Source organism: Numenius arquata, chromosome 1 (assembly GCF_964106895.1).
Source record: "Numenius arquata chromosome 1, bNumArq3.hap1.1, whole genome shotgun sequence".
In the NCBI taxonomy this organism is placed as follows: Eukaryota; Metazoa; Chordata; class Aves; order Charadriiformes; family Scolopacidae; genus Numenius; species Numenius arquata.
This window is the reverse complement of record NC_133576.1, coordinates 137,872,308-138,014,558: the sequence shown is the minus strand read 5'-3', so window position 1 is coordinate 138,014,558 and position 142,251 is coordinate 137,872,308. Positions and strand designations below refer to the sequence as shown.

General features: G+C 46.4%; 3 protein-coding genes across 4 annotated transcripts in view; all 3 read left to right on the top strand.

Annotated features, from left to right (window-relative positions):
- Positions 1–55,491, top strand: part of ACER3 (alkaline ceramidase 3) — a 62,554-nt gene extending 7,063 nt beyond the window's left edge. The window contains exons 2-11 of the mRNA XM_074152397.1: positions 15,884–15,994; positions 27,411–27,463; positions 31,762–31,814; positions 34,009–34,090; positions 35,238–35,273; positions 44,620–44,678; positions 49,237–49,338; positions 53,224–53,328; positions 55,101–55,146; positions 55,438–55,491. Of these exons, the coding sequence (XP_074008498.1) occupies positions 15,884–15,994; positions 27,411–27,463; positions 31,762–31,814; positions 34,009–34,090; positions 35,238–35,273; positions 44,620–44,678; positions 49,237–49,338; positions 53,224–53,328; positions 55,101–55,146; positions 55,438–55,491 (701 nt within the window). The remainder of the gene's footprint in view (positions 1–15,883; positions 15,995–27,410; positions 27,464–31,761; positions 31,815–34,008; positions 34,091–35,237; positions 35,274–44,619; positions 44,679–49,236; positions 49,339–53,223; positions 53,329–55,100; positions 55,147–55,437) is intronic.
- Positions 55,492–76,941: 21,450 nt separating this feature from the next.
- Positions 76,942–141,802, top strand: CAPN5 (calpain 5). 2 transcript variants are annotated; one of them, XM_074168826.1, is made up of 13 exons: positions 76,942–77,175; positions 96,251–96,426; positions 117,520–117,651; positions 127,913–128,121; positions 128,584–128,776; positions 129,684–129,877; positions 130,770–130,847; positions 131,347–131,542; positions 133,102–133,224; positions 134,179–134,375; positions 134,744–134,865; positions 137,963–138,099; positions 138,441–141,802. In XM_074168826.1, the coding sequence occupies exons 2-13, from the start codon at positions 96,265–96,267 to the stop codon at positions 138,621–138,623; spliced, it is 1,926 nt and encodes a 641-aa protein (XP_074024927.1). In that variant the 5' UTR covers positions 76,942–77,175; positions 96,251–96,264; the 3' UTR covers positions 138,624–141,802. The 2 variants fall into 2 exon arrangements, with proteins under 2 accessions (XP_074024927.1, XP_074024919.1); XM_074168818.1 differs by lacking the exons at positions 76,942–77,175; positions 117,520–117,651 and having other exon boundaries at positions 96,265–96,426.
- On the top strand, positions 122,268–122,747 carry OMP (olfactory marker protein). Its single transcript, XM_074168838.1, has one exon. It carries the CDS (start codon positions 122,268–122,270, stop codon positions 122,745–122,747), a length of 480 nt encoding a protein of 159 aa, XP_074024939.1.
- Positions 141,803–142,251: the final 449 nt, after the last annotated feature.

Genomic DNA, 142,251 nt, shown 5'->3' with positions numbered 1-142,251 from the left:
TCCTTACAGTGAGGTCCATCAACCTGTGGCAGAGCATCTCCTTCAGCGTGCCTGGAGTTTGGGGGGCAGATGTAGCCCTCTCTGTCAGTCCCAGTGGGGAGTTGCACCCTTTGTGCCCCCCCCCCCAGCCATACAGGGTTCTTCTCTGGTTCTTTGCCTTTCCGGCAACTGGTGACTCAACCTGCCCTCCACATTGCAAAGCTTTCCGGAAGGAAATTCCAAACTTTATTTCAAAATTGAAATTAGTGTCCAGCGGCGTGTCTGTTTCCCAGCTGCGTTCGCGGGCTTTATTTTATTTGGTTTTGCGTTATTCCTTGGTTTCTTTGGACTTGTTTTCCGAATCCAGTGTCCTTGGAGTGACCCTGGAATGATGTATGCAGAGTGTGTACATTTTTTATCTCAGGCTTTTTGAGGAAGAGGGTGTTCTCCCTTGCAGCCCAGTCCAGGCAACATTGCCCTGATTCTCCTCTCTAACCAGAGGAGCTGGAGAAGGGGACAAGAGTGTAGGCTGGTTCTGATGGACAAGGTGCAGGTTGTTAGTTTGAGACTTGACCTTTAGATTTGAGAAGAAAGCAAGGCTCAGTCTTCTTTAGGCAGGAAAGCAGACAAGCAGAATTAGAAAAAGACGTGGTGAGCTGAACATCTGCCTCTACCCAAAAGCACAAGGTGAGTGAAGCCAGGACTGTGTACGTAACTCGCACTAGCTGTCCCTCTCCCTCAGTTGCTTTCACAGAATCACAGAATATTTTTGGTTGGATGGGACCTTTGAGATCAAGTTCAACCAACAAAAAAAACCCACCCAAAAAACAAACAAACAAACAAAAAAAACCCCACACCCAAAAAATCCCAGAACACCAAAACCAAACCAAATGCCCACACCCCACCCCACCCACAAACAGACACAAACCAGCAATCTCAGGCACTAGAGCATGCCCTGAAGTGCCATGTCTACACGTTCCTTAAATACCTCCAGGGATGGTGACTCCACCACCTCCCTGGGCAGGCTGTTCCAGTGCCTGACCACTCTCTCAGTAAAGTAATTCTTCCTAATATTTGATCTAATCCTCCCCTGACTCAACTTCAGACCATTTCCTCTGGTCCTGCCATTATTCCCTTGGGAGAAGAGGCCAACACCCACCTCTCTACAACCTCCTTTCAGGTGGTTGTAGAGGGCAATGAGGTCTCCCCTCAGCCTCCTCTTCTCCAAACTGAACATGCCCAGTTCCCTCAGCCTCTCCTCGTATGACTTGTTCTCCAGACCCCTCACCAGCTTGGTGGCTCTCCTCTGGACACGCTCCAGCAGCTCAATGTCCTTCCTGTAGTGAGGGGCCCAGAACTGAACACAGCACTCGAGGTGAGGCCTCACCAGTGCCGAGTACAGAGGCACCATCACTTCCCTGCTCCTGCTGGCCACGCTATTCCTGATACAAGCCAGGATGCCGTTGGCCTTCTTGGCCACCTGGGCACACTGCTGGCACTTTCAGTGAGTCACAGGACACCAGATTATGTTTTTTATAGAATCATAGGATTGTCTAGGTTGGAAGGGACCTTTAAAATCATCTAGTCCAACCATCAACCTAACTGACAAAAACCCATTGCTAAACCATGTCTCTAAGCACTGTGTCAGCCCGTCTTTTGAATCCCTCCAGGGATGGTGCCTCAACCACTTCCCTGGGCAGCCCATTCCAAGGCTTGATAACCCTTTCAGTGTAAAAATTTTTCCTAATATCCAATCTGAACCTCCCCTGGTACAACTTGAGGCCATTTCCTCCTGTCCCATCGCCTGTGACTTGGGAGAAGAGACCGATCCCCCCTGGCTACACTCTCCTTTCAGGGAGTTTTAGAGAGCAAGAAGGTCTCTCCTCAGCCTTCTTTTTCTCCAGGCTAAACAGCCCCAGCTCCCTCAGCCTCTCCTCATAAGACACATTCTCCAGACTTTGTCTGAAATCCTACTAGTAGGATTTCAAGGTATCAACTTTATGTTCATAAAACATGACCCTGGAATCTCTCTGATTTATACAGTGCTTTTAACAAGCTCGTTACTTGCAGTGGAAGCTCAAGATGCTACTGCCCCATAGGCTGGATGTTTAGTAATTGCTAATTCCAGTTGGATAAGGATTTTGATTTGGACAAGATCCAGCATCTAGGAATCAGATGCAGTGTTAGATCAAAGAAGTTGTCCTGTGGAGCTCTGTAGCATAGTTGAGCATTAAAAATAGCCTGGACACTGACAGTCTTGGGACAGAGTATTTCTGTATTAGATATGTCATTAGTTCATCAGGTTTTCTTCATCTTCCCTGGTCAACACCTTTTTGTTTGTTCAGGCAGAGAACCACTTCCCAGCTGGAAAGCACGCTGCTGTGGTCCCTTCTAACGGGTATTTTCACCTCACAATGAGGAAACCCAAGGGAAACCTGAAAAATTACCTACATGTCTTTGAGAAATGGGATCTGCAGATTTGACTTTCTCTGAAATCGAATGGGTCACCTACCATCTAGCAGGGAGCTAAAATGACCCAAAGAACTGATTTCATTGTCACAGAGTGGAATTCACATTTCTTCTAGGTAAAATGGGTGTGTGTTTCCTCTAACAAGTACTTAACTTTTCTGTGGAAGAAAGGGGATGTTTGTGTGATTGTCATGATAGGCTTCATTGCTCTCCAGGGAGTTTCCGGTGCTCTCCTCCTGCCAGAGACTGCCAGGGCTAGTGCTGGCCCCCGACTGCAGCTGGCAAGCTGGGGAGCCTGCTCCCTGGTTCTTATGCCCAGGAGGAGAGCTGCAGGGTGTATTTCTACAGATATTCCTTGCATTCCTCCCACCTGATACAGATTTTTTTTTTTTTTCAGGTTTTAAATCTATGAACTCAGAGTTGCTCCAGGTGATACTCTGGTCATGAATGAAAACTGAGGCTTTTAGCTTTTTTTTTTTTCCCCCCTTTGTTTTTTTTTCTGTTTTTTTTTTCCAAGTCCTTTTCACAGTTGTGGAAATGACTCATATAAGCAAAGAGAACTAACTATGTGCGACGTGCTGACCCGTGCATGAGTAAACAGCCTGGAAGACTGGAGAAGCAAAACATATTTTTTTTTTATTTTTTTTTTTCAATTTAGTAATAGAAATTTAGAACGAAGGTTGGCAAAGCACTTTTGTTCATAGCACCCTGTACTTGCAGATCTGGCTTCTGCAAATGGGCATGGTTTAATGCCATCTCCTTAAACTGTAGCTAGGAGCAGCAGCGTGGAAATTCATGGCTTTCTTTAGAAGTAGCAGAGTGAAAACCAGATGAGCGTTACCAGTTTTTATCACTTGTGCCTCTTTCGAGCTGGTGAGTGCAGCCTCTAGTAAGAATCAGCTTAATTGAACTGTGTAGATGCCTCAGAAAGCAGCAGAGAAGTGCGCGGTGGTAGTGAAATCATACAGCAGATGTTGTTTTCCTCCACTTAAACAAACTGCTATGGCTTTGTGATCTCTGATATCACAGTTGCTTTTCGCTTGGAGGTTTGGGGTCTGGTGGCTGTTAAATCCTTCAAGGCCCAAGTTTTGTCATCGTGCAAGGCTCCTCAATATATTCTTCAGCACCATGTCAAACATCAGCACAGTACTGGAGTGTTAAAACTCTCAAGTCCATCCCAATTTAATTTTTCTTGTCCTTTTCTTCTTTCTCTATTCTATAGGCTGCAGAGAAATATTTTAAAGCTATTTCCTTTCCTTAAATGCATTTCCTTCCAAGCTCTTCAGTTCCTTTTCCTGCCTTTAAACTCTTTCATGCTGATTTCCACATGGCTTTTGTATTAACTATTTTTTTTTTTCCCTGCTTTATGGTATTTTTTCTACATGTGTCTCAAATCTGTCCTCTTAAAGTTTCCTCTGTCAGTCTTTGGGCCACCATTTGTGCTGGGAACTTGGTTGATTTTGTGTTCAGTTTTCGTCTGTTATTTAGTAAAATTGACTTCTGCCCAGATACTTGCCACCCACCTTATGAAATGTTACGATGTAGGTCCCATATTAAGTTATATTTACCCCAAAAAGACAGTGTTTAAAACTTGAACCTTCGATGTGTTGTATATCTCTTCCTGTACTTGGTTTAGATTGTGAGATACTTAAGATTTGGACTTTTATGTTACTGGCTTTGTGGAGAAGCAGCTTCATTTTCCATCTAGATAAATAGCTTTTGCCAAGGTTTGTGGGCGGATGTTGCCAATATTTTTCTTTTCATTTTTCAAGCAAGAACAAGAAAGTTGTCTTGAAATGACAATTGGGCAGTGACTAAAGGATAGAGTTGGAGGCTGCCAACCAGGAGTGACACCCTTTGGGTCTTGGGTTAGTGAATTAATTGAGTACTGTTGAAAGTTCTTGCTGCAGGTTGCCATATTAACTGGAAAAGGTTATGAGGACTTAGAGAAAAGAAGTGCCTGCACAAAAGAGGTACTTAGGAGTGAAGAAGAGTCTGAGTCGTTTCTGAGATCAGGTGCCTTTCTTTCATCACATTTGAGGTAACCTTAGGATTTTTCATTTACGGCAGTCCTGAAAAAAAAAGATAGTTCCAGATGGGATTTTTTGTTACTATTGCTGGTAAGAGAGGGAATGTCACCAGTCGGTGTTTGAATGGTCGCTGTATATCTGAATCAGGCTGTGGTTGCTCACTAGTTTCATTATCTCCACGTGCTCTGTTTTGCATTTGTCACGAAGCATCTCACCTTTAATTTCCTACCATCCGAGTAGAGCAAAATGCTAAAGAATGGCGTGAGTCATTAGTAGGAGAGACTGGACACCCAGGGGAAATCCACACCGATAGAAAGAAAGGGAGGAAAGCAAGAGGATTTGGATTTCAAAGAAAGGCTACTCAAACTAAATGCACAAATATCTGAAAATGAGCTCTGACACACGTTGTTCTCTGCCATCCACCATCCAGTGAGCACTTTGGGCTCCCCTAATGCTTAGCTCTTCTATGTCACTGCGCCATGCCTGGAAGAGTCCTACAGAGCCTCTGAGAAGATAACCCACAGCTTACTGTGCCTCAAGTTGCTATCTCTATTTGTGGTGAGGACCGACAGATGCTGGGCTGGATGTACTCCGGTACCTCAAAACTGTCAGCTGCCAAAAGCTCTGCTTTCTGCTCTGGACAGACTCTTAGGTTTAGAGGAGTTGGTGCAGACATGGAATCACAGAATCACAGAATTGTGGGGGTTGGAAGGGACCTTTGGACATCATCTAGTCCAACTCCCCTGCTGTTCACCCAGAGCAGGTTGGACAGGAACGCGTCCAGGTGGGTTTTGAATATCTCCAGAGAAGGAGACTCTGCCACTTCTCTGGGCAGCCTCTTCCAGGGCTCTGCCACCCTCACAGGAAAGAAGTTTTTCCTTGTGTTGATATGAAATTTCCTGTGTTCCAGTTTGTTCCCGTTGCCCCTTGTCCTGTCACTGGGCTCCACTGAGAAGAGTCTGACCCCATCCTCCTGACACCCACCCTTTAGATATTGATAAGATCCCCTTACGTTAAAGCAGGATGCTGACACCAGCATAGAAGAAAGGTGAACTGGAAGGAGTTAAAGATGATGAAAATTAAATGGATGATTACTATAACATCATGTTGGTCACTGCTTAGTTTTAGCAGCGGCTGAAGGGTAAGCTTCCCCATCTTGGTTGTTTCCTTCCAGTCTGACATCATCAGCCTATCTTAAAATAACATTTAAAATATGTTTTATTTTGTTTTCCAGTAAAGGCTATAATAGTAGCAAATCTGCCCTTCAGCAACAAGCTTATTGCATGTAATATTCTAACTTTACATCATTTCAGCCTAATCTCTTTAGACTTTGATTGCATTTCCCAGCTGTAAGCACTTGCTTTCGGTGAGCTTTCTAGATTGATATTTCAAATGATCTGCCTATGTCGACTGTTTTTACTTTAAATTTACTTGCAAAATCCTTCCAGGTATACTTCAAAGTAATTGGTCTGCTTGCTATCATCTTGGATGCATGTTTATCAGGGAAATTATGCTTTTTTTCCACGAGGCTTCCCATATTCTAGGAAAGCAACATTAAAATATGGCATATCAGCTAGTTGCAATGCAAGTTTATTCCCTGTAGTCCAGTTAATTGTGGATATCTTGGACTGGGAATAAAATGTCCTGTAAAGGAGCTGTGTACTAACATATTTGTCCAGGCCATTTCAAAAAATGGCCAAAGATAGATTCTAGCACTTCTGTTATGAAAAATAACAGTATTTAAGGATATGTAATATTCCCTTCAAAACCCAAAACACCTTCGTTAATACTTCAGAATGCCCTGCACTTGTGATAGACGTAATTAGAGCCACAGTAAGATAATTGGCTTCAAAAGTGAGGAACATGGCTTTTTGGTATAGCTGTTGTAGCCCTCTTTATTCTGGCCTGTCATCTCAGAGTATTTCCGTTATTTAATTATCTGTTAAACTTCACAGTTGGTCCTCCACATTTTGTAATCTGCCCTATTGACCCTTTTCTGAGGAACAGCGTCTTGTGCAGACCTTGGACTTCACTCATGAAAGGCTTCAAGATAGATTCCTCCGGGGAAAAAAAAAAAAAAGTCATCCTTCCTCCAAAAAAAACTCCATCAATCCAAGTTCTGGGTCTTTAGACACTTTTTCATCATTTGTGATCGTCTTTAAGAATTCCAGAAGGAAAAGCAGGACTCCATTATGCTAAACGTTACAAGAATTGGTAACAAAAACGTTCTTTCTGGAAAGTACCCTGTTCTTACTCTGATGTACTTTCTACTTTGAAGCTTTATTTACGAGAGGTGTTGTGGTCAACTAATTAATTTTTCTTCTGGCAGGTAAGGATGGTCTAGTGGCTAGAAGAACGCTTTGGTGTTTGAAAGTCCTGGCTTTGGTTTTATGCAGGTTTCTTTCTGACTCAGGCACCTGTCATCTTCTTGCCAGGGATATTGAGGATAAGCATGCAGAAGACTGGGTTTGCTCGGTCACTGCAGTAATGGAGACTAAATAGGAAACCAGTATGGTTTAGATTTGAGGGGGGAAGAGCAAGAACTTCTTAGCCCAGCAATGAGTGTTTCACCATCTAAGTTTAAATCTGCTTTGTGAACGCAAATGTTGGATTTTTGGGACTGCAAGGCTGTCAGTTTCTCATGAAGAAACGTGTAGCTTTACAATTTGGATTTGTGTAGCATTAGCTTTCACATACTTATTTTTAGCGTAATAAGAAGCAAGGTCAGCGTTTGTACGGTCTCCTGTTAGGTTCTGATTTTCTAGTGTCTTTACTACACCCGTAGCAAAGCACTTTGTAGAGAGGTGAGGGTAAAGAAAAGGATGGCTTAATTGTAACCTAAGGCAATTCAGAAGCAGTTTAATAATAAGTGCTTTTGTAAGCCCTGCATACCGAAGGGAGGCTTGTGCATTAGAAAATCCACCCACGCTTTACAGGTTTAAACTGAGCTTTCTTGTGTGTGCTTTGTTAGTCAGGAGCGTCGAGAGCTTTTCCTTCTAATTACCTTTTGATTGTTTTGAGGAACACAAACGTAACGCGAAATACTGTAATCAGAGTAAAAACATCTACAAAAATATTAGGTGAACTGGTATGATGAATGCCAGGGGAATGAATTCTGCAGCTGGAATATAAAGTGTGTAAGGCCATAAATCAGAACGTATCACTTGACACAGCACGTTGGAACCGCTCATAAACGAGTACTGGGAATAAAAATAAAATTGTGTTGTTAATAATTAATCTTTTTTTTCCTCCTAAAATTACCTCATACCTACCCCCCCCCCCCCCCCCCCATCCAGTAAATCACTGAAGTGGCTTACCTGTGCAATTTTTGTTCAGAAGGATATCAGATATTTACATATCCTGGAGAATTGGAGGCCCAGCAAGGTAGAAGCAGCTTAGAAAATCTAGAAGCCCTGCCCACTGCCTTTAAACGCTCTAAACCTCCCAGTGGCCACCAGCTCTGCACCAGCAAAGCTGCCTTGGGATTTTTTTGGCCTTATCCCAGCATTTTGACTTACTGGAAACAGCACTGTTGAGCAGCGTGCGACTGGGAGGCAGTGTGCTCACACCAGTGGTATGTGTCTCTGTCAGTGCTAGCAGTGAGGAGGAGGAGGAGGAGGCTGCGTTCCTGCCTCCTTTGCTTCCTCTCTTCACCCACGGTGGATTGTTTCCTTCATCTGTCTTGCAGCGCGTTGTCCAGTCTTGTTTGAAACTGTTCCAGGATTCGTGGCTTCTTTTAGGAGTTGCTGCTGCCGAATTAACTTGATTTCTAGATGTTCTACCTAAACTTCCCCTTTCCTTGTTTCAGTCTGTTACTGCTGATCAGGATGCTCTTCTTTAGTAAGATAAATAATATTTTTTTTCAGTCCTTTCCCTATGTAAATCTGTTGGTTTCCTCATTTCTTTCTTGTAGCTGCTGCCTGACCAAGATTTAGGTAGCTGTTCTTTTTCTTTTTTAAGATCTTTCTTTTTCTTTATAGGACTCCTGATTGCTGTATCTGACACCCCCCTCTTATTTGTCCTTTACAGTTTTTCTCATAATAGCTAGATTAATGCACCATTCCTTTGTAATGTACTCATTTTATCACATTTTTCTGTGGCGTTTTATCTGCCTTTTAGTTTTATGATTCCTATGGTCTATATTAACTCGCTTTTCAGATTTCTGATTTTATTTGAAATACCTAGGGAGATCTAATGGTCTCTCTAACAACCCATTAGTTTAAATTGTTATTTATCTGTACCAATTTTTATAGTACTTCAGGAAGCTTTCATACATAGCTTATACGGTTCAGTAATTGCCTCACTATTTGTTTTCTTGAGTGTTTTCCCCATGTTGTTATTAGAAACGTGGTGGCTAATCCAAGTTGCAGCTGAATTGCTGAATTTGCAACTTCAGTTAATCTCCAGGTAAAGGAAATCAAGTCTTGCTTAGTATTTGGAAAGGAAAATTACAGGAGGTAAGAAATGGATCTTTTCACTTCAAAATAAACACTCTAAACCATCCCCACCCCCATTTTTATTTTTTTTTCCTTTAAGTCATCGTTTGTCCTGTGCTCCAGCCTGGAGTAACACTGTGTTGTGTTTCTCTGAGTAACAGGAAGTTTATATTGATCCTTCGTGGACATTTGCAAGTAGCGAGTTCAGTAATTACATATTGGCAAAATTCCCGTCGGGATGACTTGGTTTCCTCCCCCTGAGGTCCTTCTGAAATATCAAATGGAGACAGGAGTTTTCATTTCCTGACACTCTGAAGTGCAGTTATTGTAGACTTTGAAGTGGAAGATATTAAAAAAGGCTGGTGGAAGTGAAAATCTAATTGCTATATTGCCCTCCTGGTGATAAGCCGTGAGTGAACACACCGCAAGATTGAACTTAGTGGCCAAAAAAGCTGATTCTGTGTAGTTGGGTCTTCGGAACAATCATGAAATACCGATATTTTGGAACGTCAGTGGTACAAATCTCCTCTGGGCTCTGGCTTAGTTATTATTGACTGATAATATACAGCATATACTGTATGGAAACTTGTTGGATTTTCAAATTAACTCCTCTGTTGACACTTAAAATGCTGTGATAGGTGAGCTATGAATTTCTTGTATCTTAGCAAGGGCTCCCATATTCAATTTGAATGAATTTCTTATTCTTGTAAGGAAATACTCTGTATTCCTCCTCACTCTTTAAGCTGTTGGCTGCTTACTCCTCCAGTTCAAATCTAATTTCCAAACACCTCTTTGTCTTTTATTGTTTCACCTTATCTGGTGATGCTGGGCCACAGGAGTACCCTTTTTATGCTTTGCTTTTGCTGTTATTCTCTGTGTGTGTTCATCTTTGGTTTCATATCCCTAGAGATTCTTCCAAACCCTCTTTTTAGAAGAAAGCTTTATCCCCATGGTAGACGGTTACTCTCTCAAACATGCCTGAATCCGTGAGTTGCTTCACATTTTCTTTAAATTTGGTAAATGAGCTGCATTTTGTACCAGAGCTGCTTGAGATTATTCCAGAAACAAAAGCCGTAAGATAGAATTTCTTATATCTGAAAGCAGCTAGAAGGATGATTCAAGTTCTGTTCTGCATGTGTCGTGATGCTATCTGACAGTGTTTGGTTTCTGTAATTATTTTTATTTTCTTCATGCAATGATGGAAAAAGGAAAAAAAAAAAAGCTGTGTGAGCTGGGAACTGCACTACAATTGACTGTGCACCATGTTACTCAGACAATGAAATGGATGTTTTCAGCCTCAAAATCTTGTTTGCTTGCTTGCTTGTTGTACTTGGAGGGACACTTTGACTTCATTGCAACTTTGGTATCTATTTTAGAAAATAGCAGTCACTCTCCTTTCTTGTGTTTCACGGTGAGGTACAGTTGTCCTTAAGGGGAGGCTGAAAGCCTGTAATGAACATCATGTTTGTTAGTCTTGATTTTAAATTAGGTTTTTATGTATAGTCAACTTTTTCAATTGCAAAAATTTTCTTCTTTGCTCTTTGGGGGTAACGCTTATTTCTGTTGGTTTTGAGTCTTGTTGAAACCACAGCGGTGAAAAGTCTTCATTTGTTTGACAGAGAGAAAGAGCATTTTAACATTTGAAAAAATGACAGAATCACAGAATGATATCCACAGGTCCTCGCAGTTGGTAAATCTTGCAGTCTTTCCGTGTACAAACATAGGAGAAAGGATCTCTTAACACTCTGTAAATCACACTGGTCACCTTGTCAAAAGCTGAAGATGATAATCTGTGCTTCGTTTTTATAATAGCACTTTTACTTTCTCACTGGAAACATCTCTTGTATTCTAACTCCCAGCGTTGTCTTCCTGATGTTTTTACAACCTGTGTAGTATTTCTTTATGGCCGTGTTCTGTTACAACTTGACTTATTTACAACTTTACTTGGCTTATCCTTTTGACTCCTCATCCAAATTTATTGTAGAAATGACTTTCTAATGTAGAATTAACTACATATTTGGGGAATTAGAAACTTTTTGAAAGTCTTTCAAATTTGTGTACTCTCTGTACTCTGTGTACTCTAACTGTACCAAGCTGTGTATGTAACCGTAAGCAGTATATTGTGCCTGTGTTTGCCTGTAAATACTATTTCCTCTTTAAGTTTATATTTTTTGTCTTTGCGGTGCTCAGTCTTCGTGCAGATCTTTGTGCATTTATGATACTGTGTGTGTTTTTTGGGACCTGATGATGACTGTGAATGTACATGCATCGTAAAAAAAGACTTGTCAGGTTTTGCTGTTCTATTTGTAGAACAGTGTGCAGATGTGGTTTAACACAGTACAGCTGTACTTCCCAGAGACAGAGGCCTGTTGAAATGATGTTTTGCATAAATTTGATTCTGTTCTGGTACCATATGGCATTCTCTCAATGAATAAAACAGTATTTTGGAACAATGGTTTGCATTAAAACAGTCCTGAAAGACTTTTATGAAAATTTGTAAGGTCAGTCACCCAGTCTGCATTTGCCATGATTAGCCATTAATTTAGGACTTTGCCTAGTACCATCTCTAATCTTTGTGGACATAGTCTGGTTTACTACTGTGACAGGCCACCACATCACAGCACTAAAAAGCCTGCTTTGGAGCTTACTGAGCTTCACCCTGAAAGCAGGAAGATTCATCGTGCTGCCCGTTTCTGCGGGGAAGCACTTGTAAATGTCTCCTCTTCGGTGGGAAGCTTACCTCTAGCTTCTAGCCTGCATTTATTTGGGGTTAGTTTATATCTCTTTATTCTTTCAACAATATTATTGAGAACAGCGTATTCTACTGTTAGCTTGCATGAAGACAGTACTATTTTCCCTGCCTCTACTGGAAATAAATCTTGAGGTCTTGGTTCCAGCCTTCCAGAGATGGCTTGTGGTCAGTCACCATGTGATCTTAATTCACTTTTCTCCCTCTTCAAACAGATTAATCCTACGATTGGCATAAGGATTCATATTCACATTGAAAAGTGTGTTCTTGGCCATCATACTTAATCCCATTCCTGTCGTTTCAGTCTGTGAGTTCATTCATTTCTTCCTCTGATAATCTAGTCCTCCTTTCTGTTGACAGACGTGCTGGAGATAAAATGCTGAGAAGCAGTCTTTGGTCACCAAAGAAAAATTAGATCACTCCCTGGACCAGTATTCAAGGAATCCAGTACTGAAATATAAGAATGCTGTAAACAGTTGAGCCCAGGTCCATCCACATGCATCTCATTTCTGATACACTAAATTTCTTACAGGCATAACCAATAATCTCTTCTTTAATTATTTTGCAAACCTTCTACCTGGTTCCTTAGTTGTATATTCTCCGGTCTCTGGTTTTCCCAAATAGGTTCTCCATTTTTTTTTTTCTTTTTTTTTTTTTTTTTTAAAGAGAACTGTGTGAAAAAGATTAGGTTTCTTGGCAGTTAAACTTTTTTCCCATTTTCGACTTCCATATCTATTTCCTTCAAAACTTGTTTCACTTACTTGTTTGTTAATTAACTTCAGACCTATGAGTCTGTAGTTGTGTCACCTTTTTCTTCTTTCTTGGTATTGTTTGCTAATCTCTCTGCGTATCCCACTGCCATTTTGGGATGGAATTAGTAAAAATCCCTTTTAATGAATTTATAAGCTATTCTGTGTGAGGATAATCCTGTAAAGACTAGCTAGACTTTTATGAAATACCCACTTCTAGGGACCTGGGGCTTGAAAGAGGCCTTGTAATTTTTGTTCTTGAAAGAAGTCATTTTGCTAGCAGCATGCCAGAGGACTTCATTGTTCTCCCGCCCCCATTTCCCTTTTTAAAAAAATTTGCACACCTTTCAATAAGTATGTTTTGCAAATAGGCTTGCCTAATCCGGGCTATAAATGTTCTGAATAATATGGGCCAAAAAGTGCAGAGAAGGAGTGGCAGGAATTTACAGCTAGATTAGGTCTACGGTATTTCCTCTCTCGGCAAGATGGTCCTAGATTAAACGCTCATAAATTTTCAATAATGTAACATAATTATAGCTTTACAGGAAGTGTTGAAACCTTCGCTTTCCTACAGAAGAATCTCTTTGCCTTTTTACATCCATTTTGAAGTTTGTTTTTCTACTGCAACTCTATTCTAAAGTCCTGTGCCTTCCCAGTTGTGGATACACATCATGGTATTTCTTTTGTTTGGCATTTTCACATTTGAATTTTTGCCAAGCTTTTGACAGTTTCGTAATGAAGTGACCTTGAACCGTGATATTTATATAATGTCTAATAATTTCTCTTGAAAATGGGCATAGTTGAGACCCGCTTTAGAAGGCAGAAGGTTGGCTATCCAGACCATGTAGCTTTTACTCTACCTTCGGAGGCTGGATGACGTCTGTGCAGGATGTGTGGGAAGACGTGGTAATGGTCAATGTGTACCACACAATACCGAGTTTTAGTGGATTTCTTCCAAACCCGCTCTCCACTGAAAGTGAATCACTGCCCATTGCAACACTGCGGGGAATGTGGTAAAAGGTTAATGATTCCCCAAAGAACTTAAGCATGAAAAAGGCCTTTTATATTGGTATAAACTTGTATGTCTTTGCAGAGCTGTTTTGATTTCAGCTGGGTTTCTTCTACATGGAGGAACTTAACTCCGGAGCTGACTGGAAGAGTAAGATCTCTGGCGCATCTCTGTTTTGCTTGTTACAACTTGGTGAAATTCATGGTTGTGCGGGAGATGATGTTAAATCAATAAGGAAGTGATTTAAAGAAGATCTGATAAAAATCAGATGGATTTTTGTCCAGTCAAGAAGACTGTCTCAAATTAAGATTTGAATCTGCTTTGTGAGAATTTAAAAGAGCTAACTTGTTAATTAGGTACACTTCTGCTTCATGTGTTATGAAACAACCTTTCTTTCCGTTTAGTTTTGAATTTTCTGTAAACATGAAAAGTACGGATTATTGTTCTTGGAGGTACTGTAATACTTTGGGGTTGTATGATCATAGTTTTTCTTTGGGATGGATCTTGGGAAGTAGGACTCCTTGAAAAATAGGTGCTTGAATTAGGGGAGTGACTCAGACATGGCCTGCTTGCTCTTGTTCTTTGTTTTGGAAAGGTAAACTCTTCTGAGATTTTTCGGCTGAATAAAAAAGCCAGAAATAGGGAATTTTTTGGCCTCTCCATAGCCTCATACATTGTACTTTTCATTGAGATATTTTGAATTTAAAGTTACAGTTTTACATATATTTAACTGTTGGCATGTAAAAGTGTGCATTTTAATTTATGTAAGCAACGTTCTGCCTTTTATAATAGATTTGCTCTTTTCCCCAAATTGCATGTCATTTTATTCCCATTACATAAGCTTTATTCTCAAACTTTTGATTTGTGGTTAGGCTAAAAAGCTGAATCTGCATCCCTTCTGGTGAGAAATGTACCATTTCCGTATGCTTCACTTCTCAATATTTCATTGTACTTTTGCATAGGCCAGGACAGTTTGTTAAAAAAAAAAACGCATCTAAATCAAATTGAAGGAGTAGTTTTAATGAAAACAAAAATAAAGGTTCCCTCATCTTCCCTAGAGATGGAAGAGCCGCCATGCCCCCTGGTATGAGAGCTGGACTCTTGGCTGGTTCTTGCTTTCTCTGATCCCTGCAACACGTCTCATTTCTATGTATTGCATCTCAGCTTCAGCAGGAGGGACGGAGAGCGGTGGTGTCTTGCTGAAGGTCGGGCTCTTAAAAAATCATAGAATGGTTTGGGTTGGAAGGGACCTTAAAGATCATGGAGGTCCGACCCCCCTGCCATGGGCAGGGACACCTCCACTGGACCAGGTTGCTCCAAGCCCCATCCAACCTGGCCTTGAACACCTCCAGGGATGGGGCAGCCACAGCTTCTCTGGGCAACCTGTTCCAGTGTCTCACCACCCTCACAGGAAAGAATTTCTTCCTGAGATCTCATCTAAATCTCCCCTCTTTCAGTTTAAAACCCTTTCCCCTCATCCTGTGGCTCCACTCCCTGATCAAGAGTCACTCCCCATCTCTCCTGTAGCCCTCTTTAGGGATTGGGAGGCTGCTATAAGGTCTCCCTGGAGCCTTCTCTTTTCCAGGCTGAACAACCCCAACTCTCTCAGCCTGTCTTCATAGGAGAGGTGCTCCAGGCCTCTGATCATCTTCATGGCCTCCTCTGGCCCCACTCCAACAGGTCCATGTCCTTCCTGTGTTGAGGACTTCAAAGCTGGACACAGTACTCCAGGTGGAGTCTCACAAGAGCGGAGTAGAAGGGTAGAATCACCTCTGGATAAGCTTTGACAGTTGCCTGTCATGCTGATCAGTAGTGGCTTCTGACTTTCTGCTGTTCCTTGTCATACCCTCTTACAGTCTTTGGTCTTAGATTGTGATGCTGTATCGCAGATCCCATCTGGCTTGTTCCGTGTGTGCGCGGTGACTACCATGCTAATACTAAAGACTGAACTGGTTTCATTTGGGAACGACTCACTCAGTGACCTTAAAGTATCTGAAGGGAGTGTAGAGGAGAGAGTTCCAAGAATAGCTTTAAGAAAAGAGAAAACAAACAAACAGCTCTTTTAAAATACCAGGCTTGAACTATTTGGGGCTTATATCTCCTTAAGGAATTGGGGTTTAATTTGTGAGCTGTGCAATCAAGGTAACTTTATTTTTCTGCCTCCTGCCAAGAAAGTAAGCACTGTCTAAGCCAAACTTTTTAGTTAAATCAGTATTTTACTACTATCCAAACATGTGGAAAAGGACAAAAGAGTTAAAATATTCTCAGCCTTCAAGTCGTTAACTGTGTTGTACCAAAGTTCAACTTTGTATTGTGTGTGAAAGCAGAAGACAATGTCCAAAAATGTGTAGCTTTCTTGATAAAAACTGCCGAAGCTTTTTTTAATAAGTGAACGCTGCTTTATTTATTCTAAGTGCACAGTACCCAGTTCTAAATCTTTGCTTTTCATTTCTGTCCTACAGGGAACACAGTGAGTAACCTGATTTTCATTCTACCTCCAGTCTATGGTGCGATTCAGACCTATAAAGATGGCCTTGAAAAACGATATTTAGCTGCGTATTTGTGTCTCACAGGTATGTGTAAAACTTAATTTGCTCTTTCATTATAAAGGGAGCTCAGATGTGCACTGAAATATTAATAAACCAAGTAGTAAAATCCAAATACTAGGTGTGTGGAACATAAACCTCAATATGTTATATTGTTAATGTTTACAGGAAATTGGTATTTTTTGGGAGGACATACAATTGGTGTTTGTTGGGAGATGCTGGAGCATCTCTCTCTTACGAGGAAAGGCTTAGGGGCTTGGATCTTTTTAGTCTGAAGAAGAAAAGACTGAGGGGGGATCTGATCAACACCTATAATACTTAAAGGGTGGGTGTCAGGGGGATGGGGTCGGTCTTTTTTCAGTGGTGCCCAGGGACAGGACAAGAGGAAATGAGCAGAAACTTGAACATAAGAAGTTCCACCTAAACATGAGGAGGGAGGTGGTAGAGTCTCCTCTGGAGACATTCAAAACCTGCCTGGACACGTTTCTGTGCAACCTGCTCTAGGTGGGCCTGCTTTGGGAGGGGGGTTAGACGAGAAGATCTCCAGAGGTCCCTTCCAATCCCATATCGTTCTGTGATTCTGTGACATGAATTTAGAATTCACTAAATAACCTCATGAGGTTTTAAATTGATCTTTTTCTAGCTTTAAGTCCTGCTCAGTGCATCTTAGCTCCCTGTATTCTTTTAAGATGAATTACAGAAGATGTTTTGCGTGTCCTGCTTCCAAACTGTTTCACACTATATTAGTGGTTTTGTGACATTTGTGTGGAACAGTAATACAAGAAATGGCAGAGATCTTGAAGGAACTGGGAAAGCATTCTTGATGAGTGTGAATTTGTTTTCAGTTCCTCTTTGGCGTATATCGCTCAACAACCGAACTGCCATCGTGTCTGGGAAGTTTTGCAAGGATGGAAGAACAATGTGACGTTGGTCCATTGGTGAACTTCAGGGCAGTCTGGTTTTTTTTACATAGCAAAATCCTGAAAAGAACCAACTTCCTTTAAAACATTAATTATGTAACTAGAAGTCATGTTCCTTATAAGAAAAAAAGATGTTTGAAGATGGTTCAGATTTGGCAGTTGGGTCTTGAAGTAGATTTCACAGAATTTCTGTGTTTCACAAGATTTCTATGTTTGCTATAGCTCCTACCTCTGTGGAGGCTGTATTTCCCAGTCTTCTCAGTGGAAAGAGATTGGTTTATTGTAAATGTTCCTTTTAAGATTGGCACACTCATGTATTTAAACAAACATTGTCAAAAACCACTTATCTCTGTGCTAAATGTATTCTTGATGCCAATTAAACTGTAACATATACTAGGTACAACATATACTAGGTACAACAATCACAACTTGTGATTTTTCAGTTACATCGGCTTTGCTCATATGTGTGAAAGATAAGCAGCAACAATGTAAAGCTTTGGATGTTGTCTGAACACTTTCCAAATAGCCATTTGTAGGCTTTTTATGGTTTTGAGTAATTATTCTTTTTTGTCTCAGTATAAAATAGTTTGGCAGAAGGAATTCCTGAAGGTCAGGGTTTCCTTTTAAAAAGGCAGGGAAAGAAACAGTGTGTAAGCGTTTGCAGAAGTTGACTCTGCGTTTTCTTGAATCAAAGTATCCTATACTGTCATTCTTTCTAAACTAAAAAAAAAAATAGTAGTAAAACTCTGTGTTTGAGACTCAGTCTTCACAGTAACTTGTGGCTGCCTCTGTCAGTGACACTTCATTATGGACTTACAGGCTTCATGATGGATTTACAGGCTGCCCAGGGAGGTGGTGGAGTCTCCGTCTCTGGAGACATTCCAAACCTGCCTGGACACGTTCCTGTGCAACCTGCTCTGGGTGGACCTGCTTTGGCAGGGGGGTTGGACTAGATGATCTCCAGAGGTCCCTTCCAACCCCATATCATTCTGTGGTATGGACGGTGTGCCACTACCTGACTAGAACATCAGGCTGTCACACCAAGACTGCTCTGAGTGGGCATTTCTCATGTACTGTTTAATGGTTTTTTGTTGTTTTGTTTTGTTTTTTTTTAAAAAAAAAAGAAAAGGTCTGTCTTTGATCACAGTTAATTCCGTGGCCTTCAGTTTTATGCTGTTCTTGGTGTTGATGAAGGGAGCTCTGGCTGCGTTTGCCAGCAGTGCTGGAGGGCACTCCTGAGTTCCAGCTGGGCTCTGCTCATCTACGACTGGGATGCCTTTGACTCCTGTCTGAAGTGATAAATGCTTGCATGGCTTGATTTTTATCTCATATTTTGGAACCTAACATTAAAGGTCACTCCCAAAAATGTTTCTCTTCTGTTTTTGTCTCTGCTTCAGTATTTGTCACGCTATGGACTGTTGAAAGAGGTAAAGGAATATAGGCGGCTTTATAGTTTCTCAGTGAAAACCAAGAACAGGGTGGTTTGGAATCACAAACCTCTTATATCAAAATTTGTTCTACTACAGAACAAAAGCAGTAAATGAGAAGATAAACAGAATTTTAAACATAGTTGAAATGTGCCAGCAGCACTGGCATTCTTTCTGTGCGTGTGACTGAAGTGGAGATAGAGTAAGTGTACGGAATTTTTTTTTTTTGTAAGAAAATACCAGAGAGAATTCTTTCCCTTACAGTAATTTCATTCACTAAGAGATTTCACTCTTTATTTGCAGTAAACAAGTATAGACTTAATCTGTAAAGGGATAGTGAATTTAACACAAACTCTTTTTTCACTCTTTTAACATAAACTCTATTTCTCTTCAGACACCGTGCTTCATTAAAGACGATATAGGAGAGTGTCTAACTGGCCTGTGGTGTCTGAGGGTTTTTTTGGTAAAGTAGAAATTATTTTAACAGTTCTGCCCTGAAGATGGGGGCGGAAGGGAGGGCACTTCAGTTAGGTTTTAACATCTTTGAATCATTACTGGGATTTTACAAGATGTTAAAAGACAGCTGTCAAAGTGGACATTAAAATTAAATCCATTAGCATTTGAGAACATAAGAAGTGTTGTTTCTAGACATTATTTTGATCCAAATTAACTGTTTCTTTTGGATGCTTCCAGACATTTAGCTGATTGTCAGTTCCTTTGTGTTTTACCATGCTGTGTCCAGTGCTTCACTTTATACCCCACAATTTCTTTTGTTGACATTTATTTCCTCTTTGAACCAAATGCATTTTGAATTAGGGAAGCACTGTGTATTTCACATACATGCTAAGATCCAAAGTTGGCAGGACAACAGGGGGGATTTCTAAATAACTGTTGAAATAAATTTCTTTTTCATACTGATGCCGAGACTTGAGTTGCACTTTTCAGCCAGTTCTTTGAGTTACAGCACACTGTTCTCAGCCCTTAATTCTACTGTCTGTCAGCTCAAAGGGCACGTTGTCAATTAGAATCATAGAATGGTTAGAGTTGGAAGGGACCTTAAAGACCATCAAGTTCCAACACCCTGCCATGGGCAGGGACACCTCCACTAGAGCAGGTTGCTCAAAGTCCCATCCAGCCTGGCCTTAAACACTTCCAGGGATGGGGCAGCCACAGCTTCTCTGGGCAACCTGGGCCAGGGTCTCACCACCCTCACAGTAAAGAATTTCTTCCTAATATCTCATCTAAATCTCTCCTCTTTCAATTTAAAACCATTACCTGTCATCCTATGGCTCCCCTCCCTGATCAAGAGTCCCTCCCCATCTCTCCTGTAGCCATTTTAGGGATTGGAAGGCTGCTATAAGGTCTCCCTGGAGCCTTGTCTTCTCCAGGCTGAGCAACCCCAGCTCTCTCAGCCTGTCTTCATAGGGGAGGTGCTCCATCCCTCTGATCATCTTCGTGGCCCTCCTCTGGTCCCGTTCCAACAGGGTTAACTCCAACAATTAACTCAATAGGAACTGGGTACAATTTTTAAGCTTTAGAGAACTATTTAATCAACCTGTAAATGATGAAGAATAACCTTAACCAGTTACTTTAGCATGTTGCATCTAATGAAGGTGATCTCATGAAGGCATGTCAGGGAGGTGGTTGTCCCCCTGTACTCAGCACTGGTGAGGCCACACCTTAAGTATTGTGTCCAGTCTTGGGCACCTCAATCCAAGAGAGATGCCGAGGTGCTGGAGCGAGTGCAGAGGAGGGCAACGAAGCTGGTGAAGGGCCTGGAGAATAAATCTTATGAAGAGCAATTGAAGGAGCTGGGACTGTTTAGTTTGAGGAAGAGGAGGCTGAGGGGTGACCTCATCACTCTCTACAACTACTTGAAAGGACACTGTAGAGAGGTTGGTGCTGGTCTCTTCTCAGAGGTAATTAGCAGTAGAACAAGAGGGAATGGCTTCAAGCTGCAACAGGGTAGGTTTAGACTGGACATTAGGAAACAATTCTCCACAGAAAGAGTGGTCAGACACTGGAACAGGCTGCCCAGGGAGGTGGTTGAGTCACCATTCTTGGATGAGTCTAAGAGTCGTTTAGATGCGGTGTTGGGGGATATGGTATAGGGGAGAACTTTGTAGAGTAGGACTGATGTTTGGACTCGATGATCCCAAGGGTCTTTTCCAACCTGAATGATTCTATGATTCTATCATTCTAAGTAGGTGGAGAAATCATCAGATTGTCACTACCTCGAAGAATAAGCAGTTAGGTTTGGATGGTTCCTTATGATGCTGTGGTATTGAATCAGGTTCTACCATATCTCATATCCTCATGCATCCTGGGAAACTGGGAAAAGTTTGTGTGTATATATATATTTAATAAAAAAGAAATAAAAAAGGCTGTAACTGTTATGAACCTAAGAAGATAAAAAGCAGTCAATGGAGTTACATATTTTATTAGATGTGTTACTTGAAATTTGGAAGGATTATTCTGTTTTGTATTTCTTTTGCCTGTTCAATAGGGCTCAGTCATTCAAGCTGTGCCAAAGCGGAGAAAAAAAAAGGATGGACAAAGTTTTCTACGTTAGACATAGCCATAGGAACTCACAAACAACTTGCTAACCATCATTTCCAGTGGAACTCAATCTGTGAAAATAGCTGTTAGAAGCCCTTCAGTCAAAGTTAATTTCATTAGTCTTATCTAACAGCCATAGAGAGGTGCTTAGGCCCTGTCGACGTTTGTAAATCAAATGTACTTGGGAACATTCCAGAGCTAAGGAGCGTGGAACAGCCCCTGTCTATTTGTCTTAGCCTCCAAAACAAGGGGACCGCATACAAATTCCCTGGACTCTTCTGGCTGCTGGGCTGTGCCAAGGAGCTGCTTGGGGAAGGCACTAGTTGGAACAGGCTGGATTCATGCCGCAGACTGTTCCAGCAATTCCCTAGAATTACATTAGTGTGTCTGGGAACGGTCCCAGCCATGCTTGAGTTCACTTGTAGAGCTGTACCCTTGGAGTAACCAAGGTCTCTTCTGTCTCTTGCGCTGTGGAGGGAAACCGTTACAAAACAAAATAATTCAGTAAAAAAAAAAAAAGTTCATTTAATTCTGCTTTTCCATGTTGTTTCATTCTCTGACTCTTTATTACCCCTCGTCTTTTATCAGGGAGGGGAGTCGTAGGACAAGGAGTAATGGTTTTAAACTGAAAGAGGGAGATTTAGGTTAGATACTAGGAAGAAATTCTTTCCTGTGAGGATGGTGAGACACTGGAACAGGTTGCCCGGAGAAGCTGTGGCTGCCCCATCCCTGGAGGTGTTCAAGACCAGGCTGGATGGGCCTTTGAGCAACCTGGTCTAGTGGGAGGTGTCCCTGCCCATGGCAGGGGGGTTGGAACTTGATGATCTTTAAGGTCCCTTCCAACCTGAACCATTCTGTGATGCAGTATGTTGTTGTTTATCATTAGTTCAGTTCTCCCATTGTAAGAAACCATAGGTGGAATTCAGCTCTGGATTCAAACACCTAAATATGTGTCTACCTGTGCAGAGGGGTCTGTCTCCCATTGCAGTCAGTAAAGCCTCGAGAATCTTTTGGTTCATGTGAAAATACCCCCTTATGTTTGGCCAGTTGAATTACTCTTTATAATGCCATTGTCTTTAGTGGAAGCTTTGACACCCTTTGACACCCATCTACTTCACGTGTAGATACCTTAAAAAAGGTGTTTAGTTCTGGAGCATCCTTCCTTCAGAATGTTTTCATACAGTGCTTGGACAGTTTAAATTTAAACCACGTCTATGAAATCCTAATAAACTGCTTTTTTCTGTAAAGGCTTTAGGCTTATGATAAGAATTTTGAATGCTGATGGGTAGTCTTATATCAAAATGAATTATCACCGATTATGTGATATTTTTGATTCTTCTTAAAGCTACTGAAAAATTCGTGGGAATATTTGTGTCCCTCTGGGTTTCATATCCTGGGAGTTTATATGGTTCATATATGGAGCTGGATCTTATGAATAATGTCATAGAATCATAGAATCATCCAGGTTGGAAGAGACCCTTGGGATCATCGAGTCCAACTATCTACCCTACACTACAAAGTTCTCCCCTATATTGTATCCCTCAACACCACATCTAAACGTCTCTTAAACACATCCAGGGATGGTGACTCAACCCCCTCCCTGGGCAGCCTATTCCAATGCCCAACCACTCTTTCTGTGAAAAATTCTTTCCTGATGTCCAGTCTAAACCTACCCTGTTGGAGCTTGAAGCCATTCCCTCTCATTCTATTGCTAATTACCTCTGAGAAGAGACCAGCACCAACCTCTCTACAATGTCCTTTCAAGCAGTTGTAGAGAGTGATGAGGTCTCCCCTCAGCCTCCTCTTCCTCAGACTAAACAGTCCCAGCTCCTTCAACCGCTCTTCATATGATTTGTTTTCCAGGCCCTTCACCAGCTTCGTTGCCCTCCTCTGCACTCGCTCCAGCACCTCGATCTCTCTCTTGGATTGAGGTGCCCAAAACTGGACACAATACTCCAGGTGTGGCCTCACCAGCGCTGAGTACAGGGGCACAATCACCTCCCTACTTCTGCTGGTCACGCTATTTCTAATACAAGCCAGGATGCCGTTGGCTTTCTTGGCCACCTGGGCACACTGCCGGCTCATATTCAGCCGCTTGTCAATTAGAACCCCCAGGTCTCTTTCTTCCAGGCAGCTTTCCAGCCACACTTCCCCAAGCCTGTAGCAATGCACGGGGTTGTTGTGGCCCAAGTGCAGAACCTGGCACTTGCCCTTGTTGAAACTCATGCCATTGATTTTGGCCCAATGATCCAATCTATCTAAGTCTCTCTGTAGAGCTTCCCTATCCTCCTGGGAATCAACACTCCTGCTTAACTTGGTGTCATCTGCGAACTTGCTGATGATACACCCTATGTCCTTGTCGAGATCATCAATAAAGACATTAAACAGAAATGGTCCTAACACTGAGCCCTGAGGCACACCACTCGTGACCGGCCGCCAGCCGGATTTAAATCCATTGAGCACCACTCTTTGGGACCTTCCAGTCAGCCATTGCTTGACCCAGCGGATCGTATGCTCATCCAGGCCGTGTGAAGCCAGTTTTTCCACAAGAATTGTATGGGGGACAGTATCGAATGATTTTCGAAAGTCCAGGTATACAATATCAACAGCCTTTCCCTCGTCCAATAATCTGGTTATCTTGTCATAGAAGGAGATCAGGTTTGTCTGGCAGGACCTGCCTTCTATAAACCCATGCTGACTAGGCCTGATCCCCTGGTTGCCCATTATGTGGGTTTTGATGTCGGATCATTTCTGGCATGGATATTGCCTTGAAGTCTTGGACGGTGTTGAAGCGCAGTGAAATAACTGTGTATGAAGTAAAGTTTGCAGATTGACTACGCTTACATTGTCACTAACACAACTACTTTATCATATGGCAGTAACCCCACATCGTGTTTGCTGCAGGACAAAAAAGACCGTGTTAGTCTGCAAATAGCAGCTAACTTTGCATTTTTTTGCAGTCTTTTTAAGTGCTATTCAAATCTCATAATATTGTAACAATGCGTGTTCTGTCGTTAATACATAATTTATGTATATCCCCTGTAACTTGAGAGGTTCATTGGTGTAAAAGTTCTGAGTGACTTGTAGTATCTGTGAAAAGTGAGTTACAGCAGTTAGAGGGGAAATGGTGTTGATTTAATTGCAGTGATTATGTTCGCTCGTATTTTGAAAAGTATAAAGCTGGTAGAACGTCTCAGTGCAGGGATGGTTTTTGTGAAGTAAATATTCCTTAGGAATGTCTTCATCCTGAAGTTATGTGATTGGAAGCATATCTAAAGGTAGCTGCATTCCAGTAGAGCTGCAGGTAGAAGCTACATGTGAAGACATTTAAGCTTAAATATTAAACCGCTGTTTATTGGGGACAAATACGTGTCAAGCCCCTTGTGAATTTACAAGTTATACTTTAAGTGCGACAAAAAGAGGCGGTGTGCTCTGGGCATAGCAGAGGAAATTAATATTTCCTTGCCATCCTTGGCATGTGATAGGTGTTTCCTCTTTTTACTTTGCAAGGTTTCTGGCACCGAACGCTAACCCGGCGTTGAGCCACGAGGCAGCAGCTCTGACGAGCCCAGCCCTTGGCCCAGCGAGTCTGGTATTAGCTATTAGTTCCCTTCTGCCGAATGTTACCAGTTAAATAATTGATGTTAGCGGAGCGGAGTGTGATTGTGCTTCGGCTGCTACAGTTCAGTTCATCTTTTAATGCGGTTTCCTCCTTCCTCCTTTTTAAACAGATTCATGAAGCTTTTTGCATGGTTCTGTGTTAAGCTATAACATACGCCAAAGATAGCAAACCAGAAACTTGGTTCTTAAGTTATTCGGTGTAAAATATTTTTGTTATCCCTCTGCAACGTAAAACATACCTTAAGTTATGCCTCTGCAATAAGCAGATATAAATGTGATACGTAAAGAATTACGTTTCATTCTTTAGGCTTCATCTAAACCATCTCTTCAAAAAAAGACGATATTGTGCATAGTTACCACAATAGTGTTTGAGGAAGTGTCTCTGGAGTCTTGAGAGGGAGAGTGTCACCTGATGAATAACCTACTCTTATAATTTCTAGCCGTGTAACATCCTGGGTTACCTGCTGAAAGCACTTAAATACCAGACTTGACCGTGTTCACGAGCTCCATCAAGATACAAGACAATATAGCTAAAGCATCGTTCTCCAATGCACAGTAAAATTTCATAATCAAAGAAACTCCAAGTGTGATCATTACACCAGGAGCAAGAGGCTTTTTTTATTATTTTTAGAAATTAATTGTAGTAATGGGGTTAATGACCTGAAACACTAATATCTGCAGCATGTTTGGGTTTTGCAAAGACTGGAAAGGAAAAATAATCTAGAAATAACTGCTTTTCATCATGTAGGAGGAAGGGGGAGGAGTTTAGTAGCTGATCTTTGAGATTTACAACCCCAGTAATATTAACAACCCCCTCCCCTAAAAAAAAATCCCAAACTAACACCCTCCCAACAACATATTTTGTTAATTTAAAATCAGTTGAAATTTCTTATGCAATGATTTTGCTCGTATTGGAAAATTACACTTGTTACACATTGTAAGAGTGTGTATCATGAAGATGCTGAAATTACTGTGACAGCCAGGATAACGGATGGTACTGTTTTAATTACGATCTTAATGGGTTTTTTTCTTCAGCACAAGCAGCAGTTGTAATATATTCTGTATACACAGAAAAATGGCTGTGAGAATTTCTCATTAAAATCTCAATGAAGGTGAAAAACAGTTGTTACTTATTGTTTGGAAAGATTTTTCAGAAACAAAACAAATTAGTCAGAACTTACAGAAGTGCGTACCGTTGTTTATGTTCTCGTAGACAGCCATGCTCAATTTTCCCGAAGAATTAATGACATCAAAGTATTTGACGATATGTTTTTAAATATAGCTGTATTACAGTTTTATTGTTTCCATAAGGTTACGTGCTTAGGTATTTAATTTCATTGAGTACGTGTAATAGTCACAATTTTAGGTTAAAAGCATCTAAAGAAACATCTCCAGACGTATCTGTCAACTGTCTTGGGAATCCTTTAGAAAATGCAGTTTTTTAGGTAGAGGGCTGTTTGTGCAGCGGGGAAATCAGAGAATCACAGAATGATACGGGGTTGGAAGGGACCTCTGGAGATCATCTAGTCCAACCCCCTGCCAGAGCAGGTCCACCCAGAGCAGGTTGCACAGGAACGTGTCCAGGCAGGTTTTGAATGTCTCCAGAGACAGAAACTCCACCACCTCTCTGGGCAGCCTCTTCCAGGGCTCTGCCACCCTCAAAGTGAAGAAGTTCCTCCTCATGTTTAGATGGAACTTCCTGTGTTCAAGTTTGTGCCCGTTTCCTCTTGTCCTATCCCTGGGCACCACTCAAAAAAGACCGACCCCATCCTTTTGACACCCACCCTTTAAGTGTTTATAGGTGTTGATGAGATCCCCCCTCAGTCTTCTCTTCTCCAGACTAAAAAGACTCAAGTCCCTCAGCCTTTCCTCATCAGAGAGATGCTCCAGGCCCCTCATCATCTTTGTAGCCCTTTGCTGTACCCTCTCCAGCAGTTCCCTGTCCTGGCAACCGGGTGTAGAAAATGTTACGCTCTTGAAGCAAAGCACAACACAACTACCTTGTGATCAAGGCTCGAGTGCAAATTACTTGGCTTTCTCTGAAACCAGGGTCTGAAACATAATTTCCTGAAGGGAAACAAGACATGGCATTAATGTACTTGTTCTTGCAAAATAAAAATCTACAGGTGCTTAAGGAGAGTGTTTAAATGATACATTAAATGCTTAACCAGCTTTGCTCTAAACAGTGAAATCTAGCTTCGGAGACACATTGTCCCTGTCTAACTGAAAAAGCAAAGTATATATCTCATAAGTATATATATATTGGCAAAGGATATATCTCATACATTAATTTCAGAAGTAAATTCAGAGTTTAAAAATAAAATATTTCAAAGAAATAAAATTCAATACATAAAAAGGTGGGCTTCCAAGAGGAAGGCTTGTAAATGGTGATCTTGTTTCACAAAACGAATCCATGCTGCATGGGGTTTTGTTTATTTACCCTGAATTTCTGGTTCTGAGTTCTAGGAGCAATTCATTTCTGCTTCTAGAGCTGGCAAAAAGCTCCTTGTAAAATTTACTATTTAAAACTGGACAATAAGCAGAAATATCACAGAATTTCAGGAGTACTGGCAGTTGAATGATGCCTTGCATTAGAGAAGGATTGAGACAGATAAATGTTGATGTACTTAAAATTAAAAATTAAATTATCTCATTGAGGTTACACCAGTTCATAGGAGACGGTATTGGGAGGAGGGAAAGAGGGCACTCGCCCCCGAAAAAACAAAAATTCAAGGACATCACTGGTGACTAAAGTGTAAAGTAGAAGGCTGTGGCAAATTAGGATTTTGCCCCTGAAATGGGATACCAATGTTCTAATTATTTTTTTTCCCAGTAAAGTTCGTGCATTTAAGTTAATGTACCAGAAAGTTTTACATGTAGACTTCTATATTAACCATGGTTTTGATTTGTTTTCAGCTGTGGGATTGGGATCTTGGTGCTTCCACATGACCCTGAAGTATGAAATGCAGGTGAGTATTGATAAGTAGCTGTGAATCATTTTATTTATTTATCTCGCTGTATAGTCATCTTGCCATTTCTTGACTAGATGAAACTCATATAACATGAGTTAATTCTACCTTAAGTATCATTGTCTGACAAAAAAGTAGTGCAGGTCTTGTTTCATTAGATATTTTCTACCTGTAGATATACAGGAATGTACACTTGCAGCTAAAATAAGAGCTATAATGAACTGCTAACTTCATAGAAGACACTTCATCCCTTGGGAAATTGTACTGTCTTTTTACTCAAGTTGTTATTTTAAAATTCCTACAGTTTTGGCTTAATAGCAAACAGTATAGACTAGAATTATTTATTGTATCCTTTTTTCCATCTTGATGTTTTCTGTTATATTGTCTATTTATCTAGACCTACCTGTAGCATTCATACTGAAGTCAGTGTCTTCTGAGTAGCAGTAGTTGAGTCTTCCCCTTTCTTATTCTCAAGTAGAAGCCATTCTGTAATAAATCACTGGGCATAAGGATTCAGTATTTCCCATTTTCTAAAGGGACATTAGGTCTGAGAAGATTAAGGAAATCCATAGCATCATAGAATGGTTAGAGTTGGAAGGGACCTTAAAGACCATCGAGTTCCAACACCCTGCCATGGGCAGGGACACCTCCCACTAGACCAGGTTGCTCAAAGCCCCATCCAGCCTGGTCTTGAACCCCTCCAGGGATGGGGCATCCACAACTTCTCCGGGCAACCTGTTCCAGTGTCTCACCACCTTCAAAGGAAAGAACTTCTTTCTAGTATCTCATCTAAATCTCCACTCTTTCAATTTAAAACCGTTACCCCTCATCCTATCACTACACGCCCTGATCAAGAGTCCCTCTCCAGCTCTCCTGTAGACCCCTTCAGGTACTGGAAGGCCACCATAAGGTCTCCCTGGAGCCTTCTCTTCTCCAGGCTGAACAACCCCAACTCTCTCAGCCTGTCTTCATAGGAGAGGTGCTCCATCCCTCTGATCATCTTCGTGGCCCTCCGCTGGACCCGTTCCAACAGGTCTATGTCTTTCCTTTGAATCAAAGTTGGGTGAAGTGGGATTCAGTTCAAAATTAAGGTGAACTTCAGTTCAAAATAACCTACATCTGAAGATGTGTGCTGGAAGTCTGTGCTCCCATGGAGTCAATGGAAATACAGTGAAGTCACTGGAGTTTAGAAGAGCCAGTCAGCTGGGCTGAATCATTCCCCAGACTCCATTGATGGTCTTAACTTGAATAATACTAATTTTTCTGAATATATGTGTTCATTTTAGACCCTGTGAGTGTTCAGCCTGGCCTCCAGCTGCCATCCCGTAAAGGTGCAGGTCTCTTAGACCCTCTGTCACAGTCTTTGGTGGCTGTACTGGAGGTGACAGAGCATCTCGGATGGCATAGGCTTCTCTGCCGTGGCAACTGAATTGAGTCCTGGTTTTCTATTAATCATAATGGGGCCTGAGACACTGCATACGTGGATGCCCAATGTTAGGTCTCTGAAACTTAAACTGAATTGCAGTGGTGATATTTGCCTCCATGATGCTCTGGTTTATATCTCTAGTGCGTGCTGGGGACTGTCAGCCTCCATGGAGCATACTGTTGCCACCACGTGAGAATATTTGGGGCTTTTCTTGTTTTCTTGGCATGAAAAAGGTGGTTTCTAGATCCATTTCACCACTCCCTCCCAAATTGAGGTGTGATTTACCAATATTCTCTTCAGTGGTGAAACTGCCTTGAATTTCCACCTTCTCATCTGTCTTCCTTCAGCTGCTTGTTCCCAGCCCTGACAGTGTTTCAAATCCCTCTTTCTTGTGCTGATGAGCAAGTGCTGGTGAGCAAGGCGACCCTGAAAATCAGATCATTAAAATGAGCCAGACTTAAAACATTCATGTGAGGGTTTTTTTTGTTTGTTTTTTGGATTTTTTCTGTGTGTGTGTGTATAGAGGCTATTTTAATTCAAGTCACTTTGATGCTACTTGCCATGTAGTTCTGGTGTTGCATCAGAACAACTAAGGGACCTCTGAACTGTGGTAAAGGGTGGGCAGAAGCAGATGAGAGAGGAGCAGGAATGTCTTGCATCATCTTTCCATCATCTTCGTGTGAGGCAGAGAAAGTACACTTATTGTTTGGGCAGCCAAATGAAATCCGCAAGTGGCCCATAATCAGGCTGATTGCTAGCTCACGAATCACCGTTGAGGAAACATTTCAACCAGTAAATAATCTTTTCTCCTTCACTCTGTCTCTTGTTATGATTAAAAGTCAGCATTGATAGCTGTTCAAAGAGATTTATTTTTTTCACATTTGTTTCTTAATACTGTAAATGGTCAATTCATATTGTTAAGAGAAATGTGCAAGCTTCTGTTCTTGAAACCATTTAGACAATTTCTGAAGTGATCATCTCTCTTTTTCTCTTGTTTTTATGGGAATCTGCTTGATCATGCATCCAAAATGTTTATTTAACCGGCGAAATCAGCTCACCCAGTGTCCTTCTATCCATGTTTCTTCATTGTTCAGACATGTTCAGACATGCTGTTCACAGTCTTTCTGGAAGCATTACTTCCTTTGGATACAGAAGCCGTTGTCTTCTGCAAGCAAATTCTAACTAAGATCTGCTGAGAGGCTCTTTGATGTTACCGTTACGTCCCTGAAGTGCTGCCAGCACATGAACTTAAGTGTAATCAGCTGTCCAAATTTGAAAAAACTTTCTGTATTGTATTTCTTATTCTTCCCCCCACCCTTTTTCTTTTATGAGGCCTCAAATGACTCACGTTCTCAAAGAGCAGTATGAATTATTCCTGCAGCTAATTCCTATCAGACTTGATAAAGCTTATCACTGAACTTATAAATCGTAACTATTAAATTTAGCTATTGCTTCTATTTTTTCCTCTCTAAGGCATCAGAGCAAAGATAAACTAATGTGATAAGATGCCACCTAACACGTCAGTTACCTTCAGCTGCCATCTGTGTTCCTGACACTTTTTTTGTGCCACCTATTGCAGCCCCTGACCCTATAATACATGGATTCAGGGATTTAAACCTTTTTCTGCAAGGTTCGTTGTGTGTTTGATCAGGTATTGGATCTGGCTCACTGTGGGTCTCCCAAACCAATCGGAGTCAGCCTGGTTTTATAAAAGGGTTTGTGTAAGATGGTGTTGCTCTTAACGTGTCTCATTATTCAGAAAAACATGATTGTGAAGGTATTAAGTACCTGGTACCAGTAGTAGGAGGTAATTTCTGTACAGGCAGGGCCATGAACGACTTTCAGAGCGACAGTGGAAAAAAGATTAGAATCTTGTTTGCATCCAGTTCTTGTTTTTTGTAGGAAAGAGTCAAACCTGGTTTAACAGTTCTGAGATACCCAACTATTAACATTTGCTTAACATTAGAATTCAGAATTCGTTGATCCATTTGTATGATTTTGCATTTTTATGGTTTTCAGTCCTTCAAAAAAGGAGGTAAGTTTAACTTTATATTTATGAGCAGAAATTTGTTAATGTTCTTCGATGAGAAAAGTTTTAGAAGAAAATGATGGTGCTATTATTACTTTTTTCCCTCTAATGATAAATAAATGGCAATTTTGAGCATACCTGTTCTTGAGAAATCACCTCTCTTGTGATTACTGTTTTAATTCCATCTCCATTAAGGTGGCAAGTTCCTTGAGAAGTAACTGGTTCAGTTGTAACATGCCAATCTTCTCCCAAAGCATAAAAATTATTTAAGACAATAAAACATTTTATGGCAGTCATAATTTGGGGAGAGGGAGGGGACAGGACACCAAGAACCCCACGACAAACAAACAAACCCAAAAGCCTGTCTCTGAATTAAAACAATATAAGAAATTTCCAAAATTAAGAAGTAAACATGCTTCCTAATGGGGTCCAGTTCTATTTAATGTTATGGAAAAAAATTATATCAGTTTCTCTGTGAAGTTTGTACAAAAATAAGAAAATGCTACTGGCTATATTGAACAGGCTATAAATGGGGTGGTATTATTCGATATGACTTTACAAAACTAATTCTTATAAATGTTTGAAGAGGTTTGAACAGCAAAACCAGCATGATTCTTTGAAGGCGTGGGCTTTTCATGACATGTAATATTCAAAAGATTCAGAGTAATAAGCTTATTAATGCAGCAAACTTTCAGTAGTTGGATAGGACTTGACACTGCTGCGTTCTGAAGTACAGTCAAGAAGGTGGGGGTCCAAATGACATAAAAACTGTTTTCTTAAGAATTATCTCAATTAACTTACACACGTGTGTAATTCACGTTTTGATGTCTCTGCTTTTTGTAGCTGTTGGATGAGCTGCCAATGATATACAGTTGTTGTGTGTTTGTCTACTGCCTGTAAGTATTTTTAAATGTTTTGGGGTTTTTTTCTGAACATTTATGGAATATTAACTTTTGAAATGTAGTATCTGGGAAGCCCGATCTGGTGTATAGTGAGGCTGACACTGAAGCTTCTACTGATTTCAGTGAGATCTGGGTTTTGCCAGCGGTACAGCGTTATGACTTGGCCATTAGAGCACCAGCCTGGCTTTAATCCTAGTTTGTGCTAATTTAGAGATGTTTCACCAGTGTTTTTTTAGCAGGAAAAAAAACACGCCTCTTGTTAAAGACTGTGTAGTACACAACCAGAGCTCAGTGTTACCCGGTACGTAAACAGCAGACATAATAAAATCAACACCTACAAAATTATCAATACTGTAATTTATTTGAGCTGTATTTCTATGATGTAGTCTGACTCCAAATGCAAATTTCAAATTTCTGGTTAAACCTGCTTTCCCCTATATGGAAAATTAAAGAAAAAAAAGATTTTATGAAAAGTTGAGTGCATGTTTTGTGGAGAGTGTCTTGGAACATGCATGACAGCTTAATACCTTGGCAGGATGTTTCCTCCCATTTTATTTTGGGAGAAATGTAGCATTTTGGTGACTGTAAAGATACCTTAAGTTGGCTTTTTCTTGCTTCTTGCTGCAAGGCCTGGATTTAACGTGATTTCTTCTGTCACTGGAAAAATCCAAATGATAAATCAACTTGTTGCAGACAAAAAGACAAGAAAATTGTCTTTTTGCTTTTGAACATATCAAATTTTCAGCTGATGAAAATTGGAATACCTTTGGTGAAGATTATTGGTAGCTCGCAATGGAGATGGGATGCTGTAGGACTAAACCCCCGTCTGTGGAAATTACCATGGGTTTGTGATTCATACATTAGTATGATTTGTGCAAACTCAGGACCAGAATCATAATGCTTCTTTTAGTGGAAATACTGCCATTGTAGCTCTCTATCTCCTTGAAATTGCCTTTGCATTTATTTTGTCTGATTTGAATATGATTGGGGAAAAGGATGAGAAGTGGCTATAAAAATCTGTTTGAAAAAAAGTAATCGCGCTTATTTTATGCAATGGTCACTCAATTAACTTCAAAAGCACTGAAGTCTGATACTGCATTTAGAGCTCTAATAAGATTCTGTGTACGTATGTTTGGTAGTAATTAAAATGTTCTGAAGAATGAGCTGATGTTTAATTTAGGAGGCCTTTAATAATCATTTCGGTTTTCTTGAAGGTAGGTGGCAGGTGGTTCTGCAGAGGACGTTCCCTTATACATCCTTAAATCCTCCTGACTCTCAAGTTGTGTAATTACTTTAACAAGCCATTTTGTGATGTAGCACATTGTGCTGTCTTGTAGATATTTTTTTTCCACAGATATTCCTACATGTTTTTTTCTTGGTTTCCTTTTATTCATCCATGATGGTGTCTGTTTCCAAAAGTTTATAAGCAAAAAAATCTAGGGGGATGTAACTTGGAGTTACATGGACAGCTTCCTCCGGCCCTAAGGATTTTGTGCTTCTCAAAGTTTGTTTTTATTGAGTTTTTTGAACCTTTTTTCTGATGGAGATGTGGTCTGGGATGGTGTGTGCGTGTAATTCCATCGCAACTGTGACCGAAGCGTAGTGCAGAGGTTGTGAAGCTAATTTTAATTAGTTGTTTTACATACTGGGAGCAATTAGCTGTTTTTTTACCTTCCAATTCTACCAGTACCCAATCTGGGATATTTACTGCGCTGTGACTGTAGTAAAGCCATAAACAATCTGCATTTTAACAGATCTCTAGAGTTCACTGTGTTGTAAGGCAGTCCCTTTCCCACGCTGCCTTTAGCTCACAGATGTAATGTTTTTTGGCAGCTGTATTGCATTTTAAACTCATTTCTAATTTGCCATCCATTATCACCCCTTAAGCACCTTCTGAAAACGCTTCTGCTTCCCAGACTCTTTCCACTGACTGGGTTATTTTTTGTATATGCATGAGCTTATTGGGGTTTTTTTGCACTAGATTTTTTAAAAAAACATTTATTGGTAGAAGTGTGAATTTTTATATTGAAATGACACATCTTTATTGGAGGAGTTATAATTTCTTGAAGGGCTTAAGAATCATTTGGATCAATTTTCTCACAAATTTTGTGATAATATACCTTGAAAAATGCATCCTTTATATGGTAGAGTGATGAATGTTATTGCTTTCCTTTATGTTCTGTTCCAGGTATGAATGTTTCAAGTACAAGAACACAGTCAATTATCCACTGCTTTTCTTGTTAATAACTTACAGCTTCGTAGTCAGCATAGTAAGTACCTTTTTCTAAGTACCTATGGCATTTTCACCTGTAGGTTGACAGTTTTCCTGCCAGAGAACGAACGTTATTCAGGCAGTGTATTCAGTGAGTCTCTCTCACTTCCAATCAAAAAGAACAAATTATTCTTTTGTTGGGAAAATTATGTGCTGGCCAGAGAAACCTGAAACCTTTCTGTCTAAACCACTGTATCGTTTATTCTGAATTGAAGAAGAAAAGCAGTAATTCAGTTGCTAGAATAAATAGGAATGTGAGAAAAACAGTCACCGTTGACTTGGTATGAGACCTTGGACGAGCTGCATTCCTCACCTTCCCTCACTTTAATTCACCCGCAGAAATAAGAATAATCCGGTTCAACAGACTGCAAAAAGTGAACTGTGATACAGAGTCCGGGGTATTGACGGGTGTTTGAAAACAACAGCCAGAATAAGAAAGGAACTTAGCTCTTAAAAAAATGAGAAGAATTTTAACTGTGTCATGGTTAACTTGATACACTTCCTCGGCGCAGTGTGCTCCTTTTATGAATAAAATGAGTTTTGTGCTGGCTGTCAACCACAGATGGAATCTTCTTCAATTTTTTTTATTTTTTTTTTAAATTATAGCCTTTTCTTAAAAAGCAAAGGAGTATTATAGGTCATCTTCTGCCTTCAAAATACTTGCCTGTTCTTTTCTGCGCCCCCTAAAATTTTTTACATTTGCAGCACGTTATGCCTAAGGTCTAGTGCCCTTCTCACTTCTTAAAGCAGAAGGCTTTTTGTAAAATGGATTGAAGTGTTAAAGCATTGTCAAAAACATTAATAATAGCAAATCAAAGTAGCGTACGCTTTCTTCTTGCAACGCATATGGAGAATGTGTCTGGTAATTTCTGCATCTTAATTGTTTTTGTATGTGTTGCAACTCTCTTAAATGAGGAGATTTTAGATGTTAATGTCTCTATTTGTGCTTTTTAATTTAAAGTAATTCCACAGTTAAAAGCTCAGGTTTTGCCAGAGGAAACTTTGAATGTTTAATCAACTTTAATGGTGCATGGATAGTGCACTCGTGTCTTGACTGTAACAGAACAAGTCTTGGCAGTATTTAAATGAATAATGTTATGGTCGTTCTCTGTTGCAAATGATTTCTCTTTTTTTCATCTTTCCAGGTTTACTTAAATTTGAAAGAGCCTGTATTCCATCAGGTAAATCTTGCTCTGTTGGAGAAGCTAATCTTGCTTTTAAACTATGCTGTTTTAGGGGAATGTTTTACAGGATTTTAGAGCTGGAAGGAAGACGAAGACAAGCACAATTTGCTTTTTCTTTAAGCAGTGTTGCTGCCTGTCATGTTCCCATCCTCTTACTTGGTGACCTGAAGAATTAGAATGCTTTAATGCGTGTTGTGTTTTAGCATTTGACCTAATATTTCACGTGGTTTTCATCAGTAGGAAGTGTAACGAGGTGACCCTCGCTATGGGCTAAGGTGTGTGCGAGAGGGAGGGCTTAATGAGTCCTTGTCTGCTAATTTCCACTAGCAGCTGCTGTAAAACGATGACCTGACATCGTAACGTGCCTCGAGTGACTTAGCACTGTGTTCTTCTCTCCACTTTAACATATTAGATTGGGTTTTTTTTAGCTACTCAGCTTTACTTCGTGTAATTTCAAGCTGAATTTAAACACAGAAGAATGTCTTCTAGGGTTATGTAGCAAACTGGTTGTTACGATCTTACAGGCTTAGTGGCATATTTATGGCATAGGGAACTGCTGGAGAGGGTATAGCAAAGGGCTACAAAGATGATGAGGAGATTATAACATCTCTCTTATGAGGAAAGACTGAGGGACTTGGGTCTTTTTAGCCTGGAGAAGAGAAGACTGAGGGGGGATCTGATCAACACCTATAAATATTTAAAGGGTGGGTGTCAGGAGGATGGGGCCAGTCTTTCTTCAGTGGTGCCCAGGGACAGGACAAGAGGAAATGGGCACAAACTTGTACATAAGAAGTTCCATCTGAAAATGAGGAGGAACTTCTTCACTGTGAGGGTGGCAGAGCCCTGGAAGAGGCTGCCCAGAGAGGTGGTGGAGTCTCCTTCTCTGGAGACATTCAAAACCCGCCTGGACACGTTCCTGTACAACCTGCTCTGGGTGGCCCTGCTTTGGCAGGGGGTTTGGCCTAGATGATCTCCAGAGATCCCTTCCAACCCCATATCATTCTGTGATTCATTCTGTGGTGTTTGGTACAGATTCTTTTTGTAGGAGCTCAAGAGTATTAATATGCATCCACTGCCTGTGGGGACAGGACTTGTATCACTTGCCTCTTCACAGGAGGTTAGAAATCATGCTCGTTTATGTATGCCATGGGTAGTTTTCCTTCACTTATGTTTTTTTTGATTAGGGATAACAGCTGAAAAATTGCCAAGCAAAAGCACTGAGCTCTTTGCAGGATAGAACTTTCAAGCCTTAATTTCTGAAATTGGTAATGCCATCGCTTGTCAAAATGCGCCTGCTGCATCAGCAGTTGTAAAAACCTGATACGTGATTCCTGTTGGTGGGTTGGTGAAGCACCGATGAATAAAACAAATTCCCAGCTGCTCCAAATAATCTCTCCTAGAAACATGAATTGTTACTCTACCTATAGATAAAAAGAGAACCTTGCCGGGATTTTTTGATAGTTAATTAAATGCTTTCTTTTTTTCCCCCTACTTACATTTTGAGCAGGAAGATACTGGCTGGGGTGAAAGCGGCAGTTTCTGATGCTTTCACTGAGCTGGTTATAACTGGTTTTGAATGAAGTCACTTAAAGTAATTTTGTTAACAACAGTGGCAGAATTTACTACTGATATTTGACTCCTATTTCTTTAGTCAATTATCTCCTCAACCTGCATTTACAGCAATAAATACATTACAGTTTCACTGTATTCCAGTTTGATGCATTGGCGTAGGTATTGTCCCATGTCACAAATGCTAAGACAAGAGATATTACGACTTGTTGGGAAAGAGGGAAATAGGGAAACTTTAAACTGTTGCCCCAGACCTTTAATTTTTGCATCTGGTTTCTCTTAGGTTCAGAATATGAATTCCCTGTTATAATTTATACACGAGGAATCAATGTAGAAAAGTTTTAGGCCCATAAAAATGCTGGACTTTTTACAACAACTCTTTCCAAATTGATTTTTATGGAGAACATACAGTTATGGCCAAATTTCAAACGTTCAAGTACTGCACTCATTTTTTTTCACAATCTTTGCAAAATAAATATGTTGTAAATCCGGAGCAAACATTTGACTGTGCAGCTGAGCAAGGTTATTTTCTTAATATTTGTCCTGTATTTTAGAGTGCACCAAAAAAAATTAAAATTCTCAGTATAATTTCAGTAAGTGTTTTCCAACTGACTGGGTTGCATAGACCTGAAGTAAAGTTAAACATGCCCGTGCAATCACAGTTTAAATCACAGTCTCAGTCCCTAACTGTATTGGAAAGCAGCGTCAGGACATAAAGCAGCATTTGATTCCTCTAGGTATTTGTCTGTGATCATCATCATTTGTCAGCCTTGCAAAAAGAGGAATAACTACCTGGACAGCTTTATATTGTTCATTGTTTAGTGTGACTTTTTTTCCCTGAAAGGAAAGCAATAAGAATGGAAAAGGATCCTATTATATTTAGTAGCCGGGATCCAAGCCTCATTTTTCAGTGAATTACTTTCTACTTTCCTTCCCAACTTAGGCTTATAAATTGCTTACTGCCAGCAGGGCATGAAGGGGATTTTAGCTTGTTATTCATGGCACAGTGGCAATGGAGACCAACTTCTTTTTCTCCATCCACATATTGCAGTCTTTGAGGGTCTTCGTGCTTTAACCATAGGAGAGATGAGATGCAGGTTTTGATCAGTCGGTGGCTACACGTCATTAGAAGGAAAAAACCACTTTCCTTCCTGACAACTGAGCTGGGATTTTTTTGCCGCCTCATCAGTTAAAGGAAAGATAGCGATGGCCTTTACAGGCACGTATTGTCTTGTTTATGTCAAAATCTCTCAGGCTAGAGCACTGTTATTACCTAATTTCCATGGTGCTGAGCAGCCCCACATCCCGGTTCCCCAGTTGTTTTTAAGCCAGCATCATTGTCAAGGCAAACAGCTATGCCTCTCCCCTCTTTCCCATCTGGCACACAAATTTCCTCTCTGATGTGAATTTGATTGGGGAACTCAACAAGATAAAACTCTCCTCAGAATTAATTTTAAATCAGATTAGTTGCTTATCCCTGTTTACTGCATGTATATTTGTGCTTATACAAGGAAAGGGGTGGGGGAAGACTGGCCATCTGTAGACACACAAATATATGACGGCCCTGGAAGCAGACCCTGGCAGTTAAACTTTTAGATTCAAGTCTTACAAGTAGCCTTCTTTTTAATATGATATGGCCTAGAAAGCTGTCGCCTACAAAGCATTGTTTTCCATCCTGATTTGTTTACTTGTTACATACCATATGCTGGCTATACACTTGTAGCGTTCAGAAACCTCAGTGGGCCAAGTTATGTGAATAATAAAATAGATCTAAAAACATGTTTTAACTGCACAGTCATCTGCTGCAAGAGTTTGAAACAAATTTTGAGCAAACGAGTAATTAAAAGATAAATAGAAAATTAGATTAAATAGCTGTTTCTTCCACGTTAGGAAATGTGATTTAAAAAATGTCTTTTGTATAGACAGTCCTGACGTGTTGTTACGGTGTCCCATGAGAAACCAAAGAAGCTGGAGAAGTAGATCACGATGAGAATTGCAAATAGGGTAAGGGAGTGACTAGTGGAAAATGACTGAAGGAGATGATGAAAGGCAGTCTCAGTCTGGACTTTCTCTGGATCAGTAGTGGGACTGCTTTTATTTAACGACCTGTAGCAGGAAAAAGTCTTGTAGTGATGATATTTGTGATGAAACGAAGTTCAGAGGCATCACTGCATACAGAGGAGGAGATGAAGAAGTAACTGGGAGACCTTGAGGACTAGGATAACAAATGATTCAGAATGGAAGAGCATGCACTGATGGGCAAATACCAATTATTCTTGTTCTAAACTGCACACAGATCACCAAAGGAGGGAGAGAGGGAGTGCCTGGATGTGTTCACTGATCACAGCATAATAATAGGACCAGTGAATGTTCTGCAACGGTGATAGAAGTAAAATACATGCATTTGATTTACCAATTAAGGTGACTTTGGGTAAGAGGGAGGGAGTGAGCGTGGGAGAAAGAGGCATTTCATTTTCCTCAATGAAAAAACTCAACAAAATTGTTCTCCACTGGTGTTTTAAATGTACAAATGCAAAGAAGGAAGTGAAACCATGATGAAATGTGTATGCAGAAGTACATACGGGAGCTGGAAACTGCATGAAGAATGTGTTATGTGAGGGCACAACCTGTTTAAACTACAGGTCCCCCAATTTGGGGGAATCTGTGGACCCACTCGATGTCCTACAGCTCTTGAGAGTCCCCTCTGCTGCTAAGGCAACACTTAGTTATGGGCTTGTGGCTAATATATTGTGGCTTTTAGTTGAATGTGTTCTTACACGCTACGTGTTCAGGTCGCTGAACAGTCTGTTAAAAATGACCTTTTCAGGGCATGTCTTCACCACAGAGCTTTTTCTACTTGGGCATTGTCCTGCTGAAGACCACGTATAAAAGTAATTTGAGTGACAGTTCACTCTGTTACACAGCTTGTTTGGGGATGTCTTCCAGAAAGCCAGACCAGCTTTCTGGCTAGTACTTCTACCTGCACGATAGCTTAGGGAATGTGGAAAGACGTTCAGACTCTCCAAAGGATCAGCTCTACAAGTCGTTGAAGGGGAAGCTGAGTTTACAGCTGTGGACGGTGTCCCAGAAGCTCTGGAGAGCTGCTCTGTGACATGTGGCAGAAGTGACTTGTGTGTCATTTTGCCATCACGTACGTGCATCTAAACAGGACCAAACCAAGTGAATCTGAATTTATTTCATTCAGGAGCTGTCAGGGCAGACTACATGGCTGTAGTACATGGCTGTAGTATTAAACAGCCATAACTGTCTGAGTGACTCGGTCTTTCACTGTCATTGTGGGGATTGTCCTTCCTTCTTGTCTCTGCTCAAATTTCTTTTCCAGAAATCCAAGAACATGTAGAAGTCTGTTTTCTTTGTTGTAAATTGCAAATACAGTTTCCAACTTCAAGTACTGAGGCTCACTACCTTTTGATAGCTGGTTAGTTTATTAATCGAGAAGCAGCGGTTGCCAAGAACCCAAAATCTCGCAGTGCGGTTCCCGGTGTGTACGCTAATATCTGAGGCTGATAAATTGACTTTATTAACGAAGGGATGGACAGAATGCCAGGAGCAGAGGAAACAGAGAAGTGGAAATAACGGGCAACTGCTGCTTTCTGTACTGGAAGGGTAGATGAAGAACCAGTTTAGTATGCTCCCCCCCAGCGTGGAGTACCAGCCTTGCCTCCGACTTGCCTAAGAAGTGAATCTATATGATTTGCTTAACTGCCTCCACACCAAAAATGCTGCCATTTCTTCCTTTCTTCCCATTTGTGAATTAGAAGGATGTTCTTCATATTTGGCCTTCATATCAGGTAATCTACTGGGTATTTATAAGACTTTGGGTTTTTCCCCATTGCAAAGATACAGGCTTCAAAGCTGAAATAAATGAAGCTTTATTTGCATCTTAAACAGCAAAGAGGGAACTGTCTGGTGATAACAAAAGATGATGAGATTCCGCTGCTTCCTTTTGTTTCAGTTGTAGTGCAAGGGTGTCCTTTGGCTTACAATTTAAAAGCACTGTGAGACAAAATAGCACAAAACTTGCTTGGGTTTTTTTCTGTTACTTAAATGATTTGTCAGTTAAAGAAGAACAAAGAGAGCTAAAGGAATTGAAAAAATTGAGTTAACTTGAATAAGGTAGATTTTTTTTATTTTAGTTTAGAATCACAGAATGGTTCGGGTTGGAAGGGACCTTAAAGACCATCGACTTCCAACCCCCCTGCCATGGGCAGGGACACCTCCCACCAGACCAGGTTGCTCAAAGCCCCATCCAGCCTGGCCTTGAACCCCTCCAGGGATGGGGTAGCCACAGCTTCTCCAGGCAACCTGTTCCAGTGTCTCACCACCCTCACAGGAAAGAATTTCCTCCTAACATCTAGTCTAAATCTCCCCTCTTTCAGTTGAAAACCGTTACCTCTCATCCTGTGGCTCCACTCCCTTATAAATAGTCCCTCCCCATACTTTATCCTTCTTTGGGTGGAAAGATAATAGCTAACAAATAGTAAACGCACAGGTGGTAAAGGAGTAAAAGTGCTGCTCCCTGGAGTATAAACTAAGTTGTGTGGCTCGGTTTATAGATCTCCCTAGTAAGATCCAGCTGTAGCGAGATGTGCAGCCGCAATCTCTGCATCTCACAGCGACACCTCCTCGACGTTTGCCTTCAGTGTGAGGAGGAGGATTGGGGCATGCAGAGCAGAACAGTTTGTTGTTCCAGTCTTTCACAGGCTTTTAAACACGAGCGTGTTTTACCGCTAACAACCTGGTTGTGTGGGGGAGCGGAAAAGGCAAGAAATTGAAGTGTCAACTCTGGGCATATTTTTCTTCAGTCGCTGCAAGGTTCTTTTTATGTTTTTTTCCATCCTCCCTCCGTTAAGACTGTCCTCTCCTCTTCTGCAAGCCATTAAGCAACTCACTAGGAGATACCAAACCGGAGGCTCTAGAAAGAAAGCTTTTCTTAGCTTTTGCTCTTTCCAGCTTGTAGAAGCTGCTGGAAAAAAAAAAAAAATAGAATTTTTAGCCTGTGTTTTACCTGGGTTTTGGGCTGCCTATAAACAACGTTTCTCTAGGCAGAGTCTGACATTATTCAGCTCATTGTGCAATGAACCCAAGAGCAAATTGGGTAAAAGCGTGAAGGTGGGCATGCCCCTAATGGGTATGATAGAAATTTCTCTTCGTGGGTAGATTTTTCCTGAATCTCTGCTGCAGAAGAGCATTTTAGGAATGGAAATTATAAGAAGGAGGAGATCGGAAAGGAAAGGGCATCAAACTGTGATTTGGATTCCAGAGGAGCCTTTCTATGGATTTCTTCCTCTGTGCCGTCCCTCTCTTAGGATAAATTACTGGATTTGATCAAGAAAACGAAACAGGCTGTTTTAAATGAGGCTGATGAAGTAAAATGGCATTTAATTTTTAAATTTAGTCTTCATTTCTTATATGGTGGGGTCTTCTTAGGCAAAATGTCAGTGATGGAGAATTGTACCAGTGTGCAGCACCTGGCACACCTGCGGTGTCCCCTCTCTACCTTTAGCTTGGGACTGATAAAACACTTGATACTCAGGCTGTGTCTAGCAGGTTTTGCTGGGATTTTTTTTTTTCCTGATTTATGCGCTGTACCACAGCAAGGGAACTGGAATCAGCTAACAGTTTGGGTTTTTTTATAAAGTACAAGCCAGAACCAATTAGCCTTTCAAATATTTTTTGCTTTGTTTAGCTCTACAGAGCAGAACACACAGTAGTAGCAGTTTAGTTACTGAAGTTATTTGATCTGACTCTGAATGCAAATAAAGAGCTGCTGTGCTGAATGACTTTGCATAGTCAGTATTGGCACTTGCTTTTACCTGTTGTCAAACATAAGGGCTCTGTTGACTGCCTTGTTCTGTATATATGCCCTGATAATATGGTGCGTGCTGCTAACCTCATCCTTAAAGCCAAAAGGATTTTGAAATTTTGCCTTTATGGGCTTTTGAAAGGTAGGATTCACTTTGTGTTATTACAGCGATCTATTTTATGGCAGATGACTAGACACGTGCATGTGCTTGGAGGATAGTAGTAGCTGAATGTCCCAGTTCCAGCAGAGTAAGAGGTAGTCCTTGCCTTGAAGGCAGCATAGCTTCAAAGAAGGAAAGGTATGAGGAGGTCAGTAGAACGTGGTAAGGATACTGGTTTGTAAGCACACCTCTGTGAGGTTTAGTGGCTTTTAAAAATCATAGAATGGCTTGGGTTGGAAGGGACCTTAAAGATCATCAAGTTCCAACCCCCCTGCCATGGGCAGGGACACCTCCCACTAGACTAGGTTGCTCGAAGCCCTGTCCAACCTGGTCTTGAACACCTCCAGGGATGGGGCAGCCACAGCTTCTCTGGGCAACCTGGGCCAGGCTCTCACCACCTTCACAGGAAAGAATTTCTTCCCAAGATCTAATCTAAGTCTCCCCGCTTTGAGTTTGAAGCTATTACCCCTTGTTGTATCACTGTACTTCCTTCATCAAGAGTCCCTCCCCATCTCTCCTGGAGCCCCTTTAGGAACTGGAAGGGGCTCTAAGGTCTCCCTGGAGCCTTCTCTTCTCCAGGATGAACCCCCCAACTCTCTCAACCTGTCCTCACAGCAGAGGGGCTCCAGCCCTCCCAGCATCTCCATGGCCTCCTCTGGCCAAATAAATGGTCTCCAGAGCTGGACACAGTACTCCATATGGGGTCTCATGAGCACAGAGTAGAGTAGGCAGCAAAGGTTTACCATTTTTCTGTTTCATGTAAAACAAGACAGCATTACCTGGTAGTCAACTAAAAATGAGAAAGGAAAGTCAGCGAAAAAGAAGAGGAGAATAGTGAGGGGCTTGTGGGCCAGTGGAGAGAGGCAAAGACCAAGGCACGATGCTTGGAACAAACTGCCTTTTGGCAGGAGGAAAACGGTGTTCAGAATAAAAAGCACAGAGAGCAATTTAATGTCACCGCTGTCTGAAAATCCTCCCTGCTGCAGTGACTTCTGCACCACTTTTCAGGCATGACTGACCACATTTCTTCTCTTCTTCAGTCTGTACGTCTTGGAGATCATGTTATGTGGATCCTAAGCTTGTAAATAAAAAAAGGGAGTGTGATTTAAAGATCACGAGGCAGAAAATAAATGATTACTTTGACTTTTTCTATAAGTCAGGTGATTACATTCAAATTCATTAAGCCTATACTGAGCCAGATTTTGCTCCTGGATCTTTTCAGAGCGTGCAGCCTTCCCACTGTATAATTAAATTGAATCCCAACAATCTGTAATAGTTTGTTCTAAATGCTGCCTGGAAAGTTTCTTCCGTACTGACTCTCAGTGTGGGCATAGTGCATAGTCTCTTCGGGTATCTGCTTTCAGGAAAAAATATTAATCAGATATCAGTGCAGGAAGTGTAGCTTTCAAAAACCGTTTTAGCCAATTCTTACACAATCCTGGGCTAAAATGCAGAGATACAGAGGAGATGGTAGGAGTTAAGTTACCATTTTGATTTCAGGATGCTTACTGACTGCCATCTAGTGTTCACTTTCTGATTCAAAAAACGGAAACAGCGGTTCTGCCCAACTGACTTTTCCTGCAAGTGCCTAAAGGGCATGGTTTATAATATACTTTTATTTGAAACTTTTATGGAAGACTTTCTGGAGAGGAATTTAGAGGGGATATTATTTTCCTGAGACTAAGAAATAAAAATCAACAGAGGCTTCAGAATTTTTTTACTCCTGTCGTATTTTATAAAGTCTCTTGAATCCAGCTGCTGAATTTTATCTCTGTTTTTATTTCCAGATCATGTATGGAACACTAGTATCCATTATAGTTCTACGATCTGTGTATATAGTATTATGGTAAGTAGTCATTTAGTTCAGCATTATAAGATATAACTTAACATTTGCATTTTTTTTTTTTTTTTGGTGGGCTTAACATGAAAAATTGGCAATGGCAAAATTTCTTTAACTAGGTAAAATTTTTTTTTAACTGGCTTGCATAATGCAAGCTCACGTGCTCTGCTTGGTTTAAAGGGAATGGCTCATCTCCTTGAATTTTTTTAAAGCCACTGGGATAACATTAAAAAAACCTGGGAACTCCACACTTATCCAGACTTCAGCTTATAGCCTGGGACTTCAAGGGGAATTGAGTTTCTGTCTTCATATTGCTGGGTAACATGTGAAATCTATTACTGATGTCCAAACGTCGATGATGGTACTTGGAGAGAGGTGAGAGTAAGACTGCAGAGTTAATGTTTTCTATGGGTTAATATGTTCCTTTCCTCTTCCCTACTCAAATATCTAAAATTCAGATGTAAAAGATAATAACACAGAATCACAGAATCACATGGGGTTGTAAGGGACCTCTGGAGATCATCTAGTCCAACCCCCTGCCAAAGCAGGTCCACCTAGAGCAGGTTGCACAGGAACGTGTCCAGGTGGGTTTTGAATGTTTCCAGAGAAGGAGACTCCACCACCCCCCTGGGCAGCCTATTCCAATGCTTCTGCCAGAGGGTTATATGATAGTTTTCCTTACGGTTTTCCCTGGTTAAAGTTAGGTATACATTATGGAAATTGAAATTAGAACTATTAGAACAAACAAAAGGGTATTAGGAATGTTAGGAGTCATTGAGAAGCAGTAAAATCGTCAGAGCACAGACTTGGTGAGTAAAAGGGAAGAAAAAGGAATTGAATCAATATTGAAGTAAATACATACTTTTTGCTCTCAGGAGCTCAGGTGGTTGCCCCTTCTTGTCTTTCCCCTGGGAATAGTTGGAGTTCTCCTGTGTTTGGGGATTGCTCCTGAAAATTACTCATTCTCTCTACTGTCTTCATTCTAAATGTACTTTTTGTTAAACTTTGTTTTAGAGTTACACAGGAATCTGTTCAGGAGCTCAAGGAAGAATTTAACAAAAGATGTGAATTTAAAGTAGATCCATTGAATCACCTTCCAATTGCAATTTTGATTAATTTGGTTCGGCTTTCCCCAAGAAATTCCCACAGACCAAGTGTAAATGTTCACAGACTTTTATCAAGCAAGAAAATCTTAAAACCGGTAGCATGGTTTCTGCAGCTTTAGAAACAATCATCAGTTTAAAGGCCCTTTTGAAACCCACGAACATGGAAATTTTAATCTTAACTTAGAGATCTTAAGTGATATTACCTTAATTCACTTCCAAGGGAAACTTAAGTTGAATCAAGTTCAGGTTGTTTTAATTTTATTCTTATACAAGGATTTAACACAGTTCTAATCACTTAGATTAAATTTCTTTCTGTCTGTGTAGACAAACCCTTGGTCCTGGGATCTTTCCAGTTCTGCAAATTCCACACCCTTGTGCATTCTCATGATTTCTGAAGCATTTCATTGTCGTCTTTGATTTCCTCCAGCAAAGTCTGTCTCTGAAGTTCCACCTGTTTTTTCACTTCAATTTTAGCAAGATCACTTCATTGCAACATTGCCCCACAAAGACTTGCTTCCTCCTTTGGTTATGTTATGCAAACTGGTTAGAAAGTTGGGATGGGGAGAGAAGCAGGTTTAAACTAATTCTAAATTTTAACTGAACTACTATTAATTTTAAATTAGTTCTACAGGAGAAGCTGTGCCAGCCTGAAGGTATACATTCTTTTCTTGAAAAGTCATCCCCAAGTACACTTTTGGATTTACTTCCTTTACGTTGCTAGAACATAATCTTTCCTTTCCATCGATAGTGCTAGCACTTGCCCAAGCCTGTTTCAACTTACATATCAACCCCAATTTCTGCTTATTTTGGTTCTTACTTCCTTAATATATATTAGCTTCCTATCACTCATCTTTCTTAGCACAGGTCTTGAAGTCACTCTGAGCTTAAATAAAATCTCAGAACAGTGTGTTACTCCTTCCAGGCTGCTGCCTCCTCATATCTTCGTCTTTTGTTGCTGTTCCTGCCTGTTTCCCCCACACTTTTTACCTCTTTCTTGGGTCTCCTTCCTTCCCAAGATTACAACTTGGCAAATGTTGGTGCTCTGTTCGCAAAGCATGTTCCCCATTAATAAGTGATGCCAGCCTCTCTCTCATTCCTTCGCAAAACAACACCATTTATTCCCTGAGCAATTCTAGCTATAATTACCTGATTACCAGCACGTATAATATAGCATTTAGTGCTCTTTCATTTCCTGGGCTTGCTTATGTCTCTAGAGCACCGAGTCGGGAATATTACAGTGTAGTCTCTGCCATGTACTGTGTGATGCTCCATGCATTTATTAGACTAAACAAATAGTAATTTTGCTATTTTCTATTGGCAGTGCACTTATTGTGAACATGTACAACTTGTATCTCGTTAGCGTGCCCGGTGGAAGAAGCTCTACCTGTTGGGTTTTGCGTATTTGCCAGCACTCACAGCTCTGAAACAGGCGCTGTGTATAACACAGTGGAGAAAAAGCAGCTCAGGAATGTGTTTTAACCCAGAATCTAAACTGTATATTCATAACGCTTAAAAATAACTTGAACGGTATTTCATGGCAGCCTTTTAGGGTTGGAATTGGCATTTGCTTTTGGACTTGTCTTATTAGTTGGAAAGGAGAAAATGCTACCAACTTCCATGTAGGAAGTTTACAATTCCACGGTCCAACGTGAATGCAGATAGTGAGGGTAAATTTATTAACAATTCACTTTATTGCACCTGATTTTTAAAGTGTGTTTCCCATATGCTGAAGAGGAATATTTTTTTTCCCCTCCCAAAATTAAATTGTCAATACTGGCCCTAGTCTTGTTCAACGTATTCATCAATGACCTGGATGAGGGGATGGAGTGTACCCTCAGCATGTTTGCTGGCGACACAAAACTGTGAGGAGTGGCTGACACACCAGAAGGCTGTGCCACCATACAGCAAGACCTGGACAGGCTGGAGAGCTAGGTAGAGAAGAACCTAATGAAATTCAACAAGGGCAAGTGTAGAGACCTTGGAAGGAATAATCCTGTGCACCAGTACAGGTTGGGGGCTGACCTGTTGGAGAGCAGCTCTGTGCAAAAAGACCTGGGAGTCCTGGTGGACAAGTTGACAATGAACATTGGAACAGGCTGCCCAGGGAAGTGGTTGAATTGCCATCCCTGGAGGTATTTAAAAGACAGGTAAATGTAGTGCTGAGGGACACGGTTTAGTGGTGGTTTTGGCAGTGTTAGGTTAAAGATCATCAACTCAATGATCTTAAAGGACCCTTCCAACCTAGCAATCCTACGAGCCAGCAATGTTCTCTTGTAGCCAAGAAGGCAAATGGTCTGCTAGGGTGCATTAAAAAGAGTGTGGCCAGCAGGTCAAGGGAGGTCATCCTCCCACTCTACTCTACCCTGCCCTGGTGAAGCCACAACTGGAGTGCTGTGTCCAGTTCTGTGCTTCCCAGTTCAAGAAGGACAGAGAACTACTGGACAGAGTCCAGCGGAGGCTACGAAGATGATCAAGGGACTGATGAGGAAAGGCTGAGACCTGGGTCTGTTTATTTAGCCTGGAGAAGAGGAGACTGAGAGGGGATCTCATCAATGCTTATCAGTATCTAAATGGCGGATGTCAAGAGGATGGGTTTGGAGTCTTTTCAGTGGTGCCCAGTGACAGGACAAGGGGCAACGGGCAAAAACCGGAACACAGGAAGTTCCATCTGAAAATGCAGAAAACCTTCTTTCCTGTGAGGGTGCCAGAACCCTGGAACAGGCTGCCCAGAGAAGTGGTGGAGTCTCCTCCTCTGGATATATTCAAAACCTGCCTGGATGGGTTCCTATCCAACCTGCTCTGGGTGGCCCTGCTCTGGCAGGGGGGTTGGACTAGATGATCTCCAGAGGTCCCTTCCAACCCCATATCATTCTGTGATTCTGTGACATTTTTCCATCCCTGATAGAACTTGGTGATAAGATACAACATGAAATTACTGTTTTCTAAAACCATTCATTTGGTTAGTTGTTGGTCCTGGTGGTCTGCATTCGTAAAAGATTATAGTAATTTTAAAAGAATTTAATCAAGTGCCCTAATATAGCAATATCATGTATTGGAAAAGAGCCACCTCTTCTGGGAGAGTCCCAATTTGTAACATGGCTATTTTTTTAACTGAAAAATTATACATGAGTCTGAAGAATTAGTACCTTGTAGCCAACTTCGGTTTTCCCACTTACTTGTTGCGTTAGGAGAGAGCAGTATTTAGGGGAACAATTAGAAATATAGAAGTAAAATATTTAAAAGACCAGTCTTGGAGAATGTGAATTCAGGAGAGAGGGGAGGAGATAAAATACAATATTTAAATAGATGAGATTGGAAGTTGATGTTTTTTCTTTTGGAAAAAAAAAAAAAAAAGCAGTTTATTTGTATGCAGTAGTATTTATATATGTTGCATAAAAGCTGTCTTTAAAGAATCTTGAGCTAAACTTTGCATTATTTCTCTCTCTCTGTCTCTCTAGGGTATACCCATGGCTTAGAGGTCTAGGCTATACATCTTTAACTGTATTTTTAATGGGATTTTTTCTCTGGAATGTGGACAATATTTTCTGTGATAAGTTGAGGTGAGTACATTCACTTTGTCTGGATAGCTCTTAATAGTCTTATGGCATAAAGCTTTGCTTTTTCTGGGGTGTATATTCAAGTCCATCTCATGGTATGTGTGGTACACTGCCCGCAAAGCATTCACAGGGGTTTTGCCCAGTTTGCTCGTGACTCAACAGTTTTTAAACTTTTTTTTTATATGCATGAGTATATTTATTTTTTTTAAATAAGTGATATTTCTCTTTAATGTCAATTTAAATTGAAAGAGTAGTGTCACTGAAGTAATTTTGAGGATGTGTGGCTTGCTAAAGCCTGCTATCCACACTTGATTTCACCTGAATGAGTTTTTTATCCTGCTTTTTTATTGGTTTCTGCTCTTGCCATTTTCCAGGAAAATATCAAAAGCAGTAGTTCTGCAGGGTAAAGAAATATTGCGATATATCTGTCACCAATAAACAACAGCTGTTGCAGCATCTTAGAAAGAGCAGTAACTCTGTGAGCCAATACATTGTGCTTGGCTGTCATTATTAGCCTGAAGTCTTCTGGCTTAGCACTTGTAGAGGAGGCCAGGAATGACTTCCTCTCTGTTTAATGAATTGCCAAATGGGGTAAAAAAGGCTTCCAAACAAAGCTTGTAGGAACCCACCATCTCCTCCTGTGGCTAGATAGCCCGTCCATGCAAGAAAAAACAACAGACCAGCAGGTTGTTTTCTTAATTGACTGTTCCTCTGGAACTGCAGCTGGGTTACAGCAATCCCAGGCACAAATCCAGGTTGGGCAGAGAATGGATTGAGAGCAGCCCTGAGGAGAAGGACTCGGGGGTGCTGGTGGATGAGAAGCTCAACACAAGCTGACAATGTGCGCTGGCAGCCCAGAAAGCTCCCTGCATCCTGGGCTGCATCCCCAGCAGCGTGGCCAGCAGGGTGAGGGGGGGGATTCTGCCCGTCTGCTCCGCTGTGGGGAGACATCCCCCCAGTGCTGCTTCCAGCTCTGGGGCCTCAGCACAGGAGAGACATGGACCTGTTGGAGCAGGGCCAGAGGAGGCCACGGAGATGCTGGGAGGGCTGGAGCCCCTCTGCTGTGAGGACAGGCTGAGAGAGTTGGGGGTTGAGTTCTCATCCTGGAGAAGAGAAGGCTCCAGGGAGACCTTAGAGCCCCTTCCAATTCCTAAAGGGGCTCCAGGAGAGATGGGGAGGGACTCTTGATGAAGGAGTGGAGCCATAGGATGAGGAGGAATGGTTTTAAAGTGGAAGAGAGGAGATTTAGATTAGATCTCAGGAAGAAATTCTTTGCTGTGAGCATGGTGAGAGCCTGGCCCAGGTTGCCCAGAGAAGCTGTGGCTGCCCCATCCCTGGAGGTGTTCAAGGCCAGGTTGGATGGGGCTTTGAGCAACCTGGTCTGGTGGGAGGTTTCCCTGCCTGTGGCAGGGGGTTGGAACTGAATGATCTTTAAGGTCCCTTCCAACTCAAGCCATTCTGTGATTCTGTGAACTGGACAACTGCACCTTTCTTCTGCTTGGTTGTGATGCATGTGTTCCGCCACAAGCTGGAGGAGATAGAAGGATTGATGCCAGAATCCTGAAAATCCATTCTTGACTCTCTGATACACTGCTATGTGGCTGTATCTGTGGTGTAGAGAACTGTAGGTGGCTTTGTCAGGGTCAGATCGTAGCGTGCTGTAAAGAAGTCGAGTGTTTTCCATCTGTCCCTTTTAGCTCTGTAGTCTTTGCGCTAGTTTGGGCCATTTGAAAGTTAACTTCAACAGAGTTTTCTTGAAAAAAAAATTTTATTTTATATATATAAAATTTATTTTATAGATATATAAAAAAATTTATTTTATATATATATATTATAAAAAATATATTTTAAAAAAATAAATAGGTGTACCGATATAATACACGGTGCCTCATCCCTAGAAACGCTTGATACAGATGGCATAGAAAAGCTATTTTCCAACCCAAGCGGGTGATAGACAGTGACTTTGCAAATATTGGCATCAGGGTTGATTTTTGCAGCTGTGTCATGTCACTGCTGAGATCATACCCCCCAGTTCACTAATCCTGCTGAGCTGCTACGGGTCCAAGGGGCTTTTGAACTTGTTCCTAGGCTCAAAAGATGACACCAGCTGCTGCAACGCTTTTTTTCCATCCTCATTTTGTAAAGCGGGGGGGAAAAAAAAACTTTGCATATTTCCTGTAATAGTTGTTTGGTTATGGTGCTGGAAAAAAATCAAATATGCTTGTTTACTAGCTTTAATGAGGTATCTGCAGAGCCTTGAGTTTCTCCAGGTGGTATTATAACTTGAACCTTTGGAGAAAATATATTCCAGTTCCTTGTAGTTTTTTATTCTCTAAAGATCTAACTTGTGATTCATCCACCTACCTGCTGGTTTTGGTTTTAATGTTCAGAATTGTATTTTGGTTCAGGTTTTGTTTTTCCATTGTATTTCATTAAATTTGGAGTTTATTTAAAACAAAAAAAAAATAAAATAATAAATGTATAACACTCAGCTTCCCTGTCTCCAGGCACTTCTGAGTTTGAGCTTTGAGATTTCCTGCCATCCGAAGGCTCAGAGGCTCTGTCGGGGTGACAGTCTATGTGTCCCACTGTGTCACTCCCGGGCTGAGTGAATCACAGCTCCGTGTTCATATTTGTCACTGAGCAGCTCTGGGAACTAAGCAGTAGCTCAGGGATTAGCGTTCAGTCAGGGGGACTGAATGCTGTAACACCAAGCCGTAAATAAGTATTACAGAAGCTGCAGATTTTTCTTCCTTAACACCTGCGATCATTGTTTTCCCTTTTTTGTTTTGACTGAATGTGAAATGAAAGTTAAGAAAAACAGGCAGCTACAAACATTCCAGCATCAACCAAAAGAGGCGTTACCTGCAGAAGCCAAGTGAGCAGGAGAAATCAGGGCAATGTGGTTCCTTCACCTTCTTTATTTACAACCCTTAGCTTCTTCCCAAGTAGGTCACACACTACACCTCTGCAAAATAAAAGCATGTTGGTGGAGAATTTCAGACCCTTTGCTTTCATTGCCTCCTCACTAAACACTTGTTTTGTCGCTGTTTTAAGAGCACAACAGAGAAAGGCAAGCTAAGCTGCCATGGAGCTGGTGGTGTGATAGGCTCCGGGGAGACCTTGTAGCGGCCTTCCAGTACCTAAAGGGGGCTACAGGAGAGATGGGGAGGGACTCTTTTATCAGGGAGTGGAGCAATAGGACGAGGGTAATGGTTTTAAACTGAAAGAGGGGAGATTTAGATTAGATACTAGGAAGAAATTCTTTGCTGTGAGGGTGTTGAGACACTGGCCCAGGTTGCCCAGAGAAGCTGTGGCTGCCCCATCCCTGGAGGGGTTCAAGGCCAGGCTGGATGGGGCTTTGAGCAACCTGGTCTGGTGGGAGGTGTCCCTGCCCATCGCAGAGGGGTTGGAACTCGATGATCTTTAAGGTCCCTTCCAACCCAAACTGTTCTATGATTCTACGATCACCAGTTATAAAGTGGTGATGTCTGATGGATCCCATTTCCTCTCAGACCTTAAATTCAGCATCTCATGCTATGGACATTCATTGGGTTCATTGGGTTTTGGGGAGGAAAATGGTGAAACTCATTTGGGACTGTGGGATGCCATAAATATATTACCTGAAATTTGAGTCCAGAAGTATCTGATCACTCATTGTATGAAGAAGTGAGCACTTTCTTAACTGTGTAAGCAAGCCAGTTTGTTTATGTCTTTCTGTACTGGCAGTGTAAGGTGTAAGTGCTGTTCCTCATCTGCTGAAAGCCTGACTACGTGAAGCCTCACTTGTGAAGCACATGCCTCAGATACGGAAATATTAACGTGTGATTTGAGACTGCTTAGCTTGAAAAAAAAACCCAAGCATCTCATGAAGTTTCTTTCTTCCAGAGCACTACGAGAGAAGATGCCTCCTGTTGTGGGAGCTGTGACACAGTTTCATGCGTGGTGGCATATTCTCACAGGCCTGGGCTCTTACCTTCATATCCTGCTAAGGTAGGAAACGTTTTCTAAACTGGACGTGCGTAAAGCAATCTTAGAAGTTTTCCCAGGTTCAGATATACTTCAAAATGTATCGACCAAAAAGAGCAGGAAAACGACTTCTTACTAAGCTGGTGAGAGTTTTTCTTCCCTCTTTGCAGCTGGTCTAAAAACTCTCTAAATATAATTTATAAAAATGTAATCATTAATCTTTAAATCTTTAAATAGCTCTGGTTCTTCAGGACAATGCAATTCAGAAATGGGAACCTTGTAGCAGTTAAACTGCAAAACTATTTGACAGTGTATTAATTTCAAAATATAAGCTATTAATACCTTTCTGTTCTTGAGCAGTGATCCTGAAGTACTTAAACATGTTTAATTTTGGAAGCATAGCTGACCTTTTTGATAGGCGCTGTCGCTCCTGGAAACTAACAGGCATCATGCTGTAGAGCAGGAGGGTGATGGCTGGAGCGGTTGGAGCAGAGCTGTTCCCAGAACCGCAGGATATCAGTTTTAGAAGGAGACAGACTTAAAGGAGAGCTTCAGTTCCCAAGTCGGCAGCCTCCAGATTTTTGTCTCTGTTTTTGTTCTATACCACCATCTAGTGGTACCAGGAACAGAAAGAGAATTTAAACTGGAATCTGTATTTCTGTATTACAGAATTACAGAATTTCTGTAGTTTGTTCATTACGTAACGAACTAATATTTTACCACTTCATCATAAGAGAATGTCTGTTTAACGGATACGTTCTTGTAGTTGAGAAAGCTTGGTTACATATCGGGGTTTTTTACGTCTAACATAATCTCCTTTTTTTTGGTCAGATGTTAAAATAGACAGTAAAAGGAAAATATAAGGAAAATAAGTACATTTCCAGTAGCTATTCTGATAGTTGTTTTTTTTTTTTTAATATACATATGATCTGAAAGGTTCCTTCCAACGTAGGCAATTCTATGATTCTGTGTCTATCTATATGTACCTGTATATATGTGTGTATATAAAATATGTCATGGTATGTGGAAAACAGCTGCTCCGCTTTGGCTGACAGGTTGTCTGCTGCCCTAAACAGCTTGAGATAATAATCATCTGAAGAAAATTCCTTACAGAAAGCAAGCTGATGCAAACAGTTTGGAGAGCACAGGGAAAGGTTTTTCCAGTGTGCTGCACAGGGAAAATAATTTGGGTTTGCATCCTCTAGCCCTTGGGGAATGTGCAGATGTCTGATTTGTCTGCCCTGCTCCAATGCTTTCCCTGCAGTAGTTTCCCTAGGATTTTCTTAGCCACGCAGTGGCATCACCTGTGTCTGCTTAAGAGAGTGAGGTCATACACAGGAAAAGATCCACGGAGGGGAGAAGGGTGTGTAAGAACAAAAATGAGATACAGAATCAAGCTGGGCTGCTCCCCCCTCTACCCCCCCTTCACGTCTGCTACATTTTGTGGTACACTGATTTAATTTCGTCCTTCCAAAATGTCTAGTCCCTGTTTAGTCTTTTCCATAGTGGAGAGACAATTTCCTTCTCTGGGTTTCTCTCCTTCTCCCCACGTAGATGATAGGGTCAATTAGCAAACTAATCATGGTCTAACACGGAGGGATTTACTGTAGGCTGATATCTCCTACTGTGCATAAATCTAGGCAGAATGGGTAGCTCTGCAATCACAGAAGCGATTCTGTTCTAGTTGGAAAATAAAACTCGGATTAGTACATCATTATTATTATTCTGTGACTCTGATTATTTTATATGCTTTCTTATACATGAATTTTTAAGCATGCTTTTCTCCTCTTCCTCAGTTTATACACAAGGACGCTTTTCCTGAAGCACAGGCCAAAGGTGAAGGTAAGTAAGCGATATTTTGGGTCTGTTAATGCACTGCAGCGTTCGGATAGCTTGTGCTTTGAACTTGAATTGGGGATCACTGATTACAATTAGGCTTTTATTAGTATTATAGTATTTTATATACTATATATTGTATTATTATTGTATTATTAAGGTACTACCTTTGATTTCTCCTTACATCCCAAGAAGTGCAGTTGAAATGATGGTTAACAGTGTGTGGTTTCCATTTCAAGCGACATAATATTCCAGGAAATCTTTCCCTTTTTCCTATTTTTTTTTTCTTTTTAACAGTTTGTTTTCGGAATATGGCCTGTTCTTCTTGTGGAGCCGCCCAAGAAGCTTTGACTGAGACCCAGGCTGTCCCGTGCCATCACCGAGCCTTGGCTGAATAAAGCGATTCAACACTTAACTATTGCTGAAGTGTCAAAATTCTGGATCAATTCAAGTACCGTTGCGCTAAAAGGACTTCTCTGTGTTATTAGGCCAACCGGCCGGAGCAGAGCAAAGAGTTGGCACACTAGGGAAATAATGTTTAGTACAGCTTTATTCTAAGTTGTTAAAACAAAGATTAAGACACAATATTTTTTTTTTCTGTATATATTGTATAGCTGATGATACTGAGCTAATATTTCGTGCTGGTCACAGAAAACTAACCATTTTGGAAGTGGATTGCATACGTTTTTCATTCAGTTGTTGTTCTTTCTGTGGTTTAAACTAATATTAGTAACTGAATGACAAAACCAGGCCATTGATGGCCAAGCTAAGCATTTGTGTGGCCTATAGTGAACTGAATGCTTAACCTGAACTACTTTCATCTTGCACTTTTATACGATTAATGAAGTATGTAATGGTTGATTTAGGGCTTTATCCTGTCTTGCTTTCCCACGGCCTCCTTTGCAATTTATAAGGGGAAGCTTGTGCCATTTAGTTCATTCTGTACCAAGCTTCCATTTTCTCTTTAGTCCAACTGAGGAACGTCATGGAGGATGTTCCAGGGTGTGACCGGCAGAAGACACTTAAGATGGTGAAACATTATAAGGGTTCTTGTTTGTGTGTGGAAACTGAACTCCTAATTTGTTTGACCAGTGATCCATCAGGAGACTGCGGGGTGACTGTATAAACACAGGAAATACTTTTGTTGTTGTTTTTTATAATTATTATTTACATGCCTCCTTTTTCTATCTCTACTTCTTACTCCCCGTGTCCCATTCATCCCACAGATTGACAAACACCTTAGATGTGTGCTAGTTCAGCTTTGAATTCATCTCTTCCCCTTATTTCGCAAGTCTTAAATACTGGTCTGACTTTCAGAAGCATCTTCTTAATTCAGAAATCTTGAGGAAAGAGTAAAGGACAAGATTGACCTTGAGGATACCCCACTTTGATTGTTTGCACTTAATTTGTCCATCACAAGGTTACTCTGTGGAAAGTTAACCACCTTTTTAACACCAAACTTTGGGGATTAATGGGGGAGAACAAACCCTCTGGTTTCTGCAGTTTTTATCTACCCAGCTGATGAAAGTTACGAAGTGAGCATAAAGAAAACATTGAACTAACACAGTTCTTCAAAATATACCTCATATCGGAGGCTGTGGTTTTGACTCTTCGGATCTTGGGGCAACTAACGGAGTCTGTCTCTGGGCCTCCGAGCTGCCACGCTATGCAATTTTCACCTGCTTTTTGATGCTCTGAGGGGTTTATCCTTCTTGCCATGAGGGGAAAAAAGGAAAATGCTCGGACTGATTGGTAATCCCATTTTCTATTGATTTAAAGCCTGCCCACGGCAGCAAGGCATAGTAATAGCTGTCTGCCAGATGATGAAGTCCTGCCTGGTGTAAACTTCCTCACTCCGACTGCTGAAGAAGTCAGACTGCAATGTGTATTGTACAATCAACGCTGACTAAAACAGTCTTTTCCCTTTAATATCTTTTTTTCCTGTTTGCAGCTTAGTTGCATCCTCCGTCTCCATCAGTGGTACTCCTACTGATGTGAATCTCCAAATAAAATCGTGGCTTTTGTTTTGTGACTGACCCTGGGCTCTTGGGATCGAATAGACCCAAACTCAGGGCTAGAAAAAGATACTTAACCTTGAGTGACTTCAGCGTGGTTTAAGCACATGCTGATGGTAATGCATTTCAACCTGTATTCAGCAAACCTCTGTAAAGACTCTTGAATGAGAATTTTAAAACAGATTTGTTTTCAGGAGGCTCCAGTTCCATAGGCAAGGTCAGCATCTGTGTTGGGAAATTTGGGTGATCTTCAGAGCGAAAGACGTTGGAATAACTAGCACAGAGGTAGGAAAATGCTGTCTTGGACCAAGTGTCTTTAATTAGCCAGAAGGTATATTTTTTGTAAAGAGATTTGAGAACTGTTTAAAAAATGTAGCTTAAAGATAAGTGCCTGCCTATTCACCTCCAGGCTCTCTCAAGTCTTCTGTACGCTGTATCCCATTTTCTTACTAATATGTTTACATGTTTTCATAAGTTAGGGAAAGAGTCCTCTAATAGGAGCAGTGCAGCAACGAGTCCTGTCAACAGTCACTTGTGTCATCTGCTAGGTATGGTATTATTTTGAAGAAAATGAACAAAACCTTTATTTTAGTGGCCTTAGTTTTGTTACTGGAGGATCTGGGGGCTCTGCTGGGTTTCTCTGTAATTGCAGGAGCCAGTGTGCACTGAAAAGCCGTTTTCTTATTGATGAAGCATCTCTACAATTGTAAATGTTAAAGAAATTTGTTGATCTTCCTACATGTTTGCAACTAGGAAGTGTATTTTTTTTTTCAGATCTTGTTGAATTAAATTGTCAGGATTAAAAAAAAAGAAAGTTGGAAAAGCTCATTTTAATTTTATGCTGGTGTTAGCTTTTCTGTCACTGCTATTCTTATCTTTAAAAAAAAATCAGGCTAATTGGCTTCTTCCTTCATTCCAAATGACCGAAACCATGCACACCTCTCCAGCAGCCTTTCTTTCAGGTCTTGTTTAGACCCTGAAGAATGTAATTTTCATGCGTATCCTTCTAAGCATCAATAACATAAAACGATGGGTGCTTTGGTCTCACTGCCTTACTGATCTCCTGAGTGATATTGAAAAAAGACGAGCCAGTTTTAACTGCGTGTCACTGAAATTCAGACTGCCTTTTCCAGTGTCTGGAAAGACATAAATCCTTACTCCTGTAAACTGTTAAATGTCTCTTAAATTGCTTTTTATTTATATCACTTGTATGACATGATGATTTTTTTTTCTACAAACCTTAGAGCAGCATATCCCAAACTTTTCTTGCACTACATCTTAGAAGGTGGGTCATCTGTGATCCTATTTTTTGAGTAGGATTCAGACAGCAGCTACTTTAAAGGGAATTAGGGAAGCAGCAGGTGGTGGTTAATAGGAATCCTACAGGATGCGTTGGACAGACTTGATCGGAATGAACTCTTATTCTTTAACATCTGTGAGGAACCGGGAAATCTGCCACCTTAGGACCATCGGCTTGGCACAGATCAGCACCAAGTATTTCTGCAGACTCTGAGCTGAATAATTCTTCCTTGGAAATAAAAGAAAAACCTCAAAATTACTCTCCCAGCACAGGCCAACACCATACCTTATGCCGGGAATCTAGATTTTTCTGGATACAGCTCAAGACGTGCATTATCCAGAACTGAAGATAAAAGATGATAAACAGAAACCTGCCGTCAGGACGAATCTCATCCGTGTTTTGAAGGCATTGGCATTAGCTGGCAGTATTAGTCATCTCCGGACTTCATTTTAATACTTTTTCTTTTAGCCCAAGGAAGATGTGTTACCCGTAAGTGTTTAGAAGAGACAACCCATTAGTCAGAATTGTAATATGCAGTCTATCACTTGCCGATCTACCTCTGTCGTGTATCGTACAATACCTGCGCCCTTAATTCTGTCTGCCTGAATGTGCAGCCCCCGAGGCTGCCTACAGTATTGTATTGATCCGGGGCTGACTGTTCGCTCTCCGTAAAACACCCTGACTTGTTGGGTGTCTGTCACTCTTAGGTTGTGCTCAGTCTGTCGTTATTCTGACTGCAGAAGTCTCGCTGCTTTAGAAAGAGAGACGAGTAGGAGGACTTGAATTCAGTCAGGTGAAGTGAAACCTTTTTGAGAATTAAGTCACGTTAAAGCTAAGATGCAAACTGGTTTTATGTGATTTTTTGGAAGAGATGTGACGGAAAATACTGTTTTATAATTAGTTTTAATTCTCGTTTCATCTAATATTGTGCTGTCTTCTCTGGCTGAAGGGAAATTGCATGATTTGAAATGCAGTTGATTCTTCTGGCTGTAGTGCATTTGCTCCTGATACCTGGTTTCGAGCAGCTGAGTGAGTTTTTCGGTGAACTCCTCCGTGTGAAACTCTCACCAACAGAAAATTCTCCCAGTATCACGAGTGTTTCTCATGGTCACTACCACCTTGTTTAGTCTGCATTCCAGAATTTTGGTAATACCTGGGTTTTTTTAAACCTGTTTCTCTCTGTGGATATATTGTTGGCATTTGATAGCAGGTGGTGAAACAATTCAATACAACACTTCTCGGTGGGAGATGAGCTCTCACGAAGCAGCGCTGCTGTTTTCTTCAGTAGACCTCAGAATCCAGGAGCGCACCTTAATTTTGGTGGAATGTTTGCCCCATAATTTAAATTAATATATTCAGGTAAAACAGTTTGTTTACTTAAAAGAAACCCCATCTACACTTTATAAATAGGCAGTGGGAGGCTTTAACTGCAAAGTACTGTTTAACTGTGAGACTTTAGTATGAAGAGGGATAAATGATGGAGTTTTTATTACCCACGAGAAGCAAGAAGCCAGAAGGAGATTAAGAAATCTTACATGGAAAGAGAATAACAAAAGATTAAGCACAAAATCCCATAGTATTACGTCAGTCACCCTCCTGATAACTGCACTTTAGATACGTAACAAGCTTGAATGTTTTGCTATTTATACATTTAACTTTCCGTGCTGACTTGGCACTATTTACCATAAAAGCAATGTAATCTGTTACGTTTGGGTTGTATATTACTTTGCTGCTCTTTTATGAGGATAGAACATGACACGGATTGTTTCATACATGAGTGAATACATTTCTTATCCATCTGGAACATCCGCTGCCAGCTTTGTTTATGAGCCCGTAACGTAACTACAGAGAATATATGACTATTAAGCTTGGGTTTGGGTTTCTTTGTTCAGTTTCTCGCTCACGACTGCCTACGGCTGCCAAGTGCCTGATCTCTTTTTGCAAGTCCTTTCCGAGAGCTAAGGCTTTGTTTTCTACTGGAGTCCGTAAGACAAGGTCCTTGGTAGGTTGGTGGTGGTTTTTGTTAAATTTTGTTAAAATTTCTCCTGTTGCAGGAGTCACTTTGCAGAAACCTAGATATCCAGTAAGTGGCCGCCTCTGCTCGGCTCAGAGTTGAGCCTGGCTGCCCCACATCCCTGATGCTGGTGTGTATTTGCTGATTTTTGGAAGCCAGTCGAGGGATTTAGCCCCACGGCTGGTGTTTGAGTGTGTGCAGTTCAGTGACAGGCGGTGTGAGGGCGCAGCGGTCGAACAAGCACTTTATGCAGAGCCCTGTTACTGGAGCTCCCGGGCAGATGCTTCAAACAGGACTGGGAATATGGGGCTCCGCATGTACAGTTTTGGGGGCAGGCTTGATGCCTGAACCTCTTACTTTTACTTCAGAAGTCTACCCTTTTTACTTGTTGAAAGTGTTTAGGCTTGATTTAAGCTTGCAATTGCAGATTTAAGAAGACCCAAGTTCAGAATCCAGCTGATGCAAGACCTTAAACCAGTGCCTGCCAATTTTTCTTTGCACATAATTCACACAAGTTGAATCTGCCTGATGTTTAGAGCAGATTGCTGAGATTTTAAAAATGCAAAGATTAAAGCGTCTTTTGATTATTTGCCCTTCACCACCAAAACGCAGGAATAGCTGTGAGCACAATCTCAGATACAGCCTTCTTTCCCCAAAGCCCTGGAAAATATATATATATATATATTTGTTTCTTCAAAGCTGATGTTGAATAGAGATGGGCTTTCACACTGCTCATAGCAAATCACGTACCAAAATGTTTTCCAAATTAAAGCCTTGGTCAGTGGCTGCAGAAGAATGTTGGTTGTGTTGCACTATTGCTCCCTGGATTTTTGGAAGAGAGAATTTCAAGCAGCATAAACAGTAGTTACTCCTTAGAGCGAACAGGAACCGGTTTTTCTCTTGATCTTCCAAATTGATGTTGACTATTTGATATTTGACTATTGAACTTAGCTTAATGCACTGATGATGTTTACTGTCTTAGCAAATAACATCTGTCCACCTGTAACGGACATGAAATACCCCCTGCGTTCCGTGACCAAACTTTCTAACATTGACACTATTAGTTCTAACGTAATACTATTCTTTTTTCCTGAAATTCCGTGTATTGTTGCAGGTAGATAACGACACTGTGACAGATGAATAGCAGTTGACCTGTAAAACGCAGCTGCATTGAGCAATGTTTATTGACAATTTTGATATATTGAACTGATTCTTCATACCAAACCAGCTGGTAACTAACGTTAGGCTTATATGTATCAGCGTATCTCGTTTTGCAAAGCACAGTAGCTTTGAAATATTTAATGTATTTCATTTGTTATTCATGCTGCAGTCAAGCACTAATTTGTGTCTTTATAGTTGGAATTATTAAAGAATTCTGGTTTAAATATAACTTTTTGCAGGTCTTTGTTGTGTTGCAGAGGGTTGAGCGGTTCGTCTTGGTGCTGCTCGGTAGATGGGTGGTCTCGGCTGGTGGGTACACAAGTAGGACCGTGGGATTTGGGTAACCTGCGTGGATGGAGGAGCCACCTGCCTGCAGTTATGCCAGGCTGAGCCCCCGTGGTAGAAGCACAAAGCTCGGTCATCTTGGCTTCTTGCCTGCCATCCAGGAAACAGATATGTTTTAAAAATGAAGGGAGACGTGATTGCGTTTATTTTGAACTCCAGCGCGAGGCGCTGGGGTTCCCCAGTCTTTACTGGGAGCCCTTTGAGCACTGGACCTTGCTCGGTGGTGCAGCGTTGATTGCAAATGGTGCAGGATCTTCTCACCTTCAAAGGCCTTCCCCAGCTCACACCAGTTAGAAGGGAATTCTGGTGGGAGAGGAAAAGGCAGGAGTCAGGTGGACGTGTCGTCAGCTTGGAGCGTGCTGTTTGTGCATCCTTTGCCTCATCCTTTTCCCGTTTCTTTCAGGAGGATCATCTCTGCAAAGGAGAAGCTCTCCAGGTAGAAATCATGGACGGGTAGACACTTACCCAGCAAGTCTCATCCCACCCCAGCAGCCAGGGTCAGGTAGTGACCATCGGGTGTTCCTCCTGCTTCTGGCACCTCTCCCAGGTCCTACTCAGAGACCCCATTTTCTCCTGCCTCGTGTCTGTCACAGCTGTGTCTCTGCGGGGACAACCTTGAACTCAATATTCAGGGGCCAAACCTCAGGGCAGCGGTGTAAATGTCAGGAGGAACCAGCGCCACCTCCCCTCGGTGGTGCCGCACACAGAGAGACATCCAGCCTCCGCAGATGAGCGTTGCCTGAACGCTGGGCTGGGTGAGATCCAGCTTTGCGTTTGGAGCTTGTGGCCAGCCAAGAACCGAGTAATGCTTTGAAATTTCCCTGGGGATAAAAACATTGTGGTTCCGTCAAAGGCCTCCTCCCAACCAGAAAATTCAATTTTGAGCTTGACAATTCCCTTTCAAGACTACCAATTTATGTGCAGCTTTATTAATTTCCCATTACCTCTTTCCCCTCTCTCCCCCGACTCTTCCCTTGGTGTTTTTTTTTCCTTTATTCAGCCTGTTCAAAGGCTAAAACTGAATATTTTAACACTTTAATTCCAGTGGCTCTAACCAGAGACCAGGCTGTTCTCGGTGCTGTACCCACCATGGAGACAGTTGCTGCCAGTTTAGCAGAGGAGCTGGTGCTCCAGCCTGGACCTTTGCTGCTATGTCCGTGGAGATGGTGGAGTCCCTAACGGAGCTATGATGGATCTGTCTCCTCTGTGGGTCAGTGGGTGACTCCTTTTTGCTCCTCAAGCAGCCCAAGTGATCTTGGCTTAGATCTTACCCAGAGGGACCAAGCACTCAACGTGCTTCTGTTGAACATGCTTATGTTGTCTCCTGGCCTTATGGAAAACAAGACTGGTGGTAGAACACTGGAACAGGCTGCCCAGAGAAGTGGTGGAGTCTCCTTCTCTGGAGACATTCAAAACCCGCCTGGACACCTTCCTGTGCAACCTGCTCTGGGTGGCCCTGCTCTGGCAGGGGAGTTGGACTGGATGATCTCCAGAGGTCCCTTCCAACCCCGTATCATTCTGTGATTCTGTGACTTGAACTGGCCAGAGGTGACTGGTGATTTGGCACCTGTGTCCTCAGAGAACGTCTTCAGAGCCATCTGCCCTGTCTTTGCCTCCCCAAACTGCCTTTTGTCCAACAGCTAAGACAGGGTTGCCTGAAGTGATAGGTCCAGTGCCAGATTGGGGTTCAGCAGGGCTCCTCAGATGGGTCCCCATGAGGACAGGACAGGACAGATGGACAAATCCACCACGGTTTTGCTGGCATGGGAGGGGGGATCAACAGATTCAGACTCAAGTTGCCTGAGAGCCCGAGAAGGAATAATGTGGTGAGACCTGGAGCTCAAGGAGGTTCTCCCAGCCCCCTGAACCTAGAGCAGGAACAGAGCTGGGATGTTCTCATGCACCTTGTGCACGAGGGACCCTGTGTTTGCCAACACAGAACTGATATGTGGAGCACCGTGTGTGATGGATAAAACATCCCAATCTTACTTTTGACCTATTTTGCAATCAAAATTGCTAATTCAGCATCCTGGCTCCTAAATTCCTCACCACGCTGAGATGCCCCCAAGCCGGGTATCTCACCTTGCTCCTGTGCGACACCCAAGGGTCGTGGTGCGTGATGCTTTCCAGCTGCTACCACAATCCAAATAGCCACTGGAAAACGCCCAGCTTCATTAATCTCCTTCACCGAGGCCGACTTTGTAATTTGCATGCAAGAGGCACATGCCGAATTAATGAAATTAGCAGTAATTAACGGCACTGACATGCACGAAGAGCCAGCACGGGGCCCAGAGCTTGGTGTGTGCAGCTCCCGTGGCCCGTGCGCCCACAGCACCCAGTGACACCTTGAGACGTGGAGGGCTCTGACTCAGTGGTTTCTCATCCCTGAGACCGGGTAGGTGAATGCTAATGAATAATAGCTCGCATAATCCCCCAGAAATTGAATTAATTGAGTTACTCTGCTGATGTAAACCGATGTCAAACCCCTCGTATTTATGGGCTGGCCGAGCAGCAGAGCTGCAGTGATTTATGTGGATGCCTAACCTTAGCACTGCTTTTTCCTCCTAGCTGGCGTGTTGACTCACTGCCCAACAGCGGAACGGAGTAAATTTGTTAAAATCTTGCAGTATTGTAGGAGCCTGGGGACGGGTCCAACTTCCTCAGGTAAGAGAAGTGCTGAACAGGGCTGCCAAATCCTCTCTGCACCCGGGCAAACCTGTCCAGGCACTTGTGAGTCATTGCTTAATAGGATTTTGTTCGTTTGGAGTCCTACAAGGGTTTGGTTTTGTGTGTTTGGTTTTTTTCCTTTATTTGTTTGGTTTTTTTCTATAATCTTCTTGTTTTTAACATCCCACCTTGGCTGGAATGAAAACAAGATTAAGTGCTAGTTACAAGATGAATCATAGAATGGTTTAGGTTGGAAGGGACCTTAAAGATCATCCAGTTCCACCCTCCTGCCAGTGTCTCACCTGTTCCAGAGCCTCACCACCCTCACAGGAAGGAATTTCTTCCTAATCTCTAATCTAAGTCTCCCCTCTTTCAGTGTCAAACTGTTCCCCCTCGTCCTATGGCTCCCCTCCCTGATCAAGAGTTCATCCCCAACTTTTCTGGAGCACCTTTAGGTACTGGAAGGCCACAATAAGGTCTCCCCGGAGCCTTCTCCAGGCTGAACCCCCCCAACTCTCTCAGCCTGTCCTCACAGCAGAGGGGCTCAAGCCCTCATAGCATCTCTGTGGCCTCCTCTGGCCCCGCTCCAACAGGTCCATGTCCTTCCTGTGCTGATGAAAACCAGCAATAAACCTGTGAGCAGCAGCGTCAAAGCAGAGCTGTTACAGAAGGGATAGTTTTATGCAGGTTATCAGAAAAGCAAACAAACTCCAGCTGTGCTTTCTTGCTGCTGGCGTTAATTGAAGCAGGAGGGCTGATTAATATTGTGGAGTTGTTTCTGCTGGAGGTCTCTGGGCCATGTCCCCCTGAATTGGACATTTCACTATCAATTTGCATTGCAGCCAATGGGCAAAGCATCCGTACGCCCTTCCAGAGCTCCTCAGTGATGTCCACAACATCTGATAGCTGGTGGGTTTGTCCATACGCCCACATCACATGGTGGTTGTGTTCGGGATGGAGTAAAAGGCCGTTTTCCCATGCCGCGATCCGTGTTACATCCCAGCAGACCCCTTCCTCTCCAGTAAGCATCATGGGGCACATCAGCAGCTCCACGTCGGCTTTGTACAACCATTTCAGCAACAACCCCAGCCCAAATGCAGGATGAAATCTTGGCATGGATCAGGCTTTACAGCATCACAGAATGATAGGGGTTGGAAGGGACCTCTGGAGAACATCTTGTCCAACCCCCTGCCAGAGCAGGTCCACCCAGAGCAGGTTGGATAGGAATGTGTTCAGGCGGGTTTGAATGTCTCCAGAGAAGGAGACTCCACCACCTCTCTGGGCAGCCTCTTCCAGGGCTCTGCCACCCTCAAAGGAAGGAAGTTCCTCCTCATGTTTAGATGGGAATTCCTATGTTCCAGTTTGTGCCCATTACCTGGGCACTGGGCACCACTGAAAAAAGACTGGCCCCATCCTCTTGACACCCACCCTTTAAGTATTTATAGGTGTTGATCAGATCCCCCCTCAGTCTTCTCTTCTCCAGGCTAAAAAGACCCAAGTCCCTCAGCCTTTCCTCAGCAGAGAGATGTTCTAGTCCCTTCATCATCTTCATAACCCTCTCCAGCAGTTCCTTGTCCTTGTTGAACTAGGGAGCCCAGAACTGGACACACTACTTTAAGGGAAATCAAAGTTTAAACACCACTCATTACATATCTTTTTAAAGACAGAACCCCAAATCAACATAAGAAACAGCCTGGTCATTCTTGCCTTAAGTAGATTTAACAGTGCTGGACAGAGTGGTGGAGGGAACTACCTGCCTTAAGGGTGGTGATGGGTATCTGGAGCAGAAACATCCTCAGTTGGGAAGGCTGGAGGTGGAGGAGAGCATCCCTCTACAGCCTCCCATTCCAAATGAAACCCTGGTGTTTTCCTGCCTGAATCTGTGCCAGCTTGGCTATTTCTGCTTAGAGATCTTGGATGAGGGTGGAAGAGTAAAATGGGGAAAATGCTCACTGAAAACTAGGCTATATTTTAATTTTTTTATATATATACAGTCTGATAATATCAGAGGTGATCCTGCAGCTTGAATTCAGGAGTCAGTAAATTAGGGAGAGCAGAAGGAGTCTCCAGTGTTATTCATTGAGGTGTGACAGTAGTTGTAAGTCTTATACACGGGTCCCAGAAAGAAACATTTATCTATATGAGTTGCGAAGGTATGGTCCGTGTCGATGCGAGGAGTAAAACCCTACTGCACGTGCATTAAAGACCTCGTTTCTTTTTGGTTTTTCTTGGCTTGGCTGATGAGTAGCAGCCCACCCGGCTCTTCACAAGTGGCCGACGTGATCTCTGCAATCGCCTGCGTGATGCCGATAATCAGGATTGTCCCCTGCCAGAGCCCGCTTTGACAACATCAATCTGTGGCTACGACTGGAGCAACACCTCCTCGGTTCAGGTGCCCGGAGGAAGGGACAATGCCCCGTGTCCGTACCCAAAAAGCTGCTTGTCCCCGAGGGTCACCCTGTTGTCCCCTTGCTACTGGGGGGTCTGGGTGAGCCAGTTAGGGCCAGCACGATGCTCCATACCCCCCGGCTGCCATGCCCCGGCAAAATGCAGCCTTTCCAAGATGCTATTTGAAACTTCCAGGGACAGGGATGCCACAGTCTCCTTGCCCACTCCAAAGCCCAACTTGGGAAGTTTTCCCTAATACCTCAATTAGCTACAAGCCTTGTCCCTCCTTTGGGCTTTTCTCCTTGTAAACCCCTGTGAACAGGGATTTTCCATCTTCCTTTTTTTTGTCTAGACTATCAATGTCATCAAAGTAGATTTTTTTTTTTTAATATCACTGATGTGGATTTTTTTTTTTTTCCCTGTCTTCAGAGTTTAAATAGAAACTTCTTATTTCTGAAACCCTTTTTTTCCTCTACCTCTTATTCGGCTTCAATGCCCTCTTTTTGGCAAAGACAGATAGCAATGAAAAGACATTTTGTTGGCTGTGTATATCGTTAGACTTATTAAAATACCACATGCTAGGAGGAAACAATGTGGATGCTTTTGGGGTGGATTTATATCCTCGAGCAGAATGATTTCCCAGCCTCGTACACAGCGATTGATCTTTCTGTGCTATATGACCTCTGCTGGGTCTGGTTTTTCCTCTCTTTTTCCCCTTTAAAACACAGGGATGTCCATGTGAGACAGTGCTATCCCCTCGGGAACCCTCTGAGCAAGACCAAAGGCATCCAAAGGATGCAGCACCCGGGTCAGGCATCCCAAAGCCCGTCCCGCTGGCCCCATGCAGCTGCGAATATCTCCTTCCACAGACCAGCAGAGCTCTGCTGAAGGCACCACGGCAGGTCCAAGGACTGGATTTAGGCTGCAAACACCCGCCCAGATGAAACGAGAGGCTCCGCTAAGAATTTAAGGCAAAGCTCATCAGATTGTCTTCCCTCTTCCTTTACCAAATGCTTCGCACCATGCACTTGTTTGCTAATTAATACTGCCCTTTCTTCGCAACTGGCGAGGAACTGAGATTACCTGAGTTATTAAAAAGTCAGGAGGACCGTACAATTATCTAGCTGGCTGCTGTCCCCTATTGCTAGCCTGGGATATTAATTATTTTCCTGCTGATTCAGAGGGAATGGAGCCAAGCTGTGAATCAGCCCTGCCACTTCTTGCAGCACCTGTCTTTTCCCTAGATCTCCTCTCCAACTCGCAGCCAGGCCTGGCAGCGCTTCGTTAATAAGATCAGGCGTAATTACAGCACGAACCGGTAGGGTTGCAGAGCGGGGAGATAATTGGAGTAACTGCTTTGCCTTCCGCGTTGCAAACCAGAAAATGCTAATTGTGGGCTGGATATGTTTTTCTCCGAAAGACGGATTAACAATGGGTTTTTTTTTTTTGCAGGATCAGAGGGTTCCTGGTTCCTTCTCCATTGCTCTTCCCACGGACTGCGCAACACCGGCTCCTTTAAAAAAAAAAAAACCACCACCAAGAAGCTGAAACACAAAAAAAGCCCAAAGTCTCGACTCCAGTACACTGCCCAGCAGCCAAGACATGCATCCTTGTGTGAGTGAAAGTAGATATGACACAGATTTAATGAGGCAACAGCTTCTTGGCAGCACCACAGGTCTGCTCAGAAACTGTATCGTTATTCATTGACTTGACTAATGCAGTTGTGTTGTGCAGAAGAGGGGGAGAAAGCTATTTGGAGGGCTGAGTAAATGAGGTTTTAAGAAAAAAAAAAACCAGCAAACTCAGCAGGGTTTGCTGAAGCTTAGGTTGGCCTTGGGCATATTGTGCTTTTTGGATTGGTGGAGAAGCCTTCCCAGGAAGCCTCTGAAGATTTAGGGGGCCTCAACACCACGAGCTACTCAGACCATTTAAAATTAGTGTCACGTTCTCCTCAAGATTTCTGGTTGAGACATCCCTATTCTCTAAAACTTTGAAAAAGAGGGGAATCAAGGCACGTGAGATGGCATGGTATCGTTGTCATCTGTATTACTGAGGGGAGTATCTGCACAATGCAGATGGTAACCAGCAATCTCATCAGCAGTGCTGGATAACTGCTGTTTTTCCCAGTACATCATAAAAAGGTGTATCTAGAGCTTTTAAAATGATGGTTCAGTCCGTTTCGCAAACTGGCAACAAAGCAATGAAAAACTACCCGTGTCAAAGACCTCTTTGAAAAAAGTACATTTGGGAACACGTCCTTCTCCTAGAGACTCATTTTGGCTACAGCACAGTTTTTTCCCCTAAAATATAAAATTTGCGGAGGAGGAAGGGGCAGAAGCCAATCGCTAGCTGCTGCAAGAGAAGAGGATGATTTCTGGGCGTGCATTGAGGGGCTGCACCCAAGTCAAGGCTCTTGTGGACTCCCAAATGAATGACGGTTTGGGGGTTAGAGGAGGACGCTGAGCAGTGCCTTGCTGCCGGGGTTTACATGGAGAATTACATCGTTCTTGTTTTCTCCCCACACCCTCGGCTCCACTTTTCCAGCCAGTCTGTACTGCAGCAAATAAATCTTGATATCACTAATGGTTTTATGCTTGCCTAGTGTTTGAAGCTAAGCCCGGATGAAGCTGAGACGTAGAGGTGACCTCTCTAATTAATACTTGGGCAACTTCCGCGAGCTCTGTAATCGGAGGCTGTCCAGGAGCAGAAGTTGGAGTTGGCTTCCTCACCAAGTGCAGGAGTCAGCACAAGCGCTGGAGTTGCTGCAGGCTGGTGTTGGGGTCAAGGTTAGGTTGATAAGCAATATGTAGAAGGAAATACCCTAGGAGCCTCCAAGACATGCCCTTGCTGGAAAGTAGGTTGTAGAGTGAAAATACGTGCCTTGGAAACAGCAGGGAAATTCCCAGATGACAAGTTCTCATGGGGTGAGACAGATGGAAACACAGAATCATAGAATGGTTTGGGTTGGAAGGAACCTGAATGATCATCCAGTTCCAACCGCCTGCCATGGGCAGGGACACCTCCCACTAGACCAGGTTGCTCAAAGCCCCATCCAGCCTGGCCTTGAACACCTCCAGGGATGGGTGCACGGTTCCTGGTGCAGGGGCTTGAGGGGACTGTTGGGACACATGGCCACCATGGCAAATTCTCCTCAGCCCCTCTGACACCTCCGTTTCTTTGAAACGCAAAGGATGTGAGTGGCCAGCCCACAGGTCCTGGTGGGTGTTGGAGGTAGCTCGGTCAGAATTTGCACAAAATTAGTAAATCCCTGGGCAAGTTTATCCTTTCAGATCCACTGGCTACTCGTCTTACTGTCTTGTCTTGTAGGGAATCATCCGAGTCATCTTTGTTGTTGTCTTCTGGGAGCTTTGCTCTACATAACATGGTAGCAAGGACTTGGTCAAGGGTGTTCCCATGAGGTCCAACGTTTGCCTGCTCCTCCTCCCCAGAGATGGATACTCCAAAAGCCAGGGAGGGCAGTCCAAAAGTGACATCTGAGGATCGCTGTCTGGAAGGACAAAGTCTTTTCTGACACAGAAACCAGGTGGTGCTTTGATGTACCTACACATTATAAATGGGCATTATTGTGTTAGGCAACTGGGTAACAAAAATAAACTCAAAACACAGCAAAATTTTCTAAGATTTGCTTAGGAGAAGCAAATCCTGCCTTTCGTAGAGTCCTTCTGGTGTCAGAAACAAGCCACCGGTTTGCACAGGGAGTGTGACTGGAAGCAGAGGGAAGCTATTATTGAGCAAAACTGGGTCTCAGTTACACCAGTGTAAATCCAAAGTCATTCCACCGATCCCAGTGTTGAGTTAGGCTTGTGAAGCCAAGATCAGAAATTGTCCTAGTATCACAGCAAGCTGCTTATCTGCAAGAAGAGTTGTGTGGAAGAGCCTTGATGTGCGGCTCTGCCTTGCCCTTGGGATGCTCTTGGGAGCTGCTGGAAACAGGAGCTTCAGACGTCTGTCTGCTGGGGGCTGAAGGCAGAGATGGTGACAGAGGGGGAAAAAAACTGGGTTATTTGTTACCAGTTTTGGTGAGGTTTTTTTGTCTCTGGGGTGCAGAACAAAATCAGCAGGAAAATTGCCTAAAAAGCTCTTTGCAGGAGGGTTTAGAGTCAGCATTTGTTAGGGCAGCTTCTGACCTGTCATAAATAAAGAGCAGCCAAGAGGACAGTGGTGCCATTCGCTCCTTTCCTTCCCCTCCGCTCCAAGGAACATGGGATTGCTGGCAAACCGGCTTGTTTTCCGAACCGTCTTGCTTCTCGCTGTGGAAAACCCCATGGAAGAATCAAGGTCATTGACTGAACTTTTATAACGCTGTCTGCTCCGGAGCAGAGGTGCGATCCTGCCAACGCCCCTTCCAGTACCTAAAGGGGCTACAGGAGAGATGGGGAGGGACTCTTTATCAGGGAGTGGAGCAATAGGATGAGGAGTAATGGTTGTAAACTGAAGGAGGGGAGATTTAGATGAAATATCAGGAAGAAATTCTTTGCTGTGAGTGTGGTGAGACACTGGAACAGGTTGCCCAGAGAAGGTGTGGCTGCCCCATCCCTGGAGGTGTTTAAGGCCAGGTTGGATGGGACTTTGAGCAACCTGCTCTAGTGGAGGTGTCCCTGCCCATGGCAGGGGGGTTGGAACTCGATGATCTTTAAGGTTCCTTCCAACCCAAATCATTCTGTGATTCTATGATCTCTCTGGACCACAGCTCCCCCCCTGATCTCAGCTGCAACAACAACTCTCTCCTCCAGTATAAACCCCGATGTCATGTTTTCATTCCTCCTCAACCAAGCTTCTCGCTCTTTGACTTTTGTCCTGCTTAATAGCAACCGGCCCATTAAAAAGCTGTCTGATTTGTGACTGTGCAGAAGTAAGCGCTGATACAGACAATTAAGTGGCGAATTTAATGGTATGGATTTCCCAGCAGAGTTATCAATTAGCACGAGCTGTTTGCCAGCCGGCCGCTGTGCGGATCACAGCGCGGGCGCATCCCGGACCGTGGCTGATGCGTTCACAGGTCACAAAAGGCAGGGGGTGGGTTTAATCAGGCCTTATGGTTTCCACCTTCAATTTTATGCAGAAATAGGGGAAAAAAAATGGGCCTTTTTCATGATGAAAGGTGATGATATGGATCTTTGGATGGAAACATCTCTTCTGTCCACGTCCTGCTATCATTAAAGACCTGGCAGCCATGGTCATGCTGCTCTCCCATGAAAGGTCATGTAATAACCTACAAGGTGTGAATTTGTTGGCTCTTAGTGACTCCAGATCATACCTGCCCAGCTTAATGACTGATTTTCCTACCTTAGTTGGTCCATGGTGGAGGAGAAAGGGAGGAGATCATAGAATGGTTTGGGTTGGAAGGCACCTTAAAGATCATCTAGTTCCAACCCCACTGTCCTGGGCAGGGACACCTCCACTAGAGCAGGTTGCTCAAAGCCCCGTCCAACCTGGCCTTGAACACCTCCAGGGATGGGGCAGCCACAGCTTCTCTGGGCAACCTGGGCCAGTGTCTCACCACCCTCAGCATGAAAAATTTCTTTCTAGTATCTCATTTAAATCTCCCCTCTTTCAGTTTAAAACCATTACCTCTTGTCCTATCACTGCAGTCCCTGATCAAGAGTCCCTCCCCATCTTTCCTGTAGCCCCTTCAGGTACTGGAAGGCTGCTATAAGGTCTCCCCAGAGCCTTCTCTTCTCCAGGCTGAACAACCCCAACTCTCTCAGCCTGTCCTCACAGCAGAGGGGCTCCAGCCTTTGGATCATGTTCATGGCCTCCTCTGGACCCGCTTCAATAGGTCCAGATGATGCCTGGTCTTAGGGAGCTCTTAAACTAGGAGGAAAAGGATATTGCAAGGTCTAACAGCTGTAAGAAGTTATTGGTGAAGTTTAAACAGGAAATGAAACATAAATATTAACAGAATAGATGTGCAGCTACTGGATCATCTGCAAAGAGAGGGGGCAAAATCTCAGGCAAGGACCTGTCTAAGTGACCAAGGTATCTCAGGTGCCCTCTGAGACCTCCACCCCTGCTAAGCACCTCCCCAGCTGCTGCCCAAGCATCTTTGTGGAAGCAACATCACCAAGTTCGGCCCCAAGATGGACATTGCAAGGAGGAGCTCTCTGGCCTACGCCTCACGGGGATCCACAGGGTCTCCATGAGCATCACAGTGCTGCCTTTCTATAGCTTCAACTTGTCCGTCGTGGTCAAGGATGGCAATTTGGCTTCTCATCCAAGAGCTGCTTCTGCCAAAATACAAGAGGAGTTGCTATAGTTTCCCTTTTCCTGGGACCCTGCTGGTCCTTTGGTCACGATGACCCTCCATAAATAAAACAGCTAATTTACGTCCTTCTCCTCCCACCAGTGATTGTCTATGACCTTGAACGACCTTGCTTAATTTAACTTTCTCAACCAGCTATTTTTGACAGCGAATAATTTAACATCCTTGTGACCCCAGTCTTGTCTCTCTCCTGCCAACTGGCTCTGCAGTTTAAATGAACAGCAATAAATAAATACATATCTGCAGAGGGACCTAAATGACTCCCATTACCGGAGCATCTGAAGGCCTGCTTAAATAAATCAAGTGAGGAGGAGATTATGCTGCAATCATGTGGAGAAGGAAAGGGAGAGCATACATTACTGTTATTCCAGAGGCTGCAACCGGGGCAAACAACTTTGTAGAATCCAGAAAAATGGGGTTTGATTCAAGTACAGATGGATGACCAGAGGAATCGTCGTAGACTCATATCTTGGTATCTTCAAAGAGGAGCAGAAGACTGCAACCTGAGGAGATCAACGGTGCTCAGATTGCTCCCGATGGGCAGCTCCTGTATTGGGGATGGGGCCATTGGAGGTTGCTCCCTGCATCTCCACGGCACGAAGATGAGGATACAGGCAACCAGCTGCAGTCATTTTCTCACTTTTCTCCCCAAAACATGCCCTCGGAGGAGGAAACCTGGCCTTGTAGGAGCAGGGGTGGCAGGATTGGGCAGTTCCCCACCTCCTACCGCCCCGGGCAGGTAGACCTCACCTTGAACCACCCCAGGACCAAACCTCACCTTTGGGGAGGTCCCCTGCATGAGTAAGAACAACAAATTATTCCCAGGAGGAAGGAAAACCTCACTAAGTCATCTGCTTTGAAATCCCAGAAGGAATAATGAAATCCCATTTGTTGGAGGAATCATCGGCTGCAATTTTCCTCCTGCACTTTGCCTTTTACCTTATTCCTACTTAATTTCAGGGTCTGGTTTTAAAGCGTCGCTATTTCTTCCTTTCCCCCCCCCCCCCCCTTCACCCCCATCACCGCGGCCTCATTTGCATCACGCCGAGGAGCAACGGAGCATCGTTATAAATCGTATTTACATCATTTTTCTTCTCCCCCCCGCCCCGCTGAGGCTGAAATCGAAAATGCAACTAAGTTAATCGGCGCGATCTGGGCCTGCGACGAGAGCGGGCTGGGGCTCCACGTCCCTGCGGGGAGATGGGGGTGGCTGGGGCCCCCCTCCCTGCCTTAATCCAGCGGAGGAGCTTTTCCCTAGTGCTTTCCAGCCCGTTAAAACAATAAAAAACGGGTTCCCCGCTGCCGATTCGTCTCAAGGGTGAGCCCATTTTCTCTTGTTTTTCGTTTTTCCTTCCTCTTTTTCATCCCTTCATCCCCATCACAGCGTCATCCCCATGGAGGAAAAACTCCCCCACGTGCCCCCACGTCCCCAACAGTGAGATGCTCCCCCTTAGCAGCTTTGGGGTCAAATAGGTAAAACCAGCGTGGTAGGAATTCACCTATTTACTTCCATTGCTGTTAAAGCCAACGCACAACGGGTAACTGGGCAGGAGGTGTCTGTACTGGTGGGGGGGAATGATGGATGATGTTATTAATTAATTAACAGTGATGGAATGTCTCCCCATTTAAACGCATCACAAATCAAAAGGGCCTCTGTGCTCCCAGGGAGCAGCAGCAGCATCCATCCCATCCCATCCCATCCCATCCCATCCCATCCCATCCCATCCCACCCCAGGTAGATGGTTTTAGGGCCACTACTGAGGATTTTGGGCTTGGGGTTGGAGACACCCCCCCTTTTTTTTTTGGTGGTCTTTGCCATTTGCTGCTGGAGTTTCCCACCACGGTCAGGGTGATGGTTCAGCACCGCGCTCCAGGCTCTGGACCTAATTAGGGGTCCTAAATATGGGGGTTTTAGGGTTGGTTTTTTTTTTCCTTGGCGATTTTTAATGAGGGGGGAGAAAAGGGGTGTGTGAAACAGGGCCCTTGCGCTGACCTGGTTTTGAGCACAACCTGATCCCAGCTTCCCTGAGATCCGTGGGGGAGAGAGGGGAAAAGAAGCAAAGAGAAGGAAAACATTAGAAAATGGCTTGTGCTGCCAACGAAAGCATTCGTGGAACTATAGATTTTTGGCTTTTCTATTCCTTCAACTAATAGATGAATTAAAATAATCGTAGCACAAATACTGCGTGAAGTGAATAAGCAATGAAATTATCATAAAATTAACAGTAAAACGCCCAGAACCTTAATATGCAAAGTCCAGAAGGGTTTCAGATAATAAGGGACTCGAGGAAATGGCTGGCCCTAGAGGAGGTGAATCGCCTGCGTGGGTTCGTGGTGACCATGTACAGCTGCAGGTGACACCTCGGTGGGACCAGGAGCTCGTGCCAGGTCAACGCTGCTCCAGGCACGGCCTCCTTTCTAATTTTATCACCGAAATTTCACTGCGTTACCGCCAATGTGGCAAGCAGATGTCCTTAAGCTTTCCCTCTGTCGCAGCCAGGCAGCAGCTGACCCTTAGCCTTGCTCTTTTCTTGTCTAAAAGAGTCTGATCACTCAAAATTTTGAATGTGAAAAGTTTATTCCTGCCATTTACAACCATTTTCTTTAACTGTTCTTCCCTCGCCGTCTCTTTTTGGTCTAATTTATGATAATCCCTGATAAAACTTACGCTGGCAGTTAATGTTGGGGGTCAATCAGAGCATCAGATCAGAGCTGCCCGTGACACAGAGTCTGTAAAACCCCACCGGCTCCTCCCTGCCGTGGGGGATGCACACTTTTGGGTGGCTCAGGTTTATTTTTACCCCTCTTGGATGTATATCTATGGGCTGGGAATGTACATTTTCCACCGTGGGGGCACGGCTGGACTGGCCACCTTGGCCCCATCACCCATTGCACATCCACCTCCATGGATGCGCAGGGGGGCCAAGGACCTTCCCAGCCTTTCAACTCCCTCCCCAGTGCCTCAGTTTCCCTCTTGCAAAACAGAAACAGGGAATAACTCTGGTCTTGAGCTGGAAAACACGTTTCCTTCAACCCCAGCATCATTCCCCACTGGGGGATGTCCCCTTTGTACCCAAATCTTGCCACCCCCGATGACTCTCCCCTGCTACCTCCATGGGTGATGTCCTAACGCACCCCAATTGCCCAGTGCCTGGGTGGCCCTGGTGGTGCTGGTGTGTGGTGCTCCAGTTCTCGCAGTTCTCCATCCTGGTGCCCAGGCAGAGCCAGTGGGACCTTTTCCCAGTATCCAGTTGCCAGCGTAATGCTGGTCCCAGTGCTGGTCCAAGTGCCAGTGCCTGAGAGGTGCCGGTGACTGCTGCCAGTGCCCAGGTGACCCAGGCACTGGTCCCAGTTCTCAGTACCCAGCTGGTGGTCCTGGTGTCTGGGCAGCCCCAGTTCCCCATCTGGGTGGTTCCAGCCCCCCTTCCTGCCGATGGGCCCATTTCCCAGATGATCCCAGATCCTGCTACCCGGGAGACGCCGATCCTAAATCCCGATTCCCAGTGGGGTTCCCAGTTCACCAGACCGGTCCCCAGTCCCGGACTGGGGTCCTGGGTGGTCCCAGGACCACCAATGCTCCAGCCGCTGCCGCTCCCATTCCCCATTGCCGGTCGGTGCCAGTCCCGGTTCCCAGCGGCGGGGAGCGCCGACTCCCGGTGGCTGTTCCCAGTCCCGGTGCCGGGTCCCGCTGCCGGTGGCGGGTCCCCCGGTGCGGTCCCAGCGCAGGCGCGGCGGCGGCGGCCCTTGCCCGCCCCGTCGGGGCGGCGCTTGGCGGGGGGAGGCGAAGCGCTGCGGGCAGCGGCTCGCCCGGAGCGGCGGCACCGGCCACCGGCATCCGGCAACAGCAACCGGGAAGGAGCAGGTAAGGCGAACCCCGGCCCCGGGGGTGGCGAGGGGGGAGGACTGTCCCCGCACAACCCCCGCTGCTGGTTCCTCCGCGGGGGAGGCAGCTCCCGGACCCCGGGGTCCAGCCTCCTTCTCGGGGGATGCTCAAGGCACCTGTGGCTTTGGGAATTGGGGTGCGTGTGATTTTTTGGGAGGCAAAGAAAAGCCAAAAGCAGGCACCCACCTCCTCCCCTGCGCTGCCTTGCGTGGAGCACGTTGCTGCCCTTTGCCTTGGCGTGGGGTCTAGTTTAGGGGGATGCTGAAAGTCGGGGTGCTTGTGGCTGCTGCATCTGAAAGTCACCCCCTGGATGGTAAAAACCCCTGTAGCTGCTCCCAGTCCGGGTTGTTTCTGCTGGTGGAGCCAAGCCGGATAGAAACTTTGAGCAGTGAGGCCTCGGCGCTGGCTGGAGAGCAGGATTTCTGTGCCGGGAAAAAAAAACAGAGGTTTCAGTATTGTTCTTTGTTCCGTTTTTTTGGGACAAGCCCAAGGGCTTTTATTAAGTCGCATGGAAAGTTGAGGCTAGAGAGAGAGCTCCTGCCCCCAGGGCAGCCAGGCTGGGGTGCAGGAGACTGATGGCTTTTCAGATTTCCAGGCAGGGATATGAATCCAGATTTTCTGTATCCCGAGGGTGGGAGGCACCATCCCTTTCTCCCAGCCCTGAAAAACATTATTTTGGACCTGAGAAACCAGGCTGGTGCTTTCTAGCGGAGGGTGTCCCATCAGAAGCGGCTCTGGTCCTCTGTCCCTCACTTCCCACTCCGGTAGCTGCCAGGTGAGCCAAGGGCTGCTCGCCTGGCCCTGCACATCCACCCGCGTGCGACGCGTGGATTTATTACCGAGTATTTATTACTAATTACCATTACGTTTCTGCTTGGATGCGGCATTAGCTGTGGGCTTGGTGAGGAGCAGAGGGGAGACGTGGCAAGTGGAGATGAAAGCAGGGCAGCCAGCACGGCGGGGAGCGCAGGATGCACTGAAATCCTCGGCTGCTTTTCTTGCTGCATCCAGCAAGGACCGTGCTGCAGACTTTCCCCTGGGGCGCCTTTCGTCTCCATCCACCCTTACATCTTATGGGGTTCGGATGCCCCTTCCAGCCTCAGGTGTGCTGAACTGGCATTATACTGGTGGTGAGGGCAACCCAGGGTCCCTGAGGCTGCATCTCGCGCCCCGCAGCTCTGCACATGGGTGGTGGGTGGCCCAAGGCAGATGCAGAGAGCCTGGCTTGGCCATGCTGCTCAGGGTAGCAGTGAATCGAGGAGGGACAGGCTTATGGATGCAGGCGAGAGGAGGTGTCACCTGTTGGGAGCATCCTTGGGGCTGCAAGAACCAGGGAGTCGGGGAAAAGCAGTAGAGCCCAGGCATGGGTGGAGGAGCAGGGCCTGATCTGGGTGCTTACCACTTAGCTCCTGCTCAGTGCAACATCTTGCTAGGGACACTTCTCTCCTGGTGCAATTTATTCCTCCCCCCCTTCCCAGGAACATCAGCTGCCTCCTATTTAAGTAATTCTTTAATGTGAGTCACCTGGGGTTCAGCTCCAGCTGGGCAGCAGGGTTGTAAAACCCAGGAGGGGCTGATGGATGCTCTTTGAGAGACCCTCCCCCCTTGGGAGCTGGATTTGAGGTCTAAATCCCTCCTCCCGCTCCCCCCCCCCCGCCCCTGCGATGGGTGCGTGTGTACAAACACTGCTGCGTGCGTGGGGGCTGGCTTGCTCCGCGTCTGGTGCTTGCCAGGAGCCATGTGCCAGAATTGGTTGGGAAAAAACTTTCTCCTTGGCAGCGGAGTTGAGGCATCAAGGCATTAGTGAAAGGAAAAGCAGGTTTTGAGGAAGGCAGCGGGGCTTGCTGTAGCAGGCCCTGCTCAGAGTAGAAGTCAAGCCCCTTTCTCGTGTCCCAGGGATACTCTGTTTAACACGTGGAAGCGGTAATTCTGTCTGCAAAGCGGTGACATATGAAAAAGGGACAAAGTGACATGACCGAGGTGCTCGGGAGGTTCGTGGCAAAGTCAAATCCAACCCTCTGCCACCAGCCTCCCATCCTTGCCTGTTCAGGCAAGAAATGACTTAGGTGGGGCCTCGACATGGCCACGAGCCCAGTGAAATCTCTGCTCGGCTGTTGTCTGCCCGGCTGTGTTGTCTGTTCAACGGAGCTCCCTCAGGCGGTGATGGATGCCCATGGAGAACTGCCACAGGCATCCTCAAGCCCCCGGGGTGGAGGGAGGTGGAAACCCAGGGCTGGTACCAAAGGGGGCTGAGTGGGACCCACCTGTAGCTTTGATCTCGTTTTTTGGGCGAAGAAGATGCTACAGGTCTCCTTTGTCTGGACTTGATAAGGACTTTATCTGGGGGCTTTGGACACTTAGTGCCATGTGGGAGAATATCAGTGGAGAAGACTTCTGCTGGGGGCTAGGGGAGGTGGCAAAGGGCACCACCAGACATGTTAAGCCCATGCAGGAGATCTTAAATCTGCTTAAATTAAGGGAAGATCTGAGCCCATTCTCCTGTCTCATGCCAAGATTCACCCACAAAACCAAGCTGATGAGATGCTTGGCCAGAGGGAGCCGGCTGACCTCGAGGATGAGGTGCAGGGCGTGGGGATGTCCCCGAGGCCATATATCAGGCCATACAGTGGGGTGTCCTATGGCTGGGTTTTGTGCTGCGTCTGGAGGTTGAATCATGTTGGAATGGCCGAGACTGGGGCTGTTTTGGCCATGGGTTCCTCTGGGAGGGGAACCAGAGTGTTGGTGGGACAAGGGTATGGAAGAGTTAACGTGGAAGGATGGAGCTCTGAGAGCTGGTGCTTGAGAGGGATTAACTCAGCCTGGAGCAGGTGAAGGAAAAGAGGGCTCCGAGGCTGAGCAGAGGGGTGGAGAGCTGTTATACGGGAGGCTATAAAAGCCCAACGAGACAAAGGAAGAGAGCGGATGTGCTCGCTGGCCATGAATACACCCAAGGCGTGAGCACCAGGGAGGCAGAAGAGCTCTGTAAACTGGAGGACAGCGTTGGTGGGGGGGACAAATCCATTCAGTTGAGCTTGGGAGGCTTATCTAGAGGCTCTGCAACTGCATCCCATCGGAGGGGGGTAGGAGAGTGTGAATTAGGGCACATCACCTCTCTCCTAAAGTGCCTGACTGTGATATAAAGAGAATTTGGGGTGTGGCGAGGCAGGAGGCCAGGACTCTCTGGTCCAGAATGGCTGTGTTAGCCCAGTGGGTCTCCCCACCAGACCAGGCACGAAGCAGATGAAGCCCAGCCGTGTCACCGAGCTAATTTTTCTCTTTGATTATACCTCAGAAAAAAAAAATAATATATAGATAAATAAAAAAAATAAAAATCCAGCTCTCCCTTCGCTGGTCGCCGCACAGATTAATAACAAAGCATCGATGCTTTAAGAAGGCTTTGGATCGGATCCCAAGAGGAGATTTAGACAGCGTTTGTGCTGGGGTATGATGATACTAAGAACGGGTGCATCCTCTAAATCTGCTCACGCTTGTGCACTCGTTACCGGATAATTTTGGCCGCTCCAGAGGTGCCAAGGTCCCTCTGCTAACGCTTAACTCCAGGCAGGGCAGCAGCGGGTTAATGCGGGGAGAATGAGAAGGTTGCAGCTGTGCCTTGAAGGCTGGGATCAGGCTCTCTCCCTCCTCCTCCTCCTCCTCCTCCTCCTCACTACTTTCTAGAGGTGTCGACTCCTTTCTCCAAAGATACCCAGAGATGAAACCTCTTCTGTGCCTGCAGGAGGGTTTCAGCACCTAGAAAGGTGTCCATTGTGTCGTGGTGCCATGGGGCACACTCAGGCACCGTTTATTTGCTGATATCTTCATCCCTGAGCCTTCACCTGCTCTTCTGAGCTGCTGGTGGAGCACAAAGGCTCAATGACGGGCTTGCGTTGACCTGCTTTGGGCCAGGTGGGGTTTCTCCATCTCCTGGCCCCGCCGGCAGCGTCGGGGATGGGGAATGAGGTGTGGTGATTACTCCGGCTCTGCTCGCTTCCAGTTGATTACCCAGGGAGAAAGGGCCAGGCTCTGGGCGCTGCAGAAAATGGACACAGACCCGTTGGCTTCGTGGGGGCTGCTTTTTTTTTTTCTACCAGTCCAGCATCTTTCTGGCTGCAGCGTTAACCCTTCCCCTGCTCTTAGCTCTCCTCTTTGCACCATGGAGCCTTTTCATCCATGGGTTATTCCTGCTGAATTGGTTTACGCTGTAGGAGAGACACCCCCCCCCGCCCTGTTCTGGTCCCTCTATACTTCTTGAGGTCATGGTGGAAACAGGAATGGTTGCCATTGAGGTTTTTCACCCCCTCTGGGGAAAAAAGTCCTTTCTCCTACATACTCTCGGACAAGGGGAGGCTCCAAAAACCTTTTGCCTTTCTGCACAGCGCGTTAGTTTTCAGCCAATATTGCTGATCTTCATGCTTTGGGGATCTTCCCGCGCTGGAGCCGTGACAGATGATACCCCTGCAAAGCCGTGCTGGGAGCCGGCGGGGTTTGCGGCATGTAGGTCAGAGAACCAGCTCCTTTGGGCCTGATCCAGCCCTTCAGAGGGGGCTGGACTGAGCTCCTCACCCCCCGCCGGCTCCTGCATCCCGCGGGCAGCTTTGATGTGCTCTAGGGGATATGTCCCAATTCAATAACACTTTGATGCATTTTGCCTTAAAATACTCTTCCAGCCCAGAAAAGTGCTCCCTGCCCCTTGGTTTGCCCTTGTGCAAAAATGACCAGTTTTAGTCTTCCCACTATCCATTTGAGCATCATCTCTGCTCTCCCGCATCCTGCGATTCCGATCGGCCGTGACCGCAGGTTAAGGAGAGAGGGGACTGCAAAGCATCCCAACCACCTCAACCCTTCCACGCGCTGGGAGACTGGAAACCTTAATGGGGAGCTCTGAAATGACACACGGGGGAAGACTTCTTCCCACCACGCAGGGACCTCCTCAGCTCGTCGGGCAAATCGTATCCTTGGCCGGATGCAGCTCATCTTTAGATGAGGGAAGCTGCAACCCTGGTTTGTTCCTTCAAGGTTTATCCTGTAATCTGGCCATAACTAATCGAACAAGGCGGTGGCAGCCCAGGGCAGGGCTACGCTTTTACCGTCGGGGAAAGGGAGATGTAATATCGCTTTCTACGGAGCTACAACGTGACAGGCAGCAGGTCTCTCCCGTCGCCGGGTGAAAAGGGCAAAGCTCCAGCTTGGCTCCTGCCTAGCCTTCCCTTAAACCAAGATGCTTCTCTCCCCACACTCTGTTTTTGTTGTTGCTGGTTTTTTTTTTTGTTGTTGTTACATCTCCAGATAATTCATACAGTGAATTCCCTGGCTGGGAAAAAGCATCCCTCCCTTGCAGTGAGCACCCTCCATCCCAGCTTAAATTGGGCTTCTACTTGTTGGAGGTTCCCTGGCTCCTTGGTGCGGGATGAAGATGGCTCTGGTTGTCTCCACCCCTTCCCAGCCCATCCCGAGCTGGTCCACCGTTGCCCCCAGTCCCCGTGTGGACAAGGAGGAAGCACGCATGTTTGTTGCTTGGGGTTGGTTTGGTTTATTTTTTGCGAGCCACACCCCGGGTAAGCAAGAGCTTCCTACAAATTATTTGCAGGCTTGATGCTCCCAAAGGCTTGCCGAGCTGGTCCTACCAGTTGTTTGAGCATGTCTACTGTGAGGATTGCTCCAGGATGATTAAGGGAGGCGATTTCTCTGCTGAGCGAAGGGAAATCTTGCATTGTTAGAAGATGCAGCTGCAAACTCTGCTTTTTCCAGGGGCCAGGCCACCCGCGGCTGCTGCTGCTGCTGCGTGTGTGTTGGATGGGTGCGGTGTCTGTTGGCCACTTGCCTGGCAGGTCTTGCCTTCAGCAGCCTGGCAGCTCTTCATGCAGGAGCAGGAGAGCAGTGATTTATTGCGTCTAACGCAGGGCTGTGGCTGCAGCAGGTTTCTGTCCTGTGTGGGGAAGTGAAACTCTTCCCCGTGTCACACATCTCACGTGTACCCTGTGACTCACTGCTCCAGCCCGGGGCTGATGCACCACGGTATCTAAAGAGATATTGTGTTGATGGCCCACAAGTTGAGGACCCAGGTGACAAAGTCCATCCCACTATAACTGAAGACATGGTACGTGATCACCTAAGGAATCTGAAGATATACAAGTCCATGGGACCTGATGAAATACATCCCAGAGTCCTGAAGGAACTGGCTGATGAAGTTGCAAAGCCACTTTCCATGATATTTGAAAAGTCATGGCAGTCAGGTGAAGTCCCTGCAGACTGGAAGAAAGGAAACATCACACCCATTTTTAAAAAGGGAAGAAAGGAGGACCCTGGGAACTACCGACCTGTCAGCCTCACCTCTGTGCCTGGGAAGATCATGGAGCAGATCCTTCTGGACGCCATGCTTGGGCACATGGAGGACAGGGGGATGATTCAGGACAGCCAACATGGCTTTACTAGGGGCAGGTCCTGCCTGACTAACCTAGTGGCCTTCTGTGATGGAGTGACTATGTCACTAGATAAGGGACGACCTATGGATGTGATCTATCTGGACTTCTGTAAGGCCTTTGACACGGTCCCCCATGACATCCTGCTCACCAAACTGGAGAGACACGGATTTGATGGGTGGACGGTTCAGTGGATAAGGAATTGGCTGGATGGTCGCATCCAGAGGGTAGTACTCAATGGCTTTAAGTCCAGATGGAGAGCAGTGACAAGTGGTGTCCCTCAAGGGGACCCTGTGCCGGGACCGGTACTGTTCAACATTTTTATCAACGATATAGACAGAGGGATGGAGTCCACCATCAGCAAGTTTGCAGACGACACCAAGCTGTGTGGTCTGGTCGATACACCAGAGGGACGGGATGTCATCCAGAGGGACCTGGACAGGCTGGAGAGGTGGGCTCAAGTAAACCTCATGAGGTTCAACAAGAGCAAGTGCAGAGCTATGCACCTGGGCCAGAACAATCCTCGCTATCAATACAGACTGGGGGATGAGGTATTAGAAAGCAGCCCTGAGGAAAGGGACTTGGGGGTGTTGATGGATGAGAAGCTGGACATGAGCAGGCAATGTACACTTGCAGCCCAGAAGGCCAATCACATCCTGGGCTGCATCAAGACATGTGTTGCCAGCAGATCCAGAGAGGTGATTCTGCCACTTCACTCTGCTCTGGTGAGACCTCACCTGGAGCACTGTGTGCAGGTCTGGAGCCCTCAATATAGAAAGGACGTGGACCTGATAGAGTGGGTCCAGAGGAGGGCCACAAAAATGATCAGGGGGTTGGAACATCTCTGCTACGAGGACAGGCTGAGGGAGCTGGGGTTGTTCAGCCTGGAGAAGAGGAGGCTCCGGGGAGACCTCATAGCGGCCTTCCAGTACCTGAGGGGGGCCTACAGGAAGGCTGGGGAGAGTCTGTTTACAAAGGCCGGCAATGACAGAACAAGGGGTAATGGCTTTAAACTGGAAAAAAGCAGATTTAGATTGGATATTAGGAACAAGTTCTTTACCATGAGGGTGGTGGAACATTGGAATAGGTTGCCAAGGGAGGTGGTTGAGGCCCCTTCCCTGGAGACATTCAAGGTGAGGCTCGACGAGGCCCTGGGCAACCTGGTCTAGTTGGGGGTGTCCCCGCTGACTGCAGGGGGGGTCAGACTAGATGACCTTTGAAGGTCCCTTCCGGCCCAGATGATTCTATGATTCTATATGGAGCAAGGACTTCAAGCAGGATCACGGAATCATAGAATGGTTTGGGTTGGAAGGGACCTTAAGGATACCTGCTGGGAGAGGCGGCAGGGGTTTAATCCCCATTCCAGAACCCTGAGCTCAGCCCATGGTCCCCCACTTGCCGTTAACCGTGCAGTAATAACATCCCCTGAGTCACCTCCTGCAGACAAGGCAGTGCCAACTCTGGGCAGAGTTTCTGGACAGATATCGGAGCGGTGACAAGACATCAGAGCAGGGACAGACATTTTTCCTGGAGTGAGAGCAGGGGTGATAGATCTGACGGCCATGGCAGCAGGAGCAAGCACCAGCCATGCTGGGCTGCAGCAAAGCATGAGGTCTTCAAAAGAGGAGAAATCACAGGATCATGGAATGGTTCGGGTTGGAAGGGACCTTTAAAGGTCATCTAGTTCAACCTCCCCTGCAATGAGCAGGGACATCTTCAACTAGATCAGGTTGCTCAGAGCCCCGTGCAACCTGACCTGGAATGGTTCCAGGGATGGGGCATCTACCACCTCTCTGGGCAACCTGGGCCAGTGTCTCACCACCCTTATTGTAAAAAATTTCTTCCTTGTATCTAGTCTAAATCTCCCCTCTCTCAGTTTAAAACCATCCCCTCTTGTCCTATGGCTTCACTCCCTGATCAAGATTCCCTCCCCATCTCTCCTGGAGCCCCTTTAGAGACTGGAAGGGGCTCTAAGGTCTCCCCAGGGACTTTTCTTCTCCAGGGTGAACAACCCTGCCTGGAAGAAGTCTTTAGATCTGAGTGGATGGCTGCTTTTTTTCCTGTCTTTGTAGCGTCTTTCCTGATGCTGCTGCCTGTAATCCCGGCCTCTCAGGGATCTCCCTTGGGGCAGCCCCAGGAGGGTGAGTGCCACAGGGCAGTGGATGTTCTCAGAGGAGCAGGGATTTTGGATTTTGCCCCCAAACATGAGGTTGGAGTTGCAGCAAGGTTTTTGTCTCACTGTTCATGTTTGTGGCTCAGTGATGGGTTAGTTTGACCTGGGGAGTTTGACCTGCCCAAGGGCACAGCTCGGGGTGTTAAGGAAGGGCTAGCAAAGGGCAGGGTCTTCTTCTGGGTTACCACAGGAAGGGCGCCAGAGAACCACGTGGTGCCGAGGTCCTACCTTGCCCTCTGGACTGCATGGAGCAGGATGACAGGGGGATGCATCACATGCTGATGGCTGATCCTGTTATGGAAGTGCTGGGAAGTGAAAACAAAGAAAGATGCACCAGAGCATGACCCCCTACCTAAGGTCACATCGTGTTGGTATATGGGGACCTCCTGTGCTTTCTGGAGGTCACTGCCCCTTGTAAAATGGATTGGTCCCTCTCTATTTCTGCTATGCACAAAGAGCTGAAAGGATCTCCACAACAGGAGACAATCTGCCCTTACCCCAGCAAACATTGCAATGCTGTGGTGCACGTCAGCCATGGTGTTTAGCAACAGCTCTTGTGGTGCTGGTTGGCTTTCCCCATCTAGCTCTAGGTCATGGACCAGCTGTGGCCCATGGGAGGTGTCCATCCAACCTCCTGCTACTTCACAGGTGAGATGCTTGGTAGGGAGATAAGGCTGAACGGAGGTAACCTGTGGTGCTCACCATCATGACTCCTCAGGGGAGGAAGACTGGTGTCTAGTCCCTACCCGGCAAAAGGCTGTAGCCTTTCAGCTCCGAGGGCAGTTTGGCAAACTCTTGCCTCTATATAAGAGAAGAGCAGCGCTGCTAAAATGAGGGAATAAAGGGGTAAAAAGTTGTCTGGGAGGTTGGAGAAGTTGCAGCATCCACGGCAGAAACACAACTTGGAGAGCTCAAACTGGGACAGCGGGAACTTACATCCAGACCTTTCAGCTTGCAGGAGCCAGGTGGATCCAGTAACAAAGATTAATAAACCTCACAAATCTGAGGTCGTCCAGTCTCCCTGAGTGAGGCTTCCCTCTTCAAAAGCACTAGCAACCTGAGCTGCCACAGGCCTTTCAATATGACTTTTGTACTTGTGCTGCTTTACAAGAGACACAGAAAGAAAAGCTCATTAGAACCAGGAAAGAAAATGGAGGTAAAATAAAAAAAAATAAAAAAAAACCATGGAGCTCCATCTAAGGCAGACCTTGCTGGCCCAGACTGAAGGTTTTGCAGACAAGGGAAATGTTCTTCTGGAGTCAGACAGTACCCAGGTGTGGTCTGGATATTTGCTGTTGTGGCTGTGGGATTTACAGGGTGTGGGGCTCAGGAAGGGGCTGGCCAGGGGGTTAAGAGGGTTTCAAAGGGGAAAACTGCAAATGGAGGACCCACAGTGGAGGAGGGGAAGGAGCAGAGAGTGACTTGGTGTTTTTATTCGAGTCTAGGTCAGGCAAAGAGAAAATATTAAACCTGTCTATTAGGCAAAGCTGGGAGATATTATCTTGGCAGAGGTTTGAGTCCTGACTTGGGGCCAGGAGCTGTAGGGTTGGGGCAAAGCCCGGGGTGTGGAGCCCATTGTCATTGTGCATTGGGGAGCCCTTGTTGTCTGAAATTCCAGCTGATGTTTGGATCCCTCTCGGTTTGAACTGGAGCAGGTCAAGGGACACATTTCTGGTATGGCCAGGAGTTTCTCAAGAGGAGACCTGAAGGACTCGGTTGTACCTCCAGGCCTTCAAGGGGAGAGAGTTTTTGGGCTCTGCCTGCACCAAGGGGTGAAAGTGAGGAAGAGAGAAGAAACCCATTACCTCGGGGACGGCGTTGGTGTTAGGACATGTTCTGGGCTGAAGCTGCATCCAAGGGGATGCTTGGATCAGCCAGAGGGACAAACACCAGAGCTAGTCTGGGAGGGGCGATCTGGTAGGACCCAGCTACCTCAACTCAGTCTCCTACGGAGTAGCTGCAGCCCCATTATCTCTTCTGCTCCTGAGGCACGTGTCTCCGCATCTTTTGAAGTTCAATTGCTTTAATTATCCCAGAGGCTGCAGCAGCTATTGAAGGCAGAGCATTTGCATGGAGACGTGCTGCATTTTGTCTATGCTAATGACGAGTTTTCTGAATTAATTTTCCAGTTACCCAGACCTCTTAACGGAGCTTCTCTGTGACCCATAATGCCCAAGAAAAAGGCTCTCTAGGCTACCTCGGGCAATGCCCTGTGACTCTTCTGTCCTTCCCTATAGCCACGTCACAGAGGTACAGGTCTGTCTTTAGACCATAATGTTTTTACCCAGCTGGCAAGAAAAGGAGTGTGAGCGTATTGATGGCTTCCAGTGGAGTCAGTGTGACCAGATTTAAAAGAAGCTAGTCCAGACGTTCAATTAGAAGCCCTGAATAAATAATACAAATACACGTTCAGTCCACTCCTGCAAAGATAGCATCCTTTTTTTCTTCTTTTTTTTTTTAAACCAGTGGTGATCAAATGGATGTTGGGAAGGGCACAGCACTCCTGTAACCTCATGGGGTGAGTCATTCAGCACAGGAGGGACATGGACCTGTTGGAGCGGGGCCAGAGGAGGCCACGAAGATGATCAGAGGGCTGGAGCCCCTCTCCTATGAGGACAGGCTGAGAGAGTTGGGGGGGTTCATCCTGGAGAAGAGAAGGCTCCAGGGAGACCTTAGAGCCCCTTCCAGTATCTAAAGGGGGGCTATAGGAAAGATGGGGAGGGATTCTTTATGAGGGAGTGTAGTGAAAGGACGAGAGGTAATGGTTTTAAACTGAAAGAGGGGGGATTGAGATGAGATCTCAGGAAGAAATTCTTTGCTGTGAGGGTGGTGAGACACTGGCGCAGGTTTCCCAGAGAAGCTGTGGCTGCCCCATTCCTGGAGGTGTTCCAGGCCAGGCTGGATGTGGCTTTGAGCAACCTGGTCTCTTGGGAGGTGTCCCTGCCCATGGCAGGGGGTTGGAACTAGAGGATCTTTAAGGTCCCTTCCAACCCAAACGATTCTATGATTCTATGATCTGTGTTCAAGGCGATGCACGTGTGGGGTGACAGCCCTTTTGGGATAAGCAAGGGCCATGTGGCCAGAAAGCAGGAGATAGAGGTGGCTCAGTTCTGCATGCAGAACTCTGCTCTTCCTACACTGTATTTCTCCAAAGCCTGAAAACCTGCTTTATGTGAGCAGTGCCGTGTTTGAACATAGACCTTGCCCGGTGAGACCAGCCCCACGTCCTTGTGGTACCCATCTGTGTTCAGGCTGTGATATAAACCTGGGGGAACCATGCAGAAGGTTCCTCCTCCAGCAAGGTTTTGTTGGGAAGCCCCAGGGCTCCCGGAGTTCTTTGCCGTTGGTGTGCTCTGTGCTGCTCCTTGCAATCATTAACCAAGGTCACGGTCGGCATGTTGTGGTGTGGAGGGTTAGCCAAGCAACGGCTGTCTCCAGGGGCTGGGCATTGGCACAGCCCATTAATTCACCTTTCAATTTCTTGTCCTGCAACCTCTGCTGATCTAGAAGGGTTTTTAACCCTGCTGTGGCCTGGGGAACGAGCCCCATGTAATGCGTGTCTGCCATGGTAAGGCTGGTTCAGGGCTTAAATAGCACCTGGGGATGAGTTGGGGGGCACCCAAAACTGAGCTTCTCTGCTCTCCCCAAACCTTGAGTGGGCTGGGATGAGCTGGACCCAGAGTGGTGAATATCTTCAGCTCCTCTCTGCTTCCCTTGGCCAAGGCTGGCTGCCTGGTGGCATGTTATAGCCTTCCCTCTTCTCACTGCTTTTGGGTCTGTCCTGCTGCCCATCTCCTTTTGCTGCTCTTCCACCCCTGTCCCTGCTAGTCCTGCATCTCTCCAGCCTCCTGCATTGGCTGGTCTGGTGGGGGATGCTGCCACCAGCTTTGCTTTGAGCTTGTTACTCCTGCCAGGCTGTCTTCTGACATGTGTCCTGGTCCCGTCTGACCTTACCACCTCGCCTTGAGCAGAAGGGCCAGTCTGGCTGGTGCCACAAACTCATTTTGTCTTGCCAGGCAGAGCTTGCTGCCAGCGCAGGGTTATGAGGGTGTTTACGGTGCAGGGTTGCCCTTTCTTCCTGCAGCTCCAACGTCGTTGTCTCGGCTCTGTTTGCAAAGGGTGACTCATCTCTGCAAGGAACGAGGAACTCCCCACGCCAAAGGCTTCCCTGCGTAAGTTATCCAAGCGAAAGGGAGCTCCTGGCCATCACACCCAGCTGGCTCCTGCAGGAGATGGCATCCAGGGATGCCCAAACCCTGCCGTGAACCCCAGCCTTCCCAGGAAAATCACAAACCCTCTGGCCACAGTCTCTCCCTGCACCATCTTGTTGCCATTAAGCAAAGAAGGAGCAATGTTCTGGGGGAAAAAAAAAACACCACAAAACAACAGAGGAAATAAGCAAGCATGATAAAAATCACCATGCATTGCGGGAAACAGCCTCCAAATGTGACATCTTATCTTCGGTTGGGTTTTTTGCAGGTCTTGCCAGCCAGGCTGGCTTTGCTGATACGGAGTCATTCGCACGAGTTTTCTGCTAGAATGAGTGACCCTGGCCCCTTCCCTGGCTGCGCTGCAAATGCACTTTTTAACGAAACATCACATTTTTCTTGAGGTTTTTGCGGTACTAGCCAGCCGTTAGACAGCACCTGCCTCTGTAGGTCTCAGAATGCTTTGCAGAAGGGACCAGGATCCCTGCAGAGGGAGAGCGATGCTTTTTCCCACTCCATCGAGAAGGAGGAGGGATCATCAGGGAGCACTTGCCATACTTCTGTGCTTGCAAAAAGCCGTACGGATGGAGCGGGTTTACTCACTCAGAACAAACAGCCCTTAACCCATCAGGATTTCTCTCAGACTAAATCCACTCCATCTACACGGAGTTTTTGAAGGGGAACGGCTTATCCCCGTCTTCCCGCACGCAAGATTAACCCTCTGGCTGAAAGGTGCGGCGTTCAGGTGTCCGGATTCAAGACCCCAGCTGTGCTGCAGCAAATCACTGACAAAAATCAGAGCTCGATATAAATATAATTAAGAACATAAATGGTTGTTTCACTTTTAGCCTACTGGAGTGTTTAGCTCTCAGATGAGAATAGAGATACCACTGTATGAAGGGAAGAGATAAAGGCCAGAAAGGGACGTTCCTCGTCCGTTTTTCAGCAGTTTTGTTTCAGCAAGTAACCGCTGTAAATGCTCAGTAATTTGCATTTTGGCTAAAGCAGCTGCTCTGGAAAGGCATCCAACTCTGCTCAGCAACATCTGGAGATGAACTACCTATGACTTTCCTATAGGAACTAGCTCCCCCGGCTAAGCGCAGTCAATTGGAGAAGAAATTACGTCTTGTTTTCTAATTTTCCTCAGTGTGGCTTCACCCTCCTGTCCTTGCGGCCGTCGCTAATGCAGGGTGCTACGCGGTGCTGCTGGCTCTGGGCCATGCCACTTGGAGTCCAAAGCCAAGCTACAGTAGATGCACAGCTGGGAGCCGGAAAGGGCTTTGGGAATGCAGCTGTGGACCACGTGCTGCTGGCCCTTATGGCCTTCTGTTGGGACTGTCACTTTGTAAGCCCATGACTTGAGGCTTTTTTGTTCATAGAGATGTTGGCTGAGAGGTGTGGAGCGCTTATCTTGTGTTTGGTGTCGAGAGTGACTCACAGTTCAACTTCGTCTTCTCTGGTTGGTGGAGGAAAGGTATATAAAGCCATCCTTGTGTTGGCAGTGTTTCCTCCACTGAGCTGGACTTTTCTGTTGGCAGGTGGAAGGGCAACTCCAGTGTTGACCCATGTGTGTCAATAGAAACACTCAAGAAAGCTGAAAAAAATTATTTAAATAACATTTTTAGAAAAAGCATGGCCACACCCTGCTGCTGGGCTGCACTGTTGTAGGTTGCCCCCATAAGACTGCACCAGGCTGGGGATTGGGCAACCACAGAGAATCATAGAATTGCCTAGGTTGGAAGGGACCTTTCAGATCATTGAGTCCAACCATCAACCCAACACTGCCAAAACCACCACTAACCCATATCCTTCAGAACCACGTCTGCCCAGCTTTTAAATACCTCCAAGGATGGTGACTCCACCACTGCCCTGGGCAGCCTCTTCCAATGTTTGATAACCCTTTAGGTGAAGAAACTTTTCCTAATATCCATCCTAACCCTCCCCTGGCGCAACTTGAGGCCATTTCCTCTTGTCCTGTAGCTTGTTACTTGGGAGAAGAGACTGACCCCCACATGCCTGGTTCCTGCTTCATCTTCTCCTTGGCTGATCCTATGCCTTTGCAATGTGATAGTGAAGATATCTCCTGTTTAGTGAGAACAGAGCTGGAGAACACGGGCCAGCAGATCCTGTCCTCTAAAGACAAAGTGTTTTGTCTGATCTAGAGGCAGACAGCTGTAGGATCTGCAAGCAAGGAGCCCTTTGCTCCTGGCCAGGGTGTAGCTGTGCGATAACACAAGCATGGTGAGCCCGTGCCAACCAGCCGTGGTTCCCCCCGAGCTGGAAGGGAAGGCGAGGAAGCGGTTTGTGGGGGAGGAAGGAAGAGCCTTTCAGCAAACATTTGGTCCTGGCCAATGCAAGCACTTTCAAACCTTCTCCCCATTGCAGCTCTGGGAGCCGTGATTGTTACCAGCTGGCAGGAGCTGGAACGCCTGCACGATGCTGGAGGTGAAAAGGGGGAGTCCACAACACCCCTGAGTCATATGTCTGGCTCCGTCCTCCAACAAAATAGTTTCCTGTTTAACTCCTCTCTGGCTGGAGTGAGGTTGGGCTCAGACCCCCGTTTCCAACAATTAAGCTCTGCTGAGAGTTGTGAGTGCAGATTCCCCTCCCTGCCCACGCACAGACACACGCACGTGCGAGCGCGGGGTCGTTAATTTGGACCAGGCATGAAAACACTCAGTTCTTGTGCTCCCGGAGCATCCTAAGCTTGGTGCAAGGAGGCAAAGAGTAATTAGACAGCCCTCGAGCATTTTAATGTGGCAGATCTGAAGTTCAGCCTGGTAAGCATGAAATGCTGCAAATTAGAGAGAGTAATGAATTTTAACACTGCCCTAAGAAGATTCACCCCCGCCCCTTCCTTTTTAATTATTTTGCAAGTTGCTTTTTGGTGTGGTTGTTTTTTTGTTGTTTTTTTGGGTTGTTTTTTTTTTTAATGATCCTGAGCAGTATCCCTTCTCGTTCTGCTTGACATTTCCTTTGCAGATCTAATCCATCTCCACCCTCTCATGCGAGAGCAGCCCCGCGGCGAGGACAGATGGCTGTTGAGGTGACAGTCACCGGGGGGTGGGATAGCAGGGCAAGGAGTTGACCCTTTTCCCCTGGGCAAATTTGGGTGGCAGAAGGGCTGGAGCTCCCCAGCTGAGAAGACAGCATTCCTGTTCTCATGGGGATGGACATTGCCCAGGGCATTTCATGGAAGCTGGCGTTACAAGGGTTGCTGGAAAGCACAGCTCCAAGCTGTCATTTCAGGGAGGAGCAGTAATTTTATGAATGAGCAGCCAAGTGTCAGCCCTCGGCCACAGGACAGGCTGCCGAGCAGCATCCAGCATCTCCTTTATCAAGCCCATAACTCCTGCCTTAACATGACCCTGGCTTTTAGAAAGGCACTGGACCTCCCTCCCCTCTTCTCCAGGCTCTCTCCCTAAATCTCGCTGGTTCTTTCTGCACAACCCCCTATGGAAATGTCCTCTCCCGTCTGTCAGCCCAGCTCATGCACCAGTCCGAGCGGTTCTTCTTGCATCTCAGTTAACAGCAGCATCCTTCTCTCTCAGCCTGTTGTCTTCATGTGGAAGGTGGCTGCCAACCATCCTCTCGCAGCGCTGCTTCTTTGCCTGTGTCTCTCTGTAGCAGTGAGTGCTCTCTCTGCCAAAGTCCCTGCCTGATGGTCAATCAAAAGGAGCTCATTCACTGCCGAGATGTCCCCAGGGAGGTTGTGAGGACATCTCCCATGTCCTTCACCCCCTTCCTCTGCTGGAGATCCAGCGGATAGCTCATTCCCTGGCCCTCTTAGCCGGGTGGGTGCATGTTTTGATGGCTGGGTGCTTTTCCCAGCTGCTCAGTGGGACCGTCTGCTTTTCTACAAGGGGTAAATCTGGTGTGTTATTCAGGTTTTGATATCGGGTCATTTATTTTTAAGGCTTTCTGAGGGAAGGTGATGCACTTGGGTCTCTGTGTAGCATCTGGGAACGGGTCTTGATGCCAAGGAGAAAATCCTGTGAGCATCCCTTTACACCACAGCACCTCAATGCATTGCTGAGCTGCCTTCAAAGGCTCCCATGTGAATTAATACTTTTTTAACTGGCCCCACACAGGCAAGGTCCCAGCAGGTCATGCAGCCACCGAAGGCAGAGCTGCTCTCCCTGTCTTCGTGCTTCAAACTAAGATGTTACAGAGTCATAGAATGATTTTGGTTGGAAGGGACCTTTAAAGGTCATCTAGTCCAACCCCCCCTGCAGTAAGCAGGGACGTTTTTATAGTTATAAACTATAAAATCTCAAATCTACAATCCTGGAGGATCCATCACTGAATGCTCACCATGTTCTTCCTCCACATCGGGGACATGGGAGTAGAGACATCGGGGTAGTTGGGTTCTTGGCCATCCAATGCCAATGGTCTCCTCGTGGGAGATGCATCTACCTGTTGCCCCAGTCCATCCTATGCAGTTCACCCAGGGCGGTGCCTCTCTTGCAGTTCAGATTGTGTTTATTTAAAGGCCTAATTGCCCATTTGCATGGTTTTCATTCACGGCGTCTGAGGGTGTGACCTGGGCCACTCTAGGTGGTTTGGGGAAAGGTGGGTGGCTGGCGCAAAGCACCCCACCGGCTGCTTTACCAGCTGATCCTCAGCAGCAGAGACCTGTGGAAAGGCCAACAGAGGGGTTATTTTGGGTTCACTTCAGCTCTGAGTGATGAGCACTTGCGCTGCTAATCAGGCTGATAAATACCATCAATTAAAACCTGTGCTTTGCTCTTCTGCTTTGCAGAAGTGAAGTGTTTTTGTCTCTCCCAGATGAGAGGAGGCTGGCTGGGAGGGTGATGCTCCCAGAGGATTGCTGTGATCATCACAGGCATTGGTTTAGCTCCCAAACACCTACTTTCCTTCAGCTAATCCTGGCGATTCATTAACAAGGGATATGACACCACTCCTAAATTCATGCCCAACTGTAAGTGATCACATAATCCCTGGGATTTGGGATGTTTACAGATTAGCCACTTCCAATTAGCAGCGTCCTTGTCCCACCACATGTGATGATACCACCATAAGCATATGGTTTCTATATGTCTCACCGGGAGCAATGAGTTAAGTCAGTTTGCTGGATACATCTGCCCACTGGATGGGGGGCACACTTCGTTTTACCATGGGTGGTGTTGGAGACCACAGCTGGGATTATGTGGCACAAAAAACCACATTTCTTTAGGAAACCAGACTAGATGTTTCCAGACTAGGGTCACTAATGGTCAATGTTTTGAAAAGGACATCCCATTTTGGGGAGGGAGAAGGATTCTACATGGCTGTTATAAATAAATACAGAGAAACTTTGGGGATGTAGCTCTGGAAGAAGGTCTGTGATTTAGTAAAGGGGAACAATGTAGAGCACTCCCTTCCCTTGCGCCTGCTGTGGAACCAAGGTGACTGTATTTGCAGGGTGGAGGGACGAGGACCCGACCAAAGAGGTTGGTACCCAGTGACCAAACAGCAGTGCTGGTGGAGCGGTGATGGAGAGGTGCTGCTCTCTCTCTGGGGGGCATTTGGGCAGCGGTTTCCTGCTGTCTTCTGGTTTGCTAAATTCACGTCTCTGCCCTGGAAGCTAGACGCTTGTCAAAACGGAATAATTAATCCAGAAACACGTGGCACTCTGCCAGGAGGCCTTTTTTAATTAAAACCAGATCTGATAAAGTCTACTGAGAAACTGGCGTCCCTGTAGAAATCATGAAATGTATGACTGTAGCTCAGGGCTGCACAGTGGGGGTGCTCTGCCCCCATAAAACCTGCATACACCCAACTTGCAGGGGTTTTCTTCTCCTCCTTTGCCTCCAAGGGCTGTGTTTTTCCCAAATGAATTACAAATTCACTAAAAAACAGGACACCAGTTATAGTCTTCTACTGTTCCTGTTTTGGTGGCGTTTGGCCAGCTCTGGGGGAAGTGGGAGTCCCATATCCAGGGGATCTCCAAGGTATGCTTGAGGTTTGAGGAGTCATCCATCTTTCCTCGTTTGGATGCAGGATTTTCCCTGCCTGTTTAAATTGATGATGGAGCACATTGATACCTCCTGGAGTGAGCCAGAGGTGCTTCATGGGACTATAAACGGTGGAGTGTAGCGATGTAGGACAGCCAGATCTAGGGGAAGGTAGAGATAGAGGCTGGGTGGTTGTCTCTAGCCACCTGGTCCTGCCACCCAGATGCTGTGGAGGAGGATTGGGTGTCCCTGGCCAAACCCTGCCCCGTCTCACTCCTGTTCTCTCTGTCCTCCCAGGGCCGGTGGGAAGGATGTTTTCCTCAGTGAAGCCATACGAGAACCAGCGCTACGCCTCCCTGAAGAAGGAGTGTCAGAGGCGGAACCAGCTCTTTGAGGACCCGCTTTTCCCCGCCAACGACGACTCACTCTTCTACAAGTCAAGGATCCAGGGCATCCAGTGGAAGCGGCCCAAAGTAAGTGCGCCTGTGCCCTTGCACCTCTTCACTGCTTTACACCATCTCTGCTCTCAGGCATCCCCGAAAATGCACAGTGCATCCTTCACCGAGGGCGCCAAGCCCCAGCCGACTTCTCCTCTCCCCATCAGGGTTTATTTGCCTGGGCTCAGCATCGTACCTTCTTGGGATGCCAGGGAGACCTTCTGCACCCAGGTAAAGGCTGTTCTGCCCCCAGTGAGATCAAGGAGCAAAGGAGGCTTCTCTGTGACTCAGTTTCCCCACGCATAAAAGAGAAAGATGGTTTGCAGCCAGGCTGGTGCTGGATGCTCTTGTTAAGCTTGGTGGGTCCAGACGGGCAAAGGGTTATCACTGAATACTCTTGGTGGTCGATTTGGAAAGGGAAAAGGTGATAAGCTTTGGATAGGTGAGGTGGTTTTGGGGTCTTTGAGAGGCAGGTGGTCTAACCCGTCCTTCCCATCCTGTGCAAAACCCATGTCTTCCGCATGTCCTCTGCAAAAAGCACTCTGCATGTCCTCCATGCTGCTGTGTCTGTCTTGGAGGCAGGCTGTGGGAGGCTGGGGGTAACATTGCCTGTCCCCAGTGCTGCCTGTCCCCCTTCTGCTGCCCAAAAGATGCACATCAGGGCCTAGAGGACATTATGTCTTGGGAAATTTGTGTGCCCTGGCGTGACCATCTGCATGGGCTTGACCATGAGGCCACTTCTCTGACTGCCATGAAATTCAAGGCGTCCCAGGGAGCAATGATAATTGCAACTGGGGAGAGGCAGTATCACAGCATCTAACACACCTGGGTTCTCCTTCCTTGTCTGTGGGGAGGAGCAGCTCTCACTGCCCAGCCCGTGCTGTTTGGCACATAGCTTGGTGGCATTTCAGCGTGGCAGGGTGGCCTGAGCTGCCGTTGTCCTCCTCGCCCCCGCCGACAGCCCAGAAAATCAGCTGGCCTTTCACAAGACAGTGCTGCGTCTGTCTGGGTGAGGGCAGTCCTTGGGGGGGTGGACAAAAAGGCTTTGTGTGAAGGGAAGGATGGAGCTGAACTGGCTCTTTCTGTGTGGCAGGAGGGGCTGAGCCCCCCAGCATCCCCTCGGGCCCCTCGTGGGAGGAGGTCTCCCTTCCCTCTGCTCTGCTTTGGACTCTTCCACACCAGGTCTGCCTGGACATGGGGTTTGTGCAAGGTTCTGCCTGTGTTTCAGTTTATTCCCCTTGTCCGCTGGAGTGGAAAGATGCTCTGTGCACAGCTGCCTTCTGAAGACAGGGTCCACCATGGTTTGGTCTCATTGTGGAGGACGATATGAACCCACCTTGCACATCCCATTTATATAGCAGATGCCTGAGACTTTCTAAACAACTTTCTCGGGCTAAAGGGTAGGGATGTATTTGACACCCCCTTTCTGGTTTACATTCAGAGACACGCACATTATTTCAACCCCGTGTCTAATGGCAGAGGGTTGGGTCCAGTTGTAGAGGGGCAAAGTTTGCTCATCTTCTGCTGAGCATCTGTGTCTCAGAGCCTTTCTCCGTCGGCTTTTCTGGCTTTCAGCTCACTTGCAGCCCTTGGTGTTCAGGCATGTTAGCATCTACTCTTGTTTAGGAAGACACGAGGTCAACCAGAAGGGTATCATCCTCTTGCTGCTTGCTCCAGAGAGCACCAGGTCTTTCTAAGAAAGCTTTCTGGACCTTCTGATCTTCACCTGCAAGGTGGTATGCTCATCTAGTCCAAGCTGAAGCATGGGGTGAATTCATAGAATCATAGAATGGTTAGAGTCGGAAGGGACCTTAAAGATCATCGAGTTCCAACCCCCCTGCCATGGGCAGGGACACCTCCCACCAGACCAGGTTGCTCAAAGCCCCATCCAGCCTGGCCTTAAACGCTTCCAGGGATGGGGCAGCCACAACTTCCCTGGGCAACTTGTTCCAGTGCCTCACCACCCTCACAGGAAAGAATTTCTTTCTGGTATCTAATCTAAATCTCCCCTCTTCCAATTTAAAACCATTACTCCTTGTCCTGTCACTACATTTCCTGACAAAGAGTCCCTCTCCGGCTCTCCTGGAGGCTCCCTTCAGATATTGGAAGGCTGCTATGAGGTCTCCGTGGAGCCTTCTCTTCTCCAGGCTGAGCAACCCCAGCTCTCTCAGCCTGTCTTCATAGGGGAAGTCCTTCCTTCAAGCTCTTTCCTAGCAGCCAGCTCTGCAGTTTCATAGAATCTCAGAATAGTTTGGGTTGGAAGGGACCTTCAAAATAAAAGCAATTACCAGAGGATGCTTGAACAGGGGCTTTTTCTGGCATGGGCTAGCAGTGGGAATGGGTGCTGGAAGTGGGTCCCACATGCAAGCAAGGTCCTGTGCACTTAACTGGAGGTGGAGATGGCACACTGGGATGAGGGAACTGGGATTGTTTAGCCTAGAGAAAAGGAGGCTGAGGGAGACTTTATCGCTCTTTACAACTACCTAAAAGGAGAATGTAGAGAGGTCTCAGTGTCCTCAAGCTGCACCAGGGGAGGTTCAGATTGGATATTAGGAAAAATTTTTACACTGAAAGGGTTATTAAGCATTGGAATAGTCTGCCCTGGGAAGTGGTTGAGTCACCGTCCTTGGAGGTATTTAAAAGGCAGGTAGACGTGGTGGTGAGGGACATGGTTTAGTGGTGGTTTTGGCAGTGTTGGGTTGATGGTTGGACTCGATGATCCCTTCCAACCTAGGCAAATCTGTGCTTCTATGATTCTTTGGCCCTTCTTTCGCTGCCTCTGTACCAGACAAACGGAATGTTGCTTCAATTTTGTCACCAGAAGGAATCCATGCTGAGTAATAGCAGTCTCCTGGATGCTACAGTCTGGTAGGATCGTCTGATCAGACCTGTCTAGCTGCCCTGACTACAAAATTGCCATAAAAACCAGAATTTGAGCTCACATGTGCCCTGGTTACTGCTGGAGTTTCCAGAGGCCTCTTTCTCTAAGAGACTTCTCCAGGTTCTTTCCTTTCAGTTGTCCATTTTGGCAAAAGTGAATTTTGTGGGGAGGAGAACTGCTTTGTGCCAGCCAGCCAATGCAAAGGGACATTTTTAGTTGCTGGACCCAATTCTGCCTGAATTCATACCGGCTCTCTAAGGGAGAAAGCCCAGCAAAAGGTCCCAGCATATTCTGCAAGAAAGCAAACGCAGTGCATCTGGGTGTTAGGGATCTGGATATATATCTCACCACTTTGCTGTCTGCAGGAGAGCTGGGAAACACCATCGGCGTCTCCAATTCGATGCAGTGTTCAGTAGGGTCCAAAATGTCCATGAGGTCCAACTCAAGCGCTCTGCTTGTGTGGTAATCGCACGCTACGGTTATTAAGCCACACTAAGTCCCTACAACCATCTTCTTTGTATTACAACCAGCGAATCTTTCCTTAGGCAATCGCATTTTATTCTTGTTTAATAAAAACAAACAGAGTGATACTCCCAACTTTTGGCAAGTGCTGTTTTGGGGAATTCCTGACCCAGAAATGGAGTCTGCCAGTCCCGGGGACACTGTTTGCGGGGAGGGGGTGGTGTGTACACACCTCTGTTATCTCTCAGGGCCGTGGCCATGGTTTGTTTTGGAGAGTTTCAGCTGAAACTGCATGATAAAACCCAAGAGCTCCTCATGCCTCCAGCCTGGCTGTGCGAGCAGAGTGGGTGGAGAGTGGAAATAAAAGGCATCAGCTATTAAAAACAACTGTTTGCTTTCTCAGAAAGGTTGTCGCGTATGGTCTATGCAGAGAAGTGATACATAGGAGCTAACTTTTTCAGGCAAAGCACCCCTATGTGAAAAGCAACTGCAGTGAACTCACTGGGGTGGTGGGAGTGAACTTTGGCAGAGGCAGGATCCCATTCCCATATATTTCCAGGGCACTAGTACAGATCTAGACAGCCCATGGATTCATGGAATGGTTTGGGTTGGAAGGGACCTTTAAAGGCCATCTAGTCCAACCCACCTGCCATGGGCAGGGACATCTTCAACTAGACCAGGTTGCTAAAAGTCCTGTCCAACGTGGCCTTGAACACCTCCAGGGATGGGGCAGCCACAGCTTCTCTGGGCAACCTGGGCCAGTGTCTCACCACCCTCACAGCAAAGAATTTCTTCTGGAGATCTCATCTAAATCTTCTCTCTTCCAGTTTCAAACTGTTCCTGCTCATCCTATCTCTTCCCTCCCTGATTCAGAGTCCCTCCCCATCTCTCCTGGAGCCCCTCTGGGGACTGGAAGGGGCTCTATGGTTTCCCCGGAGCCTTCTCTTCTCCAAGCTGAACCCCCCAACTCTCCCAGCCTGTCCTCACAGCAGAGGGGCTCCAGCCCTCCCAGCATCTCCGTGGCCTCCTCTGGCCCGGCTCCAACAGGTCCATGTCTCTCCTGTGCTGAGGCCCCAGATCTGGAGGCAGCACTGGGGGGTGTCTCCCCAGAGCGGAGCAGAGGGGCAGAATCCCCCTCCTCGCCCTGCTGGCCACGTTGCTGGGGATGCAGCCCAGGATGTGGGGGGCTTTCTGGGCTGCCAGCACATGTTGCTCTGTGTGTGTGTGTGTGCATTCCTTCCTTCCCAACCAGGACCTGCCCTCATCCTTTCTGCTACTCCATGTGCTCCCAAAGCCTGAGGTCAGTTTGGCAAAAACAAACAAACAAACAAACAAACAGAAATCTTTGCAGTGCTCTCCCTCTTGCTTGAGATTTTTCTGGGCAGAGGGGAAAAGACAAGGCTGAAGGGCTTTGCTGGAACAGCTCATGAATAACCCTTCCCAGATCAGTCTTTTTTTGCTTCAACTTCCTCCCGCATCTGGCGTTCCAGCATTTCCTGGACCAGGCAAAGCCTCATTCTTTCCAGCGGGGTGTCCTCCCTCCCTCCCTCCCTGCTTTCCCCTGGCCTCGAGCCCTGCTCTGGATGCCAGATCTTTGCAGCGGGAGCAGCTGTTTGAGCCCTCTCGTCGGGCTTTGGCTTCGGTGGTTGTTTGCCGGACGTCTTCGTGATGCAGCACGGAGAAGCCAGAAGGCTGACTGCTGGAGTGTGCCGCAGGCAGGGAAGCCGTCGCATCCGCCTGAGCTGGGAAGGGGGTCCCGAAGATCTTTGTTTTAGCGTGTCCATTTAAAAATGAGACTGGCTGCTCATTGCTGAGCCAAAGCAGATTTTTGGAGCTGGATGGAGCAGCATCAGCGGCTCTTTCTGGCAGTGGCGCTTGGAATGTTGTACTAGAAATGAAACCTAGTGTTTTGGGCTAAGCCCAAATCCCAGTGCCCTGCTTGAATCTCCTTCCCCCTCTTGCTCTGCCTGCTGCCGTATGAAGGCGAAGGTGGTCTCTGATTTTTGGGAAATAGTACTGCCCACAGAGAAAGTCTTAGCCTGATCCTCAAGCTCTGAGTTTTGCCCCATTTGAATCATAGAATCATAGAATGGTTTGGGTTGGAAGGGACCTTAAAGATCATCGAGTTCCAGCCCCCCTGCGAAGCAGCAACACCTCCCACCAGACCAGGTTGCTTAAAGCCCCATCCAACCTGGCCTTGAACACCTCCAGGGATGGGGCAGCCACAGCTTCTCTGGCCCAGCCACAACCTGGGCCAGTGTCTCACCACCCTCACAGCAAAGAATTTCTTCCTAATATCTCATCTAAATCTTCCCTCTTTTAGTTTAAAACCGTTCCCCCTCGTCCTGTCGCTGCACTCCCTGATCAAGAGTCCCTCCCCAGCTTTCCTGTAGCCCCTTTAGGGACTGGAAGGGGTTCTAAGGTCTCCCCGGAGCCTTCTCTTCTCCAGGCTGAACCCCCCCAACTCTCTCAGCCTGTCCTCACAGCAGAGGGGCTCCAGCCCTCCCAGCATCTTCGTTTGAGGCAGGAACGCTGGTAGAGCAGCACGGGAGCAGGACTTTTAGTCTCTGCATTGGTGATTTGGTCTGGGCTTTTGGGAGCTAGGTAGATAGGGAAGGCTGGTACTGAGAAGAAGGGAAGGGGATGGATGAGATGCAGGCTTGGAGGCAAAAATAAAGGAGGGATCTGGAGCACCTGGTTGTCTGTTGAGCCCCTGGGAGAAAAATAGCTGTGGCCCAGGGTGGAAGAGGCTCATCTACCCTGTGGGAAAACAGTTCATCTCTTCTAATAATCACTGTCCTAAACTCTCTTCTCAGGTACAGGCCACTTCCAGTGATGCCATGGGATTGGTACTGGGTTAAGTTTGGGTCATTAGGACCCCTGGACCTTAGCAAGGCCTTGCTTTCTGTTTGCAGCAAGGAGGGCCTCATGGTTCAGGTTCAGTCCACCAAGTGATGACCTGCTGCTGAGACTTGGTCACTAACCAGGAGAAATTTTGGCTCCTGTGGGAAGCACATGAAGCCTGGTGGGAGGCCTAGGCCATGCACAGATGTGATGTTGAAGCACGTGAACTGCATGCTGTGGTCCTTCAGCTCTTCCCGTGGTTCAAGGTTGAGCCTGGAGAAGGTTTTTTCCTCCCTGTCCTGGGAGGCAGAGCGGGCTGCTGTGTGCTGAGTGTCTCCCTGTCCACAGCAGCGTGTTGCAGGACTTTGCAGAAGCATCCCATGGTCTTCCCTAAGATGCAGAGTGGTTGGGACAGGAGATCCCAAAGATGCTCGGAGGGGACCAGGTGGCAACTCAGTGCTGAGCTGCACCAAAGGTGGCGTAATGAGAAACTGTCACAAAGCATGAGGGTTTCCAACCAGGCTGTTGTCACGGTGACTGGGTGGCTCAAGGTGACATGCAGTGATGGTTGAACCTGAGCTGCGCCTCTGCACTGTGAGTTCAAGCCTGGCTGGTTGCAACCACCAGAGAAACTCTCTTGGATGAAGTCTACACCCTCCCATCTCCAGGGGAAGAGTTTTGCCCTCCAACCCTGTGTCTCAGTATTTTTATATCTCTCCAGCGTTTGCTTGCAAGTACCGAGTTATCTCTGCAGGAACTGTCAAGGGAGGTTGTCACTGATTAAACAGCATAAAGGTAGATTCTTGCTAAATGGTAATATTATTTTATCTGGGAGAAGGCAATGTCATTTGGAGGGGAAAGTCTGAGAGTCAGAGCAGTTTTGGGGGGGTCAGAGAAGTCGGGTGTTTTGGGAAGGGTTGTGAGAAGCGGGAGGTCTTAGGGCAGTAGGGCCATGGCATTTTCAGCCCTACTGTGGCACTGGGGAGAGGTGCTCTCATTCACAGCCCTGTGTTTTGTTTTTTTCCCAGCCAGACAAATGGAATCTTGTTTTAGAAACTGAGAAAATACCATTTTTCATTAGCCACTTCCCTGTCGGCCTGACATATATCTATCCTGACTTGTGTATAGGGCTTTTGTCCATTATATCCGTTGTCTCCTGAATTTGATGCTATTGTGTTTGGAAGATGAAGAGATGTTGCAGGATGGGAGAGCATCTCTCAGATCCCCTTTCCCGTGAGTTATTAAGCACTTAGCTCCTTTTGCGTGCTGAGTGAGGGTTATACAATCAATCCCCGCGGGGTTTTCCTGGAAGGGGAAAGGAGTCAATGAACTAATTCACTAAAAGCAGGACCGGCACTTGCCTGCCCGCAAGTTTCTGCATTAAAAGGTCTTTTCCCCAGTGTATAACGCAGGCTGGGAAGCTGGCAAAAACACAAGGGTGAAGATAATGGGGAAGACAGAGGTTAAGTTCTTGCAGGGCTTTGCTCTGAGAGCTCACCCGAAGCAGGCACACGGAGGCAATTAAAATGCTAATGCTCATTGGGAGCAATAACCTTCTGGTGTCCCACCTGGACCTTTTTCTGCCAGAAATACTAACCTCTGGCACCTGCGCCCTAGGGATGTCTTTCCTCAGCTTTTTGCAGCTTTTGGCCTGTCTTGCTCAGTTTTGGTTCTACCAAGAGGATGCTCATGGTTAGCATTGATGCTGTGGCTCCTCTGTGCTGCTGGATGGACTGAGGGACCATTTCCTCCGAGCGGAGTCTGTTATCTGTCCGTGATCCATCACGGGAGTCGGAGTCCTTCCAGACCTTTGTGCTTCTCAGCTTAAGAATTTATGAGCTGCTCGCCTGTTAATTTATCTGCCGTTTTCTGTAAAGCCTGGAGCTGATTGCGAGTCTGCTCACTCCTTGCCAGGAAAGAATTTGGTCACCATTTAATACAATCTCTGAATTGACCTTGTTTTTACATTTTTAAGCCATTTACAGGCTCCCCCCGTCCCTTCCCCTCAAGGGTGGACAAGATAATTTTTGCAATTATTTATGCTTATTTTTAAAAGGTCTCTCCTCTCATTGACCGTGATGCTGATGCTGCCTGTGTTCTAGCAGATGTCAGCAGATCTTGCCAGGGCCACGGCCCCATGGTGCCAGGCAAACACGCTCTCCCCCTTTGCCCCAAGGAGGATGGGGGGTGATAAGCTGCCCGGCATTGAGTATGGCTCACTGCAGCCCTTCGATAAGAAATTAGCCAGACAGTCTGCTCCGTCCTCAGCATCGGAAGGACATAGCCTTAAAGGCAAAAGCAACAGTAAAATCAGTGGATTAGATTCATTGCCTGCTTCTTAATGCAACTGCGCATCAGTGTCTAGAAATTAGTGTATTGATAATGGGGAAGAGCATAACGATAGCAGAGGGTGTCGCAGAAAGGAGCCCTGGGCATCTGCTGCCCTCTGAGCTCCATGGCTGGGAATGGTGCAAATCCTCCTGGATTTGGGTCTGGGATGATAGAGGGGCACATACAATCTGTGGAGCAGGTACTGAGCTACTTATGCCCTGCATCAGCCCAAGCTTTTAATCTTGGTGCAAGCTGGGAGGTTCTGCACCACCCGCGAGCTTGGATTTTTGGGAGTATGGGATTTTGGGGCGATTTGCCTGTGTTAAGGCAAGCTTGGTCCTGCTGGAAGAAGTGCCTTTCGCCAAAGCCCTTGCAAAGTCCCCTTGCAAAGACTCAGTCAGGCACGGTGGCTGCTTCTTTCAGAAGGAAAATTAAACATGAGGTGCGGTAAAACCCCTGCGGCAAGAAGTGGTTAAAGACAGAAACAAACGGGAGGAAGCATTGCTGGGAGGACACCAGCCCCGGAGCCACACTGGCTCTGCAGAAAAGGAGCCGTTTCCTTGGTCTGGCAAATTCGAAGCCAGAGGGAACCGATGTCAATGTGTCGGCTGGTTTCTCTGTGAGGAAAGGTCACGGCACTTCCTTGAATTAACTCCCCGTTGAACTGACCTTGACCTGCTTCCTCTAAGCACCATTCAGTTGTGTTTTTCCAGGAGAGGAAAATCCACGTTGGATCTGAATCACTTGCTGTAAAGACCAGTCCCCGCCTCAGGATTTGCTTTTTTTTTTTTTTTTTTTGTGAATTGGCTTAGCTTCAGCGTACACCCCTGGGATCTTGGGTGCTTCTGCATTTAGCAGCCTACCAATATCTGAAGGGAGCCTACAGGAGAGCCGGAGAGGGACTCTTTGTCAGGAAGTGTAGTGGCAGGACAAGGAGTAACGGTTTTAAATTGGAAGAGGGGAGATTTAGATTAGATATTAGAAAGAAATTCTTTGCTGTGAGGGTGGTGAAGCACTGGAACAGGTTGCCCAGGGAAGTTGTGGCTGCCCCATCCCTGGAAGTGTTTAAGGCCAGGCTGGACGGGGCTTTGAGCAACCTGCTCTAGTGGGAGGTGTCCCTGCCCATGGCAGGGGAGTTGGAACCAGATGATCTTTAAGGTCCCTTCCAACTCTAACCATTCCATGATTCTATGATTTCTGTTCCCTTTAAATATATGGTAACCCTGTATGCATATGCGATTGGGGCAGAGGGATACCTACACCTGTAAAGAAGCAGGTAAAAACCCTCTCTCCATCGTCTTTCCTTCTTGCCTCGCTCCAGTCCAGGAGCATCGATGGGTTGACCGGGGATGCATAAATGCAGCCAGCGTCTGTCTTTGTAAACACCCCAGGGCAAGGGCTTGTCCTTTTTGTGCTGCCAAATGACTGACAGCGTCTGAATTATTTGTAGGGAGCATTAAATTCTCTCTTTATTTTTAATAATAAAAACTCAACACAATTTGACAGCAAGTGGAATGGCACCATTTTTCCTCTGATATATTTAATTGAACACAGAGAGTGTGTAAATACTGCCCCAAAGCCCTGCAAAGATTCGAAGCCTGTTTCCGCGGCAGGATGAAAGGTGCATTGCAGGGAAGCGTGGTTGGGTGGGATTTTTGCCCTAAACGAAGGCACTTGGAGCAATGCGATCATTTAGACCTATGTGTGCTGAAACACTGTGCAACGGCAGGGATGAATTCCTTGGGATGATCCTGCCCATCTTGGCCCTCCTACTCAGCACAGGAGAGACATGGACCTGTTGGAATGGGTCCAGAGGAGGCCACGAAGATGATCAGAGGGCTGGAGCTCCTCTGCTGTGAGGACAGGCTGAGAGAGTTGGGGGGGGTTCAGCCTGGAGAAGAGAAGGCTCCAGGGAGACCTTAGAACCACTTCCAGTCCCTAAAGGGGCTCCAGGAGAGATGGGGAGGGACTCTTGATCAGGGAGGGGAGCCATAGGCCGAGGGGGAAGAGTTTTAAACTGAAAGAAGGGAGATTTAGATGAGATCTCCAGAAGAAATTCTTTGCTGTGAGGGTGGTGAGACCCTGGCCCAGGTTGCCCAGGGAAGCTGTGGCTGCCCCATCCCTGGAAGTGTTCAAGGCCAGGTTGGACGGGGCTTTGAGCAACCTGGTCTGGTGGGAGGTGTCCCTGCCCATGGCATGGGGGTTGGAACTAGATGGTATTTAAGATCTCTTCCAATTCTAACCATTCTATGATTCTATTCATGCTGGTGGCCATCCCTGCACTCTGTCTCACTGCCACATGTGGCTGTAGGGACCCGATGCTCAACTCCCTGCTGTGTCCCTATGGACAAATCAGTCTTGAACTGGGGCACTCGGGGGAGTGGAGGATAATGAAAAGCATCCTTGAGAAAGAACAGAAAGCCTTTAGGTGTTGGCAGTGCCCTGGAACAGAACACAAGCACTCGGTAATTGAGCTTGCCAGGATCAAGCCTGCACAATGGGGTGCCCACCTGTGTGATCTGTTGACCCTTTTGCATCCTCATCTGGAGGCTTATCTCTATGAAAACCCACCAATAGGTCCCTTTTAGACTATCCTTTGGTGTAGAAAGCAAGGCCAAAAGCAGCACCCCAGGGTGATGCTCTCATGGGCATTTTGCCAGATGCTGTGGCTTCACCTCCTTTTTTGGCCCTGGCTTCTCAGGTGCCCTAAAGGAGATCGGTGCTCCAGACACCGTTCCCAGTCCCTGTGGAGCAAGGGCAAGCTGACATCAGCCCTTGAGGCCAGTGGTGTCTCACTCAGATTTCACAAGAAGAAATCAGGTCAGCAAGGGCGAGCTGAAGCATCTGTCCCCTTCAGGTGATAGCTGGGGCCAGCAGAAGCTCTGTTGACCAACTTGGCAAGAGACTGCAGCTTGGGAGGGGTGACCTGTGTGTTCACATAGAGATGAAACAAGCATCCCAAATCTTTAATATTACTGGGACTTTGGGAAGAAGTCACAGTTCAGTGATGCATTTCTCCCAGTTCCCCTCCAAGAAGGAAAAGGGTGGACAAATCATCCTAGTGGAGTGGTGATGGATGGTTAAAGGTTGACCGTGGTCTGATACAAATACCACTGATAGAGTTATGTAAGAATTAATGATGGAAAATGTAAACAGAGTGCTTAATAACTGGAGAAACTGGCTAAAAGTCTAACTATACACATGTTTATCTTGTATACACCCCATGTTAACCATGTAGTGAGCTTGTGTGGAGAACCTCTGCTACCCATTGCTGGGAGAGCTTGGGCATGTTCCTATCTTGGAGCTGCTGCTGCTGTATTAGCATCGTTGTGTCTTTCAGTAAACTGGCAGCAAAATGAGGATGAGTTGAAGGCTTCAAAGTCCAGCCTGGAAATGCTGCATATTGCCTGTGTCGTTGGGAAAGTCGAGCAGGTCAGGAGGAAATCACCACAGGGGAAAGTGATGTTACAGAGGAGAGATTAAGCTTGCTTGGGTTTGGCAGCTCTGTGAACTCTTGCAGTTTCATAACTCAAGCCCATGGTCTCATGGGAAGATCCCCACTGGTTGTTAAATACAGGCTTCATCCTTTTTGGGGAAACCCCCCTTGGAGGTGCCAGCCAGCGCTGGCTAATGCTGGGTGCTTGCAGCCATCCCTGCTGCCAAACTCCACTTCCTTCTCTTGACAGTGGCAGGAGCTCAGCCTTTTCCTGGTGGCTGAAAATTGAATCATTTTCTCTAAATAATGCCTCTTTTTGTCCATTGTCCCAGCTTACAGAAGCTCATGAGTCCCCATTTCTAGACAATGGTTTTCTCATAAAGCAGGTTTCTCTGTAAAGCTACACCCAGGGTATGAATAACCAGAATAGGTGTGGGCTGGAAGTCATTTATTTAAATGGCTTAAACTCATCATAACCTCTTCATCATCATTGTGCAGTCGGGTGTTAATTTGTACCGCGGTGGGGTCAAGTCCCGGTCTTGGATGGAGGTGCTGCTGTGCTATAAAAATGACACAGTCACAAACCAAAGGGCAATTCCTCACCCTGGGGCGGTATGGCCCAAGAGGGTGTGGGAGGTTTCCCTGTGGAAAAGTAGTGAGGAGGTTTTGATCTGAGATACGTACAGTGGAGGGTGGAGGTCATTTTCCTTTACAGCTTCGGGTTCTTTCTTTTCCCATCAATAACTTGGCTCTTAGGATAATTAAAAAAAAAAAAAAAAAAAGAAGAAAACACAACAAAACCTCTGCATGATTTATGTTCCTAAATCCTGTTTTAGAAGATTGGCTTTCAGTAAGACGCAGGAATTGGGATTCAGGAAGGGCAGCAGCCATGATGCCAAACCTGAATTATGTCACTTGGAGGCAGAAATGCTTGGATGCAGCCGAGCTCGTGTCCACATCAGCTCGCTCCAGGATTTCACAATAGCTCTGTGATGAGTGGGTGGTTTTGGACCATTCCTCCCGAAATACTGTGGCTTCTCACAGCAAGGCTTCCTTGAATAGGTTCCTCCCTTCCCACCAACATGTCCCCACCACCATATCCTACAGGATGGGGACTGATGGCTCAAAAATAGTGCAAGCTGTGGAACATCCTTATGGCTCATGCTGTGGTTCATGGTCCCTCACTTGTACCAACATGACTGCGAATGTCCCCAAGAACAAGTTTGAGGCCTGATGCAGACAGTTTCAGGCCACCTCTTCTAGGTGAGGTTAGAGCCTAGAACTAGAGGTGCTGGCACAACTGAGGGAGCAGTGTGCCTTGGCGAGAGGACAGACTTTGGAGGGTGGGTGTGTTTTAAACCCACGATGCTTCCAAACCAGGGTTGTTCCTCACCCTGTGAGTCCTTAGCACCATCCCAAGGAAGCTTGGTCAAGGGAGGTCCATAGGAGAGCTCAGGGCTGGGATGTGATGGAGGATGGGGGAACTTGGGAGTAAGTGGCCAGCAGCAGTGCGCTGAATGTGAGGGGCATATCCATCAGAGGGTGTTAAAGTTAAAACAGCCATGGGAGGTTTTTTTGTTTCTCCTCCTCCACCTCTTTGGTGTACCTCCCTAGAGCTCGCACCTACACATACTAAGATTTAAGGGAAGGACATCCAGGTGGAGCCATCCCTGGAAGATGCTGCCTTTGCTCGGTGTCCTCTCCTTCGCTTTGCGGGACTGTAGTTGTGCACGCTCATAAGGGTCAGGCTGGCTCAGGTGATGCAGCATGAAAAGGAGCCAGGTGATGTCGTTTCCATAAAGGAACGATGGCTTGTGTGGTGACCAGACTACACTGGGACTTGAAACCAAGAGGGGCCACTTCTGCCTCTGGCTGGGGTAACCTGGAGCATGTCCTCTCACTGCTCTGAGCATCCCACCCCCCAGTTTGTCAGTGAGGCATGTGAAGACCTTCCTGCTTCAGAGCTCAGATCTGCCGATCCCAGGGCTGTCAGCATCCAGGGATTATTTTTTTCTTAGTGGTTCTACAACCAGACACATCAAAACAACTCGCTGTGGTGGCCTCTGCATCGGTCCTGTCTGGGTGGAGACTGAAGAAGTCCTGGGCTGGGTAATGGTGAGGCCTTCCAAGAGTGCGTCCCTGGAGAGTGTGGGTGGGAGGAACGGGAACGGCGGGTCCGAGGTCTCTGCACTTGTCCCAGTCTCCTTCCCATCCTTCTCCCTCACCGACTGCTCCCGGCGAGGTGCAGGGTGTTGCATCTCACCATGTCTCACTGCTTTAACAGAGACCTCTTGGGTGCCTTTGTACTTTGGATATCGCAGAAGATAAAACCACAGAGGGACCCGTCGAGGCTGCTAAACCTGCAAATTGACCTCTAGATCTTGTTTGCCACCGTCCTCGCTCTTTCTGGTGCCAAAACAAACGGCCCAACCAGTGTCAAAGGGCTGGTGGGGAGTGTATTTTTTTGATGTCGTCCGTTAACAAGCAGGTCCTGTTTGCTGTGGGTGGAGGGTCCAACGCCCTTTGCATGGGGTGGGGGCTGATAACAGATACGCATTGTGTATACGTTGGGATACTCTGGGTGGAAGCGTTCAAGACCAGGCTGGATGGGGCTTTGAGCAACCTGCTCTAGTGGAAGGTGTCCCTGCCCATGGCAGGGGGGTTGGAAGTAGATGATCTTTAAGGTCCCTTCCGACTCCAACCATTCTATGATTCTATGATTTTTTCGAGTCTGAGTGAAAGCGTTGCTCCCGAAACAGCCAGGCTCTGCCATGCGATTAGACTAGTCTGCTCCTTGCAAAATCTCGTTAGCAAAAACCAGACCTGGCGTGCAGCAGATGCTGTAGCTCACATGGTTATTTCCACCCCCACCCCCACCCCACCCCCCTTCCCTTAGCTCTTTCCCCTCCCCGCAGCTGGCTTGACATGATCCAGGTCCCCGGTGAACCTACAGCTCAGAAATCTGCACTGGGAAATGCTTGCGAGAAGACAGGCACGAATTAAAAAGCCAATTAGAGGGTGATTTGCTCTTTACTACCCTGTGTGGAATGGGACTTGCTGGGGAAGACGAGGATGGTGTTTTCTGGTTTAAATGCATTTGGGAGGAAAAGTGTGTGTTTTGGGGGAAAGAGTACCGAAGGGGAGAGCATAGCAAAAGCCCCCGTGCTTTTTGGTGGGAAGCAAAATTGCACCACCAAAAGTGCAAGATAATTGCACTAATTGGGCCTTCTATTTCCTTAATGGACTTCAATAACCCAAAGCCAGAGGGAACAAACTGGCACAGGTCCATTCTTGGGCTCCCTTAAGCCAGACGTGGTACCTCTTTGATCAGCCTCTCATTGAGAGGGACCTCTAAGTCCTCTCCCAGCCCCAGCTCTGATTTCCACCCCTGTCCCACATCCCTTGCAGGAGGAAGGATGTGGGAAGGAGTATATGAATCACCAGAACTTCGAATCACTAGTTTGGCCCTCCCTGTGTTATCAGGCTGTATCTTTTCATAGGGCCATCCGCGCAGGCTTTCTCTAATTTGTTTCTCTATTTTGTTGCCTGGAGCTCAGAGGCCATTTCAGCAGCCACTTTTAGGGAGGGCAAAATCATCTCTGATGGTGCTTAGGATCCTTGGGATCCTCCAAGATAGGTTCACCTTAGGGGTGAAGAGGCATGGATGGCTCTCTTGGCCAAAGCAGAGTTAAGAGCAACACAACAAAGGTTCCCTGCAGCCATAGCTTTTGGGTTTCCCTCCTATTCCTTGCTGTTCACCATCTGTGTTCAGACTAGGAGCAGCCATGACCCGGGAGCTGGCTGCTGTGAGACAAAGTACGGGACGATCTTGCTGTTTGCTGAAGCCCTGGGTGCCATGGGGTTGGTTTGAGCTGGTTCTGTGGTGGCTGATGCCTGAACCCAGAAGGTCCTGTGTGTGGGTGTGCTGCCCTCTTCTCTCGGGGTCATGGTGCTGGGAGGGTGACGTGGTGTTTGCTTTTGGGAGAAGCACCTGCCTGGGTAAATGTTACTGCTCCCCTGGTTTCTCTCTGCTGCACGCGTGGGAGGGGAGGAAACCAAGGTGATGACCTCCTGTGATGAGAACATCCCTGCTGCTCTCCTCCCCTTGCACATACAAACCCCAGGCCCTGTAATTCAGTCTGGCCGCAGAACAAGCTCTTATCTCTTTCTGCTCTGTCCACAGGAAAAGGGAAACTAAGTTCAATGCTTTTTTTTTTTGGCTTTTTTTGACCTAGTTCCCACTGGTCTCTAGTTCACCACCCACCACTGCATGTGGGCATGGTGCTTCATGGCTCTGAGTGTACTTTGCACCCTGAAGGTGCTGCATTGCATGCCGAAGCCCCACAGTGAAGGGAAGGAATTCCCCACCCCCCTCCATGAAGTCCTGGGGGGAATTTCATCCTTGCTGAAGCCTTGGTCCCTTGCTCCCACCCCAGTGGAGGTACAACACTCAGGGAATGTCATCCCTGCAGATTGAGGGCCACACATTTTGACCAGGGCCAAAATGTGTGAGTGGGAGCTGAGCAGCTTCAATGGGGACTTGTAGAATCCGAGTAATTTTATATTGGGAAGCTCCAGTCCAGGGGATTTGGGAAACCTCAGAAGGTTTTGCTGGGGAGACTGACCCATATATGAGTTTTACCCTGGTGGGACGATCTCTGCAGCGTTAGAGCAAGGAGGCAATGCTGCCTTCCCCTGTGCAAGTGCAGGAAGATTATTAAGGGACTGGAGCATCTGACACAAGGAGAGGCTGAGAGAGCTGGGACTCTTCTATCTGGAGAAGGGAAGGCTCAGGGGGATCTTATCCATGTTTATAAAAACCCGATGACAGGGAATGAAGAAGACAGAACCAGACTTGTCAGTGGTGCCCAGTGACAGGACAAGAGACAGTGAGCACAAACTGTAAAACAGGAAAATCCATTTAAACATGAAAAAACACATTTTTGCTGTGAAGGTGGTCTAAACACTGGTACGGGTTGCCCAGGGAGGTTGTGGAGTCTCCGTCCCTGGAGATATTCAAAACCCAACTGGACATGGTTCTGGGCAACTTGCTCTAGCTGACCCTGCTTTGAGTAGGTGGGATGGACTGGATGATCTCCAGAAGTTCCTTCTAGCCACATTGATTTGGTGAGTCTGTGCTTAGGATGACTGGGAGTCCACTGGGACCAAGCTTAGTCCTAAAGCTTGAGGGTCCTGCATGGTCCTTCTGCAGGGAAGCATGACTGTCCCTCTCTGCCCTTCAGGGTGGACTCCTGGGAAGACTCACTGAGCATTTTGGGACTTGCACAAGTTTTGTGCAGAACTCAGATGGTGTTTCCTTCCCGCCGGGCATGTATATCGTGTTGGGCTTATCCTCGTGCAAAGCATCACTCCTTCTCCAAGGCCTGATGCATCTCCAGGCACCAGACATGAAAGATCCTCAAGGATCAAGGGAGAGGCTGTCACCCCCTGCCACAGCAGGGGATTGTGGTATTTAGCAGCCTTCATGCTCCTAGGAAACTTCCAACTCAGCTGCAAACTGCCATGAGGTTTTGCATATTGTGAGGGAAGGAGGTTAAGAAGTCCATGGGCTGCTGAGTTGTAAAGCAAGTGTGTGCTTTCAGCCACAACCACGCTGGACCAAAAGCACCTTGAAACGGCACATCCAAGTGTGCACCTGAATGGGAAACGCCTACTGCAGCATCCGAAGAGCTGCCTGAATGAATCGTTCAGTAACGATATGCCCTTAGGGACCCATCTGCATTAGTGGGAAGAGAAGCTGAGTCAAGTGAGGAATGTGTTTTGCAGAGGGAACCTGCCCTGGCGTGAGCATTTCCAGCTGTGGCACCTTAGTTGCTGCCATGGGTCTGAGAGAGTAGGGTCTCTCTCAGGCAACCCAGGCAACCCCAGGCAACGCTACAGGCTTGGGGAAGAGTGGCTGGAAAGCTGCCCAGCAGAAAAGGACCTGGGGGTGTTGGTGGACAGCTGGCTTAACATGAGCCAGCCGTGTGCCCAGGTGGCCAAGAAGGCCAACGGCATCCTGGCCTTTATCAGGAATAACGTGGCCAGCAGGAGTAGGGAAGTGATCGTGCCTCTGTATTGGGCACTGGTGAGGCCTCACCTCGAGTGCTGTGTTCAGTTCTGGGCCCCTCACTACAGGAAGGACATTGAGCTGCTGGAGCATGTCCAGAGGAGAGCCACCAAGCTGGTGAGGGGTCTAGAGAACCCTCATATGAGGAGAGGTTGAGGGAACTGGGCATGTTTAGTTTGGAGAAGAGGAGGCTGAGGGGGGACCTCATTGCCCTCTACAACCACCTGAAAGGAGGTTGTAGAGAGGTGAGTGTTGGCCTCTTCTCCCAAGGGAATAATGACAGGACCAGAGGAAATGGTCTGAAGTTGCGGCAGGGGAGGTTTAGATTAGATATTAGGAAGAATTACTTTACTGAGAGGGTGGTCAGGCACTGGAACAGCCTGCCCAGGGAGGTGGTGGAGTCGCCATCCCTGGAGGTATTTAAGAAACGTGTAGACAAGGCACTTCAGGGCACGCTCTACGAGATTGTTGGTTTGTGTCTGTGGGTGGTGTGGTGTGTGGTTGTGGGTGTTTGTTTTCATTTGGTTTCAGTGTTTGGTGTTCTGGGATTTTTTTTTTTTTGGTTTTTTTTTTTTTTTTGTTGGTTAGACTCAATGATCTCAAAGGTCCCATCCAACAAAAAATATTCTGTGATTCTGTGATTCTGTCTAAATGAGCTGCTGTGCCAGGGCAGGCTGCTCTTTTGATGAGTACATAGGGCTTCCCTCTATTTAAATGAGCAATCAGGGGGGTTTAATTTGCGGACTCTTTCCTGGTGATGGGGAGATCACAGCTAACTGGCAGCTCTGCTCTTAGGAAAGGTCTCTGAGCATCTGACACCCTCTACCCTATGCTAATTTCTGCCAAGCAGGATGTGTTTTTCATGCTTTCACATTCTCCCCTGTCTTTGCAATACCAAGAGACTCATTTTTTGTACACTGCAGATTCACTCAAGGGTAGAAGGGGCAGCTGTGGTCCTCAAATGGGGCAAACACAGTGCCTTTGCCCACCAGAGCAGGATAGCTAAGAGCTGATCTTGCAGACATCCCCATCACCAACAGACAGGTCGGATGCATCCCCTGCTGCTGGGTGCTTCCTCGGTGCTACGGAAGAGGAGTCAAACCCCACCGCTCCTCTCGCATCCCTCTCTGCACTCGTCCATGCTGAGAAGCACAGGTGGCTCTTACCTCCGGTGGCTGTCAGCTTGCCTCCCTCTAGTGCTTATCCCAACCTCCTGCAATGCCAGCAGCTGGGAGGGGATTAGTCCTCTCCCTTGGCTGTGATCCCTGCCCAGTTTGTGTCTGAATCATAGAATCATAGAATTGTCTAGGTTGGAAGGGACATTTAAGATCATCTAGTCCAACCGTCAACCTAACTGATAAAAACCCATCACTAAACCATGTCTCTAAGCTCTATGTCAACCCATCTTTTAAATCCCTCCAGGGATGGTGCCTCAACCACTTCCCTGGGCAGCCCATTCCAAGGCTTAATAACCCTTTCCTTGTAAAAATTTTTCCTAATATCCAATCTGAACCTCACCGGGCACAACCTGAGGTCATTTCCTCTTGTCCCATCGCCTGTTCCTTGGGAGAAGAGACCAACCGCCCCCTCTCTACACCCTCTTTTCAGGTAGTTGTAGAGAGCGAGAAGGTCTCCTCTCAGTCTCCTTTTCTCCAGGCTGAACAGCCCCAGCTCCCTCAGCCGCTCCTCACAAGACTTTTTCTCCAGACCCCTCACCAGCTTTGTTGCCCTTCTCTGGACCTGCTCCAGCCCCTCAATGTCTTTTTTGTGGTAAGGGGACCAAAACTGGAGACAGTACTTGAGGTGGGGCTTAGGTGATTTTTTGAGATGTACAGTGCTGGCTGGGTTAGGTGGGAAGAGCAGAAGGTGCTTACAAAGCAGTGATTCCTTTTCCTCCCCGTGATGGGCAGAGGCAATGCAAGTTCTGTTGTGCAAAGTTTGGGGGGGACATGTTACTGTGGGTGCAGCCAGCCTGAAAAACTGGGAGGTGGGGGGGAAGAGGGAAAATCTGCTTCTCCTTTCCCCCCTTCAAACTAAATGTGATAAGAATAGGGAAAAGATTTTCACAGCTCTTCGTCTGTCCCATCTGCTCCCAGCCTCCAGCTGGACATGATCTTCCAAACTGGATTGATTGGGAAAAAACATATAAAAAAATAAAGCAGTGTTTCACATGAAGCTTGCTCAACACCTTCTGTTATTTAAGTGCTTTCTTGGCCAGGCTCTAAGAGGGAGCAAGAATAACAGAGGGCAGCCTGGCAGGAACTGGGCAGAGGAAAGGCAATGTGGTAGGTGCCTGAGTGGTTGGAGGGATGATCTCACCTCCTAGTTGCCTCCTACCCAAGTTTCTCCATTCATGGGGCCCATGCACAATCCACCATGCTGGTTTTGGTGTCAGAATGAGCATTTAATCCTCCTGGCCCAGCTGCAAAGCCACCAGATTTTCTTCATCTGCTGTGCTAATAACTAGAAGGACAGGCCTCCTGCTTGAGGACACTTGGCTTCTTGCAACCATGGCCGAGGCCTGCATCTGTGTTGAGCTTTCCTGGGTGAAGTCTCTGATTTAGGCACTGTGATTCCTCATCTAAATGCCTGGTTCTGCCCTACTCCTGCAGGGTTTTATTTTTGGATGGATCTACAAGTTCCAGTATGGGAGGCAGTGGGTTTGGGTGCTGCTCTCATGCTCTCCAGAGCAAAATAAGAGAGGGAGAAGTTTGTAAAGCAGACACGGAGTAGAGAGAGCTGAAAGGCTTATGAGAAATAACATCGTGGACTTAGAAGAGGGGATGGCTCACTAGGGCTGTAATGGTGTGAAGAAGTACCTTTATCACCAGGGATAAATAGAGCAAAGCTGTGCTGATGCTGGAACAGAATAGGGAGTAGGTCTTGCTTCACTTCGGCAGTGATGCTGCCCATGTCCTGGTGAGAGCAGAAGGCAGGACAGGGTCCTCCTGCCACCGGCATGATGAGTGAGGCCATCGTAAAGCTGCAGGTGGGATTTAAATGGAGCCTGAAGAAGAAAGAGATTTTCCTTTGCCAAGGAGCCTTGCTCCCGATATCTCTGTCTCCTCGCTTACCCAGCGTGTCTGTTTTTCTCCCGTCCCACAGGAAATCTGCGATGATCCGCACCTCTTTGTGGATGGGATCAGCTCCCATGACTTACACCAGGGCCAGGTCGGGAACTGCTGGTTCGTGGCTGCCTGCTCTTCCTTGGCATCCCGGGAGTCTCTGTGGCAGAAGGTAAGCAGCTCCCCATGCCAGGGGAAAGATTGTCTTCAACACCTTGGCTTTGTGTTGTGTCTGTCCAGCTCAGAAACTGGTTCTTCAGGGTTGCCTCAGGTCCTGAAAAACTGTTCATGTGCAAAAACCTCCCGTGAAGGACTATCTTTCAAGGGGACGTCAGTCATCATGACTGCAGTCACATCATGCTCAAGCCAAACCCTTGGCTGATTTCGCCTTAACCAAGTGAATCAAGTCCTGTCCTGTCCTCCAGATCCCAAATCTGACCCTCTCCACTCCAAAATAACTTAAAAAACAACAAAACTAACAAAATCCATGATGCTCAGCTGCAGCATTTGGCCCCATTCCCGTGTTCCCATGGTGTTACCTCTCTTTGGCTGCTCAGTGTGTACACACATTGGCAATGAGACACCTTGTGCTTGGGCAGGTAGGGCGATTTGAGGGTATTAGTATCTCTCCTAAGCCGCTTCTTCCCCAAAGCATCCATCCCTGGCACGTCCTATGGCTGGATTTCACCATGTAGCAGTGCTCCTTCCAGTGTGGGGTCCAAAGGGACTGTGTTGCAGGCCAGAAAGCCATGAAAGGGCTTCACCAGGGCAAGGGCGGGTAGACCAAGGGAGCAACCACAGAGGTACAGGGGGGAAGAAGGTCCTCAGTGCCACATCCTTGGACAGTCTCTGCCCGTCCCTGCCATGTCCTCAGCTGCAGAAGAGGTCAAGCCTGTGAAAACCAAGACCAACATGGGCTTCAGTCCCTGGTGCAGGCGTGTCTCATTGTAGGACAAAAGACCAACAAGTTGCAAGCACCTTTTCCTAGATTTTACTGCAAAAAGCAGCCACCAAAGTCCTACAGTATGTGCAGACAGTGTCACCTGCTTCACCCACAGCCTCCCACTGCAACGGATCCACAAGGTCCAAATATTCCCTCCACCCTACTCCTTTGCATTGTCTCTGTGTGCTGAGATACTCCCCGTCTCTGCTGCCTGTGGGTTTTGCGATCACAAATGCAAAGCTCAGCCTTGGGAATTGGTGGTTGTTGCAGCATCCCCATTTTCTTTGTTAAAATCAAGTCTTTTCTTTATATGGGAATGGGATAGCTGTTGTTGGCTTCCAGATAAGCGTTTTCTTCCCATCGTGGCTGTGGTGACTGTTGTGGGTCGCATTACAGGTGTGGTGCAAGGGGTTGTTTAGCTCCTTCCTCTGCATCGACGTCTCCCAAGGGAGAGCGGGCGAGTTGTCTTCCCTCCTCACCATTCACTTCCAGCCCTGCCCTGGGAAATGCCAACCCAACAGAAGCCGAGTCCCTTTGGACACCTCATTATTTCAGGTTGCCAATGGCGTTGCTTTTCCTCCCTTGGCAATGCAGCTCTGGGTGTTTGTGACTTCTCATTTTCCATGTCCTGAGCTCTCAGAGGCTCGTCTTTACCTGCCGACTCTTTCTTTCAGAAAGGCTCGTTTTCTGGCAAAAGCAAAAGCTGCAGCCCTCTCCCCAAGCCTTCCCTCCCGGTCGTTTGCTGTGGTGTTCACTACATGGCTCTGGTCAGCCATGCTTCAGCATATCCCTGCTTTTGGAGACCTCCAAATTAGGTGGGACCTTTCCTCATACTTTGCAAGGTTCTTTGAGGGCTTATGATGAAATGCAAGGAGTAAGCGTGGCTATAAACTGCAGCAGCAACTTTTAAAGCAAAGTGGGAGATGTCAAATGCACAGATTAACCCCCTGGTCCAAAGAGACACCAGCTCAGCTGGATGTGCTGGGATTAGAGTGTGGTTCTTGCCAAATGTCTCAGATCCCTTTGTTGGCCGAGAAATAATGGACCTCTTGGTCCTTGATACTGTCACACATGCAATTGTGATAACATTGCTGAAGGTGCCTGTTGCTCCTTGGCTCTCAGGCATATCTACACATAGGACCCAATGCCTACAGGGCAAACCTCTTCTCCTGACCAGTCAATATGCTGATGTAAGCAACAGTTGAGAGTACGAACAAGGCAGCAAAACACTGGGGTTTTAAATCTAATTTTAGTGTCATTAGGTACCAAAACGTCTCTGATTCATGGTCCAGGAGGAGCTGAAAGATACTGATGTGGGTTTTAATATCACAGAAATATCAGTAGAGGGATCTTGGCCCAGGTCTCCCATTGCTCCTAGAAAATGTAATCCTGATTTACACCAGGATGTAACTTCATCTCTGTGTGTCCCTTGCTCCACTGCACACAGCAAAACCCTTTCTCAAGTGTGGGGAGGGGGAATAACTTCAAAAGAATAGAACAGGCCAGCCACATCCCTGTGTATCCCAAGAGATTATTTTGTTCACATGGTTTCTTGCACCTCACCCCAAGGCTCCCTCCATGTCCCCCCTTCCCATTAAGCCTGTGGTGTGTGAGCCACTGAGTGGGAATGGGGGACTGGAAGTTAATTTAGAGCTGGTTTCTATTTTTCTGACTCTTGGTTGGCCCTACATGGCTTTAGGTGTGGTCTGGCTCTGTAGCACTCTTTCTGTGACCCTTCAGAGGTGTCTAGCTCTTATGAAAAGAAATTAAGGCCTTGAAATGGGGGAATTCAAGTGATTTCCAGCAGAGCTTTGTCCTAAAGGGTTGTCTGGTTCTATAACCTGTTCTCCCACAGGTTGCACTGGTATTGCTCAACAAGCGAGGGACAGGGGCCAGACTCTGAAGCCAAGTAGTTCAGACAACCTGCATCTCCACCACCTAGCCTGGTCTCCTGCCCCCTCAGTTGCTTCCAGAGCACAGGGCAGTCTTGGATGGGATGGCATGAGCAGATGACTCTGAGGCCACCCACCTCCCAAAGTCCATTTTGCTTAGGTCTTCTACAACCTGGAGTTAGTTATTGCTCTCTGAGGGGAACTCAAAGGCTGATCTCGTGCCTCAATGTCACAGATGGAAATACTTGACATGGTTATGATTTAGCAGCAATTCAATATTTATTAATGATTTGAGGTATATCAAGAGGTTGAATTTCAGCAACACTTAATCATTAACTGATTTACAGATTTACAAAGTGTTTTAAGACAATAATTGAACAGCTATATAGGCTAGACATTTGCCTAAGAGGTGTCCCGACTCAGGGGAGATGCTGACCTCAGCCCGCTGTGATCCAGAAAAGCTCAAAGGGTCTTTACTAGAATCACTACTTATAGTATTCGAGATAATTGACTTTTGTCAGGTACTTTTCCACTTCAGCCCAGCTCAGACAATGGACTATTCCGGTGCTTTCCACCAGTTATGCAAGCCCAGGACTTGCTAGGACTTGGGGTCCTGGTATCCCGCGCTCTGTGACCACCATCCATATGTTGTCAGGAGTGATCAATTGTAGTTATTATTTTCAAACAGTAGGAGCCATGGGAACCAGGTACACTAAGGGGTTGCCGTAGTGTTCTAGTCTGTTGCTCTCTGCCTTTTCTCTCTTTCATGTTAGACCATGATGTATCGTTCTGGTCCATTGTATTATTATGTGGCCCAGGTGGGGAGGGAATCATCCCCAGAAGAAGATAGTGGCAGACCGAAGCAAGCCTGATGGAGGCCATCAAGATGGTCTGGAGCACAGGACATATGAGGAGAGGCTGAGAGAAGTGGGTTTATGCATCCAGGAAGGGGGAAGGTGAAGGTGGACCTTATTGTTGTCTGCAGCTCCTTAATGGGAGGGTGTAGACAAGATGGAGCTAGACTCTTGCTGGGGGTGCACAGTCACAAGACAAAAGACAACAGCACAAGCTACAGCTCATCCTCAGCATGAGCATGGTCAGAAACTGGAACAGGGTCCCGAAGAGTCTGAGGGATCTCCATCCATGGAGATACTAAAAGATAGACTGGAAAAAGCGCTGAACAACCTGAAGTAAGTCCCACTTTGAGCAGCAGGCTGGACCAAACCCCTCCAGAGTCTCCTTCCAACCTGAAAAGAGGTTGTAGAGAGGTGAGTGTTGGTCTCTTCTCCCAAGTAACAAGCAAATAGGACATGAGGAAATGTCCTCAAGTTACGCCAGGGGAGATTTAGGATGGATATTAGGAAAAATGTCTTCACTGAAAGGGTTATCAAGCATTGGAACAGGCTGGCCAGGGAAGTGGTGGAATCGCCATCCCTGGAGGTATTTAAAAGATGGGTAGATGTGGTGCTGAGGGACATGGGTTAGTGATGCTTTTTGTCAGTGTGACGTTGATGGTTGGACTAGATGATCTGAAAGGTCCTTCCCAACATAGACGATTCTATGATTCTATGAATTATTCTGTGAGCCTACACTCGGAGAAAACCACTGCCACCCAGACCTGCCGGGTGGCATCCCTGGCTGCACGCCTTCGTTTCGGGATAACGAGCTGCGGTTGTCAGGGAGGTTGCCAGGGAGGCTGACATCAGACATCCCTTCCCTATAGATTTTTTGTGCACAGCTGCAGCACCATCAGTTCCTAATCTGCAAACGAGGCGGGAGGGCACCCAGAGGAAGCCCCGGGGGGTGTTTTGCGTCACCGGCCCAGGTTGCCTAGCACCGCTGGGACCGTGGAGAGGGGGCACCAGCTCCGGGGGCTTGGAGGCATTTTCCCCCTGCGTGTCCTGTTTGAGAGCCAGACGTTGCTGAGGACGTAGCAGAGGAGCAACCGAGGTGATGGCAGCCGCGGCAGGGATGCTCGAGCTGCCCTTCGTCCGCGATGACCAGCTCACCCGTTGCATGCGACTGCGGTTCCAGAGCCTGCAGCAAAAAAACGTCAGGCCCCAGGACGGCGAGAAGCTGCTGCGTCCCAACGAGCACGTCTACCGAGTGGATTTCATCCGGCAGCACAACCTGCGCTTCCTCCGCTGGAACATCCAGCTGGAGAGACCTGGAAAGGTCACGGTGACCGGCACCTCCCAGCACTGGACTCCTGATCTCACCCATCTTATGAACCGGCAGCTGCTGGAGCCGGTGGGCATCTTCTGGAAGAAGCCAGGGGCCAAGGAGGTGGAGTGCAACGAGGCGGATGCCCAGGAATTTGGGGAGCGGATAGCGGAGTTAGCCCAGATCCGCAAGGTGATGTATTTCCTCCTTGCTTTCGCCGACGGCCTCGAACCAGCTCAGCTGAAGGGCTCCATCGTTTTTAAAGCCTGATCCCCTCTTTCTCAGCCCTTCTTGCTCCAGCTGTGCTTTTGTCTTCATTTTTCTTTCTCGCAGTTCAGCTTTTACACAGTTCTTTTACTTTTTTATGAGGGATGGTGTCACGGAAAAGTGGAGGATAGCTTGGCACTTCTGGAGCCCCTCAGCCCTGCAAAACATTCCCCATACCTTCCTTCCTCATACTCCATCTCAACGATGGGGAGGAGGGGGCCACGAGCTTGCTGCTGCATTTGCCTAGAGTCTCAGACTGCATGCTTGTGAATTCAGCAGGGATCCACCAGGTCTGACTGGCACAGGGTCTTGCCAGAGTGGAAATACGAGGCTGCCCTAAGCCCTCCAACTGTGTCACCTGCACACCAAAAGCCTGATGGAAAAATAAGAAATAGCCATGCTAGAAACAGGAGAGAACCTGGAGAGAGACCTGGGTTCCAGTTTCCATCCTATCCCTCAAAAAGGGAGGGATTGTTTGCCATGGAGTGCTACTCCTTGTGAGGATGCTGACTGCTTGCACCCTGCTATGACTGTGGCTGCTTGGTGTTTCTGAAGACCAGTCCTGTGGAGGTTCATCTCGCCGTGAAGCTCTAGTACCTTTGGACATGCCGTACTCTGCAGATTGCAAACCCACTGGACAAACTGGTGCAGGGAGGTTGGACCACCCTTTTTTTCCTGACAGCCACCACTGTTCCTTGCTGGGGGTCACTGTGGGGAGGCGTAACTCCAGCACGCTGCTCACCTAGAGATTGTTGGTCCTGAGATGGGTTGGAGCATGTGTGTGCAGAGCCAGACAAGTGAGCCAGCAGCTCAGAGCAGGCTGTAGGTCTGAGCCAGCATTGTGTCCCCAGCAGCAAAAACAATTCATGCGTTGCTGTGGCCTTAAAGCACCCATGAATATATTTATTCTGAAGCACCTCTAGAGAGCCATGAGGCTGCAGAGTGCTTTGCAAACCACAGAGCAGGAACCTGCTGCTGCTGTCCCCCAAAAGCAGTATCTCCTGCTCTCTACAGGTGCTGAGGCAGGGAATGGTGTCTGGGTGGCCATGGGAGCAGAGAGGGGAGACGGTACTTTTGCAAGTCTAGGAGCAGGAGGGCGTTTTGTGCCTGGCTTGTCCCATGACTCTGAATAAACTGCTAACTTTGGTTCTTCCCTTTTTTCTCCACCGAAAGTACTTTAGTGAACCTTCTTGAGACCCACAGACAGAAATGTCCTTTGAAAGAGTCAAGTATTATTACAATCGGTCCTTTGCTAAGGTTGCACTCAAATGTGGGTGAGTGCTCCTCAGGGTATAGTTTGAGATTTTCCTGAGATGTGTAAGGAGAGGGCAGTGATGGGAAAGCCAGGACAAGGTGACTCTGTACCCATGGCCTGCTGACGGGTGCGGACCATTCCCAAAAGAGTCCAACCTCTTTTTCCAGGCCTCCAGAGATGCAGACTCCATGCCCTCTCCAGCCCAACAATAGTGTATAAAATGATATGCACAAGCTATGCCAGGCAGAAAGGAGAAGGAAAGCAGGAAGATCAGCTGCTGGCTGGAGAGATGGTAGGAGCTTTGAGTCTTGCCCGCAACCAAAGCTCAGCAACCACCGAATCATGCAGCCGTGCCATGGGCATTGCCAGAGAAATTGATGTCTTTTGTTGGACCCCAAGAAATGCTGGGCTCAGTGAGGAGAGATAAAAGTGGATGCATCCCTGCTTGGCCATGGTATGGACCCGCTGTGGGCCAAACCCACTTCTAGGGTCCTGGGAGACTTTCCCATAGGAGACCCCTCCTTGTACATTGCAGAGCAGAGCTCCTAACTACAAACCACATTAGACCCAATAACAGGAGCTGCATCCAATGGGACTTTTGCATACCAGGTCTCACAATATGCCATTGCTATGTTGCTGGTTGCTGGGGTAGAGTTCTTGCTGCAGATACCTCGCTGGGTATTGATGTACCACGGTAAATAAAAGCCTAGTCAACAGGGTTCCCCTTAAGGACTGAGGCTGTGCGTGTCTTCTTCATGCTCTTCTTGGAAGCTGCCCCAATCCTGCAAGCAATAAAGCAACATCCACCAGTTTTCAAGTCACTGTTGGTATTTTGGAGCACCTATTTATCTTCTGTAAAAAGTAAAATGAATATTTACCTTCTTTTCCAGTGGTGTGAAAGGCTTAATGGAGCATTTAGCAGTTTGTGTGCTTTGGGGAGGGGTTTGAAGCTGGCCAGAGGAGGGGAAACAATCCTCAGGTGGATCTTCCTTTCCACCAGAGCTGGGGGTGGGAGGTGAGTGGGGCAGTGCGGTCTCTCTGCTGCAGGGAAGATGAGCCTCTTTATACCAGTCACTGAAACTCTCCCTACACAGTTCCCAGGGGAATTTCATCCTGGTTCAGCAAATTGGCACAGCTGGGTCCCTCCCTCCCCTTCCTGAGCTGGCAAGTTCCCAGCAGAAGAGCCTCTGCTTGGAGAAATCACTTCCTTCTAATCGGGAACATTTCTCCAGGGTCACAGGTGACTTTTCTCTTAATTAGCCATTCCTAAGAAAAATGAGACAAGTTCTAAGCCAGTTTAGGGAAATGTTACAAATTAAATCTGGAACCTGGTGTTTCTTGGCTCCCAATTTATCTGAGCCCTTTCACTGTAAATTTGTCCCACTAAAGGGTCTTACAGCTCCAGATTTTGGGAGCCCCCTAAGCAAAAAGCAGCACAGTTGGGTGAATGAGGAGAGCTGGTCTCCACTGCCTTGGAATCACACAACCAAGTTGAGTCCAAGATTCAATGGGACCTTGTGATGGGTGGTCCATGGCATACTGTCCAGCATCCAATGAGGAGGGATGGAGATATCTGGGCAGGTTTCCTGAGAGTGGGTGGGAGCCATGGACCTCAGTCACATGATGATCTCCTTGAGGGATCTGGGCTGTAGCTACTCCTAGGGTTTGTAGATGTGCCCCAGGATAATCCTTTAGGAAATATGCAGTGTCAGGTCACGGGCAGGGGTTATGTCTTGAAGTGTGGTGGCCCTATAGGCACCACATCTAGAGCTGCCACCTCTCCCCTACAGCCAGGGGAGTCACAGACACCTTGGCCAGGGGACGAAGCAACTGGTGGGATCCTTGGCCTGGGTAGGCTGCTGTGCTCTGGGAGGAGCCGGGGGAGGAAGCTGATGTTTGAGCTCACACCTTGCTCTTTGGCAGGTTGAGGACAGATTGGGCTCTGGAGATGGGGCTCCTCTTACTTCCCCTTGGGTTGATGTAGAAACACAACCAGTCCTTGCTCCTGGATCCTGATCTGCATGAAGGCTGACCGCTTCTTCAGTGGCAGAGGATGTTTTCAGTGCTGCCCCCAAATGAAGGGATGGAAGAGGACGGTGGTGACCGGTATCTCCTGCCACCACTGACAGCAATGGCAAGTCTCAGAACCAGCCAGCTGGAAGCTGTCACTACCAGCTCTGGCTGACAGGCTGCCTCTAATCAATCCCATAATCATTTCTAAGCCTGCATTAATAGCAAGTTGATTAGCAAAATGGTCCTCTATGACAATTCATTAGGATGAGCTCCAGTCAGGAGGGAATCGATGGGCACTGATGGAGGGCTGTCTGACCTTCCCTGGCGCTGTCCCAGAGGAAGTCTAGGGCATTGTTGTCAGCACTTCTGGAAATCGCCAAACCCTCCAAAAGTACTTCTTTTTCATTGCTCTGTCTACTCTGCTTCTATTGATCCAGACAACTCAAGTGCCAGTGAGCTCGCAAGGCTGATGGCATCATTAATATTTCAGTGTAGGAGCAATAAAAGCCCTGAGCTGGATCGTTGCTGGTAGCTGAGGAGTTGGGGGGCTCTCCAGAGACAGGGCTCTCTGCAGGGTTATGGCTTCATGATGGCAGCACAAGGCTCTGGCAGCTGGACAAGGGCCAAGGCACGGTGCAGAGGGTCTCACCGTGGCCCGGGACTTCCTGAAGAGCCTCTTTCAATGCAATGTGGCTGTGTCCCATCCTATTCCACCCCAACACTTGCAGCTGTCTCCGCAGGACAGGGTTTATTTGGTGTATCAGAACATAATTTTCCCCATGGGCCCATTGGGCGTTTTTCCTTGCTTAGGTCATGATGCTTTGGGAGCAGGTAAGTAAAGAAGCAAAGGTGTGGACAGTTGGTCACATTACTGCATCTAAATTGGTCAGTACTTCTAGCAACTATCAACTACACGTGGCCTCACAGCCCACCCTGGCCATGAAGTAAAACCAAGTTGCCTTCACCCTCAACTAAAGCTATGCTGTGGTGGAATGGTTCCTTGCTGTGTGCCTCTATGTCTTGGCTTTAAATAAAATGCAGATCCTCCTAGTTATAGCATCTGCATATGGCTGTGCCCATTTCTGTCCCAACTGTGGAGTAGATTTTCCATCCAAAATTAAGCTGGTGGTGCCTGCAGCCATGAAGGACTATGGACTTTGGCAGTTACCCTTCATTTGTGCCTTGTCCCACTGGCAGTACAGATGGCAGTGACACCAAACCTGTGCTCCCTCAGCCCCTTGGCTGCTCCAGGGTTTCTTTCACCCCAGGTGCTCTTTTCCTTCTTTCAGCAAGTCACTTCCCCCTGCTTGGATGAGTATGGTAGCTCTTGACATGGACGAATGGGGACCTTGTGGGGATGAGGATCTCGCTTTTCCCACTTTTATTTATCGGAGTAGATGTACACAGCGTGTCTGGTTTCTGTTTATTACCACCAGGTAGATAAATACAACACTTGCTTTTGGGCCAGCCAAGACACACCAGAATCAATTAAGAGGATCAAAGAAGGGATCCTCTCTTAGTGGTACCCTATTGGCACGAAAATGAACAAAATGTGGTCATAATAATAACCATCCCTGGTCACAGTAAGGACTCTTCTGCTCCCGTAGCCTGTCTATAGCAGTAGATGGCAGCAGATTTCCAGGGTAGAATTATAAGAAAGAGGATGGGGATCTTTAACTCCATCTTTTAAGGCACAATGAAGTCTAAGCTATTCCAGTATATGTTAATCTAGTCTGCATTGGAGGAACCAGGTCCAAAATCTGTTCCCAACAGGCTGTAAGCAAGTCCATCCTTGTCATACTCTTCCTTGTGTTTGATGTTGTCTGTATTACATCCAGGATGAGAGTCAAACCCAACAAAAAAGGGAATAACCTAGGTGCACATGCCTCCTCTCTTGCAGGTCATCCCGGACTGGAAGGAGCAGGAGTGGAACCCTGAGAAACCTGAGAGCTACGCGGGGATCTTCCACTTCCAATTCTGGCGTTTTGGTCAGTGGCTGGATGTGGTGATAGATGACCGCCTGCCCACACTCCACAACCAGCTCATCTACTGCCACTCCAACTCCAGGAACGAGTTCTGGTGCGCCTTGGTGGAGAAAGCTTATGCCAAGTAGGTACCCAGGCAGTTGCAGAACAAACTGGGATCTGGGCAACCTGTTTTTCCTCTCTGTTCATTCATCAGTTGGTTTGCACCAGTGGAAAGAACAGCTTTCCTGGGGAGGAGTAGGACATATCTCAAACAGACAGAAAGTGTAAGAAAAAAAGACATTCTCTAGCCTTTATTTACCCTCAAAGCAAAATATCCTCCAATTCCACATTTGTTTTAAGTAACAAGTAACCTACCTAGGGATTTAAGTAACCTACCCTAGGGATTTCAGGTTCCTTTACTTTGTCCCGTGACAGAAAGAGTGCTGCAAGCAGCATGGGTCTTATTTTTCACCTTAGTTTTCTGTCCTCACCCACTGAAAGCTTTTTTACAAATCTCTGTTCTCCAGGCTGCCACAAGAATTCTCCCAGACCCCTTAAAATGTCAAGTCCGTGTTGTTGTGCCATCACCATCACCCTCTTTCAGGTTGTCAGGTTGTTATGAGGCTCTGGATGGAGGTAACACAGCTGATGCCCTGGTAGACTTTACTGGTGGGGTCTCTGAACCTATTGACCTGACTGAAGGGGACTACATTGCTGATGAAGCCAAGCGAAACCTCCTCTTCGAGCGCGTGTTGAAGGTGCACAACCGAGGAGGCCTCATCAGCTGCTCTATCAAAGTAAGCAACATGGCTGGTATGGTCACGGTGTCATGGGAATAGGCATTTTAGGATGCAGTCATCTTACACTGTTGGACGCTTCTAAATTAGATCAGATAAATTATGGCTGAGGGTTCCTACTTATTCCCATGAATCACGGAATGATATGGGGTTGGAAGGGACCTCTGGAGATCATCTAGTCCAGCCCCCCTACCAAAGCAGGTCCACCCAGAGCAGGTTGCACAGGAACCTGTCCAGGCAGGTTTTGAACATCTCCAGAGATGGAGACTCCACCAGCTCTCTGGGCAGCCTCTTCCAGGGCTCTGCCACCCTCAAAGTGAAGAAGTTCCTCCTCATGTTTAGATGGAACTTCCTATGTTCAAGTTTGTGCCCATTTCCTCTTGTCCTATCACTGGGTACTACTGAAAAAAGACTGGCCCCTTCTTGACACCCACCCTTTAGGTATTTATAGGTGTAATGGTGTATATGAATGGCAAAGGGAGTAGAGCCTGGATGCCAACCCTCTTTATTCCTTATTGCTATGTGTAAGACCCCAGATTCATTCCACCACGTTTTATATGTTAGGAGAGAATTCACCTCAGAGAAAGTAATTTTGGTGTCTGCATGTGGACATCTCTACAAACACTGGGTGCCAGACCTCCCATTATAACCAGTAGGATGAGCTTTATTGGTTGACAGGATGGGAGCTCAGAGACCTCATGCAGCAGATAAAGACCGGGAAGGAACTAGTACCTAAAATGGCATCTGATACATCTCCCAAAGCAACTGGCTCACTCTCTGAGCGTTTGTGCTCTCATTTTCAGTTTAAAGCAACCTGGAGGGCAAGCTGAGCTCCTTTTTTTCCCCAGTACCTGTGAAGGTGGTCACATCCCCCTGGTACAAGCACTGTTTGTGTCCCCCTGCCCAGGCCACGTCGGCAGCTGACATGGAGGCCCGCCTGGCCTGTGGGCTGGTGAAGGGCCACGCATACGCAGTGACGGACGTGCGGAAGGTCCGCCTGGGCCACGGCCTGCTGTCCTTCTTCAAGTCGGAGAAGCTGGACATGATCCGCATGCGCAACCCGTGGGGTGAGCGGGAGTGGAACGGCCCTTGGAGCGACACGTGAGTTAGGACGGGCAGCATCAGCACCTTCTTTTTTGGTGGAAAAAGCTGGGCTAGAGCAAGCCTTGAGGCATGAGACAGTTTGGCTACATTCACACCTGTAGGATAACATCGTACGGGCAGTTGTGGGATGCTGCTTCAACCCATGTCCTAAACCTACTCTTTCACTGGGGTAGATGCATTCCTTGCCCTGGGGTCCCTGGAGAACAGCAGGCTGGTGGCTGAGCTTGGCAGATCTTCTCATTAAGGCTCTGATGGGTGTTGTGGTGAAATCACCAGTGTGTTCACACTAGTGAAGGATGGTTATAGCTCACCTTTCTACTCCCAGTCTTGTTCCAGCAAAAATAGCACTCAACAGAATCAACCGCTGCCCCCACTGACTGCTGTGGACTCTGTGGATGGGACGAAGAACCAGATGTAACCAGAGCCTTTGGCCAGAGTCCTTCTTGTTGTCTTCTCTGATAGGGTTGTGATTGTACTGGCCAAAAAAAATCTTGCCAAGGTGGATTCAGCTCCACTGGTGAAGAAGGAAGTTGAAGCTCCAAGCCACACAGCACTCCCCCCATGTCTGGAAGATGAGTTAACCAGAGCAGTGCGGGGACTGGTTGCATGGCTGGAGCTTTATAGAGGCCTTGTGCCCTTGAGAGATCCTGCTGAGGCCAAGCAGCCTCTTGAATCCTTGTATGTCCCCTTGCCCTCACAGTAATCACACAGAATTACAGAATCACAGAATGATAGGGCTTGGAAGGGACATCTGGAGATCATGTAGTTCAACCCCTCTGACGGAGCAGGTTCACCTAGAGCAGGTTGCACAGGAACATTTCCAGATGGGTTTTGAATGTCTCCAGAGACGGAGGCTCCACCACCTGATGATCCTGTACTCTTCCCACAGCTCTGAGGAGTGGCAGAAAGTGAGTAAAAGTGAGAGAGAGAAGATGGGGATGACAGTGGAAGATGATGGAGAGTTCTGGTGAGTCCCTCCTGGGGTTGCCGTCACGGGCCATGCCTACAGAGTCCTCCCTACCCAATGAAGCATGTGAGTCATTTCCATGCAAACAGAGCAAATGACCTTCCAAACCCTAGGATCTTTAGTGAAGCCTTCTCCTTGAGCCTATCGGTATTAGCTTTGGATGGCAATGACCCTGGGTTTGCAAGCTGCTCTGTATCACACTGGGTCCAAAGCATTTCACCAGGGTACTGGGAACCTGTTATGAATGTCCTGAACTTAACAGCCTCACCAGGTACGTTTCCATACAACATGTACCATGTGTGGCAGAAAGGTACATGTTTCTCTCACTCCAAAACACAGAGCTCTGTTGTTTAAACTGAGAACACGGAGAAAGGTATCTCCATCTCTTTTTATTCATCAGCCATCAGAGGCTACCAACACACTGTCTGTATCAGGTGATCAAGAAAATCCCCTGAAGGAATGAAGCAACATAACCCATCTCTGTCTTTTCCTGACATAGGATGACCTTTGAAGATTTCTGCAAATATTTCACAGACATCATCAAGTGCCGTCTCATCAACACATCCTACCTGAGCATCCACAAGACCTGGGAGGAGGCAGTGCTACGTGGGGCATGGACCAGAAACAGTGACCCCTTGAAGAACCGCTCTGGAGGCTGTATCAACCACAAAGATACCTTTTTGCAGAACCCCCAAGTGAGTCATGGAGCAGGGGGCCTTCTGGAACCTTCACACTTGCTTGCAAGTGTTTAGAGCTTCTACAGGGACCTAGAAGGCCAAAATGGCTACCAGACCTCTAGTAGATTAAATGTGCTCACGACCACTCTCTGGCTGAGACCCCTTGCACAGCATGATCAGCATCCAGGCCAACTCTGTTATCCTTATCCCTCTTATCAGGAAGACTGCATCCAAATGCCTGGTGTAGAGCATCTTGGTACAAGCAAACAGCAAATGGTGCCCCAGGTTAGCAGTGTTAGCTGGTGCCAGTCACAGCCAGGAACCACTCCCAACAATTTTGATGTCTGAGTGATCAAATTCTAGTTCGTTTACCCAAACGTTGGCATTGCTAAATTTACCAGTATACGTGTAGTCTATAGGGCCATTTCATCCTAGCTTGGCCTTCAAAAAAGGCTCTGCTCTGAAGTTCGTGTCCTGGAACAAGCTTTTCTGTCCTGTCCTGCTCTGAACTGGGATTCTCAGTAACATGAGACAAGATCTTGAGTCCTTCATGGAATCATAGAAGGATTAGAGTTGGAAGGGACCTTGAAGATCATCTAGTCCAACCCCCTGCCATGGGCAGGGACACCTCCCACTAGACCAGGCTGCTCAAAGCCCCGTCCAACCTGAACTGGAACCCCTCCAGGGATGGGGCAGCCACAGCTTCTCTGGGCAACATGTTCCAGTGTCTCACCTCCCTCACAGTAAAGAATTTCTTCCGGAGACCTCATCTAAATCTCCCCTCTTTCATTTTAAAACCATTACCCCTTGTCCTATCACTACACTCCCCGATCAAGAGTCCCTCCCTGTCTTTTCTGTAGTCCCTTTTAGGTACTGAAAGGCCACTATCAGGTCTCTCTGGACCATCCTCTTTTCCAGGCTGAACCCCCCCAACTCTCTCAGCCTGTCCTCACAGCAGAGGTGCTCCAGCCCTCTGATCATCTTCGTGATCCTCCTCTGTACTCGCTCCAACAGGTTCATGTCCTTCTTATGTTGGGGGGTCCAGAGCTGGTCACTGTGCTCCAGGTGGGGGTCTCATGAGAGCAGAGTAGAGGTGCAGAATCACCTCCCTCACCCTGCTTGCCACAGATGAAAGATGGTCTGGTCCATTGGAGGAGTTGTTATCAAGGATGTGGGAGAGTTGTCTTCAGCTCCCAGCTCTGTATTTGCCTTTATCTTAGATCTCTGTGAATGTCAGTTCCTCCTTCTATACCATGGAGGACTTGTGGCAGACTACCAGGGGTGAAACTCTCTGGTATGAGGCTGCATCTAGGGTCCTTGGATTCTGCTGAACAATTCTAAGACTGGATTTACCAGTCTTTTCTAAGATAAGCTAAAAAATCCCTGGCTTGGCAAGATGATAGCAAGTCCCAAGAGCAGTGAGTGTGGGCTCTCAATGCTGGTACTGAAGCCAGGTTGTCCCTGCAGTGAGGCGGGTGAGGAGAAGCAAAGGTTAATGCTACTATGTGTCCACACCCACCCATGCTCAGTGATCCTGTCTTAGAAGTCCTCCCTCACCTTCCTCCCTTTGCTTCTAGTACGTGTTTGATGTGAAGAAGGCAGAAGATGAAGTGCTGATCTCCATCCAGCAGAAGCCAAAAAGGACCAGTCGCAAAGAGGGCAAAGGAGAGAACCTGGCCATAGGCTTTGATATTCATAAGGTAGACCATGGATCCTGCATGTTGGCTTGAATCCCCCCATAAATTTGTTAGTGCTGGAGCGGTACATCAGTCCTGGTATTATTCATTTAAGCATTACTCTGGGAGCCCCTGGGGTGCCCTCAGCACAGCCTGACCCCCTCTAGAGATGGTGAGGGATTTCTGAGGTGAACGGTGACAGCACGGACAAGTTCTCTTTGCTAAAAGGGGTGGTTAGTCTGTTATCTCCAAACGTTAAAATCCTTATGTGATCCTTATGTGTTGTTTAATGGGTCCCTAGTGTCAAGTTGGCATAGAATCAGAATCGTCTAGGTTGGAAGGGATCTTTAAGATCATCCAGTCCAACCATCAGCCTAATACTGCAAAACCACCACTAAACCATGTCCCTCAGCACCACATCTACCCGTTTTTTAAATACCTCTGGGGATGGTGATTCCACCGCTTCCCTGGGCAGCCTGTTCCAATGCTTGATAACCCTTTCGGTGAAGAAATTTTTCCAAATATCCAATCTAACCCTCCCCTGGTGTAGCTTGAGGCCATTTCCTCTCGTCCTATCACTTGTTACTCGGGAGAAGAGACCGACCCCCCTGGCTACACCCTCCTTTCAGATAGTTGTAGGGAGCAAGAAGGTCTCCCCTCAGCCTTCTATTCTCCAGCCTGAACAACCCCAGCTCCCTCAGCCGCTCCTCATAAGATTTGCTCTCCAGACCCCTCACCAGCTCCATTGCCCTTCTCTGTATGCCAGAGAGAACAACTCCCTGAGCCAACAGAGTTGAGACCTCCATGTCCATGCTTGTTTTCCATCCAGCCCAGTTGGGACCATTTTACTGGTTATCCTTACTCCAGCTCTCCCAGCACTGTGGGGTCAGGCCTTGCAGCCTGGCCTCCCAAGTTGGATACCAATACGTTGTCACTCAGTGCTGTCCTGCTGACCATCCTGCTATGGTCTCTGCCCAGGTGGAGCTGAACAGGAACTACCGGATGCACACCCTGCAGCAGAAGGTGGCCAGCTCCATTTACATTAACTCCCGCAGTGTCTTCCTGAGGACCGACCTGAAGGAAGGCCGCTACGTCATCATTCCCACCACTTTTGACCCTGGTCATGTAGGCGAGTTCCTGCTCAGGATTTTCACGGATGTGCCTTCAGATTGCCGGTAAGGAGCAAGAGCAGTGATGGGGAGGAGCTGACTATTTGCAGAGAGCCCTGTGCTTTAGACATTTGGTTTTCCTGATTGGAATTGGTCATAGCCTTGCCTGGAGCTGGTAGTTGGCTTCCTTTCAAGGGTGGCCAAGAGACAGGGCACCTTGATAGGTCCTACCGCAGACATGCAGAGAAGCTCCCGCTCTGCTTCAAGACCTGTCATAGAAGAGCATTCCAAACCCAGGTTGAGGAGATCAGAATGGGGAGATGAGTCTGACAGTGGACAGTGCATAGTCCTTCCACCCTGCTGGAGCCATCTCTTTGGGCTGCCCATGGGGTATATCTGGGCATCTCTCAAAGGCCACATGTTTTTCCCTGCAGAGAGCTGACACTGGATGAGCCACCACACACCTGCTGGAGTGGGATGTGTGGTTACCCGCAAGTGGTGTCCCAGATCCATGTCCTTGCTGCAGCCGGGCTCAAGAATCAGGACTCCCAAGGAGGTACTGGTCTTTCCCTGCCTGTTGTCTAGTCCTAGAGGAGTTGGGAGGTGGTTGGAAGGAAAAGAGGGGGGTGGTTTCACGAGGTAGGAGGGTGCTGAGTTTTGTTATGTCCTCAGCTATTTTTTTCAGTGCCTAATTCAGACACCAGAGGAGGAGAAAGTCCATGGAGAATCAAACTCACTTTTTGCTGTGGACATGATCTGGGAGCTGTTATATTTAGACTGTTGTCTAAGATCCTTGGGAGATCCTCCCAAAACTTCCCCAAAGCCCTTAGCAGTGGTCCTGTAATCATCCAGGCTTTCTTCCTGAGTATGAGGAGCTGTAAATGTCAGGAATCATATTTAAATGTTTTTTAATGGGAAGGACAGAGAAGAAATGGAACAGGCTGATGCATTGTGGTAGTCTTCAATGCCAGAGGCTGGACCTATCAGTAGGGGGTAGGTCAAATTTAGCTCATTTTGGGATAGTGTGGATCAAGGGCCTCTCCCTCTATTTCCTGTGAGTCCTGCTCCACCCTTGGCTCCTAGGAGCCCTCTGAGATGACCTCAGCCACCACCAGCACAGTGCAGTGTGTGTCTCCCTCCTTGGTTCTCTAAAGGTTCATTTTCATGGTCCTACCATGCTCTTATGCAATTTTGACATCCAACACATCCAACAGTATGAAAGACAGCACAGCACCATGCCTCACCATGTCCCGCAGCCACGCAGAAGCTCATGGCAGGACCCCCGTGTTCAGTCTTCCTGGGATATCTGGACCGAGAAACCCAGGGGTAGTCATGACTTGTACTGGAAGGTTGTTGAAGTAGGGATGAAAGACCTAGAGGGTATGATTAAGAAGCAAATTCCTTTCCACCATTGGAATAGAACAGATCCTAGCCCTTCTCCCCGATCTCCTGAGCCAAGGTCATGTGTTGAATGTAGCAAGGTTTCGCCAGTTGCTTTCAAGCCAGGTGTAAAGTGTAGAAACTGAAAACTTAAAATTTGAAAAATCTAAATTAAAAATGTAATTAAAATCTTTTTTTTTTTTTTTTTTCCCACCCAAGCGTTATTATCAGGGCTGCATATCACTAGAGCCCACAAAGTGATGAACAGGATCCTTCCTTAGGGCAAAGAGTAGCCCAATTTGCTTATTTATCACATGCCACAAAGGGAGTCCTCCTACCTTGTGTGGAGTTTGGGAGGGAATTTTGCCCTAGGTATGTTGCTTTTTCTTGGGTTACTCAAAATAGCTGAGTGTATCTGTAGCAATGCAGGGAAATCTGTAATCAAAAGTCTCTGAACTGTTCACAGAAACAAGGAGGTTTATCTTTTCTTCATACAAGGGTACATACAGTTTCTGGAGCCATAAAACATTTTTTTTTTTCAGCCAGAGGCTTCTGGGAATGGCTGTTTTCCAGCTGTTTTCCAGCTGTTCAGCTCCTACCACCGACAGCCTGCATGTTCAATGCTTTCCAGTGCAATGGTATTTCTCGCATCTCCCAACCCAGGCCTTTCACATTACTTTGGAAATAGTGATTTACAGATGGGAATTTGGCTCCGGCTGGTGGAATATGAGGATTTAATGGGACATCCCAAAAGACAAGGCTAGTTTGGAAAAACAGCTATGAAATCCAGCAGCTGTGTCCCACCAGGGGAGCCAGGTCTTTGCAAACAAAAAGCTAGCGAGGAGGTGGTCTGGCAATCAAAGATGTGGTTCTTAAATCCCAGGCCCTCAGAAGGGGGTGGTTTGTTCCTCCTCATTTCCACAATTCTCTTGGACAAGAAAACTCATCCACCTGGGCTGTGTTTCCACCAGACCCACTAAAGCTCCTGGTGAGAAAATGCATTCTGGCAGTTAAATTTCCATAGCAATAACTCATTCTCTGCTGAAATTCCCCAAACAAGCACTTGTTTAATAAGGGGAAAATGTTCACTCTTTCCCTCTCCTGGAAGCTCAGGGCTGGTAGTCTCTGAACTTGGTAACTTTACTCTCCATCTCTGTGGCCTGCTTGTTCCCCATGACTGTCTTGTTCCAGCTGGGATATTGAAATAGTCTTCGTTTCCCATGGACCTGTTACACATCCCTTCATGAACCTCTCCTCTGGCTTCCCAGTTACCCATTTTGTCTGCATTTCCTCCACTTCCCACTCATCTCCCCTGGTTGCCCCTCTGTGCCCAATCTTTCTCTTCCCGGTGTCTCGCACTGCCACCAATGATCCTTTTTGACATTTTAATCTTCTCCCTGAATTTTTGCCTACAGCAAATACTCTAAGAACCATCTTCACCTCTTTAAAAGACTTTTAAATACCTTTCCACCCTAAGGCTCCCCACTCACTGGTTACTCACCAAGCCCTTCCCAGTGCCCAAATGGTCTCATGTTGGGATCTCGTAAATGAGCACATCTTCACACTTATTTTTGGCTCAGCATTGTGCCATCTCTTGTCACCCTGACCACCCAGCATTTTTCTTACCCCAACATTCATTGTTATACTGAGATCTCCTGCAGCGTTTGAGTCTCACTAAGTCTAGGACGAAGATGTGCCAATGATTTGTGTACAGTCCCTGCTAAAGTAGCTACTTACCACCTTAAAGTAAAACCAAGGTCAGCCTGGCTTACGAGTATATAAACTGCAGTGGAAACAAATGGATTTTTGCAGCTTGAAGGCCCTTGCCTTCTTGGTGTTTCCTGTCGTGAAACAACTTCTGTGAGCCTGTTTCTCTTCTCCATGGCTTTATTTCTGCCTGCCTTCAGCAGAGCAAAACCTGAAAGGAGAGTTGAGCAGGGCAGTGTCTTCCATGAAAGATTTGTCCCAAAGGGCAGGAGGATTTGGAGTGACGAAGGAGTGTTTATGTAGAATATGGGGTCAAGGATAGAGGCAGCCATTTCATAGCAGTTGGTCACCACCTGCTGCCTAGGGACAATGTCACCTAACAGAAGTAAGCCTGAGCCCAACAGCTGAGCTTCATGGACATTATCTGGGGTGTGATGGACTCTTTGGCAGATATCCGTCTCCTCTGGTAGGGTATGGAGGAAAAGTGCTGCATGACACCCCAGGAAAAGGGCTCTGAGGACTTACAGGAGCTACAACAAAGCAAAAATTTCCTTTTGTCTCCCCAGGAGCTGACCCTTATGTGATCATAAAGTGCGAAGGGCAAAAAGTTCGCTCTCCGGTGAAGAAGAACACAGCGTCTCCAGAATTTGATGTGAAAGGGCTCTTCTACCGCAAGAAGCCAGGACAACCCATCATTGTTCAGGTACCTGGCAGGCGAGCAGTGAGTCAAGGGATGGAGACCCTCTCACACTTGGCCCCTGCCTACCTGCCCTCTTCTCACACTGTCCATGGTGTGTCTGATCCCCAAGGCTGAGCATCACCAGTTCACGTAGCTCAACCGTCCACCAGCATGGCCAAGCTGTGACCACTGCTGGAAGCATGTCCTTCACCCCTCTCACTTACAGGGTGACCCTCACACACACCTCGATCACCTCCACAGCTCCATCTCAGAGCAGGTCCCCAGTAACCCCTTCTCCTCCCTGGTGCGTGAAGGTTAACTGCATCCCTCAAGGAGGTGCCCTCATGTCTGTTTTGTTTCCCCAGATCTGGAACCACAACCTAATAAGTGACGAGTTCTTGGGCCAAGTGGCGCTCACGGGGGATCCCAGCGACCGGCAGTCGGTGCACACCCTGCACCTCCAGGACAAGGGGAACAGGAGATCGAACGATCTCTCTGGAACCATCGCTGTGAGGCTGCTCAGCAGTAACATCCTCACCAACGTCTAAGTACTCATGGACTCTTCTTCTGGTGCCACATATGTGTATATAAACATGCACACATACATACATATATATATACATACACACACAGCCTACCTACCATCTGCAAGGTGTATATGAACCATGCATGCATTCCACTCAAAGGAGCCAATCTTGTGTTTTCAGTGTTAAAAAAAATGGTGCCTTTTTGGGGAACCGCAACGATCCTTCTGCTGGCATCCTCCACAGCCCCCGTTGCCACCCTGTGCCCTGTGGGATCGCCGCGGGCATGCCGTGTGTCCCGACAGCCAGAGCGTGGTGCCCTGATGCTGTTTGTTTACACGGGCTGGCACACAGGTGCCACCACGCACACGTGTGGCCACCGCGGTCCCACCCGCTGCTTCAATGCCCCTTTGATGTCTCTGCTTGGTTTTAGCGTAGTGTGCGTGGAGTCATCTCCTGTGAAAACTGCCATTTAATCGCTTCTCTGTGGAGGCACCTCAGCAAAGGAGAAGTAGAAAAATGGATTGGGGCCTTTTGGATGTTTTCTGGGTGTGGGTTTGCCTACTGCAACTGGAAGGATGCACCAAGGCAATTCCAAATCCACAGGGGCAACAAGAAAAAAGGCTCCATCATTTTTGGGACAAGCTATCTCCTCCTGAGTCTTGTTCAGCCCCATGCAGCTCTGAAGGATACAAAGATGGCCAACAACCATGGTGGGACAACTGTTCTCTGGAGTCAAGCTCTTGTATCGGTTTGGACTCAGCTCCTGCGTGTGCCTCTCGAACTGCCGTGGTGCCTGCTCTCCCCATGTCTTCATGCAGTCCCCATCCCAAGAGCTCACCCCAGTAGTTGGGCTGGATTGTCTGCTGGGGCCGTTGAGTGTTTAGGTGAGAGGGGATCGATTCCTCTGAAGGCCAAAGCATCAGGTCCAAGGGATGGGGAGCTTTGCTCAACAGGCTCCATCTTTTACTGCTGCATACAGTGCATTGTTTCTCAGTGCCTCGCTTTCCCAAATTATTTTTTAAAAATGGTGGGATTTCAGCCTGTACTAGAGAAGAGGAGTGGTGCTCCCAGTGCAGCCTGAAAGTGCTGGGAATATATAATTCATGCCAGTGTCCATCTCTCACCTTTGATTTCCAGTCTCCCGGCCTGGAGGATGAGTTGTACAGTGCTAGAGCCAGTCTCACAAGCACAACCCAAAAACCATCCCTGGGGCCATGTCCAGGGCCATGCTCTGCTCCTGGTTGCCATGAAGCCTGGGTTTATCTTCCTTATTCCACTGGGTGGCAGAATCCGGCTTCTTACAAACCATCCCAGATAAGCCAAACAACAAACCCTTGTCTGGCCTTTCAAGCAGCTGATCAGGGCAGGTTTCAAACCATTTTTTCCTCCTGTTGTTTAGGTTGTTTGTTTGTTTGTTTGTTTGTTTTTAATTCATGTGCCTTTAAAAATGGTGCAAGGTAAGGGTTTTTTTCTGTCAGATTTTTTAACAAGCAAATCTTTTGCAGTTACCTGCATGCAAGTGGAAATGAATATCTATGATGTAAACTTGTCATCTTGGTAAATTTTGGCCTGAGCAGAGCCCTCTGCCTGCAAGGACAAGGGAACACAAAAGCCTTCTTTTGCCATAGCAAGTAGGGTTTTTGTTTGTCCAACTAAATAACTATGTTTATGCTGCAAATCTGTATTTTTTTTAAAGTCCCTAAAAATCTGCTAGGTGTGTAACATGGTAAGATGCTCTCCAAAGTCATCTGCCATCTCAGTGTTAGCTGTCATCTCAATTCTTGGTGCATCCAGAAGCATAGAGTACAATTTCATTGATTTTTTTGCAGGCTGTTGTTCCCCTTTCCTCATCTTCAGAGTTTACCTCCCGTGGTTATGAATTGAGTTTTTGACCAAATCGCTTATTTTCTTAGGTCTGTTTTCCAAGCTTACAGGCAAGTTGTGACCCACAGGATGCTCATCCCAAGTCTCAGTTATTCCTGGCTTGTGCTGAGCACCCTCCAACTCCTGGTGCCATCACCGGGACCTGGTTTAGTTCAGCAGAATTGGCTCAAATGCTCCTAATTTGATAAAGTGGCATTTTGACCCCAAGGTCAAAGCAAATCCTTGAATTTGGGCAGACCAATTCAGAGATATTTTGATTTTATTCTGGCTTTGTTCGTTGGACTCACCGCTGAAAATAAATGGAAGCAGCATTTTTGGGGCAGGATTTGGGTCTTAGGAGAAGATCTCACAGGCTCACACTGAGACTGGTATGTAAGAGGGTCCGTGATGCCCAAAGATACCTCACCTGGCAGGGAGAAGCTATTTACCTAAGGGAGAACATCCCAGGAACATCCCAGCAGCTTTGCACCATCATCGGCAGCTGGGGTTAGCCAGCCTGCCAGCTTCAGCCTTGTTTTCTCAGGAAATCAGGCTACCGATAGCTTCAGCAAACGAGAGCCATTTGGCCAGGAATGCCCTGCCATGTGCCAAACTGCACCGTGATCCCCAAGGAACGGCGCTGAATCTTGCTAAGGAGTAGCAATGCCCTGGTACCCATGGGCAGCGTCCTTCCTACAGAGAATCAAGCCATAAAGAGAGGAAAGGCAGCTTTTTAACAGCTTCCTCAAAAAAAAAAAAAAAAAAAAAGAAAGAAAAAACATTATCACACTGTATTGGGGCCAAAATGTCTTAATGTTACTAATATTTTTCCTTTTTTTAAAAAGAAAAACTTTTGAAAAGTTAAAGAAGAAGCCTTCTTCCCCCTACATTCCCAATGGAATAATAAAAAATACCTTTTTGCTTTTTTTTTTTGGTCTTATTTCTAGAGGAGTTATTAAAATGCCATTCCTAATGTTGATGCCTTTTCTCTTTGAATGAAGTAAACAGAAATATTCAGGGTTTGTGTTTTTTTTTTTTCGTCTGAGGGGAGGGCAGGTCTGATAAGCACTTTCTAGTACCTCCCAGGTGGTGCAGGACATGTCTCTGATTTATTTTTTCCATTTCTTTTGTTAATCATTTCAGTGGTTGCAAGTAGCCTCCCACTACACTCTGTGAAATCCATTTCTTTTTGACATCTGCATGTTAAAACAGGCTGTGGCTTGTCTTCATCTCCAAAGGCACTGACGTGTCATGTTGCACAAGATCAGAGAGTGGTCCAAACAGAAAGCCAATGTTGTACAGCTGTAAACCTCCTATAAATAAATTGTGTATATTTTATTCAGACTCCCTGCCTTTAAACTCCTCTGTTCTTCCGGAATGCTTTTGATGGGCACCAGGTGGCTCTGCAGAGCCTTTTTAATTTGCTTCATTCACTGAACTCCATTCAAATTATTTTCTCTGCGGACTTTGAGACTGAGGCAAGAGAATCTACATGGTTTCACGCAAGGTTACACTCACGTTCACTGGGAAAAGCCAGGGAAGGGAAGGGTAACCTCCTCTGACTGTAAAACCTTTCCATCCTATGCCTCAAAGTCACCACAATGCAGGCAACTTGGGTTTTGGAGCCTCAGCTGACTTGGAAAAAGCTCTGCAGATTGAAAAAAAAAAAAAAAAAATTTAAAAAAAAAGGATTATGGGCAAAGCAGCAGGAGGATGTGATTTTTGGATGGCTTTCCCTCAAAGGACAAACCTGCAGATTGCATGTTGGGAGCATTTGCAAAGCAAA

What these genes read in the sequence shown, in the direction of transcription:
- CAPN5 (XM_074168826.1), top strand. Translation starts at nt 96,265, where the DNA reads ATGTTTTCCTCAGTGAAGCCATACGAGAACCAGCGCTACGCCTCCCTG. An exon ending in GGGAGTCTCTGTGGCAGAAG is followed by an intron (nt 117,652 to 127,912) that starts GTAAGCAGCTCC and finishes CCTCTCTTGCAG; the next exon opens with GTCATCCCGGACTGGAAGGA. An exon ending in GATGTGCCTTCAGATTGCCG is followed by an intron (nt 134,376 to 134,743) that starts GTAAGGAGCAAG and finishes TTTTCCCTGCAG; the next exon opens with AGAGCTGACACTGGATGAGC.
- OMP (XM_074168838.1), top strand. Translation starts at nt 122,268, where the DNA reads ATGGCAGCCGCGGCAGGGATGCTCGAGCTGCCCTTCGTCCGCGATGAC.